The sequence below is a fragment of the Dipodomys spectabilis genome, unplaced genomic scaffold (assembly GCF_019054845.1).
Source record: "Dipodomys spectabilis isolate Male_0828 unplaced genomic scaffold, ASM1905484v1 ptg000009l, whole genome shotgun sequence".
Taxonomy (NCBI): Eukaryota; Metazoa; Chordata; class Mammalia; order Rodentia; family Heteromyidae; genus Dipodomys; species Dipodomys spectabilis.
In genome coordinates this window covers 13,085,102-13,229,280 of record NW_024870686.1, presented here as the reverse complement: position 1 = coordinate 13,229,280, position 144,179 = coordinate 13,085,102, and the positions used below count along the sequence as shown (strand labels likewise).

Here is a 144,179-nt window from a genome sequence, read left to right as displayed (position 1 = left end):
AGTTCGTTTTCAACATAGTGTCTTGTACATCTCATTGCTACAGTGGGTCAACCTGTATCCCTATTTAAACATTTTGTTTTTTAGAAGGGATCATCTTGCAGAGCTTGCTCATTATTTTTTTAATGCTCAGCTATCTATATCATAATTACCTGAACTTAATAAGGGGCCCAACTAATAAGACAGTCACAGCAAGAATTACTAACATACCACTGTCAGATCAAAGGAGAATACAGTAAGTATTATAAAGTGAGTCAACCTCCAGCCTACTTTTTTGCCATATATACTTGAGAGTGAAAGCACTCATTGCCCCTGTTCTCACATATGCCTACCCCTTTATCTGGGTCGTATATTATTTCCATGTTTTTTCTTTTGCTTTACTTTACTAATATACTTTCTTGGTCTCTACCTTCATGTGTCCTAAAATTCTTTTTACAACACATGATGAACTGATCATCTGTCTTCCTCTCTAGAGCATCACTGGTTTCAGTAGCATTACCACACACACTGGCTTAAGATAAAGCTCCTGGCAATGATGGTTGAAAAAGATCTTGTTCCCAGGGTTACCTATGAGCCAAGCATATGAGGGTTCAAGTAAGAAGAACCACTTGTACTATGTAGAATATCCAGGTATACACTTGTGTTTATTCTGAAAAGAGGGAACATGAAGCTTCATTCTGAGCTGTTTCTTTCCTATCCCTCCCCATACTGACTCTTTTAAGAGTCTGAGTAAAATTCCTCATCCACTCTACTGAACAGAGGCAATGAGTTCATCAAGTTTACAAGTGTGACTCCCTTTCTACAATTTTATCTCAGATTTGCTCTGCAAATTCAGAAACAAGTGTTTCACTCCAGTAGATTCTAAAATGGTTCCTTCTGGAAATGTGTAGCTTTGCTACTAGAAGACAACATTCCAACACCTTCTCTCCCTGTTTCTTTTCCTCCACATAAACAGAACCACAGAATTAGCCAATGACCCCTCTCCACCTACAGGAAAAGAGCTGTGTAATTGGAGGGAGGAGTCCACACATTATTCAGGGGCACTCATTGAGTCAGTGTGGGCCAGAAGCTCTAATTACAGACCCTAAAGGCTTACATTGCATTTTCAGGCTTATTACCTTATTAGAGGAAATAGGGCAGCTGCTTCTGTGAAAGAAATACTAGGAAAGCCCAATTTGTGAAATGTGTTTCATTTCAAAGACTATGGCTTACAGGCTACATGGATTTAGCAGAAGCAACCTACTTTGAATGTGGAGTTTCTTTTAAGGATTTCTACCTTTCTAGTATGCTTAAGGAAGTGAAGGATTACTTATAATGTTCTTGGCTACCTACAGAGACAGCAGATGCCAGGACTGTTAGAACTCATACAGGCTGTGGCAGCTTTGCCCCCTGATATTACATGGATGTTTTGCACCTGGTCACTTGTATACTTTTAACAGACTACTAGAATTATGCCACTAAATAACAGGTAGATAACTGCACAAGTCTCTTGAGTGTTCTTAGAGAAAGAAACAATGACTATTTTTTAACCACTCCCTTCTGCCAAACATAGACTATGTTTGCACTGCATTCCTAACATGCTCTTTCACATACCATGCTTTCCCTTGAGAGTTACGAAGAGGATATAATTAGCTAGACGACAATCAAGTTACACGCACATCTAAATGGCACTTGCCCTTTTGTTCTACAGTTTTGCCTGAAAAACAACCCCTCTATAGAACTTCCACTAGCCCCATTCAATAGGGAAATAAGAAAAATGAAGCTTTAGCAAGTGTTATCCTCTCCATTGCTACAATTGTACTGTCTAGAGGACTCATCCATCATCCCTCTAAGTGCACACAAGAAAAGGTGGATAATAACAAATGTTTCTGCACCTTGATTATCAGTAATTTTTATTCTCTTAAAAATCTAAAATTGAAAATACTAAGCCAATAAATAAATGTTGAGTTCCTAGTATTTGCAAGTAGTAGGCACTAGGTTCAAAGCTATGAAGAAAATGAGCAGAGTCCCTAGGTTCACAGAGCTGGTAGTTTGAACATCTAGATTTTAACTTGTCAAAATATATTGTTAAACCACCGAAGGTTCTTTTATTTTTGTGGAATTGAGATTCAATAATGCTTAATTGACATTTTCTCACTATTTTTCTTATTCCATATGTCATGCCTTTTAGTTGAGTGCTTGAAATTTAAGAATGTTTCTGACCAGATACAGCTAGTGAGCTATGTGCTAGAACATTCCTAAGAGTGGCGATGAAATAAGTAGAAGTGACTGTAGCAAGGCTATTGTTCAAAGCCACTGATGAACAGCAGCTCTTAACTTTAATCAGAAACACAGATCTGCCTAGAAAAGGGGATGGGGGAATAAGGATGGTAAAATCTCCAGAGAAAAGGCATACATTCAGACTGCTACCTAAGAGATATAAACGCGGGAATGCTGTGATGTAGTTTAGGAGGCTAACTCAATAATAGAAATGTTAGCCATGATAAAGATATCTAAAACAGCTAAGTAGAACCACATGGCTGCCATTTCTGTGGGCTCTACATTTGATGCGGTTAGAGGCAAAACAAGGAGGGCATTGTCTAGAAGGTAGTTATTTTAGGTCTTCCTATAAGAGTATTCCTCTTCAAAAACAAATGTGTACACCAGTTTGCCAGCTACTGTCATAATTTGTTTCCACTCATAACACTCCTGACACTTTTTAAATGTGTCAATAACCAGTTCTCCAGCTCTCTGGATTCCAGCCAGGTGTCTAATGGTTCCATCAATTCTATCACTAACTGCCCAGAATTCATACGGTCTCCAAAGGTAAGAACAAAGTCCCACCGGGCACAGGTGGCTCACGTCTGTAATCCTAGCTACTCAAGAGGCTGAGATCTGAGGATCACAGTTCAAAGCCAGCCAGGGAAGGAAAAGCCGTGAAACTCTTAACTCCAATAAACCACCAGCAAACCGGAAGTGGCGCTGTGGCTCAAGCAGTAGAGCACTAGCCTTGAGCTGAAGAGCTCAGGCACAGTGCCCAGGCCCAGAGTTCAAGCCCCCCGGCTGACCAAAAAAAAAAAAAAACAGAACAAAGCCCCACAAGACAGATACCAATCTTAAGTTTAGGACTTCCAAGTCCCTAGACATTATGAGTGGAGGAAAGGAGGGGATACTTGCTACCTTCATTTTTCCTATTTCCTTATTAAATGGGGCTAATAGAAATTCTATGGAGGGGTCATTTCCAAGCAGAAAGAGATTTCTTTTAAATCCCTTTCCCGGGGGCTGGGAAGGTGGCTCAGTGGTAGAGTGCTTGCCTTGCAAGCATGAGGCCCTGGGTTCGATTCCTCAGCACCACATAAGCAAAAAGAAAAAAGCCGGAAGTGGTGCTGTGGCTCAAGTGGTAGAGTGCTAGCCTTGAGCTGAAGAGCTGAGGGACAGTGCCCAGGCCCAGAGTTCAGGCCCCACAACTGGACAAAAAAAAAAATAAAAAAAATAAATAAATAAATCCCTTTCCCGACTATCTCTTCTTCCTTCCATTACATCAGAAACCCTTCCCAAGGCCACAGCTTATTAACTGAATTGAGATTAAGGAATTGTGTTTGATTTCCAGTGACATATTTGTGTTTGTCACGTGCATTCTCAGCAAGCAAAGCCTTTTACACTTGTCTATAGATGTTTGCCCTTTTTAGTACATAACAGATAAGACGAATTTCAAATAAGGACTAGCGGAGGAAAGCAAGAGTCAGGTCTAGCAGAGTTAGCAGTTAGGAGGGCTAGTTCCAGAAGCATGTGACTTGGCTTAGAATCTCTGGCTCAGCACTCTCATAGCAAGCAAGGCGCTCATTGGTGAAGTGGGAACTGTAACACCTATCTCAGTGGGTTATTAAAAATATTAAATGAAAGAATCCTAAACCAATGTCTGGTACATATTAAGTACACAATAAATGTCAGTTATTATGTTACTATCAGGAAAGCTGACTACATAATAAGTGAGGCCCAATGTAAAATAAAAATGCAGGTCTCTTCGTTTAAAAATTATTAAGACCTGCAAGACCATATCCACAGACCATTAAATCAAGTGTGTAAGGGGTGGGGTGGGAGGAGGTCCTTCTACATATAAATGTGAGATCATTTGTCCACAAAGCCAATCCTGTCTCTTAAGTTTATGACAAAAACATATTCCTGACCCTTTACTCTAGAGACTCTTCTGGGTGATCATTGAGAAAATACCCTGTAAAGCCGTCTTTGTTTGCTTCAGGAGTTTACTAGCAATAAAAATAGGTAGTACTTTTCAAAAACACAAATATACTCACACAAAAATAATAATATACTAACAAAAAATTCTGAAGGAATGTTTTGCAGAGATCAAACATCTGAACAACTTTTTGGTGGAAAAATCTGAAAAAAAATAATTTGAGATATATCATAAAAGATATTCTTAAGTGGCAAAATCTTACAATAGATCCATGTTGGTCATTCCCTATAAACTCTTGTAAATAAAAGCTTTTGTGAAATAAAAGGAAAGTTGGAAGAGCAAAGTGAACTTACAGGAAGTTTTGATTTCTTCTAAGATTAAAAATGAAAAAGAAAACTTACGGCTCTTTAGATTCATTTATTTTTAAAGCCATATTCTTTACTGTTTAATTTTGTGGTTTAAATTGCCTGTCAAACCATAAGAAAATAGAGCCTGGATCCAAAGCTAAATAGACCAGTTTTACTTTCACATTCAATTATCATTTTTTAATCTTTTTTTTCAACTAGTTCATTTTCAACCACTTCTTATTTTATCACATGTAATCAATTCTCAACAATTTACTATACAAATGCTATCAAATGCCTTTCATTTATTTTAAAGTTCTAAATTCTGATGAAATAAGACTGTATGACCCATACAAATAGCATGCTTTATCCATTCTCAGATCTCTGGTTATAAATCTTGATATGACAGTATCTATCTAGAGGCTGAATCACTGGTACTAGTGCACATTGTTTAGTACCAGATCACAAAATCTTCATAAATCATATTCCTTTTTTCTTTTTCCTCCACTTCACATCTCAGCAAATATACATTCATTTTCCAAACTCATCATTTCCAACAGTATTCATTTTCAACCTTAATTTCCTGGCCAATCTATTCCTTCAGATACCATTTTGGAGGTGGTATTTGTCTGAATATACTGCATTAAAATCAGAAATATCTTAGCACTTTTCATATGCTATATAACCTCTGAGTAAAGGTTAATATATCTTTATATATTCTTAAATTCCAAATCCCTTCCTATTCTATAAGCTTAAAATCGTATCAAGGTAATTTCAGACCACTTGAACTCTGGCTCTTGTGCTATGCCCCTTTAACTCACTCCTATTTTAGTTGGTATTGATAGTATCATATTAATTTTCAAGCTCTGGGAATAAAAGTGACAATCTTGACATTTTTGAATATACCTTTTACCATTTTCAAAAACTGCCTATTGAAAAACACCTGCCTCTGGGGAAAAATTATTTAAAATTTAATATTTGAAAGCATACTTCGAGTACAATTAGTAAAGAAACGTACTCTTCATTGAAAAAAATCTTTTACCAAGCTAGTTTTATTAGGACTATTTTGGTTAATACTGATCCTTCAACTTTCACAAGGAACAGACAGTTCTTCCACCATTTAATCATAATTAGAAAATCATTTTTAAATGCTCCTGGGTGGACTGCAATTCCCTTGAATTTTTTTTCATATAACTTTGAACAGAGACAGGAATGAGAGATCTATTAAGAGAATTGAAACTTTCCCTCTACTGAAACATAGCTTTTCCTCTCCTGCAACACCATCACAATGGCTATGTCAGGATTTATATCCTTATTCCAGATCAGAACTAACATCAAAGTGAATGGTGACCACAGGCATGAAACAGGGAGCATATGACTGTGGAGCAGTAGCTAAGTATCTCCAGAATGGTATCCCACAATGCTCTCTTTCCTAAGGACACAATAAGTAGCCTAAGAAGAAGAGGAAGAGACAGTTCTTGGACTAGAGTTGTCATGAACATGCTCCACCATCCTGTAGACTCACTAACAGCTAGAGAAATGTGCTGCTTACAGTTAGTACCTAACATAATGCTTGACAGTAGGCTACACACAGACAAGGTGAAACTGACCTGTCAATTTGTGAAAGAAGTGCCTGCTGAAATGAGGTTTGTCATCAGGGAAAGATACAGAAGCTTTGGTGGGAGTAGGAGTATGCTGGTGTCTCTTAGGTTGATCTGGATGTTATAGAAAAGAAGTTTTTAAACTTGCTTTTTAAAGCAAGTATATTGGGAAATGACCAAAGAGCAATTTCTTCTACTTTGAATTTTTACCAGGGATTTCCTGATGGCTAGATTATTTCAAGTAGATCATTTCAAGTAGATTTAAAGCATCTACATTGGAAAAACAAGTCCTGAGAGCACTCAACACTAGATTCAAAGTCCAGACTATCATAGCCACAGGAAATGTTTAATCATATTTGGGCAAGCCTGAAATGTGTTCTGGCTACGCATCCTTTTCAGTTCAGAATTGCTCATGACCTCAACTTTTAACTCCATCAACTCTCTGTAAAGTTGCAGTAGACACCAGAAACTAGTTTCGAGAAGGTTCTAGGCAAGGTTTGTTCAAACATTTTGCAAGGTAAACTAGACAACTGATATTTTGTAGGACATGTTGAATGGAATCATATTCCCTAAAACATTTGATAAAAGATTATATGTTTTATATTGAGCAAAAGAAACCTGAAATGGGCTGGGAATGTGGCTTAGTGGTAGACTTCTTGCCTAGCATGCATGAAGCCCTGGGTTCGATTCTTCAATACCATACAAACAGAAAAAGCTGAAAGTGGAACTGTGGCTCACCTGGTAGAGTGATAGCCTTGAGCAAAAGAAGCTCAGGGACGGTACCCAGGCCCTGAGTTCAAGCCCCAGGACTGGCAAAAATGAAGAAGGTAGAGGAGGAGGGGAGGGATGGGGGAGAAGGAGGAGGAGGGGGTTGGGGGGAGGAGGAGGAGGAAGAGGAGGAGGAGGAGGAGGAGGAGGCGGAGGAGGAGGACGTTGTTACTGGGCTAGAAAATGACTGGGAAAAGATTGAAAAAAGTAAAAAAAAAAACACATATACAAATTCCATATCTTGATTATATTAACACATATGTGTCAAAATACATTGATTTTGCCTTTTAAAAGTGTGCATTTTGCTGGGCATGAGTGGTTCACACTTACAATCCTAGCTACTCAAGAGGCTGAGATCTGAGGATTACAGTTAGAAGCCAAGATGGAAAGTTCATGAGACTCTTATCTCCAACAAACCATCAAAAAGCTGGAAGGGGAGTCTAGCTAGCACTAGCCTTAAGGACCCAGGTCCCTGGGTATTGTATATACATTTATCTGAATTAGGGAAGGGAAGGGGAACAACAAAATGGTGAGAGAAAGGACAAAGGGGGAACCAATGCTACAGCGATGCTCACAGACACTATGTTGGAAATGAACTGTACAACTTGGGGGTTAGGAGGAGAGAAAGTGGGAGAAAAATGAGGGAAGGGTAACAAGTTTGACAAGAAATGTACTCACTACCTTACATGTATAACTGTAACCCCTCTATACATCATCTTGACAACAAATTTAAAAAAAAAAAAGAACCCAGGAGTTGGAAATGTGGCTCAGTGGTAGAATGCTTGCCTAGCATGCATGAAGCCCTAGGTTTGACTCCACAGTACCACATAAACAGAAAAAGCCAGAAAAAGCCAGAAGCGGAGCTGTGGCTCAAGTGGTAGAGCACTAGCCTTGAGCACAAACAGGCTCAAGGACAGTACCCAGGCCCTAAGTTCAAGCTTCAGGACCAGCAAAAAAAAAAAAAAAAAACTCTGCCTTTCATTATATGTAAATTATATCTTCATTAAGTTGATTTTTAATCTATCTTTACTTACTTAAACATAAACGTTAAGAGACTTCATAAAGCTATGAAATCCCTACAATAGATAGCCAACACTGCACTACTCATATGCAACCATTCCTTTACAGCTTGGCACAGGACAAAAGGAAAGGGCATCTTGTAAACACACAATCTAAATGACAAAGGAAGAGAACCAATATTGGCTCAGAGATCTGTCAGTTCTGTATCTGATTTCCATGAACACCAAAATAAGAGTGATTAAATTAATACCATCATTTGTTTGTTTTTGTTGTAGTGCTAATGGTTTTGGCAGTACTAGTGTCTGAACGTAGAACCTTGTGTCCCCTAGACAGGTACTTGCTGAGCTCTGCCTTCAGCTCTGTTTTGCACTGATTGTTTCTGAGATAGGGTAGTGCTTTGTGCCTATATATGTACAGGGACTATAGACTATGATCCACCTGTTTAACTTTTCCCATTGCAGCTGGGATGATAAGTACATGCTGCAACATCCAGCTTCATCTCTTAAGGTAGCATCTCATAGACTTTTCTGCCCATATAACCTGGAACACTGAACCACTAATCTCAGCCTCTTCTTGTATCAAGGATGTTGAGTTTCTTGTTTATTGATTTATGTTTCTGTTTTCAGTTTAGGGGGAAAGCCATATACATATACATACATATATATATATATTCTTTGCACAGTGTAAATTCATTCTGTCTATTGTCATTTTATTTGCCTTTTTAAATATGAAATGAGAACTCTTAGTAGCCAGGTGCTGGTGACTCATTTCAGTAATCCTAGCTACTCAGGAGGCTGAGATCTGAGAATCATGGTTCAAAGCCAGCCCAGACAAGAAAATCTACAAGACTCTTATCTTCAATTAACCACCAGAAAACTGGAAGTGGCGCTGTGGCTCAAGTGGTAGAGTGCTCCCCTTGCGCTGAAGAGCTGAGGGACAGTGTCCAGGCCCAGAGTTCAAACCCCATGACCGGGAAAAGAAAAAGAAAAAAAGAACTCTTAGTATACATACTGAAACTTGAAAAATTCAGCTGATAATGGCAGTGATGATTTCAGCAACCAGACAAATTAGGCTTGACAAACAATAAACACTAGAGTCATAAGAGGCCTGTCTTCTCTCGGGGGTGATATGCTTTGTGTCCAGGACAAACCCAAAGTATTTAACCAAATAGTACTAAAAAAAATCTCTAGGTAGCACAAAAAAAAGTGGGGGAAGCAATGTTTATAGGTGCCTCTTTGGCATAAATAGTGAATTCTGTCTAAACTCCAGGTTATTCTTCATCGTGGACAGAGGTATCTTTCGATATAGCAAAGTTCAGTGTAAAGGCATTGAACTGACTGACAGTTTGCTAATGATGTTTCTAAAGCTGGTTCCTCATTGGCTAGAAACACTGCTCCAGACAAATTAAGGAATGTTTTCAAACCTCACCTATTTGTTTCTAGATATTGTTTCTATTCCTTCTTCAAACTTTTTATTTTGTTCATGTGTTATTTTTCAAATTTCTTTCTCTTTCCCTGTACATATGTTCTCCTCGTTTACTAAACTATTTTTTTTTTGGGGTCCGGTTGTGGGGCCTGAACTCTGGGCCTGGGCGCCATCCCTCAGCTCTTCAGCTCAAGGCTAGTGCTCTACCACTTGAGCCACAGCACCACTTCCGGCTTTTTTCATTTTGCTTATGTGGTGCTGAGGAATCGAACCCAGGGCCTCAGGCATGCAAGGCAAGCGCTCTACCACTGAGCCATCTTCCCAGCCCTACTAAACTACTTTTAAAACATGATTCTGAATTTTTTTGTCTGCCATCTCATAGACTTCCCTCTCTCTAAGGTCTATTGTTGGAGGTGTCATAGTTTCTGTGTGCATTTGAAGATAAAGCTACATTGTCTTTCACAGGTATTCTTCAGCAGGGTTAGTCCTTCTGCCTACAATTTGGGTGGGCTTCTTGTTAACAACTCTGAGAAGGCTTTCAGTTTCTCTAAATGGCAGGGATGACTTTATACTTAGATAGGACAAATGACTAGCTCTACCATCTAGCTAAAAGTCAAGTTGAGGTGCTCAATGGATACTGGAACTAACCTCTGATCAAGCTGTTCCCAACCCTGGCTTCCTGGTCAGGTGGTTTAGTAGTTGAATACGTTTGCAAGAGTGGACCTGAGGCTAAATGGAATTGTTGATCAAGACAGATGGAACTTTCTGCTATGTGCTATTGAACTACACAGTGGACATTTGTCCCCCTGATTGCGTGAGCCTTATACTGACTTTTGAGGCTGGATTAAGGGATGTTTCAACTCCTGGTATGGCAGGTCTACTACTCATCAAAACTTGCTTTGGTATAGCCAAGCCAACTGATGATCCTACTTCAGATCCCAACTATATGGGAGTCAGGAAAATCACAGTCTGAGGCTCGCCCTGAACAAAAATCATGAACATAACTAAATCATAAACATAACTAAACCAAAAAGGAATAGGGGCATGACTCAGTGGTAAAGAACTTGCCTTAAAAGTGGAAGGCCCTGGGTCTGGGAAGGTGGCTCAGTGGTAAAGCACTTGTCTTGCATGCATGAGGCCCTGGGTTCAATTCCTCAGCACCATATAAGAAAAAAGAAAAAAGCCGGAAGTGGCACTGTGGCTCAAGTGGTAGAGCGCTAGCCTTGAGCTGAAGAGCTGAGGGACAGCGCCCAAGCCCAGAGTTCAGGACCCTCGACCAGACCTCCCCCCCCCCCCTAAAAAAAGTGGAAGGTCCTGAGGTTAAACTGCAGTACTGCCGTAAAAAGCAGGAAGGAAGGCAAGAAGGCGAGCAGGCGGGCGGGCGGATAATGCAGTGGTCAACTCTTTCCCTACACAGGGTCCCAGGACAGGGTCTGAGGCTATCATTGAAAGCTAGCCATTTGAGAAATACAACCAAATTAAAATAATCTCTTGTCATTTTCGTGCCGTTTATATGCATTGTGTACCATGCAGGTGACTAACGAGGGTTTTCACAGTGTGTTCTTCTTCTCTAAGGGCAGATACTCTTGCTTTGTTTGGGGATTTTTTTTCCTTCTTTTGTTTGGCTCAAATTTTCCATGGAGTTTAGCAAATCCTCTTCCATCATCTTGCTGACATCATTCATATCACAATAGTCCGTTTTGTTCAGTGCTATTGTACACTATGATAATACTTCAGAATTTGGAAATCATGTAACACCACTAGGACACAAGTTGCTTGTAGACTTAAGGATCGCCCACAGTATTCCTTAAGACATAACAATCAATTATACTGTCATTTAGCAAAGTGGCACTATATGTACATCACCTATGTGTTTTGCCTACTAAATAGGGTCAGATAGAGTGGGTCATCTTCTAATGGAGAAGCTGGAGCCAAATGTAGTAACTGTTTCTTCAATTGTATCATCTTCTATTTCCCTGTGTCCTACAGCCACATTTATTTATGACACATTTGAATTTATAGAATTACGCTCTTTGTGATTTACCTGTCTCACAGCCCAAGTACAGAAAAAGCAGCCAGGAAATACGCATAATTTAAAAGATGAATTTGGAGTCTGCTTTAAGGGTCAGTAAGCTGGCTCTTTGCCAAACAAAGGCAGGTGTTAAAGTCGGTGATGGGGCCTGAGGATCAACACACTAGAAAGAATCTTTTAGAATTAGAAAATCCTGATCTTAAATATTTCCTGCAATAAAATAGAACAGAGGAAGTTTTATTAATTTTTAAGGAAAATGTGTGTTTTGAAATATCTTTAGTATCTTTGCTATCTTAGTATTAAAGAGTACTAAATTTGAACACTGAACCTACTTAGTCATTAAATGTCTAAATAGCACAAGGGATGGGGGAAAGAATATTGATTGTGCTAATACATTATACTAATAGTTTAATAATCATATAACTATATTTCAAATGTATATAAAATTGTGACTTTGAAGAAATTACGATTGGCTGTATCTTTAAATGCTGTGGCATTTATCATTAACCTGTCAGACCAGCTACTTCAACAAAAATGATTGAAACAATTTGCCTAATATTCTGGCCTTGACACAATTTGAAAAGTGGTTATTCTTCTGTCAGTCCTTCTGCTTACAAGTCTCAAAATGTATTTTCATTCAATCAAAAGTATTTATTGCATATCATCACTGTGCTAGTAGTCAGAGAAATGTAGAAGAGAGAAACAGACATGGCCATTGCATAATGGGGTATATATTCTAGAGGGGAAGACAGACAATAAAAAGAGAATCATATAAATAACATACATATTCTAGTCACAATCTGTAATAAATGCTATGATGGATGAGGAAAGGACACAGAAGAGTCTTCATTGAGAAACTAGTAAGGGAAAATATTCTAGAAGGAGTCTTCAAGGATGTGATATTTTACTAGGCAAAATAAAGTTACTCAAGCAAAACATAGGTGAGTTTCCAGGGCAGAGGAATCTGCACATACAAAATCCCTGAGTCAGACAAGAGCTTGGCTTATTCAGGCAACTAAAAATAAAAAGGCCAGGAAATGCCATGGAAGCAGCATAAAGCTAGGAAACAAAGAAGGGAAAGATCAAAAAGGCATAATGGCCCATGTCATAATCTCTGAATTTATATTAACTGTAACAGGAAGGCTATTTGTTCTGCAGTGTCTGTCAGCTCTGTTCCAAGCCTGACCTCTAAAAAGGCTTGATTTTCAGTTTTCTCTTTTCTTATCTATATATTAGAGTATTAGAGTCCTAGGGCAGCCAGAGCAAGCTACCATAAAATGAGTGGTAGGAGACCAAAGAAATTCATTCTCTCACAGTCTGGGAGCCAGAAGTCTGAAAGCAAGGTACAACATGATTGGTTCATATTTACAGGCTCACATAGTGAAACTTCCATGTTTTTCTCCTAGCTGCTGCAGATTACTGGTAAGCCTTTCATCCTTTGGCTTGTGGCAGTATAAATCCGATCTCTCTCTTCATCATCATCATCATCATCTCCCTATGTATTTCTGCTCTGAGTTTAAATGTCCTTTTAATAAGGGGTTCAGTTGTTGTGTTAGGGATAACACTAATCCAATATTATCTTATTTTACGTTGAACATCTGCAAAGATTTAATCTCCAAACAAATTCACATCAACAAGTAACAAGAGTGAGGAGCTGCACACATCTTTTTGAAAGACAAATTCAACCCATAATAGGAAGCTATTGAAATATTTTTGCCAAAGGAGTAATATGATTTATTTGCATTTTTATCATTATTGTGGCTCCTAGCTGAGGTATGGATTCAAAAGAGGCTGAAGAGAAAGAAATAGACAATTAAGAGGTTGTGTGAATTTTATTTTCTACAATACAGTAGAATAAGTGTTCTGAGAATTCTCATCATATAAAATACCTAGAAATACAATTTTTTTTGGCTGGTCCTGGGGCTTGCACACAGCCTGTGTGCTATCCCTGACCTTCTTTTGCTCAAAACTCTACCACTCAAGCCACAACTCTACTTCCAGCTTTTTTGTATAGCTTATTGGAGCTAGGATTACTGGTGTGAAGCACATGCACCTGGCTATGAATATTTAATAATCACTAGAGATACCAATACAATTCATTATAATGAGGGAGAAATGTTAACACACCAAAAGAAAAAGAATGAAAAGGAAACATAAATCCAGAATGATAAACTGTCACAGAGAGAAGGAAGAAAAGGAAGGAGGGGAGGCAGAGAGAGAGGGGGGAAAAGGAAAGGAAATAAGACTGTGTTAACTACTTACTATGGTTATTACTATGTTCACTACCTAGTATAGCATACACTCTCCTACAAGTTATGTCTCAAGATTACATTTTATTACTTCTATGTATCAGAGGGCTGGGAGGAATTAGATTGCCATGAGTTTAAGGGACATTCACAAAATCACACTTGAAGCTAATTTGCATTAAAAAAAGAATACCCAAACCCAGTCAGATTAGCAGACACCTGGTTTTGGTAACATCAGTACACTTCCATATGAGATGATGTGATAGGCTTTTAGGTGGAAAATGTGATACTGAGAAAGTTCATTAAAATTAAGTAACACATGGACAGTGTGTGTTTCAACTGACTGTGCCATGAACTGGTTCTCAGTAATCTGTTTTGAATTTTCTGGGTGTTTCTCCTTCAGAACTATGAGCCCACAGCCACTAAATTCAAAAAGCTTTAAAATATAAACTAGATTTTTCACTCTCCACCTATTTTGGCTAGTCTTTATAATTTGAGGAGCTTGGATTTTATTCATTCTTATCTCCAGAAATGTTTAGCGAATTCAATATGTTTAGTCAGTAATGATCTGGCCATGCAGGCACACATTTCCCCACTAGCTGATGAGTGGCTACAGAAATTGTCCAGAGCTGGATGCCAGTGGCTCATGCCTATATTCTAGAACTTAGAAGGTTAAGGCAAGGGTATAGTGGGTTCCAAGACTTGAGCTGCCTGACAGAATATAGCTATGTCTCAAAAAGAAAAAGAAAAAGAGAGAAAGAAAGAGAGAAAGAAAGAGAGAAAGAAAGAGAGAAAGAAAGAGAGAAAGAAAGAAAGAAAGAAAGAAAGAAAGAAAGAAAGAAAGAAAGAAAGAAAGGAAAGAAAGAAAGAAAGAAAGAAAGAAAGGAAAGAAAGAAAGAAAGAAAGAAAGAAAGAAAGAAAGAAAGAAAGAAAGAAAGAAAGAAGAAAGAGAAGGAAAGAGGAAGGAAGGAAGGAAGGAAGGAGGGAGGGAGGGAGGGAGGGAAGAAGGGAGGAAAAACTGTACAGGAAAATCGAGAAGAAAACAGGTGGTATATTTCTATACAGAAGAACCCATATCTAAGACAGAAATCCACAACATAAAAACTCATTTATGGGCTGGAAAAGTGGTTCAGTGGTAGAGTGTTTGCCTCGCATGCATGAGGGCCTGGCTTCGATTCCTCAGTACCACATAAAAGTAAAAGCCAGAAGTAGTGCTGTGGCTCAAGTGATAGAGCACTAGCCTTGAGCTGAAGAGCTCAAGGACAGTGCACAGGCCCAGAGGTCAAGCCCCATGACTGACAAAAAAAAGCCTCATGTCTCAATGTTCAACTCTTTACATTTTGAATAGGATTGAACTTTCATGCAAATATTAATCTATGTTGTAATCCTTTTTTAGAAATATGTACAGTTTGTATGTACTTATAAAAAATGGTCTGTATCTCTAACTTGTGAGCTGCCCCTCACCCTTTCCATGTGTGTATCTGTATGTGTCTATGTGTGTCATGAAACTTTACCCAATTTGATAATGATTTCCAAATAGTAGGATTTTAGGTGTATTTGTTCTTAACTTTTCCATATTGCTTAAAAGTTTTTTTAATAATAATGCACTTTCATAAAATCTTTTAAAAGTAATTCAAGTTTATTGTGGAACATTTAAAATATTTTTTAAAAGTTATTACAAATGAAAAAGTAAATCACACTTCTACTTAATTTTTGCTTTTATTTGTTACATCACAGTTAGCATATTGGCATTTCCGCCAAGATCAGTTTGAATATGCAACTTGGTTTTTTACAGGAAGAGTTTTACTTAACCTTATTTATTTTTACTGGAAGGGTTTTCATTAACCTTTCCAAAACATAGAAAAAGGGATCTACAAGATGATGTGGTATATATATACAATGGAATTCTATGTCTCCATCAGGAAAATGACATCGCCCATTTGTTAGGAAATGGAAAGACTTGGAAAATATTATATTAAGTGAAGTAAGCCAGGCCCAAAGAAACATAGTCTCATGGCTTCCCATATCTGCAATAACTAGTGTAGGTCTAGAACAAGAGAAAAGGTTAAAAGCTATGTACATATGACCATATAAGATGATGATAAGAAAATTAGCCCCAAGATAGGATACAAGAGGTTTTATCTTTCTTGCTGTTGTTTTTAATGTATTTATAATATACTATGTGATTTTTTTGTTTCTTTTGTACATACTTCCCCATGGTATAACCCCTGTTTTCACTGTATTTGATGTCAGTGCCCTGCATCTTGTATATACATTTTTCTAATTTTGGGAGGTGAAGGGAAATAACAAAATACTGAAATAAGGATTCAGGATGACCCGTTGTAACAACGAGATGTATGTTGAAAACTAACTTTACAACTTTGGGGTGGGGAGGAAAGGGGTGGTAGGGGAAAAATAAAGGAGGGTATAACACTGCTTGATAGGAAATGTACTCATTACCTTACTCTGTAACCCCTCTGTACAATATCTTCACAATAAAAAATATAAAAAAAGAAAAAGGGATCTATTCCAATAGTCAAACAATAAAGACTGGGAGGGGTGATCAGGATTGGGATAGTGGAAATAGGTATTTTAAAAGAAATATGAAATTTGGCTCAAGATGGCGACGGGGCAGTAGGGAAACGCCACAGCTCTCTCCAACCAAAAAGAGAGTTCGAGTTCCAACCTTTAATCTCCCCAAGAGACCGACAACAACAAAAAGACGAACACTCAGAGAAAAACCAGAGGTGGAAAATAACAAAAAAAGAAAGAGAGGAAAAGAAGAATTTCAGAACAGAGAAGAGCGAAGACCCCTCCCCCAACCTTTACTGGCCGCGCGGCAGTGCGCCAAGCCGCCGGCCAGCCGGCCCGGCGGGGGCTGCCGGAGCCACAGAGACACAGGGGGCTGCTTGCAGATCACCAGGTACCGGATTGCAGAACAGCGGATCGCCAGGAACAGAGAAACCTACCAGCCGGGAGTCTCCAGGAGGATCCCACCCCACCCATCACTCTCCACCGGAGCGGAGAGGCTCCATCCCGCCAAAGCCGCCCGGCACCAGCAGCGCCACAAAGGGACCTGTCGCGATCGCAACGACCCGGCGGGGGACCGCCCAACCCAGCCCGCAACCACCCCAACCGAACTCGGACTGCAACAACAACTGACGGACTGCAACAACAACTGACGACCTACAGGGTGAGTACCCATCAGGGGACAGGGAATCCATCAAGGGAGACCAGAGCTGGAGGGAATCCCCAGACCCTGACCTAGACTCCCTACCCCAACACCCGGACCACAGGACCCACTAAAACTGGGAACTGTTCGAGAGCCCCACCAGCCGGTGGAGCACACTCTGCTGGCCAGGCCAGAGCAAGAGCGCCCCGGGAAGGGAGCTTAAATGCTCAAGCCAGGAACAGTGCCCCTGGGTCAAGACTACCAACAGTAGAAGAAATTTGAACTGTGTCCTCCAGGCTGCATAACCAAGGTGGTATACACATTAGCACAGGCCTAACGAGCGCGCTCCAGGCTGGGGCCGGAACCAGGCCAGGGGACCGGCGCCTGAACAAAGCAAAAAGGGTCAGAAGTGGGGCTGTGGCTCAAATGGTAGGGTGCCAGCCCTGAGCTGAAGAGCTGAGGGACAGCACCCAAACCTAGAGTTCAAGCCCACAACCAGCCCAAAACAAACAAACAAAAACACATCAGGAGCCCATAGCAGACTCCAGTATTTGGGAGAGTGCATCCAGAGCATCTGATCTTCCCAAGAGCACCCGCAGGAGCAAACACAAGCAGTCTAGGCTGCTCAACCCTTCCAAAGGCGGGAATTGCTACAGCAGAGAGCTGAGAATCCTAAGTGAATAGCAGCTGGAAATAGGCTCCCAACAGAATCCAGATCAGGCACAGACTCTCTCTACCAATAGAGAATCAGCAACCAAGCAAAGACAGACACACCAAAACAAGATTGAAGAGCAGTCTCCTGAACCCCCATGCGAAAATCACAGAGAAAAATCACAAGGTTTACCACTACCCAGGACAGCAAGCTCACCTCAAAAGCCAGCAGCCACGCAGGGGAGAGCCCCAGTGGGAGCAAAGCAGGAATGGAAGACAAAAACTACATCCAAGGGTTGCTGGAGGCAATGACTCAAGAAATAAAGCGAGAAATGGATCAGAAATTGAAAGAGCACAAGGATGAACTATCAAAAGATATACAGGATATCAAACAAAAATTGGATGCAAAAATAGAAGCTGCACAAGCCTCAGTAAGAAGTGAGATAAGCGCCAAATTAGAGGTAATGCATACTGATATCACCTCATTGAGAGGTGAGATCAGTACTCTGAGAACCAACATTGAATCCATAAAGGGATCCATTTCCACCATGCAAACCACAATAGAAGCCACGGTCAACAGAGTGAATGAAATGGAAGGTAGAGTGTCAGATACAGAAGACAGAATACACCAACTGGACCAAAAAGTGACAGATATGGAAAAATCACTCAAATTAAACCAAAGGGAAATTCAAGAGCAAGCAGATAATGCTAAAAAATTTAACCTTCGCATAATCGGAGTGGACGAAGGTGAGGAATTCCAGAGCAAGGGAATGCAACACCTATTTAACAAGATAGTCAATGAAAATTTTCCCCACCTCAAAAACGACCATCTTAACTACATCACAAAAGCTTATCGAACACCCAACAAGCAAGATCCCAGGAGAAACACTTCTAGGCACATAATAGTAACAATGATGGATCTGAATAATAAGGAAACAATCCTGCATGCAGCAAAAATGAAGAAGGAGCTATACTACAACGGGAAAAAAATTAGAATCACTGCAGATCTCTCCACACAAACAATGAATGCAAGAAAAGCCTGGGAAAGCACCATACGAGCCCTGAGAGCCAATAACTGCCAACCCAGACTGATATACCCGGCAAAGCTAGCATTCACATTCGATGGAGAACTGAAAACTTTTAATAGCAAAGAAAAACTAAATGAATACATAAACATTAAGCCAGCATTACAAAGAATTCTAAGAGGGGGGACACAACCTGAAGAAAGCAACCAGGAACTGGGACCTGCCCCAAACAGGCATTACTCAAAGTCTAACTGAGCAAGCACAGGAGGAAAGGAAAGAAGAAAAACTTAGGAAAACGGAATGGCAGGGACAACAATGCATCTCTCTATACTTTCTCTTAATATAAATGGGCTGAATTCGCCAATTAAAAGAAAACGAACTGAGGACTGGATCAGAAAACAAGACCCATCCATCTGTTGCCTTCAGGAGACCCACCTCTCAGCCAAACATACAAACAAACTCAGAGTGAAGGGGTGGAAAAGGATCTACCAATCAAACTCCCCCAATAAGAAAGCAGGTGTAGCTATCCTGATATCTGACAAAATAAACTTTTCATTAAAATCAGTACAGAAAGACAAGGACGGACATTACATATTAATAAAGGGAACAATCCAAGAGGAGGATATAACCATCATCAACTTATATGCCCCAAATATCGGTGCACCCAGATATGTTAAACAAATGCTCTCAAACTTACAGAATAAAATAGATCCCAATACGATAATACTAGGAGACTTTAACACGCCACTCTCACCAAAGGACAGGTCTACCAACCAGAGGATTGGCAAAGAAGCTACCGAATTAAGTGAGGCCATACTTCAAGCGGAATTAACTGACATCTACCGAGTATTTCACCCTAAAACAACACAGTACACATTCTTCTCAGCAGCTCATGGAACTTTCTCCAAAATAGACCATATCATAGTTCATTCAAGGAACTTAAGCAAATACAAAGGGATCGACATAATCCCCTGTATCCTATCTGACCACAGTGGAATCAAGCTAGCTCTCAATAACAAAGCATACCGCAGAAATTTCTCTAATACATGGAAATTGAACAGCACACTCCTTAACAAGGCCTGGGTAACAGAAGAGATCAGAGAAGAAATAAAGCATTTCCTAGAACTCAATGAAAATGAAAACACCTCACAAAGAAACTTGTGGGACACAGCAAAAGCAGTCCTGAGGGGCAAATTTATTGCCCTCAGTGCCCACATCAAGAGAATGGAGACAGACCAAGTAAATAATCTCATGTTGCAACTAAAACAGCTAGAAAAACAAGAAAAAATGGGACCTAAAGCTACTAGACGAAGCCAGATAACCAAATTGAGAGCAGAGATTAACCAATTAGAAAATCAGAAAACCATAACCAAAATAAACCAAACAAAAAGCTGGTTCTTTGAAAAAATAAACAAAATTGATGGCCCGTTGGCAAGATTAATTAAAAAAAGAAGAGAGGAAACCCATATTAATAGGATTAGGGATGCCACGGGAAACATCACAACACGTACCCAAGATATCCAAACAATTCTAACAGACTACTTTCAAAAGCTATACTCTCTAAAGGAAGAAAATCTGGCGGAAATGGATGCATTTTTAGAGAAATACAAGTTACCCAAACTGAGCAAAGAAGAAGTTAACCAATTAAATAAGCCAATATCCTATAATGAGATACAGGAAGCTATCAAAAGTCTTCCAACAAAAAAAAGCCCAGGACCAGATGGATTCACAGCAGAATTCTATAAGACCTTTAAAGAAGAACTAATACCCATACTCCTCAAGCTCTTCAGAGAAGCAGAGAAGGAGGGAGCTATCCCAAACTCATTCTACGAAGCCAATATCACACTCATCCCCAAACCAGGCAAAGACCCAACCAAAAAGGAGAATTACAGGCCAATCTCCTTGATGAACACAGATGCAAAGATCCTTAACAAGATTCTAGCTAACAGAATCCAGAAACACATAAAAAAAATAATACACTATGATCAGGTAGGCTTCATCCCAGAGACACAGGGATGGTTTAACATACGTAAGTCAATAAATGTAATCCAGCATATCAACAGAGCCAAGGTCAAGAATCACATGATTATCGCCACAGATGCAGAAAAGGCCTTTGATAAAATTCAACATTCATTCATGCTAAAAGCTCTGGAGAAAATAGGAATAGAAGGAACATTTCTAAAAACAATAAAAGCCATTTATGACAGACCAATAGCCAATATTATACTTAATGGGGAAAAGCTACAACCAATCCTCCTAAAAACAGGAACAAGGCAAGGATGTCCACTGTCTCCACTCCTCTTCAACATAGTCCTAGAACCCTTAGCCAGGGCAATAAGGCAAGAAAAAGACATTAAAGGGATCCGCATAGGGAAAGAAGAAGTGAAACTATCCCTTTTTGCAGACGACATGATACTATACCTCCACGATCCCAAAAACTCCATCCCCAAACTTTTAGAAATCATAAGTCACTTCGGCAAAATAGCAGGATACAAAATAAACCCACAAAAATCAGTTGCCTTCCTATACACTGATAACGCACAGGAAGAGAGGGAAATAAAGGGAGCAACCCCATTCACAATAACCTCCCAAAAAATAAAATATTTAGGAATTAACCTAACCAAAGATGTAAAAGAACTATTTAATGAGAACTATAAAAAGTTAAAGAAAGAAATTGCAGAAGACACTAGGAAATGGAAAGACCTCCCATGCTCCTGGATAGGCCGACTTAATATAGTAAAGATGGTGATACTTCCAAAATTAATATAAAAATTCAATGCAATTCCTATTAAAATCCCAATGACGTACATCACTGAAATACAGAAAACAGTCCAAAAATTTATATGGAACAACAAAAGACCTAGAATAGCCAAAACAATTCTAGGGGATAAAGACAATATGGGAGGGCTATCCATGCCGAACTTCAAACTCTACTACAGAGCTATAATCACAAAGACAGCATGGTACTGGCACAAAAACAGACCCGAAGACCAATGGAACAGAATAGAAGATCCAGATATAAATCCACAGGCCTACAGCCAGCTGATATTCGACAAAGGAGCCAAAGACATACAATGGAAGAAACACAGCCTCTTCAACCGCTGGTGCTGGGAAAACTGGGCAGCCACATGCAGAAAACTAAAAGTGGACCCCAGCCTATCACCATGCACCAACATCAACTCAAAATGGATTAAAGACCTTAACATTAAACCTGAATCTCTGAAACTACTGCAGGACAGAGTAGGAGAGACACTTGAACTAATAGGCACAGGAAGGAACTTCCTGAACAGAGTCCCAGGGTCACAACAAGTTGGAGAGAGACTCGACAAATGGGACTACCTTAAAATAAAAAGCTTCTGCACAGCTAAATCTATCGCAACTAAGCTAGAAAGACAACCAACTAATTGGGAAAAAATATTTACCAGCAATATATCAGACAAGGGGTTAACATCCTGTATATACAGGGAACTCAAGAAACTAATCCCTCCCAAACCTAACAAACCAATTACTAAATGGGCAAGGGAACTAAAGAGGGACTTCTCAAATGAAGAAATAAAAATGGCAAAGAAACACATGAGGAAATGTTCATCATCCCTGGTGGTGAAGGAAATGCAAATAAAGACAACCCTGAGATACCACCTTACCCCAGTCAGAATGTCCCACATCCACAAATCAGCCAACGACAAATGCTGGAGGGGATGTGGAGAAAGAGGAACCCTATTACACTGCTGGTGGGAATGTACACTTATACAACCACTTTGGAAAGCAGTCTGGAGGGTCCTTAGAAAGCTAAAGATTGACCTCCCTTACGACCCAGTCATACCACTTCTAGGCATCTACCCTGAACAACAGGAACCAATATACAAGGACACGTGCACCTCCATGTTTATTGCAGCACTGTTCGCAATAGCTAGGATATGGAAACAACCTAGGTGCCCCACCACAGATGAATGGATCCAAAAATTGTGGTATCTATACACAATGGAATATTATGCAGCCATTAGAAATGACAAAATAATGGCATTTGCAGGGAAATGGATGGAGCTAGAAGGAATCATGTTGAGCGAGGTAAGCCAAGAACGAAGAGACAAACGGTACATGGTCTCCCTCATAAGTGGATGCTAAATCCAAAAGGTTAGTGATACGACAAAACTAACAGGACTTAAGAAACAAAGAACTCCCGCTCATCTGGTTGAACCACTACTAAATATCCTCATGCTGCTGATCACAAATATGGTATATAACATGTGAACACTGTTATATATTACAGACTGTGGTAGACAATTTGCTCCAGGGAAGTTAGAATGAACTTGTGACTTTGAAATTATGTAATCATTTAATCACAATCAAAAAAAAAAAAAAAAAAAAAAAAAAAGAACCTCGGGGAAGGGAGGGAGGGAGGGGATGGTAGGGGGAAAACAATGGAGGGGGTAACAATGTTCAAGAGGAAGTGTACTCATAACCTCACTCATGTAACTGTGACCCTCTGTATAGTAGCTTTACAATAAAAAAAAAAAAAAAAAAAAAAAGAAATATGAGATGCATGTGTTTCTAACACATTTATAAGATTATCTCTTTGTTGCTTTGTATGTCCCTCCCCCACAGTGTAACCCCCGCTTTCACTATATTTGATGTCAGTATAACATGTGGAGGAGATGGGGACAAACAAGTCGTTTAAGGATTCAGGTGGACCTGTTGCAACAATGAGAAGTACAAAATGTCATGTCAAAACCAGCTTTACAATGTCGGTGGGGGGGGGGAGGGGGAGTATGATTGGGTGGGGGGAAGGGGGGAGGCTGGGAAGGGAGGTGAAGGGTAAACAAAGGAGGAGGCTACAATGCTTGGTAAGAAATGTATGCATTATCCTGCCCATGTAATTGTAACCCCTCTGTACAGTATGTTCTCAAATAAAATAAAATAAAATTTAAAAAAAAAAAAGAAAATTTAATGAGGATGGAAACTGAAAAAAAAAAAATATGAGAAATATTTAAAGATAAAATTGTCAGGATAAGGTCAGATTTTATATCTATTTTGAAATAACATCCCAGTTACATGATTTATTTCCACAAATATACAGGCCTCATAATTTATCATAAATCCTGCACAAAGAACACAAAGTGCAATGATATCTCCATTGGAGGTACAATTTTATCCCCGTGGGCTGGGAATGTAGCTTAGTGGTAGAATACTTGCCTAGCATGCATGAAGCCCTGGGTTCGATTCCTCAGTACCACAAAAACAGAAAAAAGACAGACATTGCACTGTGGCTCAAGTGGTAGAGTGCTAGCTTTGAGAAAAAGAAGCTCCAGAGACAGTGTCTAGGTCCTGAGTTCAAGCCCCAGGACTGGCAAAAAACTAGAAAAGAAAATTTCATTCCAAATCAATTTAAAATTGTGAGTTTCTGTGCCTACTAATTTACCTAGAGTCAAAAAAGTAAGTTTATATCTATTGTATTTTCTAACATTTTTATTTACCACTATGAATGAGTATATTCTACTCTGAGTATCAGATAGAAATAGGACCTAAAATAATACAAGAGAAAAGGTCTTGGTTCTTAACTTCTATGGTATATTTCTGTCTTCACTACCTAACAGTGAAGTCTATTTTTAAAAATCTAAAACTAAAGCAAACTCATACTGCTTCAATAATTGTATTTAAGGGCCTTTGTTACACACTTGAAATATATTCTATTTTCAAAGCTAACTGACTGATTTATGAAGAAACACACATGTGTTTTCTTGCTTCACAAAAGCAACCCAAAGCACATTTGGATATTATTAACCTGAAAAGATAAAATATTGCACAGGTCTGAAGAATTAATTTAAAAATGTTTCTTTAAGATAAACAGTGAATCAACTATATCTTAAATGTCATCACTTTGGGTGACCAACTAAGCAGATTTATGGACAACCACATAGCTAAAAAGGAATTAATTTTGGTCTCTCTGTCAAAAACCATTAAGTCTAAAGACATGGGCATCGTTTCTATCTTTTCGTCTTGCAAGAAAGCTGTTCTCTACAAGCTGTGGAACTTCAGTGGAAATCTGTTTCTATCAGTGGAAATGACAACAAGGGAGAGAATATACTCCTCCTCATGCATAATTCTTTAAAGAATTTGCTCAGCTTAAGTTTGGCTTGACAATGCTTTTTTGGGTTGGAGAGGAGTAAAATCTTAACTATCACAGGTATATATGAAAGAACTGTCAGCATTCTGTCCCTCAGACTGTAATTTAGAGACAGTGTACGAGTCATAAGCTGGTCTTATCACAAATCTGATTTCTTAGCTTTTCTTTACACATTCCAACCTTTCTTCACATACTCTGGGCTTTTTTATGATGAAATAATGCTAATGTGTAATCCTTAGTTGTTGCTTTATTCTTTATTAATCAAGTTTGTGGTGTTTAAATATTAAATCATGCAGGTATGATTTTTTGTAAACTCTCAGTTTTCCACAATCAGGTAGTACCCATCCCAGTAAACCATCTGTCCCTGAGATTGATACAACAACCCAACACCTTCCAGTTCTCAACTAAAAAAAAAAATACCTAAAGAACTGTATGGTTTGGCAACTTAAGCTACAAAGTTCTATTTCTTAATTTGGAAGAAAGTAGTACAAGATCCTTCCAGGAACAAGGAATAAAAAGGCAACCAAGGCAACTATTAGACTCACTGGAAATACTTTTTCTCCATGTTAAGGTCACTGAAGACTAAGCTCCAGTGAGTATGTACCCTAGTTTTTCTTGAGGATTCACTCATTCCACAAATATTTATTGAGGGCAAGCACTGTAAACCATGTAGGCATAAAACATGTAACAATGGGAGCAAAAAAACTTTTTTTTCTCATGGAGCTCACATTCCACCACATTTTGTGAAGCTTCTATCATCAAAAGCACTCTAAAAGGAGGAATCCTTCCTTCTCCAGTATCATCAAGACCCAGTTTAATACTCAGCTAGTGATATAGGAGACAGATATAGGAGAAAAAAATTAGAAGTTCTAGTTACAAATAATAACAAAGGCTATAGTAGCTCCAACCCATAATTTATTTAGTCTTAATGAAGATATGGCTGCATTACTTTTGTAGAAAAGCGAACAAGAAAACAGAATGCATCTTTTATCCCCTTAGGGTAAATAATCCATTATTTATCTTATGCTTAACTATTTTGTGTTCATTAGCTTGGAGAAAATGAAAGATAAAAAGCAAAGCCAGTCACAGATGTTAAGAAAAAGTATTTGTATTAATAACAGAAAACCACAGTAATGTGAGGGATCATTCTCAGGAAGATCTTAAATCCCCTCTCACCTTCCAACACATGGGATGCCCAAGGATCTTCTAAAGTATCTGAGAGAAGGTGGGTAATATCTTTTAATGCCACAACTCTCCCAAGAATTCAATATAAAAGAGCGGTGCTGGGACCTCACCTTTCAGCACTTTCTATTCCTTTATAAGAAAACAATGCTTTCTTTCTTAAGTAAACAATAGACCTAACTGAATTAATCTTGACATCTGATGACAGAGACAACATATTGAATAAAGAAATATTATAAACCTGATTTGAATATATGCCTTATATTCATGCTGAGTGAATCCAACAATAATGTTATATAACTAAAACACAGCAAGAAATAGCTACTTTTTTTAGTATATATTTTTTATTGTAAAGATACTGTCACAGTTACATGAGTAAGGTAATGAGTACATTTCCTATCGAGCATTGTTACCTCCTCCTTTGTTTTTCCCCTACCATCCCTTCCCTCCCCATCTCCCCAACTCCTCCCTCCCCCACCTCCCTAATTCCTCGCTCCCCCACCTCACACCAAAGTTGTGAAGTTCCTTTTCAACATAGTGTGTTAAACATCTCATTACTACAATGGGCCAACCTGTATGCTTATTTCAGCTTTTGGTTATTTCCCTTCCCCTCCCCAAATTAGAAACATATATATACACATGATGCAGGGCACCAGAATCAAATACAGTGACAACAGGGGTTATACTAAGGGGGAAGAACATACAAAACAAAAAAAATCACATAGTACATTATTAAACATTAAAAACAACATCAAGAAAGATAAAACCTCTTTTGTCCCTATTCTGGGGTTTATTTCACTTATCATCATCTTATATGGTCATATGTACATAGCTTTTGACCTTTTGTGCTTGTCCTAGACATATACCAGTTATTGCAGATAAGGGAAACCATGGGACCTATCTTTCTTTGAGTCTGGCTTACTTCACTGAATATAATTTTTTCCAAGTCTTTCCATTTCCTAACAAATGGGGTGATACCATTCTTTCTTATGGAGGCATAGAATTCCATTACATACATACATATATATATATATATATATATATATATATATATTTCATTTTCGTGATGCATTCATCTACTGAAGAGCAGTATGGGTTGTTTCCATATCTTAGCTATGGTGAATAATGCTGTGATAAACATGGTTGCACTGGTAGCTTTAGTATGGCCTTGTTTGTGATCATTTGGGTAAATGCCCCCAAAAATTGGGATTGTTGGGTCATAGGGGAGCTCTATGTGGAGTCTTTTGAGGAAACTCCATACCGCTTTCCAAAGGGGTTGAACAAGTTTACACTCCCACCAACAATGCAGTAGGACTCCCTTTTGGCCACATATTCTCCAGCATCTGTTGTTATTAGAGTTCTTGATTATAGCCATTCTAACTGGGGTGAGGTAGAATTTTAAGGTTTTGATTTGCATTTCTTTTATGGCTAGGGAGGTTGAGCATTTCTTCATGTGTCTATAGGCCATCCTTCTTTCCTCTTCAGAAAAGTTTCTAAGTCTGTAGCCCATTTATTAATCGGGTGGTTGTTTCTTTGAAGATTTTTTGTTGGGGGATTTAATTTTTTGAGTTCCAGGTATATTTTAGATATGAGACCCTTGTCTGTTGTATGGCTAGTGAAGATCTTCTCCCAATCCATGGGCTTTCTATTGATCTTGCTAGCTATGTCCTTTGCCATGCAGAAGCTCTGCAATTTCATGCAATCCCATTTGTCCAACCTTTCTTTAATTTGTTGTGTTTCTGGGTCCTTATTCAGAAAATTTTGGCCTGTGCCATGGAGACCTAGAGTTTCTCCTATTCCTTCATGTAATGTTTTCAGAGTGTCTGTTTTGACTGCAAGGTCTTTGATCCATTTGGAGCTGATTCTGGTGCAGGGTGATATAAAATGATCTAACTTTAGCTTTCTACAGGTGTTTAACCAATTTTGCCAGCACCATTTACTGAAGAGGCTGTCTTTCTTCCATCCTATTTTTTGGGCTCCCTTATGGAAAATTAGGTGGCTGGCTATAGGTCTGCAGGTTCATTCTGGGTCTTCAGTTCTATACCATTCCTCAGGTCTGTTCTTCTTGGACCAGTAACAAGATGTTTAAATAATTATGGCTTTGAAGTAGAGGTTGAAGTTTGGTATTGATATTCTTCAAGCACTGTTCTTTCTGCTAAAGATTGTTTTTGCTCTTCAGGATTTTTTATTGTTCCATATGAATTTTTGGATTGTTTCTTCTATTTCATTGAAGAATGAGGTTTGGGATATTCATGGGTATTGTGCTGAATTTATAGATAGCCTTTGGCAGTATTGCAATTTTCATGATGTTAATCCACCCAATCCAGGAGCATGGAGGTTTTTCCACTTCCTTAATTTTTGATTTCCTTTTTCTGTGGAACCTATGTTTCTTTGAGCCTGGCTTACTTCACTTAATATAATTTTTTCAAAGTCTTTCCATTTCCCAAATGCGGCAATGTCATTCTTTCTGATGGAGGCATAGCATTCTATTGTGTATATATCCACATTTCTTGATCCATTCATCTACTGAGGGGCATCTGGGTTGGTTCCATATCTTAGCTATGGTAAATAATTCTGCAGTAAACATAGTTGTGCTGGTAGCTCTAGTATGGCCTTGTTTGTGATCATTTGGGTAAATGCCCCCAAAAAAGTGGGATTGTTGGGTCATAGGGGAGCTCTATGTGGAGTCTTTTGCGAAACCTCCACACTGCTTTCCAAAGGGGTTGAACAAGTTTACATTCCCACCAACAATGCAGTAGGGTTCCCTTCTGTCTACATCCTCTCCAGCATCTGTTATTTGAGTTCTTAATTATAGCCATTCTAACTGGGGTGAGGTGGTATCTCAATGTTTTGATTTGCATTTCTTTTATGGCTAGGGAGGTTGAGCATTTCTTCATGTGTCTATAGGCCATCCTTCTTTCCTCTTCAGAGAAGTTTCTCTATAAGTCTTTAGCCCACTTATTTATTGGGCAGTTGTTTCTTTGAGGATTTTTGTTGGGGGATTTAATTTTTTGAGTTCCAGGTATATTTTAGATATGAGGCCCTTGTCTATTGTATGGCTAGTGAAGATCTTCTCCCAATCCATGGGCTTTCTATTGATCTTGCTAGCTATGTCCTTTGCCATGCAGAAGCTCTGCAATTTCATGCAATCCCATTTGTCCAACCTTTCTTTGTTGTGTTTCTGGGTATCTTTTTCTTTTTTTTGTTTTCTTTTGGGTCCAGTCGTGGGGCCTGAACTCTGGGCCTGGGCGTTGTCCCTCAGCTCTTCAGCTCAAGGCTAGCACTCTACCACTTGAGCCACAGCACCACTTCTGGCTTTTTTCTTTCTGCTTATGGTGCTGAGGAATCAAACCCAGGGACTTATGCATGCAAGGCAAGCACTCTACCACTGAGCAACCTTCCCAGCCCTCTGGGTCTCTTTTAAGAAAATTTCAGCCTATGCCAAGGAGACCTAGGATTTCTTCTATTCCATCCTGTAATGTTTTCAGAGTGTCTGCTTTGACTCTGAGGTCTTTGATCCATTTGGAGTTGATTCTGGTGCAGGGTGATATATAAGGATCTAGCTTTAAAAGCTACCAGCACAACTATGTTTATTGCAGCATTATTTACCATAGCTAAGATATGGAACCAACCCAGATGCCCCTCAGTACATGAATGGATCAAGAAAAGGTGGTATATATACACAATGGAATTCTATGCCTCCATCAGAAAGAATGATATTGCCCCAGTTGTTAGGAAATGGAAAGACTTGGAAAAAATTATATTAAGTGAAGTAAGCCAGGCCCAAAGAAACATAGGTCCCATGGTTTCCCTTATTTGCATTAACTAGTATATGTCTGAGTCAAGCAGAAAAGGTCAGATACGTTGATTTTAGGGAAATGAACCCTAAGATATGTATTCAAATGTTTTTTTTCTTTCATGCTATTGTTTCTAACACATTTATAAGATTATTTCTTTGTTGTTTTGTATGTCCCTCCCCCACAGTATAACCCCTGCTTTCACTGTATTTGATGCCGGTATAATCTGTGGAGGGGAAGGGGAAAAACAAATCGTTTAAATAGGGATGCAGGAGGACCCATTGCAACAATGAGATGTACAAGTTGTTATGTTGAAAACAAACTTTACAACTTTGGTTGGGGGGGAGGATTGGGGGGGCGAGGATTGGGGGGGGCAGGGGAGGGTGGGAAGGGATGGGATGGGGAAACAAAGGAGGAGGCTACAATGTTTGATAAGAAATGTACTCATGAGGTTCCGGGAAGATGGCGGAGGAGAAGCTGGAATCTGAACAAGCTCTCGCATAGAAAGCAGTTTTAGAGTTCCAGTGAACAGTCCTAAGCCAGAGAATCACACCAAGTGTGCCATCACAGGACAGAGAGTTAGACAAGAGAGGGGAAGCCAAGACAAGGAGACACATCTGAGCGCCTGCCAGCAGCCGCCGCGGCGGCGGCAGGGTCGCAGCGGCGACCGCAGCCGCGGCCATACCTGAGCGCTCACACAGAGAGTCCGGACGAAGGAGCCAGACGCAGCGGGCGAGAGGATTCTACTCAACACCAGCAAGAACCGACAAGGAGCGGACATCTTCATCCTGCACTTTGCAGACCAGAGACGACCCAGGATCCAAGACTCTGCGTGAGTAGAAGCCCGACGTCCTCACTCCTTCTCAGGGAGCAGAGGAGGGAAGGCCACCCCTCCCCCCCCAGCACCGGTGATCTCCATCTTGGATACCGACAAAGCTCGGAGGAGCGGCTAGCTCCAACTCAGGCCTTGGAATAAAACGAGTCATTTAACAGGTCACAAGAACTTAACGGCGAAGTGACCTGCCAGACTCAGCTCCATCCAGGGAAAAGTCACCCAGCTCAGGCACCAGCCATTGGAGTGGCTCTCCTCACCGGGTAACCAGAGCCAGAGGCTGCCCCTCCCTCTAGCAGCCTCCACAATCAATTGAAAAACAGAAACCCTGAGAATGGCTCCAGGCTGGGCTCTGTGAATTTTTCACAAAATAGCCCCAGGGAAAAGCTACTGTTTGTTGAAAGGCCTCAACTCTACCCAGAACCTAGCCTCATCACCCCTCTTTTGTGATTCTCAAAGCAGATCACCCTCCCATTAAACTAACCTGGGAGGGGGATCTCAAAATCTTGGGTAAAGCAGAGCATTTTTCTGCCTGTTCGAACAAACTGACTTAAGAAACCAATCAAGCCACAGGACCTCAAGCTGACCAGAGACTCCAACAAGAGGCTGGTTACAGACAAAAGGGAGATACAGGATTCTTCCCACCCCTCCCAAAAAAATGAAAAAAAAAAAATCAAAGAACTTTTTTTTCTTCTTTTCTTTTTTCTTTTTTTTTTTTTATGGTACCTTATATATATATAAAAAATTTTTTTCCTTTTCTAAAACTTTTGTTAATCTTTAATTTTTGCCTTTTTTGAAAAAATAATGTTTTCCAGTAACTTTTTTTTCCCTCTTATAATTTTTATTTTAGGAATACGTGAATGTACGTTTTCCTTTCTTTTCTTGTCTTCTCTCTCTTTTTCTTTCTTTCTTAATTATCTTTTTGTTTTTTGTCTAGCTCTACTGAACTTCTGATCTTTTTTTTCTCCCTTTCTTATCCTTTTCACCTTTTCCTTTCTTTTGTTCTTCTGTATGTGACTTAACTCTTGTCCTGCACATCCTCAGATAAACCCATAGTTAACTAGTAGACCCTATCCCCCATTGTGTACACACTTAATCCACAAATTTATTACTCAATCCAAAACCTCTGAGACTTAAATTCCTTAATAGCAGTACTACCTCTTTATACCTATATAATATTTTAAGCATTTTTTAAGTTTTTCACATCTCCTCTATCTCCCTCCTGTTTTCTCATTATATTCACATTCCTCTCTAAATAGATGGTCTTTCAATCTCCATAACTATATTAATTTTTACGTTTCTAATTTTTTTTTCTGGTCTCTTTTCATTTCCCTTTCCCTTTCTTCTTTTTCTCTCCCTCTCTACTCGCATCCTACCCAACCTATTTCCTGCATTGTGATTAGGACATAGTTAACTCTCCCTGTGCCTCCCCACACCAATCTATTCCTAATTTTTACCCACATCTCTCCCTAACCCTAAAAATTTCTGGTTTTCCAAATTCTTCTCTGCGGTTCGAAGCCCATTAACATATAGTTGTTTGATGTTGAATAGATGTATCTGTTGAACTAGATTGTATCTGTAGACTATTGACTGTATAAATGCAAACGTTGGTTGATGGTTGCCTTAAGATAGTGTTCTAGCACAAAACTGGTGCTATTTTCATCTCAAATGGGCAGAGTAAGCCGGAAAAACACAAGAAAAATGGCAAATCCAGGTATCTCAATTCCCAATCTTGATAATCAGGGGTCAGATCAGATAATGAACAATCCAGAGGAGAGTTCCCAAACAGCTCTACAAACACTGGTGGCAAACATGATAAATGAGAAGTTTGACAACTTACAAAGGACTCTGTATGAGCGTGATAGGGAGAGAGAAGAGGCATCCCAAAAGTTTATACAGGAATATCATAAGCGTGAGGAAGCTACTCAAAAACTGATACAGGATTTGCGTGAACAACTTGAGAATACTCAAAGAGAAAGGGAGGAATGGCGTGAGCAGGTTGAGAACACTCAAAGAGAACTGCAGGAATCCCACGAATGGGAGGAAAGAGAACTGCAGGAATTCCACAAACTGGAGGAAGCTAATCAAAGAGTAATTCAGGAATTGAGAGACCAGGTAGAGAACACACAAAGATCACTAAAGGCATTCATGGAATCCATTAACAAAGAGCTGAAGGAAGTCAGGGAGAACACAAAGGGAATGCTGAATGGAACCCAACAGAAGGAATGGGAGTCCAAAGAAACCATAACCAATCAACTAAGTGATTTGAGAACAAACACTGAACACCAAATTAAGGAAGTAAAGAAATTCATACAAGACCTAAAACAGAGCTTCAACAAAGAACTTGAAGCCATCAAAGCTGACCAATTAGAAGGAAAAGAGATAAAAAACAAAGTAGAGAGTCTTGACAGCAGGTTAGACCATGCAGAAGATCGAATCTCAGGGATTGAAGACAGCCTAGATATTATAGAGAAAGAACATACAACCATCCAAGACAAGTCCAAGAAGTATGATAGATCTATCCAACACCTGGAAGACACCATCAGAAGGCCTAATCTAAGGATAATGGGTGTAGAGGAGCACCTAGAAACAGAAGTTAATGGTCTAGGAAATTTGTTTAACAGGATCCTAGCAGAGAACTTCCCAAACATACAAAAAGATAGGCCTATTCAGATACAAGAAGCTTTTAGAACCCCAAATAGACCAGACCAGAATAGGACATCCCACCGCCACATTATAATCCACACAGGATCAACTCAGACCAAGGAAAAGATCCTTAAAGCTGTCAAGGAGAAAAGGTTAATCACCTATAAAGGGAAACCAATTAGAATCACCTCAGATTTCTCAGCAGAGACAATCAAAGCAAGAAGAGCCTGGAATTATGTATGCCATGCCCTCAAAACAAACAACTATCAACCAAGAATACTGTACCCAGCTAAACTCTCCTTCATAACTGAAGGCCAAATAAAAACCTTCCATAGCAAAGAAAAATTGAAACAATACATCTCCACCAAACCAGCCCTACAAAAGATTCTTAAAGATGTACTACACATAGAAAACCAACAAGACTGCAACAAAGGCCAAGAAACTGCACCCAAACTGAGAATCCAAGAACCATAGGAAGAACCCAGTTTCGCAGCCCCCAAGAAGGTGGATAACATGGCAGGAACTCCCAAATACCTCTCAGTCCTATCTCTTAATGTTAACGGACTGAACTCTCCAATTAAGCGACATAGACTGTCTAGTTGGATTAAAAAACAAGACCCTTCTATCTGCTGCCTACAGGAGTCTCATCTTGCCCGTAAAAACAAACACATTTTCAATGTTAAAGGCTGGAACAAAATCTACCAAGCAAACGGACCGCATAAACAGGCGGGAGTTGCAATCCTAATATCAGATAAAATAGACTTCAAATTAAAATTCGTGAGAAGAGATAAAGAAGGTCGCTACATACTAATTAAAGGATCTCTCCTTCAGGAGGATATTACAATTCTAAATATCTATTCGCCAAACAATGGAGCACCCAAATTTATCAAAGAAACACTACTTTCCCTCAAATCCCATATAGATCCAAAGACATTAATTGTTGGGGATTTTAACACACCACTCTCCCCACTAGATAGATCAACTCGGCAAAAACTCAACAGAGAAACCGCAGATCTAAACAGCTGCATAGATCAACTAGACTTAACAGACATCTACCGAACATTTCACCCAGCAGCATCAGAATACACGTTTTTCTCAGCAGCACATGGAACGTTTTCTAAAATAAACCACATTTTAGGCCACAAAGCAAACTTGTCTAAATTCACAAACATTGAAGTTATACCTTGCATTCTCTCTGACCACAAGGGAATAAAATTAGAACTCAACACCAAAAGCCACCAAAGAAAGTCCAGTATCACATGGAGGCTGAAAAACACAGCTGAATCAAGAGTGGGTCATGGAAGAGATTAGGAAGGAAATTCAAATGTTCATGCTATTCAACAAAAATGAACACACAAATTACCAGCTCCTCTGGGACACAGCAAAGGCAGTACTCAGAGGCAAGTTTATAGCTCTGAGCTCCTACATCAACAAATTGGAGAGATCTGAATCTAGCAATTTAATGACACATCTAAACCTCCTTGAAAAAGAGCAGCAGGATAAGCCCCAATCCAGTAGATGGAAAGAAATAATCAAAATTAAATCAGAATTAAATGAATTAGAATCCAAAAAAACTATATCAAGAATCAACAAAACAAAGAGTTGGTTCTTCAAAAAACTTAACAAAATTGACAGACCCTTAGCAAATCTTATCAGAAAAAGAAGAGAACACACCCAAATTAATAAACTCAGAGATGAGAATGGAAACATCACCACGGAAACAACCAAGATTCAGAACATTATAAGGGAATACTTCTCAAAACTTTATGCTAATAAGTTTGAGAACTTGACAGAAATGGACCTTTTCCTAGCAAATATTGACATGCCAAAACTAAACCAAGATGAGTTAAATTATCTTAACAGGCCCATATCAAGCATTGAAATAGAAACAGCAATAAGAGACCTCCCAGCTAAGAAAAGTCCAGGACCAGATGGTTTTACAGCGGAATTTTACAAGGCCTTCAAAGCAGAGCTCACACCAACTCTTCAATGAAATTGAAAGAGAAAGCTCACTACCGAACACATTCTATGAAGCCATCATAACCCTCATCCCAAAACCAGGCAGGGACTCATCAAAGAAAGAGAACTACAGACCCATTTCTTTGATGAACATTGATGCAAAACTTCTCAACAAAATTTTGGCCAATCGACTTCAACAATTCATCCAAAAAATCATACACCACGATCAAACAGGATTCATTTCAGGGATGCAAAGCTGGTTCAATATACGCAAATCAATTAATATTATTCATCACATCAACAGGAGCAAGAATAAGAACCACATGGTTATCTCAATAGATGCAGAAAAAGCATTCGACAAGATCCAACACCCCTTTATGATGAAGGTTTTGGAAAAATTAGGAATCCATGGAACATTCCTCAATACAATAAAGGCTGGTGGGAATGTAAACTTGTTCAACCACTTTGGAAAGCAGTATGGAGGTTCCTCAAAAGACTTCACATAGAGCTCCCCTATGACCCAGCAATCCCACTTTTGGGCATTTACCCTAATGTTTACAAACAAGACCACACTAAAGCTACCAGCACAACTATGTTTATTGCAGCATTATTTACCATAGCTAAGATATGGAACCAACCCAGATGCCCCTCAGTAGATGAATGGATCAAGAAAATGTGGTATATATACACAATGGAATTCTATGCCTCCATCAGAAAGAATGACATTGCCCCATTTGTTAGGAAATGGAAAAACTTGGAAAAAATTATATTAAGTGAAGTAAGCCAGGCCCAAAGAAACGTAGGTCCCCATGGTTTCCCTTATTTGTATTATCTAGTATATGTATGAGTCAAGCGGAAAAGGTCAGATAATGTGATGTCAGGAAAATGAACCCTTAGATGTGTATTTTAATGTTTTTTTCTTTCATGCATGTGTTTCTAACACATTTATAAGATTATCTCTTTGTTGCTTTGTATGTCCCTCCCCCACAGTATAACCCCTGCTTTCACTATATTTGATGTCAGTATAACTTGTGGAGGTGATGGGGAAAAACCAGTTGTTTAAGGATACAGGTGGACCTGTTGCAACGAGAAGTACAAGTTGTCATGTCCAAAACGAGCTTTACAACGTTGGGGGGGGGGGGGGAAGGATTGGGATTAGGGGGGGAGGGGGGAGGCTGGGAAGGGATGTGAAGGGTAAACAAAGGAGGAGGCTGCAATGTTTGGTAAGAAATGTACGCATTATCCTGCCCATGTAACTGTAACTCCTCTGTACAGTATGTTCACAAATTAAATTAAAAAAAAAAAAAAGAAATGTACTCATTATCTTGTCCATGTAATTGTAACTCCTCTGTACAGTATTTTCACAATTAAAAAAAATGTACTCATTACCTTGCTCATGTAATTGTAACCCCTCTGTATGGTATTTTCACAATAAAAAAAATTTCCTTTTTCCAGTTTTTAAAAATCAGAGTCCTTCACTTCTTTAGTTAGCGCCTAGATATTTTAATTTTTGTGGGACTATTTCAAAAGGAGTTGCTTTCTTGATTTCAACCGCGCTCTTCTCATTATTGGCATACAGAAAAGCCATTGGTTGTTTTTTTGTTTTTGTTTTGGTCAGTCGTGGGGCTTGAACTCTGGGCTTGGGCGCTGTCCCTCAGCTCTTCAGCTCAAGGTGAGTGCTCTAACACTTGAGCCACAGCGTCACTTCCAGTTTTCATGTGGTTTATTGGAGATAAGAGTCTCACGGACTTTCCTGCCCAGGCTGGCTTTGAACCGCGATCCTCAGATCTCAGCCTCCACCGGTGCCCGGCTAGCCATTGGTTTTTGAGAGTTAATTTTGTACCCTGCTACTTTGCCAAAGTTTTGGATCAGCTGAGTAACTTGGGAGTGGGGTCAATAGGGTTCTTTAAATTTACTTCATCTTTCCATATTTGGGTCCCCTTTATGTTTGCATCTTGGCCTGAGACTTAATTTCTATTTACCAAGTCTATAGGCTCATCATGAAGCATAACATGAATTCTGTAGAATGCTTTGATGCCTAGACAATGGTCTCTTGACCATGAGAAATAAAGCTTTCCCTTGGTAAAGATCGAGAACTCAACTCATGCTGTGAACAAGAAAACTTCCCCCAAGGAGTCCAGAGCAACAATGTCCCAAATTCTTTATCAGCTCATCCTAGGTTTCCTTAGATGCCTTCTTTTCTGTGTCAATAAACCTTTATGCTCAGCATTGTAATCCAAGGGTCCAGTTTCACACCCATCAACTAGGCACTTGATTCTGAGTACACAATCCAGGATGCAGCAGGCACAATCCTTCAACAGACTGGGTCAAAAGTAGCAGCTCTATCTGCCCATAGTCAAGCTCAGAGGATAAATAAGATATATACACAACAGAATTCTGTGCTTCCATCAGAAAGAATGACATTGCCCCATTCATAAGGAAATGGAAAGACTTGGGACAAAATCATAGTAAGTGCAAGTAAGGCAGACCCCCTTCCCCCAAAAAGAGGCTCGATAGTTTCCCTCATTTATAATAATTAGTACATGCCTAGGATTATCCCAGCAGAGGATTACAATAGCCCAATAGTTATGTGCATATGACCATATAAAACTATGCTATCAGAAATGAACCCCCTGATATGAAAACCAGGGTTTTTTCCCTTTTCTTTTTTTTAAGTGTACTGTTTGCAGTTATTTCTTTTGTCTTTCGTTCCCCCTATCCCTGGTTTATTCTCTGTGGTCACTGTTTTTGATGTTGGTATCCTTTGTCTTGTACATACATTTATCTTATTTGGGGAAGATAAGGGGAATCACAGAAATGGTGGGACAAAGGGTAAACCAATGCAACAGCATACTCACAAGACACTATGTTGGAAATGGACTTTACAACTTGTGGGGAAGGGAAATCGGGAGCAAATGAAGGAGGGGGTAACACTGTTCAAAAAGAAAGATACTCATTACCTTATTTACATAACTGTGAGCCCTCTGTACATCACCTTTACAATAAAATAACTTGTTTAAAAAGATACACAGAATAGAACTGCTTAACTGAGAACATATTAATTTATTATTTAATTTCCTCATAGGAGATGAAAGATTTCTTTTCCATTGTTAGGTTCATGGCTAAAATCTGTACAAGATTAATAAAAATATATATATATAAATGTATCCAATATACATTTCATGTGGTACTTTGGAAGGTCATGTGGTAATCTGGAAGGAAATGAAGAGCCAGACAGGAATATGTATGTATTTTGGGGGGGGTCTGATGAAGAATACTCTATTGTAGAGGAATAAATTGGACAAAGGGGCATGCTCTAAAGGCAATAAGGTGAGGGGAACTTAGGAAGGCCTTTCTTTTCCCAATTCTTCTGTTTTCTTGTGTCAGCAGAAAAAAAAGATGCTTCTTTCCTCAGTCATAGAGACAGCCCCTCTCAACTGAAATAGTATGACCTGCTTCAGCAGAAAAGCGTGGAAGACAGTAACCAAATCAAGGTGCCTTATTTTGAGGTAGCATTTCCTGAACTCCATCACCTTCATTGCTTGAATACAGACAGTAGGCAGTAAACAAAAATGTCATGATGAACTTGTTGAGAGTGCACCAAGTGACATAATATATAAGATTTGCCCCCACAGTCATAAAAATGGTTACTGGCTTTATAATAAAGATAGCCAAATAAATTAATACTATAAGTAGTAACTTTTTTAAGTTCATAAGTATTTTTTTGCTTTTTCATAAATAATAATTGGCATTGGAGAGCCATTTATAAGAAAAGCAAAATTACTGCCTTATAACTCCTTGAAGTATTTATTTGGGACTTTTGGTTTTAGGTTGATTTTGCTTGTTTTGTGTTTTTATTTTTAGGGTTTTTGGGGGGGGTTTTAGCTAAAGTCTCATAAGCCTCCTTCCTCCGTCTCCTACGTGTTGGCATTGCAGGCATGTGCCACCATGCCTGACTCAACTTTTTGTTTTCACAGAGATTATAATTCTATCTCAATCAATATTTATCAAGCTTAATTTGACAGATTTTTACTATTTCATTCTCCTTATATAACAAATACTTTCTTCCCCTAATGATATTCAAATTAATGTGCCAGAGAGTTAGACACCTTATTCAAGAGAAAAAAATCAAGGTATGTCTTAAAGTAAGAAAACATAATTAGAATAAATATGTCCTTCCAAGGTCACATACAAGGAGAAAATTAGCATTTTTATTTGACTTGTTAATTTATTTTGTGTCTGGGTTATTTTCTGACTTGTAAGGAAATAATTCATCTTTTATAGATTTTGAAGCATAAATAATAGGTTTACATTCTAAATAATCATATTTAATATCATAGTGCTTATTGTTTAAGAGTTTTCATTTAAGGTCCCACAAATGAGAATGTAGTTTCTAAAATAGAAAGAACATTTTAGGTCGTTTCTAAAAGTACATTTTATTTACTATTTTTACATTACTTATATTATTGTTTATATTACTCTGAACCAAATATCATTCTAAAGAACTGTTAAATTAAAAACCTTTCTCCTTATAAAATTACTTAGCTAGAATTTCCAGAGATATTTTCTTTTTCCACCATATTGTTGTATCCTAGATTTCAAAATAACTTCTTCTAATTTATTATTTTTTCAGGAACAAAATCATCATGGTATAACATTGAGACCAGAGATTTCATAGCTTTTAATGCAAAATTTTATTGAGATGATTGTAGATTCACATGTACTTGTAAGAATACAGAAATATATTTTGTATGCTTTTCCTAGTCTATTCCCATACTAATATTTTGCACAACTACAAAAGAATAGCACAATCAGAAAATCAGCATTATAGAAACTAGTGATAGCATTCATTTCCCCAGGTTTACTTATCCACCAGCCCTCCCTTTATCCATAGTAGGTATATTCCCCAATCCCCAAGGAATGCCTGGAATCATATGTCTACTTTAAGCCAAATGAACCCCAAGATAGAGACATAAGTGGTTTTTTTCTTTTTTGCTATTGTTTCTAACGTATTTATAATGTACCATGTGGTTTTTTTTTGTTCTTTTTCGTTCCTCCCCCACAGTATAACTTCTGTTTTCACTGTATTTGATGTCAGTGCCCTGCATCTTGTATTTATAATAATCAAAATAGATACCCAGTGGCTTACTCCTGTAACCTAGTTACTCAGTAGGCTGAGATGTTAAGATTGTGGTTTGAAATTAACCTGGGCAGAAAAGTCCAGGAGACTCTTAGCTCCAATTACCCAGAAAAAGGCTGTTAGAAAGAAAGCATTGAGAGAAAAAAAAAGGCTGAGGAAGAACACTAGGCCCTGAATTCAAGCCCCAGCGCACATGTGCATGTGTGCACTTACACACACACACATATACATGCACAGACATACACACAAACAGCAATATCCTAGTAAAATGTGTTTGTCTCTGTTTCTCTCATCAAAACAAATATTAGTATTTTCAACTTTCTGAGTTGGTAACCAAAAGCATAGAAAGCAAAAACTGGAAAGAGTGGAACTAATGTGCTCACACATGTATGTGTGTGTGTGTGTTTGCATATATTGAATTCTATGCAGTTTTATCATGAGGATAGGCCATGGTCAATATACTGGATAGTTCTAATCACCACAGGGATCCTTTGTAATTTATATTTTGTTTGGCTACGTTGTCATAAATAGGAGATACCAAATGATTGTCCCATATTCATTTATCACCTATATGTAATTTTCAGAATGGTGTCCGTTTTTTTAGATCATGTTTCAAAATCTGCTATCTCAAAGTCATGTTTTTAGCAGACCATACTTACAGTTTATCATTGTCAGCATGAACAAAACAAAAACATTTTTAAGATAACAAGAAAAGTATCAAAATACCAAGACTGGTAAAGGTTATAATCTCAGAACAGTAATAATCAAGGATCATATGGTCCTTTGTTTTTGCCCTCACTGCATTGCCTCCTGCTCTCTACTTCCATAATCTCTGTTGTTTAGTCTTTATCCTTCCTTTTTTTTCTGTTGTCACGGTGATGTATGGAAGGGTTACAGTTACACAAGTAAGGTAATAAGTACAGTTCTTGTCTAACTGTTGCCTCCTCCCTCACTTTTCTCCCACTTTCCCTCCTCCCCAATCCCCCCTCCTTCTGTATTTCTTAGGATGATATTAACAAGTAAAAGTAGTCACAATTGTTAATGTACCCCTAGTTGCAGAAGAATTTGAAGCAAGACTGGAAGTTGATACAGAATAAACAGATGATGAAAAAGAGCAGGAGGAAAGAAGATGGTAAAGGCAGAATCTTTTGTGGGTTTTTTTTTCTTTTTTGTAGGTTGTGGGGCTTGAATTCTGGGCCTGGGCACTGTCCCTCAGCTCTTGAGCTTAAGGCGAGTGCTCTACCACTTGACCCACAGCGTCACTTCCGGTTTTCTGGTGGTTTATTGGAGATAAGAGTGTCACAGACTCTCCTGCATGGGTTGGCTTTGAACCCAGCCTCTAAGTAGCTAGTATAACAGGCATGAGCCACCAGCATCCAGAAAGGCAGAATCTTAACAAGAGCAGTCCAAGTAAATCTTCTTTCATGAAACAGAGATTTTAGCACAGTATAAGTTTTTAAGCAAAGAATTCTGGAAAGTAGCAAGCGTGCATCAAAGATGTTCAAGCTCACACCTCAAAGACTGTTCTGGTATTGCAGACCAAGGTGAGCAGGGAAGAGATGTCTCTGCTCAAAGGCATCCTTGACTTCCGGCTAGTTCAGGGCAATCTTAGTACAGAGGTTATTTCAGATGCATTTCTAACCGTGAGAATTCAGGACTATATACTAGACCTGATTCCTACATTGGCCATTCAGTGTGTATAATCATGTCCAGTCTGCTGATGCCACTATAACTTGGACCCAAAATCTTTCCCCACCAATCTGCTGTGAAGGAGCTCAATCATGTTGTGACGTCGTTGGGCCCTTTTCAATATCCTTTTACAGCTGCTCCATAGCATAGCACATCAAAGGGCATTTCTTTTTCAGTAAATTCTTAAAAAAAAAAAAAGCTTGCAAATCATGTCAGTGAATCTCATTATACTCTTTTGATACCATTAATGCTGATTCATAAAAGATGTACTATCCTAAAATCGACATTAACAAAGATGAAAGTTCATCTAATTCAACTCAAAAAAATCGTTCATTTCTTTTGGCAGGATTATGGTAAAGGGGACTTGACTAAATCAATGAAAGAAAATAGAAAGGATTGTTAAGTAATGACATTAAATTTGAGGATGGGGTAGATTTTCAAATGTCACAATATATAGGGAATACTGCTGAACTTACTTTTCTTTAATTACTAATTTTTGGGAAGAAGAAGCAAAGACTCTCTTAATAACCTCTATAAGCAAATCCCAATACCCATCTGTTCAGTGTTGTTCACATTCAGAGCTGAGAAATGAAACCAAGTACTACAGCCAGATTAGAAAGGGAGGCAGGCAATAAAGATCAGATCTAGCCTAGTAAGCTAATACCTCTGCAGGGAATGTTATAAAACACCTTTATGTAATGGAAGGAAGGTCCTTGTAAAGGTATAATGGCAAAAGAGACATAGAATTGTTGTAAGGTACTAAAATAGGATTTGCCATGAGTGATGACAAGTAAAAAAGAAGTGACTGAAGTGTGGATGGTAGAAACACAGATGCCCCATCCCACTTAGAAGCGACAAAGAATTTAAGAAAGGACTGCATGAGGCTGCATCACAGTGCCATAATTAGTTCTAAGAACTTTCTGGTGAGAAAAATCATGAGAAATTAAATTATATTTAGGAGGCAGAAAACAGGAAGAATGAAAGAACGTGGAGTACGTATGGGAAGAAGAGAAATGCCGCACCTGCCTGATCTGCCTTAATAAGGAATCTGGCTACACATTTTTAGGGGGAGTCAATACTAAATAAAACACATACAGATCATTTAGGATGCCATGTGACAAATAAAAATAAGAGCTTAGGTAAAGATTGAAGGTATGGATCAAATGGTAGAGCATCAGCCATTAATTGGGGTAGAAACAGTAAGGACATGTCTCTTAACTCTGCCTGAAAAAATACTACTTTCTCTTCACAACTCATGAGACTTTCCTGTTTTAGAAACTGCCAAAAGTCAGCCCAAACCAAGACTACATCTCTGCACCTTCCTTTTCTTTCCCCCTTTATCCCAGGCCTACTGCTTCACAACTCAGTGTATGAATGAATGAATGAAGAAATAAATAAATGAGGTAAATAGGAAACCAAAAAATAGAAGGATATATTTATCCAAAAATGAAAGATGACTGTTGCCAACATGCTATTCTTGATGCTGGCAATCCACACCTTTGAAAAGGAAAAGGAAAGAGGACAGAGCCGCTTCTTGTTGCATGTATGCTAGGAGAGATGATGGCAAACAGGTCTGGTCAGAAATGCAGGAAGAACTTTAATAGACAATGAATTTGACTGGACTGGAGGGGATTAAATGGGACTTAAGAAGAAATAGAACCAGGTGCCAGTAGCTCACACCTATAATCCTAGCTGCTAAGGAAGCAGAGATCTGGAGGGTAGTGATTAAAGGCTACAACAGGGAAAATGTTCTCAAGACCCATCTTAATCAATAGCTGGGTACAGTGATGTGTACCTATTATCCCAGCTACACTGAAGGAATAAATAAAAGAATGGTGATCCAGGCCAGCCCAAAGTGAGACTTTATCTCAAAAATGCTCAAAATAAAAAGGACTGAAGTATAATTCAAGTGATACAGAACCTACCTAGTAAGTGTGAACCATGGAGTTCGAACCCCATACTACCACAAATACATACATACATACATACATACATACATACGTGCATACGTGCATACATACCTACATAGAAACAAATAACCAGGCTTTAACAAGGCAACACACCCATTCATCTCCAATCTGATCAGATGTGCTGTAATCTCAGGCCCCAGATATCTTTAATACATTGACGATGAGCCCTCAAACTGCCTTAGAGTGCCCTTTGAGAGTTAGTTCCTACTTTTTGGCCTATCCCTCTTTCCTCACAGAAATTTCAGGAGCTTCCAGGATCATTCATGACATTCCCTGGTTCCTAACAACTGAGTCTAGCTCCTCATTGTCTAGCAAGAATCATGCTTGATTTTGTGTCAAGTCTTTAGGAATCCAGGCCTCAGAAGAAAGTTTTCATGGGAAATCATGGGCACAGAGGGCATAAAAGAAGTTTTGTAACCAAAATACTAAGGCTCAAAGAAATTAAATAACTTACCTAAGACCTCACATGTACTGAGGGCATAGCCTGGATTCTCAATATCTGTGAGGCCCAGGTCTGTTAGTTCCACTGTATGTGACACTAAAATGCAGCTCTAAACCAGTAAGATTGACTTCCTCATAAAGTCAGATCACTATCTATGAGGACCATTAAAACAAGTACTTTCAAAATGTCTGTGAGCAATAGAAGCATCATGGGAATAAACAGATAAATTCCCAATGCTCCTCATTTAGATTCATTTGAGATTCTTCTCTATACATGGACTCAAATACAAGGAAATTGAATCTAAAGGAAGAAAAGAAACAAAAAAGGACTGAATCTTCTATTTGTTAGCCAGAACAGATAATGTAGAATTCTCTCTGTTTTTCAGACAAACCCAACAAAGATGTCTGTTTTTGCTATCTAAAATCAACTAGAAAAGTTTTACCTTCCCATCCCCAATGGCTTTGTATAGAGCACATAATTGAACTTTAGTTCCCCTGGCAAAGATTTCTTCCAATTTTTTTAATATTATTCAAAGCAAGTTTATTTTATCCTTGACTATAAGCAGAATATCAACAATGCTCCACATATTAGCTATATTAGAGAGAAAATGCCATGGAACTCTAAAGTCCTAGATTATTGGGGGAATGAAAAATTCATACCTTGCTCTGGTGAAGCAAAGCTTTTGTAATGTTAGTGAGACGCCTTCCGAGTGTGCCGACCCGCTGTTTCAGATAAACGGCCTTCATTTTACTGTTTGCTTGTTCTTGATAAGGTTACTAGATTGATTCAAGTTGTTTGCAGTGCCTTGAGGGAGAGGATGTTCCAACACCAAGCATCCTTACAACACACTACAGCTTTCCTAAGGAAGATTCTTGCCATAATAAACTAGATTTCAATAGAAAATGTTTTATATCTTATTGGACATTAATTTTGCTCTGGATAAGTAAATATAACTACCAAAAACGCCAATGAGAATTTCATGTTGATGTATATGTGTTTTTTTCTAGCCTGCAGGTAAATAGCAAAGTCTCTTTTAATCCATTGTTCCAAGTCTCAAACCACAGCAAGACAAGTATCAAAATGTCAATTTTTAACCTGGGGTTAGAAATTCAAATAGGAATTCTAGTTTCTCCATAATCATAAAATAAGCATCAAGACAAGTCTCTTGACATTTAAATTCATATGAATGGAGAGTAGATCCTTCTTTCCCATAAATAAATTGTAAAAAGTTACACCTAGCTCAGCACTGTTGGCCCACGCCTGTTATCCTAGCTACTCAGGAGGCTGAGATCTAAGAATTGTGGTTCAAAGCCAACCCTGGGCAGGAAAGTCCATGAGACTCTTATCTCTAATTAACCAACAGAAAAGTGAAGTGGCGCTGTGGCTCAAGAGGTAGAGTACTCGCCTTGACCTCAAGAGTTGAGGACAGTGCCCAGGCCCAGAGTTAAGTTACACCTTTCACCACTACCCTACCTTTACGCAGAGTTAACAAAATTTTTGTAGCAGTGCAGTAAGTTTTAAGGCTTTGAGAGATTTAAATGTGGACAGCCAAATCTATGGTTTCGCATTAATCAGAATAACATTTTTCAAATGGAAAAACCATTTCTGAAAGTATATGGTCTTTTTATAGGATATAAATTTCAACTTTCTTATCAGTGTACCCAAACTGAAATAGATACACTTCCTATAAAGAAATTCTCTTCTAAAAATTACTGCCAAATCTTCCTTCCTCCTTCATTCCTAGTCACCATCAAACACACCCACACCCACCCACACACACACACACACACACACACACACACACACACGTTGAGAGCATTGGACTCTTTCTTCTTAAGGAGTCTAATTTTTTTTTTTTGGTCAGTCATGGGGCTTGAATTCTCAGCCTGAGTGCTGTCCCTCAGCTCTTCAGCTCAAGGCTAGCACTCTACCACTTGAGCTACAGCACCACTTCCAGTTTTCTGGTGGTTTATTGGTATAAGAGTTTCATGAGGGCTGGGATGTAGCTTAGTGGCAAAGCGCTTGCCTAGCAAGTGCAACGTCCTGGGTTCCATCCCCAGTACCAAAAAAGAAAAGACAAAAAAAATACAGTTAAAAAAAAAGAGTTTCATGGTTTTTCCTGCCCCAGTGGGCTTTGAATCACGATCCTCAGATCTCAGCCTGCTGAGTAGTTAGGATTATAGGTGTGAGCCACTGGCACCCAGCTTAGGAGTCTAATTTTTAAGAAATGAAAGGTGAAAAATAGAAGAGCAAATGCTTTGCATGAACATATTTAATATTCAGCACTATACACAGAAGAGTTACAGAAATAGAAATAATGAAATGGGGAATTTTTTTGCTTTAGGAGTTTATAATCTACAGACAGAAAGTAATATAACAATTCTGAGTATATTCTAAAGAAAGAGAAAAGGCAAATATAAGAAAAATATTATAACCAGAACATGGGCAAATATTTCAGTGTGAGCAGTGCAGTCCTGCCATGGGTGATCTCCAGAGCTTTCCAGCTTCTCTAGGTGTGCTACCATGTCCCTTTCCCATCACTAAGGAACTTTCCCCAACTTCTCAACCTGATTTATTTAGCCAAAAAAAATGTTTATTGTTCACTTCAATCTAACACTATTCCAAATGACAAAAACTAAATGACAAAAAAAACAGCAATGACACAAAATAAAAATATTTACCCTCCTTCAGATTACATTTCAGTGGGGGTAGACCTTACAAAACAAACCACGTTAAATATATAATATGCCAAAAGTTGATAAGTGGTACAGGAAAAATATAAGAATGAAAGAGGGACAGAGAATGCTGAGGGTGAGTGGGTACAAAGTCAAGTACAATAGACAGGAACAGAAGGTAAAATGATGCCCCCACTAACATGCTAGTTTCCAGGTGTGGCAGAAGGGACTTTGCAGCCATATTAAGAATCATGAGATGGGGAAGTTATCTTGGAATATCCAAGTGAACCCAATGTAGTCACAGAGTACTACTTGTTTTAATTTATTTTTTATTGTGAAAATACTGTACAGAGGGGTTACAATTACATGGGCAAGATAATGAGCACATTCCTTATCGAGCATTGTAACCTCCTCCTTTGTTTTCCCTTCCCATCCCTTCTTGCTCCCACCCCCCACCCAATCCTCCTCCCCCCATCAAAGTTGTAAAGTTCATTTTCGACGTAACGACTTGTACATCTCATTGTTGCAATGGGTCCACCTGTATCCCTATTTAAACTATTTGTTTTTCTCCTTCCCCTCCATAATTATACCAACATAAATTACAGTGAAAATGGGTTATACCGTGGGGGAGGGACATACAAAGCAACAAAGAAATAATCTTATAAATGTGTTAGAAAACAATCACATGAAAGAAAAAAACATTTGAATACATATCTTAGGGTTCATTTCCCTAACATCAACTTAACTGACCTTTTCTGCTTGACTCAGACATATACTAGTTATTGCAAATAAGGGAAACCATGGGACCTATGTTTCTTTGGGCCTGGCTTACTTCACTTAATATAATTTTTTCCAAGTCTTTCCATTTCCTAACAAATGGGGCAATGTCATTCCTTCTGATGGAGGCATAGAATTCTATTGTGTATATATACCACATTTTCTTGATCCATTCATGTACTGAGAGGCATTTGGGTTGGTTCCATATCTTAGCTATAGTAAATAATGCTGCAATAAACATAGTCGTGCTGGTAGCTTTAGTGTGGTCTTGTTCGTGAACATTTGGGTAAATGCCCAAAAGTGGGATTTCTGGGTCATAGAGGAGTTCTATGTGGAGTTTTTGAGGAACCTCCATACTGCTCTCCAAAGTGGTTGAACAAGTTTATACTCCTACCAACAATAAAGTATGGTTCCCTTCTGTCCACATCCCCTGTCACAGAGTACTTAATGTAGAAAAAAGTACCAGATCCCTAAAAAAAAAAAAAAAAAAAAAAAGAGAGGCAAAAAATAGAGAGAGGTCACAATGATGACTAGAATGGAGCTAGGAGTCAAGGAATATGGGCATCCTCTCAAAGCTATAAAAGGTAAGGAAATCAATTCTCCCCTCCAGGGAGTGTGAATAGTGTGAGGTCCTGAGTTCAAGCCTCAGGCTCTAAATTCAACAAACTTGGAAACGAATATGTTGGGGGGGCATTGTTTTACCTACTGTTCTTGACCATCTTATTTGACTTTATACCTATTCAAGCTCAGCATTGTCTATACCTCTTTCATTCTTATATTTTTCCTGTACCACTGATACATTTCTGGCATATTATATGTTTCACCTATTTGTTTTGTTGATAGGTATACCTCCACACCAAAAAAAAATCTGAACATATTTAAGATTAAAATTGGTTGTTTAGTGAAAAAATGATTAAAAATTTGGATTTGTAGAATTTGCTGATTTCCATGGTGTAAATATTCCAACAATGGTCCATTTCAAGCTACAATAGAATTATAAATTACCTCAGTTTCAAATTTCATTTCCAGGTGAGCACTTCACACAAGATTCTCCATTTACCAATTCTACATCATATTCCATGTGGGCCCAGCAGTTTCAGAATCAATTAGTCACAATGAGTGCGCGTGCACACACACACACACACACACACACACACACATCAGAAATAATAAAAATCAGTGATAACTTGTTTAACCATATGAAATTCTAGAATTTATTAAATGATACCTAAGAAGCACTTTTAGCTCCATATCAGAATTTTGCCATCAAATAATAGTTGTACTTTATATTCAGTCTTCTCTGTTTTTCTTTGTCCTCAAAAACAAAAAATCAGGATCCTTGTAGAAACCAGAATATATTTCAGAGGTAAGCTATTTGTCTAGCATGTGTAAAGCCCTGTGTTTGATTCCTAGCACTGGAGAAAAAAATACTGGAAAATATACAATAGAATTTTTGAAGTTGGGTTAAAAAGGAATCAAATTACATATGAGATGAGTGGATCAGGAAAATAAGTAAATGGATAGAAAAGGAGAAGGAAGGTTTGGTCAAGCCAAAGATAAAAGGCTACACTTAAGAAGTAATGAGAGAAAAAATGAACTCTGACATGAAAAAATACTATCTTAATTTCAAGAGATCTGAGAGACTGTTTAGTACAATACGATTTTTTGTATGTATGTGTCAGTACTGAGGCTTGAACTCAGGACCTCACACTCTATTCAAGGCTAGAGCTCTGTCACTTGAGCTACAGCTCCACTTCCATCTTTTTCCTGATTAATTGGAAGTAAGAGTCTCATGGACTTTTCTGTTGGCCCTACTTTTAAACTATGATCCTCAGATCTCAGCTTCTGAGTAGCTAGCATTACAGATGTGACCCACCAGTACCCAACCCAACACTATTTGTACGAGAGGAAAGCAAAAATGTGTATCCAGACAGACTTCATATGTGGATCTGTCTCCAGGAAAATATGATCAAGGTGTTAAAGATGAATATCCTTCCTTTTCAAAGATGAAGAATAGTTGCCACATTCAATTCCACATTCCCTTGTATCTATCTATCCACAGACTTCTAAGCTGTTTATCATTGTGGGAATAATGTTCCTATGATATTACTATGACATAGGTGTGCAAGTTTCTGAATCTGCTTTTAATTCATTTGAATATAGATATCTATATGAATATAGATATCAACAGATAAGTGAGTGGGATTGTTGAATCATATGGTAATTCTATGTTTTACTTTTTTACTGCACCATCTTTCATTCCTACCAGCAATGTGAAGGGTTACAATTTCTTCACACCCTGCCAGCACTTGTGACTTTTTTATAGAAACCAGCCTAATGGATGTGCAATGTAGTCTTGAGTACCATTCCAGTTATTCTAAGGGGTAGCCAGTGGTGAGATCTTTAAATCTGGATGGAATTGAGCAAGTAAAACCTACTGACAAGTTTTTATGATGACTAAATGTGTGTCCCTTAGATGGCAATCAAAAAAAAAAAAAAATGTTGGTCCTTCTTTTATTTCCCTGGATTTAGATTCAGCTTCCTCCCACAGAAACTATATGAAGTTCTAAAGTATGTAGATATAGGGCTGACTTCCAACTTCTGTTTTGTTTTACCTCTGTATCTTGCAACAGATGTCAAATGTGTCCTCCATTATGTCTAAATAGCACTACACCTGCAACCAGCTTTCCACTCAAATTAACTACTCATCAGCTCTATTATTAAACAAACAAGGAACAGCTGTAATACCCAAGGAATGTGTGGGATTATACTTTAAAATTACATTCCTGCCAACACTTTCAGTTTGTTGAATAACCCCCAACCAATTTTTCCAGTTAAATTAACAGAATAGTTTGGTATCCATAAAACCCTGAGATTCCTGGCAATACAGGCCACATGATAGTTTATAAGCAAAGAATAAATGTATGACACTTCAGAAATGCTTTCAGAGACAAGTTTAAGAAGTGCTTATTTTTAATTAGGGTGTTTTCTTTCATGTCACGGTCATAAAACACTGTTCATCAGTTGTATGTCCTTGTAAAATGCTGGATGTTTGCAATAATGTGATTATTGGGCTTCTGAAAGAATCCATAGAAGACCCCAGGAACCACAAACCAATCATTTAACTATGTGATGTATAAAGTGCTTGCAACAAAACACTGAACAACGGACTTATAAAAAAAAAAAAGCAGGAATAAAACCCCATAAGGAATAGGTGTTCTAGTTGTATATTCTACAATGTACCCCCACAGCCATAGATCAATAGAATATTGGAAAATTCAAACCACTTGTGGCTCACTGCTTTGTTTTTATCCTATAGTGTCATAATGTGGTGAAATAAAACTACACAACTTTATAAAGTGATTTTCAGAGGAAACTCAAAAAATGTTTTTTTCAAAAAATGTTTTTAAAGCAAACAAAACTTCTTACAATTTTCAATTTGCTCAAATCAACCTATCTGCATACTTCATATGCTCCTGTACCAAGTCAAGATGATTTTATGGAGAACAGGAAGGCTGGAAAAGAAACTTAAATCGAATTGGTTTAGGGCGGCACAACTCAATTGATTTGGGGGCAGAACTCAAGAGTGCTGAGTTCTAATTTTAGGAATGTTTATAAAATTTTTAACACAACAGTTGTACACAAAGTTCTGGGTCTTAATAGAAAAGTTCAATGGTGCATATTTACATATATACTGCTTATATGCATCTATATGCATAACAGAATAAATAAGAAAAAATTGAGGGACACAAAGTTGGGGGAAAGAGTTCATGTGTTCAGATGAATACAATAATGGAGATGACAGGAATGGATTTGTCTAGAAAATAAATTGAAGACAGAATAATAGGATTTGGTTCAGTGATATAAGCAGTATTTACAGAAATTAGAGTTGTTAAAATTTTGTCTAGAGTTGGAAAAAAATATATTAAGTGAAGTAAGCCAGGCCCAAAGAAACATAGGTCCCATGGTTTCCCTTACTTGCAATAACTAGTATATGTCTGAGTAAAGCAGAAAAGGTCAGACAAGTTGATGTTAGGGAAATGAATCCTAAGATATGTATTCAAATGATTCATGTGATTGTTTCTAACACATTTATAAGATTATTTCTTTGTTGCTTTGTATGTCCCTCCCCCACAGTATAACCCGTTTTCACTGTATTTGATGTTGGTATAATTTGTGGAAGGGGAAGGGAAAAAACAAATCGTTTAAATAGGGATACAGGTGGACCCATTGCAACAATGAGATGTACAAGTCGTTATACCGAAAACGAACTTTACAATTTTGATGGGGAGGATGCTTGGGAGGGCGGGAAGAGGATGGGAAGGGATGGGAAGGGGAAACAAAGGAGGAGGCTACAATGCTTGACAAGAAATGTACTCATTATCTTGCCCATGTAATTGTAACCCCTCTGTACAGTATTTTCACAATAAAAAAATTATCTAGAGTCTGTGTATAGTGAAAAGAGAAAAAAAACTCAGGGTATGTTGAATTGAAATCAAATTGAAATTTGAGAAATTTCAAATTTAGAGAATTAGGAAATGACTGGGGCTGGGAAGGTAGCTCAGTGTAGAGCTCTTGCCTTGCATGCATGAGACCCTGGGTTCGATTCCACACCACCACATAAGCAAAAAGAAAAAAGCCGGAAGTGGCACTGTGGCTCAAGTGGTAAAGCGCTAGCCTTGAGCTGAAGAGCTGAGGGACAGCGCCCAGGCCCAGAGTTCAGGCCCCACGACCGGACCCAAAAAATTAAAAAAGAAAATTTATGTCAAGGTGATGTACAGAGGGGTTACAGTTATATAAGTAGTGATTGCACTTCTTTTTAAAATATTTTTATTGTAAAGATACTGTACAGAGGGGTTACAGTTACATAAGTATGGTAATGAGTACATTTCTTACTGAGCATTGTTACCTCCTCCTTTGTTTTTCCCTTACCATCCCTTCCCTTTGCACCCCCCCCCAATTCCTCCCTCCCCCTAACCCCCCACAAAGTTGTAAAGTCTGTTTTCAACATAGTGTCCTGTACATCTCATTGTTACAATGGGTCAATCTGTATTCTTGTCAGTATTTTGTTATTTCCCTTCCCCTTCCCAAATTAGAAAAATGAATATACAAGATGCAGGACACCAACATCAAATAACAGTGACAACAGAGGTTATACCATGGGGTGATTACATTTCTTGTCTAACTTGTTACCCCCTCCCTCATTTTCTCTCTCTTTCCCTCCTTCCCCAATCATCCCCTAAGTTGTACAGATCATTTCCAATATTTTTTTTGTCGGTTGTGCGGTCTGAACTCTGGGCCTGGGCACTGTCCCTTGCTCTTCAGCTCAAGGCTAGTGCTATACCACTTGAGCCACAGTGCCACTTCCAGCTTTTTCTGCTTATGTGGTGCTGAGAAATCAAACCCAGGGCCTCATGCATGCAAGGCAAGCACTCTACCACTGAACCACCTTCCCAACCCAACATTTTTAAATGAAAGACTGATGCTTTAATGCTGAGAGGAAGCGTCAAGAAAAAGATAGAAATGAGTAATACAGATGAAAAATGGGAAAGCAATGGACCAAATCGCTAAAGAGGAGAGCCTGGAAAAGCAAATACCAAAAGACCGCAGAGAATGAGTTCTCTTTTATTGAGATAGGAATACTTCCCCTATGGTTCCAGGACTGGAGAGACAATATTGCACCTAATTATGAAGCTTTGGACTTTTCAATACACTTTGTTGTATATGACCCTCATGAATAAAATGGTGCAAGATTATCCATATTTTATTATGAGGAAAGAACACAGAAAAGAGAAAGCCATTTATGTTACAAAGAGAGCTAGCTCTGTCAACTCATATCCCAGGGCTCCAGACTTCCTATTCTACAAAGAATAAGGTAAAATGTCCATTGTTACATTTTTTTATTCTTAAATACAAAAATATTCCTAGTTCATCATTATTCATTAAGAAAACAAAAATCAGAGGATCAGCACCTCAAAATATTTTGTCACACAAAACACTTAAATACATTGGAGAGGTCTCTATTTTCTGCTTACTTGAAACTGTAGGTCAGGGTTAGAAGAAACTCAATTAAAAGGAGGGAGCTTATTTTGAAGTGATAAAACTAAAGCTAGCATAATAAGCAGATACTCTAAGTGAAAGGTGATAAAGTTCACAATGAAAGAATTTAACTTTCAGGTATCTGAGATTTGGTGAAAGAAATGGGCAGCAACAATGATAGTAAAATACCAAACTTCAAACTCTATTACAAAGCTGTAGTAATCAAAACAGCTTGGTACTGGCACAAGAACAGAACTGAGGACCAATGGAATAGAACTGAAGAGCCAGAAATGAACTTGCAGACCTATAGCCACCTAATCTTTTATAAGGGAGCCAAAAACAGGATGGAAGAAAGACAGCTTCTTCAGTAAATGGTGCTGGCAAAATTGGTTAAACACCTGTAGAAAACCAAAGTTAGATCCTTTTATATCACTCTGCACCAAAATCAGCTCCAGATGGATCAAAGACCTTCAAGTCAGAGCAGACATCCTGAAAACATTACAGGAAGGAATAGGAGAAACTCTAGGGCTCCTAGCAACAGGCCAAAATTTTCTGCACAAAGACCCAGAAACACAACAAATCAAAGAAAGGTTGGACAAATGGAATTGCATGAAACTGCAGAGCTTCTTCATGGCAAAGGACATAGCTAGCAAGATCAATAGAAAGCCCATGAATTAGGAGAAGATCTTCACTAGCCATACAATGGACAAGGGTCTCATATCTAAAATATACCTGGGACTCAAAAAATTAAATCCCTCAACAACAAAACCTCAAAGAAACAACTGCCCAATAAATAAGTGGACTAAAGACTTAAAGAGAAACTTCTCTGAAGAGGAAAGAAGGATGGCCAACAGACACATGAAGAAGTGCTCAACTTCTCTGGCCATAAAAGAATACAGATCATTGAAATAGTTAGAATAGCTAATCAAGAACTCTAATAACAACAGATGCTGGAGGGGATGTGGCCAAAAGGGAACCCTTTTGGGAGTGTAAACTTGTTCAACCCCTTTGGAGAGCAGTATGGAGGTTCCTCAAAAGACTAGAGATAGAGAGCCCTTATGTCCCAGCAATCCCACTTCTGGGCAGTTAGCCAAATGACCACAACCAAGACCATACTAAAGCTACTAGCACAACCATGTTTATCACAGCATTATTCATCATAGTTAAGATAGGGAACCAACACAGATGCCCCTCAGTAGATTAACAGATAAAGAAAATGTTTTATATATATATTTGTATATATATATATATGTATATATATACATATATGTGTACATATATATATATATATATATATATAATGGAATTCTTTGCTTCCATAAGAAAGAATGACAATGCCCCATTTGTTAGGAAATAGAAAGGCTTGGAAAAAATCATTTTAAGTGAAGTAAGCCCAACCCAAAGAAACATAGGTCCCATGGTTTCCCTTATTTGCAATAATTAGTATATGTCTAGGATAACCTTAGCAATGAGTAGAATAGCTAAAGTTATATACATATGACCATATAAGATGACACTAAGCAGCCTGGCGCTGGTGGCTCACACCTGTAATTCTAGCTACTCAGGAAGCTGAGATCTGAGGATCACGGTTCAAAACCAACTCGGGCAGGAAAGTCCATGAGACTCTTATCTCCAATAAACCACTAGAAAACCAGAAATGGCGCTGTTGCTCAAGCAGTATAGTGCTCGCCTTGAGCTGAAGAGTGCAGGGACAGCTCCCAAGCCCAGAGTTCAAGCCCAGAGTTCAAGCTCCACCGCCGACCAAAAAAAAAAAAAAAAAAGATGACAGTAAGCAAAATGAACTCCAAGGCATGGACACAAGAGGTTTTTCTTTGTTGTTGTTTTTAATGTACTCTTTGATTTCTTGTTTCTTTTGTATGTTCTTCTCCCTATGGTATATCCCCTGTTGTCACTGAATTTGATTTAGGTACCCTGGTATTGCATATACATTTGAATTAGGGAAGGGAAGGAGAACAACAGAATGGTGAGACAAAGGACAAGGGAGAACTAATGTAACAATGATATACACAAGATAAGATGTTGGTAATGATCTGTACAACTTGCAGGGGGGGAGGTAGGGGAGGGAAAATAGGGGGAAAATCAGAGAAGGGGTAACAAGTTCCACAAGAAATGTACTTATTACCTTACTTATGTAACTGTAACCCCTCAGTACATCACCTTGACAACAATAAAAAATATGATAGTAAATCAGAAAGAAAGCAAAAGAAACATCAATTAGAAAGCACTTCAAATTCAAATGGACTGTTTCAAACTATTGCATCGCTGGGACTAGACTTCAATTGGGAAAACTCTGAAGGAAATGACCTCCTAGTCCCATGAGATACCAAACATGATTTAGGTAAAAAGCTTTTAGTTTTATGGCTGGGGAGGCAGCAATAAAGAAAATGAACTTCCTGCCAGTGATTCTTTTTCAAGCCCTGCCAATTTTTGTGTCTGGGGAAGCTATAAAGAATGTCCAGCCTCATGTCAAAAGAATTGCTGTGGATTCTCCAGCTTGCCTTCATTCAAGCATCTAAACATCCACAAACCTGTTCCCAGGCAGGCCTGGAATTAAAGGCCAAAAGATCCTGTTCTGTTCTTCTGCTGTAGTTACACATCTACGTCCCAGCATAAGCAGAGCTATAAGCAATAGGTGCTATAGAAATATACAGAGCAAATGTAAACAGCTGATGAAAAGCAGAATCTTTTCTTTTTGGCAGCTATAGCAATAGGACGAAGCATATCTCTTTTGGAGCTTTCCAAACCACTTCAAAGGCAAGTTTTCTGGTGTGGATCAAGAAAGCTAGGCAAATTGCCCCATAGTTCATAGCCACCAGCCACGATATTGATGAGTGGAAGCAGTGCAGGATGAGAATCAGCCCCAGTACTGTCTCTTTCAGAGCTCTGTTTAGTCCCAATAGGTATGGGAAACATTTGAAGAAAGTAGAGATGGTTTTGGGGGTCTTCAGCCAGCCCAAAGGGTCAAGCTCCTCAACATGGTGGCCTTCCCAGGCTCACTCTCCCCAGGCCACACTTCTTCCCCTATCAAAATCTACCAGTCCTCTGTTGACTTTCTTTGGACTACACTAACCAATTTGCGACAGGTAAGTGGACTTCTGCTGTTATTTTAAGGGGCATTGGACATAGAAGGATTTGCTAATGATTACCAAAATCAGTTCTGTCCTTTTCAAAGTGGACCAAGGCCCAGTTAGAGTTAACTTTTTATATTATCCTTCTCGGTCCTTTCTTTTCTTCCTCTTTCTTACTATTTCTTCTATCTTTTTTGTACTGGAGATTATATTCAAGGCTTTGTGGCACCACAGATTGAATTTAGGGCTTTGTGCTTGCTAGGCAGGCACTCTACAATTTGAACCAAAACTTCAGCCATTGTTTGTACTGATTATTTTCAAAATATGGGATCTCACATTTTGCTCTAGCTAGCCTGTGCTTCAGTCTCCCTATTGACATTTCCCCAAGTCACTGGGAATAACTGGCATCAAGTCATTGTGCTGGTGGCAAGGCACACGTCTCTGTACCCAGCCCGTGGTTGAGATGGAGTTTCATAAGCTTCTTTTCACCAGGTTGGCCTCAACATACCATTCCCTGATGCCTACTTCCAAAAGAGCTAGGATTACGTGCTTGGGCTACCATGCCCAGAATCCTGATCTTTCCTTTTTAACTTTTCTTAGAAATGTTTTTTAATAAGACACAAAAGAGCACCTCATGATCTGCACTAATATGCAGGAGCCAGCAGGACAGAGAACTTGCAGAAAGTCTCTAAGAACCTCACAAACTACATTGACTTAATCAATAAAACTTTCATTTATGCCTCACACCAACGCCCAGATCTCCACTTTCAACCAGTCTCCCTTGACAGGTAGTTCCTCCCTATAATTACAAATATAAATATAATATACATATAATGTTTAGCATTCCCAGTTAAAATGTTTTTGGTGTCATTTCAAAGTTGATGTCAAAGAAACAAAGGCTGAGCTATTACAAGTCTTGTGTGTGTAATTATATTTTTCTAAGTCAGTGAAAAGAAATCTTTAGCAGAGTATGTTTGGGTTTTAACTAATTCAAAGTTCTGATTAAAAAGTCACATCATTAAGTCTTTTTATAGGGATTAAATTTCTAAAGGGCACTTGATTATTAGATAAGATGGTATTGAATGCATATTCATATTTTACAAAAATTTATATACTGATACTCTGCAACGTGATAGCATTATCAGGGAAGGCCTTTGGTAACCAAGTAGGTTTAGATAAAGTAGGATTTGTGTTTTAATTTTTTAAGACATTGTATACATGTGTACAACTGTCACAATAAAATATCCCTTGGGCAACTCATGTTTTTATGCTAATAAAAAGTCAGAGAAAGAAGAAAAAGAGATTGCAGCGGAGCTCTTGAAACCACATGAAATACAATGAAAACACAGCTATTTACAAACCAGTAAGAGGAACTTTCCCAGATACTAGGTCTTGGGGCCTTGGTCTTTAACTTCCTAGCCTCTAGAACTGCAAGAAATAATTGTTGTTTAAGTCACGCAATCTGTGACAATCTGTGAAATGGCCAAGCAGACTAACACATAGGACATAGGATGTTTTTCCCCCAGAAATCCAGTTTACTTGCAGCTACCTACCATCTTTTTTTTTTTGGTCAGTCATGGAGCTTGAACTCTGGGCCTGGAAGCTGTCCCTGAGCTCTTCAGATCAAGACAAGTGCTCTACCTCTTGAGCCACAGAGCCATTTCCAATTTTCTGGTAGTTAACTGGAGATAGTCTGACTAACTTTCCTGCCCAGCCTCCTAAGTAGCTAGGATTACAGCAGTAGCTAGGATTACAGGCATGAACCACAGGCATCTGGCTACCTACCATCTTTAAAAGTTGATTCTTCTCTCTTCCTTTTAAGTATACACTTCTAGACTACACTCATGGAGCTGAACCTCTAACCCATGTCTGAAGAACTTGTCTCTACTCCCTTCAGGTACTTTTCTCTTGCCTTAACAAAAGAAATTTTGCTGAATAGATTTGAGCATGTTAGTGACCAGTCAACACGGGTGCAATGCACTTCTGTGAGTTCAATCTTGTTTAAACTTTTGAGACTAGTTAATCCTGCTCATCAGACTGGGCAAGGAAGGTCAGATTCCTGTATTGCCGCTGCACTCAGAATGTACATTAATACCCTGCTTAGCACTGAACACTAACTGGCCACTATCTCTGGCCATTGTCTTCACATTCCAGTTGCCAGCCAACTCTAGTTCCCATACAGCCTTTGATATTTCTTATGTCATTGACTGCTGCGGGCACCAATGACTTAGGCAAAGTCATTGATCTGCTGATATCTAATTACAGGACTTCCCCTCCGTTTATGGATGCATATACAAAACAAACAGGCTTGCATTATCTTTATTTCTCATTTTCTACTCCTTAGAGATTCTTGACCTACCAACATCTTATAATCCTTTCAAAAATGACACAGAAAAAGATGATGCACACACAGTGCAGACTGCAGCTGACTTTATTTTTCCATCATCTAAAAAGCACAGAAGGTAATTTCTGAACCAGCAGTAAAAATCTATTTATAAAGAATGCTGATTTGTTTTCGGGACTTTGCAGCTCAGAAGTTCAATTTATTTCCTTACCATAAAAAGAACTATTACTTTTTTTGAACAATTAGCGTTAGTGCATTTTAGAAATGTCTTAACTTTAAAAAACTAACTTGCAAATTGGTGCATAAATAGCTTTCTTAAAACGGCACCATTTTAAATCCAGTCTGCTGATTGATGATGTTTTAGTGCTCCAGGGGAAATGATTTCATGGTCAATGAACATGCAATATAAATATGTTTTTATAAAGCAGTTGATATCATTAAATTATAATTATTACAAATAAAATTATAAAGGTAAAAAAGGAAATCTTTACTCTGACAATGTCAATTTTTGAGCCAACTTGTTGACAAAAGTTATACTGCTATGGAAAAAAAACACCCTACACCTTGCTTCTATGATAAGTCTAATAGTACTTTGAAAAGTTACTACTTATGGAACAGGAACTATGGTAATTTTTTAGAGTACATGGTGCTCTTGAGGTCAGTGGCCTTGTGTTATTAGAAAGGAAACAGCATCACCTTGTGGACAAATATGAAAGTGGATGAAATTTGCTCAAATAGTATCAGGTTGTATTTAAAATATCCTAGGTCTGTAGTATTTCCTACAAAGGAGGTACTATCATTTTGTCTTAAAAGGACAAAGTAGCACTGAGATAGATATGTAAATGTCTCTGGGGAGATATATCTAAATCTCAACCTTTGAATGGGGAAAACACTGAGACAAAAAAAAAATCGTAGAATATACCAAAACTCAAACAGAGAAGGGGAAAAAAAAGTTTTCAAATTTTGCATGTTCTTCCCCCCTATGGAATATCCCCTGTTGTTAGTGTATTTGATCTTGGTACCCTGCATCTTGTATATACATTTAGCTAATTTGAGGGGGGGGGAGGGAATGTTGAAACAAGACACAGGATGACTCATTTCAACAATGATACTCACAAGACATCATGTTGGAAATGAACTTTACAACTTGGGGGCAGATAAATACATAACACATAAAAGTAGATACCAAGGTGGGAGCGTGGGGTGAAGGGATGGGAAGGGGAAACAAAGGAGGAGGCAACAATGCTTGATAAGAAATATACTCATTACCTTGCCCATGTAATTGTAACCCCTGTGTATGGTATTTTCACAATTAAAAAATTCGAATTAAAAAATAATAAAAATAAAAGTATTTTGGAGTCCTCAGTAACTTTTTTGTCGGTCCTGGGGCTTGAACTCTGGGCCTGGGTGCTGTCCCTGAGCTCTTCAACTCAAAGCAAGCGCTCTACCACTTGAAGCAGAGCGCCACTTCCCTCAGTAACTTTTTAATGGTATAAAGTGTTTCTGAAACCAAAAAGCTTCAGAGCTGATAGTCTAAAGCACATACCCATATCCAAGTAGCTTCCACCCACACCTACTTATACCGTCTAAAGGACAATCTGTGACTACTCACCTAACATCCTCTCATGCCACACCTATTCAAATTTCAGAGACTATTTCCTATAGCATCCTCCTGGTTAGGGCGTCCTATATGTTGTGGTCATTACTTATTAGCAACTTTATTTCTTCAATAGCTTCATTGAGATAAAAGACACAAAATCTGCATAAGTTATACCATTTGATTTTTTTACTGGGATTTGAACTCAGGACCTTGTAGTTGCTAGACTGACACTCTACCACTTGAGTAATGTTGCCAGCTATACCTTCTGAAACAATCATCACAATCAAGCAAATTAACATGTCATCTCTACATAATTACCATTGTTTATGTAGGGTATATGTGTGTATGTGTGTGGAGAAAAGCTTGCATTTTTTATCTGTACTCTTAGCAGATTACAGGAACACCGTACAGTATTGTTAACTATCATCTGGAGCTGCCAAAATTTGCTTATATATTTTAAGATTATGTTATCAGATACATACAAGTTGAGGTTGAGTATGAGGGACAAACCTGTAATCTTACCTAAAGCAAGAAGCCTAAGTAAAATCTCGGTCCAAAGCTGGTCCCACCAGGCAAAAGTGAGACCCTGTTTTTTAAAAAGTAGAAGCAAGGGGCTGGGAAGGTGGCTCAGTGGTAGAGCGCTTGCCTTGCATGCATGAGGCCCTGGGTTCGATTCCTCAGCACCACATAAGAAAAAAGAAAAAAGTTGGAAGTGGCACTGTGGCTCAAGTGGTAGAGTGCTAGCCTTGAGCTGAAGAGCTGCTGGACAGCACCCAGGCCCAATGTTCAGGCCCCACGACCGGACCCAAAAATAAAATAAATAAAAAGTAGAAGCAATAAAGGGATAGGTGTATGTTTCAAGTGGCAGAGCATCTGCCTAACAAGTGCAAAGCCCTGAGTTCAAATCCCAGTTCCACAAAAAGAGAAGTCTAGAATTCTTTTGTCTTCATAGTAAAATTATTATTATTATTATTATTCAGAGAGCAGATTTATTCTAATTTTTTTTAATTTGTAGCTAAAATACCTATAGTGCTTACTTGGCCATTTCTGTTCAAGATTGGTGCTCTACCACTTGAGCCACACTTCTACTTCTGGCTTTTGCTGGTTAATTGGAGATAAGATACTTACGGACTTTTCTGCTTCAATCTCCAACCCTCAGATCTCAGTAGCCTAAGTAGCTAAGACTATAGGCATAAACCACTGGTGCCAGATTGTTTTCCACAATGGAAAAATGTGGACCAGATAACAATATTTGGATGCATTCATTTTTCCTTTTGTGTTTGATAGTGGAACTGGGATGTTAACTCAGGACCTCAGTTTGCTAGGCTAGTGCTCTGCCACATAAGCCACATCCTTAGGTCTTTTTGCTTTATTTTTGGGGCAGAGACTCCTTGCCTTCACGGAGAACCAGTCTTGGTCCACAATCCTCCTACCCATAACCTCCCTCATAGTTGGGTTGACAGGAGTGTAACACCATGCCTGCCTTGTTGAAATGAGGTCTTGCTTTTTGCTGAAGCTGACCTTTAACTGCATTCCTCCCAATCGCCACTTCCTGAAAAGCTGTTTACAAACATGTGCCACTTTGCCTAACCTACATATATTCATTATCAATCTCTGCTTTTGTCCCGAACTGACTTCAATGCTTTAACAGCATTCATATAGACCATAATAGAAGCAGTAGGGCTTGAACACCCCTCTGTTGTCTGCACTTAACATTTTCCTTCACTAGTGTGAAACCCCATGAGGACAGGCACTGTATGTTTGTGTCCATATGCTATTTATTTATTTAGCAGTGCTGGAGGTCAAACAGGGCTTCACATAGACTAGGCAAGTGCCAGGTCACTTTCCCAGCCTCAATGAATCTCTAAGGATGGGAAAACCTCTACTGAAAATGAGCAGGTGCCTGAGGTGTTCTTAAAGTAAAAACCTGAATTATAATTTAACTGGGGGTGAAAGGATTAAAAGCTGGCAAAAGAAAATAAATCAAGCCCTAGGGTGGTTTCATATCTTTGGCACTGCTAGTGTTCTAGCTAAACAATTCTTTGTAGTGGAGGTCTGTCCTGCACATTGACACATATGGAGTAAGCACCTCTACCCAACTCCTATTCCTCCCAGTTGTTTTAAGAAATAATGCATCCCATCATTCGATATTGTCCCCTAAGAGACAAAGTAGCCCCCGAAAGATCAGCAGAACCACTTCTTTAGAGGATCAGAGTATTTCGCACGTTCTTTATTCAGGATTAGAAGAAGAATATAAGGCTGCAAAATGTCCTCAGATATTAGAACTGCAATGCCAAGTTGGAGACTAGTCTCCCAGCAAGAAGAGCCTCTGCTTAACCTGGCAGCTTAGATATATAGTTTGTACAAGGGCTAATTAAACATCTGTTGACAGATGGAATATAGAGACTAAAATTCGAGTATGGCAGGATAGGCCAGACCTTAATCCTGCTTGTACAGTGTATTTAGCATGGACTTTTAGAATTATCCAGATATCAGAGCCAACTTTGGCCTTGAATCTCTCATTTCCCATGATAAAATCCAAGCCATTTGATGACACAACCTGGAACAGCCACTGACATCACATTAGAATCTACATACTATGTGCAGAACTCAGATCTCAACAAAGCAGATCTCAGCAAGGCTTACGGTCTGAAATCTGTTTGGTAGCTCCCACCCCAACGCACACTGAATGAATCGCACACGTATCCATTCTGGCTAACCTGTTCTGACTAGGGACTGTCCCCCAACATCGCTCTTCAACCCTTTGTTCTGAGTGCACTTGCTCCCTTGTCGTGTGTCTATCTCCCTCTAGCCCTGATAGTTATTAGAACTATCTGTCATTTGGGCAATGTTTCAGAGGAGTACATAAGGGTAGGGACCGGGGAAGGGTGTGCACATTGCTGATGGAGGGTTAAAGGTCAACATGAGAGGAAGCTTTTTGCAAGGAGCACTTCGAAAGGCGCCAAGAGCTCCTGCGCATGCCTCCCCTTCTTTGATGCACACCTGTCTCCTCACTGACTGGGACGGCCTCTCATGATCGGTCCAACCTCCACCGTACTGCCTCCAAATCCCTCACAGCACGGGCAACGGCTAAGGGGAAAGTGGCCCCCCCGTCCCCTCATGCCTAGTGGAACAAGGCCATAAACGATTCTGGGGCTAAACTGGCTGCAGAGCATGCCCCAGGGTCAGGACTGGCGGACCCGCAGCTGGCCTCGGTGCCGCCGCCGCCCCAGCCTGCGTCGGCCCCAGGCTGGCTGCTTCAGGCACTCAACCCGGTCGGTCGGTTCGCTGGAGACAAGGTTTTGTGTGCGAGGGACGATAGGGGAGCAAAGACTTACACTTTACCCTCAGGCTCATCCGGAGGCCTGGCAGGTGGCCTCCTCAAAGGTGGGAAGAGACCCCGGCCAGTGCCATTGACACGCCGGCGTCCACCAGAGGGTGCTTCTAACCCGGGTTTCCTCCCTGCGAGGGCCTAACATCCGGGACTTCCGCCACAGCGAACCAATAAACGGGGCCGTAGTTAGTCCCTCGGCAGCCGCCGTAGCGCCCGCCGCCACGGCAGGCGATGAAAACAGGAAGTGAGTGGTCCGGTTGGCTCGGTGTCTCCGGCGCGGCCGGTGTGTTGATGGGAAAGGCGGGTTCCTGAGCGGAGCCCTCGCTCCTCCGCGACGTGGCGCGGCTCCGGGGCCGTTCTGCTTTCGCCGCGGTCGCTGCTCCTGACGTCGGCTCGCAGCGGTTTGCGGAGGTCGGGTGGGGAGCATGGCCGAGTACTCCTACGTGAAGCCCACCAAGCTGGTACTCAAGGGCGCGAAGGCCAAGGGGTGAGCCCCGGGCTCCGCGGGGGGCCATGGGGGGCGAGCCCCGGGCTCCGCGGGGGGCCATGGGGGGGGTGAGCCCCGGGCTCCGCGGGGGGCCGGGGCCATGGCGGGGGGGATTGAGCCCCGGGCTCCGCGGGGGGCCATGGGGGGGGGTGAGCCCCGGGCTCCGCGGGGGGCCATGGGGGGTGAGCCCCGGGCTCCGCGGGGGGCCATGGGGGGTGAGCCCCGGGCTCCGCGGGGGGGCCATGGGGGGGGGTGAGCCCCGGGCTCCGCGGGGGGCCATGGGGGGGGTGAGCCCCGGGCTCCGCGGGGGGCCATGGGGGGGGGGTGAGCCCCGGGCTCCGCGGGGGGCCATGGGGGGGGTGAGCCCCGGGCTCCGCGGGGGGCCATGGGGGGGCGAGCCCCGGGCTCCGCGGGGGGCCATCGGGGGCTCCGGGCTCCGCGGGGGGCCATGGGGGGGGTGAGCCCCGGGCTCCGCGGGGGACCGGAGCCGTCGGGGGGAAGTGGGGCTCCGCGGGGGGCCGGGGCCATGGCGGGGGGGGGGGGGGTGAGCCCCGGGCTCCGCGGGGGGCCGGGTCACGGGGGGAGTCGGGCTCCGAGAGGGATTGGGGGTCACGGGGGGAGTCGGGCTCCGAGAGGGATCGGGGGTCACGGGGGGAGTCGGAATCTGAGAGGGGTCGGGGGTCACGGGGGGAGTCGGGCTCCGAGGGCCCGGGGACCTAGTGTTACTGAATACTCGGGTTGCTGACACTTTGGGGACACTAGGTATATTGCTGCGGTGAACGTTCTTAACTAAGTGTCTGAGAATGAACTGCCTTTTCTCTTGGGAGTATGTACTTAGGAGTGGGATTACTGAGTATAAAGAAAACTCTGTTTGACCCTTTTTAGAAATTCTAAACTGTTCTAAAGAGTCTGGGCCTGCTTTAGTCACAGATACCTATCAACCCTTAATCCTTACAACAATTGCACCGTGTTATTACCCTTTTCGGGGCCTAGAATTACATGCAAAAGCCAGTGGCACCAGTATTATCCTAATTTTACAAACGACAAAATTGATTCACAGAAAGTTTTGTTTTGTTCAAAAATTCAAGGCCAGGCAGACGCACTTAACACAGGGGACACAAAACCAGAACAACTTTTTGGAATTTTAAATCTTTGCAAATAATCAAAAATCATTTACATGTATAGAGTAGTGAACAGCTCAAAGACTCTTGTAAGCTTCCATCTAGTGATATTTAATATACACAACAATATATCTAATCGTACTACTTTTTCCCATAGTAAGAAGAAAAAGAGTAAAGAAAAGAAAAGAAAAAGAGAAGAAGATGAAGAAACTCAGCTTGATATTGTTGGTGAGTCTTCTCAGTTCTTTATTTAGAGAAAAATTAACATTTGTTTGAGATTGTGTATAAAGTGTTTTCCTGCTTTGACTTTTGTTTGTCTTAAAGTGCTTACGTATCATTTATAGTTGCAGATTCCTTTTCTTTTTCAAGCATAGTAGATACCACTTCATTATCCGAACACTGTGCTGAAAAAAGGAAGGCTGACTCAGATTCAGTGGGCACTATAAGACTCATTGGTAGTCAGATGCTAACTATATACCATACCTATAAATGAGCATTCTAAAACCAAATATTTTGCAAACTTTTTTGAAAGTGCATTCATTTTAATTGTACGAGTCAGCAATTTGCCTTTAAGGGAAGTGTAATCACAATAAAAATAATTGTTTTGTAAAAAGTGAAATGAATGGAAATTCCAGTTAAACAGAATTAGAGCATCAAGGTAGCTTCTTGCTTCTAAATAGTACTAGAAACCATCTGTCTCAAACACACCAATTACTCATTTATTTTCCTTTCTATATCTGTATTTTAAAGTAAATGTCTTCAGTTTTAAAACATGATAAGTTAGATTTTGAAGTGGCATAAATTATAGCTACTTTAAACCTATGAAAAACAGAGATAGGTCACTTGAGCCTGTCATCCCAGCACCTGGAAGTTGAGATAGGATGTACTTGAATTGAAGGCCAGCTTGTGCTACATAACAAGTTCAAGCCCATTGAGCTATACAGTGAGACCTTGTTTCAAAAAAAGAAAAAGAGGGAATAGTATATTCGGGGAAATCAATGTTTTGTTTTGTTTTTTTTGGGTCCGGTCATGGGGCCTGAACTCTGGGCATGGGCGCTGTCCCTCGCTCTTCAGCTCAAGGCTAGCGCTCTACCACTTGAGCCACAGCGCCACTTCTGGCTTTTTTCTTTTTGCTTATGTGGTGCTGAGGAATCGAACCCAGGGCCTCATGCATGCAAGGCAAGCACTCTACCACTGAGCCACCTTCCCAGCCCCCGAAATCAATATTTTAGAAGAACAAGTTCATCCTAAAATGAAGATAGTATCAGTGGTAATAATGTAGATAAGGATTTTCTGTGTTAAAAGGTTAGGTGAATATTTAAGTGTATTAAAAATTGACAGAAATGGGGCTGGGAATGTGGCTTCATGGTTGAGTGCTTGCCTCACCTGCATGAAGCCCTGGGTTCAATTCTGAGTACCACATAAACAGAAAAGGCAAGAAGTAGCACTATGGCTCAAGTGGTATAGTACTTGCCTTGAGCAAAAGAAACTTAAAGACAATGCCCAAGCCTTGAGTTCAAGCCCCATGACTAGCAAAAGAAAGAAAAGAAATTACCAGAGTTTGCCAATTATTTGCACCATATTACTGTTCTACCAAGAATTAGAAAGGAATGGGAGTTCCTGTTGATGGGGCATTCTTGCCAACAGTTGATAGCAGTGTCAGCCCTTTCTCCCACTTTGGTGCTCCTTTTAATTTAATTTTCATTGGTTTTTTTTTTTTTTTTTTTTGGGGGTCCGGTCGTGGGGCCTGAACTCTGGGCCTGGGCACTGTCCCTCAGCTCTTCAGCTCAAGGCTAGCACTCTACCACTTGAGCCACAGCGCCACTTCCGGCTTTTTTCTTTTTGTTTATGTGGTGCTGAGGAATCGAACCCAGGGCCTCATGCATGCAAAGCAAGCGCTCTACCACTGAGCCACCTTCCCAGCCCCTGTTTTTTTGTTTGTTTGTTTTTTTTGATGAGCTGAAGTTCTTATTTTTCTTAAAGTTTTTTGCTCTTTGTCTTTTTTCTTTAATGGCTACTGCCTTATCTCTCTGTTCTAAACAATATTTCACTTACTCCAGGTCATACAGAAATTCTATATTTCTTTTTAGAAATGTCACTTTAAAATTTTTTATAGACCAGGCAATGGTGCATCATACCTATACTTGCTCTGGAGACTGAGATCTGAGAACATAGTTTAAAGCCAGCCTGGACAGGAAACTCATGAGATTCTTATCTCCAAATAACCACCCAAAAGCCGGAAGTGAAACTGTAGTTCAATTGGTAGCCTTGAGCCTAAAAAGCTCAGACACATGCTTAGGTCCTGAGGTCCAGAACACACGCACGTGCGCGCGCATACACAGACAGACAGACACACACACACACACACACACACACACACACACACACACACACACACACACACACACACACACTTATACGGATAATAGATCTTGAGCTTGTCATCCATTCAAATTAATTTTTGGTATACTGTGAAATAGGTGTCAAGGTTTGGGTTTTGTTCCTTGAATATATTTTACTTCTCCATCCAGCTGTTTTGGAGGGCTGGGGATGTAACTCAGAGGAAGAATATGTACAAGGTCCTGAATTCATCCCTAGCACCATGTAAAAATTAAGTGAACAACGAAATGAACAAGCTGCTTTGGTACCTCTGTTTAAAATCATCTGACCAACTTCGTATGATCTTGATTCATTCTGTCCCATTGAAATATTTTTCTGTTCCATTGATGTCCTTTTCTTTATTACTATTTACTTCATAAAATTTTGAAGTCAGGTAGTATTAGTCCTCCCACTTCATATTTCTTTTGTGAAAATTAACTAAGTCTTTTATATTTCCAGGTAAATTTTAGGTTCACTTACCAGTTTCATAATAAAACCTATTAGATTTTCTGGGGAAATTATACTGAATCCAGATCATGTAGGGAGAATCAGTATTTTCAGGCATACTGCTGCTAATAATTTGTCCTTTTCCATATAGCTATATTGCACATTTTTTGTTTTGTTTTGCTTTTGCCAGTGTTGGGGCTCAAACTCAAGGGCCTGGGCACTGTTCCTGAGCTTCTTTTGCTCAAGGCTAGCACTCTACCATTTGACCCACGGCACCACTTGCAGCTTTTTCTGTGTATTGTGGTGCTAAGGAATCCAACCCAGGGCTTCATGCATGCTAGGCAAGCATTCTCCACCAAGCCACTTTCCTAGTCCCTCTTGCACAGTTTTTTTAATTTCAATTTTATTGTCAAGGTGATGTACAGAAGGTTACAGTTACATAAATAAGGTAGTGAGCACATTTCTTGTCGAACTTGTTACCCCCTCCCTCATTTTTCCTCCACTTTCCCTCCCCCTTGCACATATTTTTTAAATTCCTCAAGTATTGTATAATTTTATAATGCTGTGTGAACAGAATTTAAATTTATTTTCAGTTGTTTACTTTTGTTATTTATATAATTACTTTTTAAAATATTGAACTGAAAGTTGAATATGTTAAGTTGATTTATTTCTACTAGTAATTTGTTTATTTATATAGCAAGTGAGAAATCTCCAGTAATGTTTCCTGTAAATTTCATTTTACTTCTTTCTAATACTTGTCTTTTGTTTCTTTTACTGTTTATTATACCCACCAAAATGTTGAGCAGAAGTAGTGAGAATAATCATAATTATGTTATTCCTAGTCTTAAGCAGAAAGTTTTCAGTAGTCCTCTATATAATAAGAATTTTGGGGGCTGAGAAGGTGGCTCAGTGGTAGAGCACTTGCCTTGCATGCTCGAAGCCCTGGGTTCGATTCCTCAGCACCACATAAGAAAAAAGCCTTAAGTGGTGCTGTGGCTCAAGTGGTAGAGCGCTAGCCTTGAGCTGAAGAGCTGAGGGACAGCGCCCAGGCCCAGAGTTCAGGCCCCACGACCAGACCTCAAAAAAAAAAAAAAGAATTTTGGGGGATGGGAAGGTGGCTCAGTGGTAGAGTGCTTGCCTTGCATGCATAAGGCCCTGGGTTCGATTCCTCAGCACCACATAAGCAAAAAAAAAGGGGGGGGGGGGGAAATAAAGCCGGAAGTGGCACTGTGGCTCAAGTGGTAGAGCGCTAGCCTTGAGCTGAAGAGCTGAGGGACAGTGCCCAGGCCCAGAGTTCAGGCCCCATGACCGGATCCCCCCCGCCCCCCTGCAAAAAAAAAAAGAATTTTTTTTTTTTTTGGTCCAGTCATGGGGCCTGAACTCTGGGCCTGGGCGCTGTCTCTCAGCTCTTCAGCTCAAGGCTAGCACTCTACCACTTGAGCCACAACACCACTTCCGGCCTTTTTCTTTTTGCTTATGTGGTGCTGAGGAATCGAACCCAGGGCCTCAGGCATGCAAGGCAAGTGCTCTACCACTGAGCCACCTTCCTAGCCCCCCTATGTAGTATTTTCATGGATATCTTTTTTCAAAATGAGAATGTTGCATCTTAACTTAGTATTGAAGGTGTTTCATTCCGTCAAATGCTTTTTTTTTCTGCCTCTTGATTTGTTTGCATTGCTTTATTCAGAGATTCTACAAAGGATTTCCTTGGTTTCATTTTCAGCCCTTGACCTATTTTCATATTCTTAATTTAAACTGAATTTAGCTATGATGTATTATCCTTTGGCATATTGGATTTTTTATTTCCAATGTATTTTTAGGATTTCAGTATCTATGTTGATGACAGATAGTGGACTTGGATTTTATGTTCCTTACTGGCACATTTGCCTTTACTATCAAGGTAATGACTAGTTTCATAAAATGAACAGGGGCATAGTCTATCTCCCCCCACTCTGAAACTTCTCTGTCTTTCTGCTGTATATTGGTATTTAAGCTCAGGGCCTTGCTCTTGCTAGACAGGCACTGAACGATCAAGCCATACCCCTAGCCCTTTTCCCTTTTTCTCAGAATTTTGCCCAGGACTGACCTCAAATTGTAATCCTCTTATCTATACTTCCCACATAGCTAGTACTACAAGTAAGCAACATGTCATGCCAGGCTTGTTGATTGAGATAAAGATCTTACTAGCTTTTCACATAGCCTGGCCTTAAGCTACAGTCTTCCTGATTTTCACCTCCCAAGTCACTAGGGTTACAGATATAATTTAAGAGGTTACTTAGAAATGTATGTTCTACTTCTTTTGTGTTCCAGGGTTTGAACACAGGACTTCAAGCTTGCTAGGCAACTAAATGCTGAACCAGTCTTCAGAGATTTTTTTGCTTGATAAGCTCTCATTAAAGATAGTAGATTTGGTTCATCTACTTTTTTAATTTTTCAGAAGGAATTTACCACTCTTGGATTAGCAAATCCTACAGCCTGTAAATGATACTTCATAGAACCCCAAAGAATTACAATTTACAATTACAATTTCAATACTCTTCCTGTAGTGTACAGGAAGCTCTTCAGAAGTAGTTGTACCTAATTTAATATGTGTGGTTGAAGAAATGAGCCATTCAGGGCTGGGAAGGTGGCTCAGTGGTAGAGTGCTTGCCTTGCATGCATGAGGCCCTGGGTTTGATTCCTCAGCACCACATAAGCAGAAAAAGCTGGAAGTGGCACTGTGGCCCAAGTGGTAGAATGCCAGCCTTGAGCTGAAGAGCTGAGGGATAGCGCCCAGGCCCAGAATTCAGGCCCCATGACTGACCAAAAAAAAAAAAAAATGAGCTGTTCAAGCTCAGGCTCTTCGTAATAAGCTGTCTGTATCCTTCATTCTAATTCAAATGACATCAATATTGCAATTCAATAAAGGATCCATGGTTACTATGAAAAGGCATATCTTTTAATGGACAAAGAAGTCTGGTTTCTAAGTATGGTTCTTGTGATCTACTTCCTAATCAAATTAACATAAAAAGGCAAATTTCTGAATAGAATTAATTTTTCCAATCAGTATATCACCCTGCTAGTTGATATTTCTACCAATAGTATATAAGGGTTCCCTTATATACTCACCAGCATTGACTTTTGTTTTTGTCTTCTGCTGGTACTAAGGCTTGGGTACTGTTCCTTAGCTGTTTCTCTCAAGGCTGACACTCTACCACTTGAGCCATGGTTCTACTTTCAGCTTTTTGGTAGTTAATTTGAGATAGTATCATTTCAAACCACGATCCTCAGAGTCTCATTTCAAACCACGATCCTCAGATCTCAGCCTCCTGAGTAGCTAAGATTATAGGCATAAGCCACCAGTGTCTGGCTCATTTGACTTTTTGATATCTTTACCTTTTTTCTCAAGCTCTGAAATCCTGTCTTCATTTTGTTCTACCCTCCTGAGGAGTCCACAGTATTTTATTTTACTTATTTATTTTCATTTGCAGGTATCAGTTTCATTTTCAAGATTTCTGTATCTTTATTGAATTCTTTTTCATATCTTACATAGTCTTCCTACTTCATTCAGCTGTTGATTTATGTTTATGTTTTCACTCATTTCACTTCATTTAGCTGTTTATTTGAATATTCATATTTTAATTTGTATTCTCTTTCAGTTTGTTATCCATTTTTATAATTATTCTTTTGAGTTCTTTGCACTTTGTTCTACTTCACTGTCTTTATTTAGCATCTAATATACTGCAGTTGTTGACCGGGGGGGAGGGGGGGATCATACAACCATTTTTTTCACATTTCTTTTGTGTTTGCATTGAGATTTGTACATCTGACATCACTTCTTGTGTTGCAGTTAAATGTTCAGTGCTCAGGCAGGACTATGCAGGGAGGTTACAATGTAGTTTATCCCCACTGGACTGGGGGATAGGTTAGTGGCAAGGCTTTTGCCATGTGTGTGCTCAAGGAACCTCCAACACTGATCATCACTTGGAAGAAAACTAACTGGGTTGGTGTTAAATGTGCATTCAGGGCATGCCTGGTTAATGGTCAGTTGTCTGCTTTCATGCTGCTTCTACCTTGGAACTTTCTCTTTGTGTACTAGATGTTGCTTTTTAGTCTGTAGGCCAGTCGAGTTCCCACTTAGATCCTCCTGTTTTGCCCTCTGAAGCAGCAGATAGGTCTTTGGGTAGTTCTTTCCTGGTCTGATTTGTTGGGTGTTTTTTAATGGCTTGCTGTGTTCATAGGAAGTTCCCCTAATGTACCCAGTAGTGGGGAACAAGTAACTCACTGAGTTCTTCACCCATGGTGGAAAACTGAGGGACTTAAGTGTTCCGCTGGCAGGTTTCCCATCTTTTCATATCCTGACTATTAGCTTATCACCCTGTGGTGAGGCTGAGGCCATGTGGTATGATGTGAGTCCCAAGTCCTACTCCTGGAGTTTTGAGGCCTGCCTAGTAGCAAGCCTCTATACCACCAGACAGCTTCAGGAGCTGGGCATTTTGACAGCTGTTAGCTAGATGCTGTGTCTGTAGTTGTCGCATCCACCTCGACCAGCAAGGAAGACACGACCCAGGATTCTTCTCAAAGCAGTTTATTCAAGAACCTTGATTATTAGCTTCTTTCTTGCCTCGCACCCGCACTCCAGTTATAAGCCTCCTGGATGGCCAATCCCAAGGTGCCACGTGGCATATACCAATAGGGTCGCAAACATGGAAGCAAGCCAGTAGCCAAGCCATAGCCATATGAGGAGTTGTTTTTCACAGAGAGCACTCGCCATCGGGAAGGCGGAAGCCAGCGCCATCTTTGGTCGTGGCCACGCCATGCAGCCGCGCCATCTTTGATCGGCTCCCTCAGCTCTCCACAGCTCCCCCTTTTTGTTTTATTAAGCGACAGGTAAGAGTAGAGGTTGGGCCTTTGTCTAAAACATCAATGAGAGGACCTTGCACTGGTCTTCGCCTGAGGGGCGCCTTCCCCAGTGACGACCAGGCCCGTCTGATGCCTTTTTTGCAGAGGTGGGATCTTGGGCATCAACCCACTTGCAACCCAACATGCTCTTCTTGGGCTCACGCCAGGAAGTGATTCCCATGTGCAGTGCGTTTGCCCAAGTGCAATGCGTTTGCCTTACACCCTGTGCTATTCCTTTAATGTGGCAAGCCACATGTGGGGGGACTGTCCGGCCTCAATGGCAGTGAAGGCCTGGACCACCATAGCCATACTCCTGCGCTGTGAGCTCCTAATCCGGCATATGCACCACAGGCACAGCAAGATCACCAATGCCAGGATACCGATAAGGGAGCCTATTCCCGCCCACTCCTTCAAATGATCCACAGCTGTCAAAATCCAGGAGGAAACATCTTGTAACAGGGCATCATCCATCCGGGTGGAGTTTACCACGACAATGGCCGATCATAGCTGTAACATCAATTGGTCAAATTCTCCCGTCCAGTTGCCTAAAAGATAACTTGACAGTTGTTTAGACAAATTTGCTGCCTGGGTATAGTTATAATACTGAATAGCAGTAATACAAAGCCCTTCATATTTTTGAACACATCCCAGCTGAGCCAACTGCCACATGATATCAACCTGTTCCTGCACAAGATCAATCCTTTGATTTAACAGCATCAGTCCTCCTTTTAATTGTGCAATGGCCACTTGTTGTAAATCCAGAGCTCTGGCTGTAGTAGCGGACAGGTTATTTAGAGTCTGAGCCGTCTGCACAGTATGTGACATGGCGGCAGCGGCAGCCGTCGCACCCGCAGCAGCCACAGCTATAGCAGTTACAATGGCCACAGTGATGCCAAAATCTCTCTTATGTCTAAACAAGGTTACAGCTTGAGAAGCATCCACTGGCACAGGCACCCAACGCGGAATGCGTGTAACTATAGCAAACAGATACTGAGAACTCCAGCAGGTAGCATAATAGCAGGTTTCATTAGTGCAAGCACACACATCATCTGAGCATATAGAGATGTTGTTAATTACCAAAAACATAAAAGGGGAAACCACACACACGGGGTAGGCTGATAGCTGATTACCGTATAATTTTTACTGAAATGACAATTGGCACCTACAGTACGCGCAGTACTAATCAAATTGAAAGTCATGTTTGCTATAAAAAAGCGACCCCCTTTTTTATACGGCTCCTTTTCATCTGTTGAATAAGTGCTCTCACTTCTTCCTCCTCTAACTCGCTGGAACTTTCTCTTTCCGATTTTAGCTCGGACAGATCTGGGTATAGTTGCCCCCTTTTGCCCTGTTCACTGTCTCCCTTTTCACTGATCGCCTTCTCTGACCTCTCCTCCTGTAACTGCTCCAGTGCTGACTGTCCATTTTCTATAACCTCACAGCAGCGCTGGTCCTCCAGGCAGCCTCTAATCAATTTCCAAATGGTGCGGACTCCTGCCTTTAATGTGCCCTGTTCATAGGCAAAGTCCAAATCCCTCCCTAATTTTTCCCACGAAGCTACTGTAAGGCTCCCGGACACTATGAACCAAGGAGCTACAATGTTGCATTCATCAAGGAAACTCTGTAAAATACCCTTCTTTAGCTTTAGTCCTTTTGAGCGTAGGAGCTCATTCAGGGCCAGAAAAATTGGATGAGACGTCGCGGCGCCCATCTCAGTTATAAAAATTTTATTTTCTTTTACTCCCCTTTTTTTTTTTTTATTTTTACTTTTACTTTAGGCCTGTATTTCTTCCCGGGTTTCCGCTCTCTCTTTATCTACAGAGAAGAGCCCCGTATTATGCCCGCTTTAATCGCGGATTCCCACTTACCTGGGAACTTACCTGTGCACCACCCTGACTGCCAGGAGTTCTGAATCCCTTGTGGAGTTAGTTCCCCGTACGGGCCACCACTTGTCGCATCCACCTCGACCAGCAAGGAAGACACGACCCAGGATTCTTCTCAAAGCAGTTTATTCAGGAACCTTGATTATTAGCTTCTCTCTTGCCCCGCACCCGCACTCCGGTTATAAGCCTCCTGGATGGCCAATCCCAAGGTGCCACGTGGCATATACCAATAGGGTCGCAAACACGGAAGCAAGCCAGTAGCCAAGCCATAGCCATATAAGGAGTTGTTTTTCACAGAGAGCACTCGCCATCGGGAAGGCGGAAGGCGGAAGCCAGCGCCCTCTTTGGTCGTGGCCGCGCCATGCGGCCGCGCCATCTTTGGTCGGCTCCCGCAGCTCTCCACATGTAGTGACCTTCACGAGAGGTGAGGTCACCCCTCGAACCTTTCACTGCCTAAGTTCTTGTTGCTGCTTTGAATTCTCCACTTGCCTCTCCATCTTAGCCCCTCTCCTTCCAGAGCTCCTTCTCATGGCTGTTGGTCTTTGTTTTCCAAGCCCTTGAGCTGCGGCTGAGTCTCTAGCCCTTCCTGGCTACAGGCTACTTACTAAAAGCTAAAGTAGATTGGTCTTCCAGTCAGGTCCCAAGGTCAGAGCATTCCAGCAGCCAAGGCAAGGGCCCTTTCTCCTGAAGTGTCCATCAGGCAAGGAAACTGTTGTCACTATCAGGGTAAGGCTACCAACTGCTTCTATGGCTCTGGTCAGAAGCCCTCAGCTTGCCTAATTTAAAAATCTCTCCTGTTTGTTGGCCTTAAGATGGTTATTGCAGAAATCCACATCCCTGAATATTCTTCAGCCTCCTAGAGTCTTAGTCGTCTAATCTGAACTGTCTACCTCCTGCGTGCCAGGTCCTTTGTTTTTTCAAATGGCCTGCTGTAATGAAGTGGCTGGGTGGGGCTGCCAACTTTGGGGACCTGTTAACTCTCCCTCTCTGAGTAACTTTCCCTATAACTCTCCTTCTCTGTGTTCATCTCTGATGGCAGTTTGCCACCCGAACCCTGGCTGGATGTCCCAGCCCTTCTCATCAACAAATGTTCGGTACTTTCCAGGCCTTCCCTGGTTGATGGCAAAGATAAAGGAATTGTTGTGATTGGAGCTCTGTGAGGGGAAGCTAGATCTTTTGCTTTCTGAAATGACCCTTGGGCAGTAAAGTTGTAGTTGCTCCCACTGGGAAGAAAACACAACTCTTCCTCTTGCAATCCACCTCTGGTGGTTCTCAGTCTCCAAGACTATGGCTGGATATCACTAAAGACACTGATGGATGACAAGTTGTTTCTTTTTTCCCCCAAATCCTCTTTATATCTTAATGCCTGCCTGGTTTGCATTTGTTTGCACCCAGCTCATGTAATCTGATCCTCCTGTACCTCAGTCTCAAGCAGAAAGCCCTCCTAACAAGATGGTTTAAGGCTTGAGGGAGGTATGAATTTGTCCAGAAACAAGGTTTACACTCCATTGCAGAGGCTACCCATCTTACCTGGTAAGCAGGCGTCAGCTTCTCCTTCCCAGCCTCCTTCCCTACCAGCTGCATCAGAGCTGGAGCTATCACTGCTTATAATGCTTCTGGTTATATATTCAGAAGAACTGCTGCTCTATCAGTTTGTTTGTTGACTATCACACATTTTCTGTAGAGGCTATACATAGCATTTTACATTTCCACCAGCAGTGCATAAATGGGATTTCAATTTCTCTACATCCTTACCAAAACTCTTTTTCTGTTTTGCTTTATTTTGTTCTATTACAGTAATCCTAATGGGTGTGAAGAGGCATCTTTTTTTTTAACATAAAATTCTAGCTTTAATTAAACACACTTTTTAGGTACCACATAGTTGCATGTACAATATTTTTTTTTTACTTTCTTTTTCATTGTGGTTTTGATTTGCATTTCCCTAATGTCTAGTAATGTTAAGCATCTTTTTTATGGGCATTCATGTTTTTATCCCACTTTCAAATGTGAGTTTTTTTGGAATGTCCTACATGTACTGGATGTTAATCCCTTGCCATGTATGTGATTTCCAAGTCTCTGATGCACTAAAGTTGTTCGTTTTTTAATATATATTTTTTTATTGTAAAGATACTGTACAGAGGGGTTACAGTTACATGAGCAAGGTAATGAGTCTGTTTCCTATCGAGCATTGTTACACCCTCCTTTATATTTCCCCTACCATCCCTTTCCTCTCTACCTCCCCAACTCCTCCCTTTCCTCCCTCCCCTCCCCCCCCCCCACCAAAGTTGTAAAGTTCGTTTTCAACACACTGTCTTGTACATCTCATTGTTACAATGGGTCCTGTATCTAAAGTTGGTAATTTTTGTGAAATCCAATTTGTCTTTTTTTCTATTGTCTCTCTTTATTTTAGCTTTTGTATTATCTTTAAGTAGTATACGAAAGGTTTTCAATTCAACATGTTAATTTGTGAGTACACCACATCTTAATATCACCCATTCTATTCTCTCCTGTCTCTCCCAATCCCACTCATCCCTTCAATTTACAAAACTTCCTTTAGGTCCTGATACATTTTGTTAATTGTAGTTAATAATAGCTAAAATTTTACTAATACTTTAATAACTATAGACCTAACATATTTAGATAGGAAGTCTTGTATAGTATAAACTCAAGTTTTTAGAAAACTTTCTTAATGAAAATTTCCAAACTAATATAGAAGTTGAATAATTCAATTAATAATTTAGCTCAGTTATGAGTTACATTATAATATATTATTATAATTATTATTATTAAGTTATTAAAAATTAAACTAATAAATCATATCCATTCTCTTCACTATTAGTAATTACAGTAATTATATATAATTTTTTCTGGTTGTACAAAGTTATACATACATGAACCATATTTGTTTCTGGAAAATTTTATATAACTCGTAGTTACTGTGATAGGTCAGGGTCTCATTCCCTTTTTACTTATTTTTTGTATCCACAATTTTTTGGGGGGGTACTCTGGGCCTGGGCGCTGTCCCTCAGCTCTTCAGCTCAAGGCTAGTGCTCTACCACTTGAGCCACAGCGCCACTTCCGGCTTTTTTCTTTTTGCTTATGTGGTGTTGAGGAATCGAACCCAGAGCCTCAGGCATACAAGGCAAGTGCTCTACCACTGAGCTACCTTCCCAGCCCGTTACTTACTTTTTTATACAAGTATGCTATTATCAGATCTTGCAGAATTAACACGAGTTCCTTAATATTATCTATATTTAGTTAATGATTGGTTGTATTTTATTCTTGTAATCTACAATTTGAGTGAAGATTTGAGACCTTTTGTCTGTTAAAATACAAGTTTTAAGTGATTGCTAAATCAGTTGAACCTTTTGATTAAACATGAATGTTCATAGACCTGCACCCTGCTCATTTTATTTCTCATCTAAAATCATAGTTTAAAAAAAATCATAGTTGGGCTGGGAAGGTGGCTCAGTGGTAGAGTGCTTGCCTTGCATGCATGAGGCCCTGGGTTCGATTCCTCGGCACCACATAAACAAAAAGAAAAAAGCCGGAAGTGGCGCTGTGGCTCAAGTGGTAGGGCGCTAGCCTTGAGCTGAAGAGCTGAGGGACAGCGCCCAGGCCCAGAGTTCAGGCCCTATGACCAGACCCAAAAAAAAAAAAAAAAATCATAGTTTACAGTAACTTACTTTTACATTGTCCCTTTACAGATTTTGTTACCTGTAGCCAGCTGTGGTCTGAAAATATTAAATTGAAAATTTCTAGAAATCAGCAGTGTGTTTTAAAAGTATTCATCATCTGTGTAGCATGATCAAAACTCCCATTCTTCAAGCTGAATGTGAATTGTCCCTTTGTCCATTGTATATACTCATCTGTTTCAGTCATGTAGCCAATTGAATTATAAAATCAGATGCTGTGATATTATTACAGTGTTAGTTCTTTTACTTAATAATAGTCCCAAAGTACAAGAGTAATTTGGATATGCCAAAAAGAAGCTATAAAGTACTTTAAGTAAAAAGATAAAAAGCATGTTATGTTAAGAGAGATCACATCCATTAATTTTACTTATGTGTATTATTTAATATTCTCTTGTTGTGAACTTTACAACGTTGGTGCGGGGGGGAGGGGGGGGCTGGGGGGGGAGGAAGGAGAAGGATTGGGATTAGTGGGGGAGGGGGGAGGCTGGGAAGGGATGTGAAGGGTAAACAAAGGAGGAGGCTGCAATGCTTGGTAAGAAATGTACACATTATCCTGCCCATGTAACTGTAACTCCTCTGTACAGTATGTTCACAAATAAAATTAAATTAAATTAAAAAAAAAATATTCTCTTGTTGTGCCTAATTTATATATATTTATGTTATTTTATTTTTGCCAGTCCTGGGACTTGAACACAAGGCCTTGGCACTGTCCCTGAGCTACTTTTGCTCAAGGTCAGGACTCTACCACTCGAACCACAGTGCCACTTCCAGCTTTTTCTGTTTATGTGGTACTGAGGAATTTAATTCAGGGCTTCATGCATGCTAGGCAAGCACTCTACCACCAAGCCACATTCCTAGCCCTTGTGCCTAATTTATAAGTGAAGTTTTATCATAAGTATATGTGTATAGGGAAAAATTAGCATATGTAGGATCTGATATTAGCTACAGGTTCAGGTATCTACTTAGGAAAAAGTAGGACTGATATATGTGCTGGAAAGTACTTTCCTGAAGCTCACTTAAGAAACAGTTTATACTAGACATTGATTCTGGAAAGGGTACGTGGATGGATAGATAGGGTCTGGAATGAGAGAAACTGTTCTGTTTATCAGTTTTTGTATCTTTGCATGTTTTAAAGAGAATGTATCTTGTCTCTGGTAATCACCTCAGTGTACCTCTGCAAACAAATAAATGTGTAATTGTTGAACTCTTAGTCATAGATTGCAGCAGTATCAGTTTCCTAGCTTTGACAATGTATAATACTTATATACGATCTTTCATTAGGAGAAAGTAAAAAAGGCAAAAAGAGGCCTCTGTTATTTCTTAAAACTGCAAAATAAAAGCTTTTTAAAATAAGTTATAGTAGTGATAAAACAAGCAAATTTTAAATAAAAAATTTAGATACTTATTTTCTTTTTTAGGCATCTGGTGGACAGTATCCAACTTTGGTGAAATTTCTGGAACCATTGCCATTGAAATGGATAAAGGAACCTATATTCATGCACTTGACAATGGTCTTTTTACACTGGGAGCACCACATAAAGAAGGTTTGTATCTGATGGAAACAACACATGGGAGAGGCCCTGTAAAGCGCCTTTAATAATGTTCATGCATAGCAGCCAAATTCTAATTAGCCTCAAGTACATTCCAAATGGAATTACTGCATTAGGCCTTTCTACTTTTTTCCTTCTTTAAACCAGTTATTAAGCCAGGTGCTGGGTGGTTCATGCCTGTACTCCTAGTTACTCAGGAAGTTCAGATCTCATTCAGTAGAATGAAAAAAGAGAAACTTACTGAGTCAGAAACTTGAGTTTCTGTTTTCTTCAGACCTTTGCCAGAAGTACCGTGGGTACAAGTTTTCTCATTGTCTAACTCAGGAGAAGCACTAATGAGTTCTGAAGTAATTAGAAGGTAAAGTATCGGTTTGGTCAGAATGGTCATCCCTTGAATAAATAGAAGCATTTAGTATTTCAAATATTCAATTATTTGTTTATTCTGTCACTTGGGAGATGGAGGCAAAGGATCAGGAATTTAAGACCAGCCTAACAACATAGCTAGTTAGGAGCTAGCTTAGACTACATGGCAAGACCTGATCTCAAAAAAAAAAAAAATCCTAAATCACAAAGAGAAATGTTTTGGATATGACTAAGTAAGTGTCATTCCAGCTTACAAGTTTTGTTTGGAAATAATGTACAATTAGCCATGTAATATAATCAAACCTTATTATGAATACTGTATTGTTATAATTGTGTTAGATATGTTAATATTCTTACATTTAATTGTATAAGGGGGAAAAATACCTATTTTAAAGTAGAATACCTTTACATATATATTTATAAGAGTCATCAAGATTTTTCCATTTTTTTCCTGTAGTTGATGAAGGTCCTAGCCCTCCTGAGCAGTTTACTGCTGTCAAATTGTCTGATTCCAGGTAATCAATAACTTTTTAAATTTATTTTCTTTTTCTTTTGTGTTTGTGTGTATATGTGTGCTAGACTTGGGGTTTGAACTCAGAGCCTAGGCACTATCCCTAAACTTTTGCATTTAAGGCGAGTATTCTACCAATTGAGCCACAGCTCCACTTCTAGCACTTTTTGGGGGGGGAGGGGGTAAGAGTCTCCCGGGCTTTTCTGCACTGGCTTCAAATGGCACCTCTCAGATCTCAGCCTCCTAAGTAGCTAGGTTACAGGCATGAGCCACCAGTGCCCAGCTTAAATTGAATTTCGTTCATTAAAAAAATTCTAGTTAGCTAGATATAGCATGATATACAACTGTGATCCAGCATCTAGCAGGATGACGTAGGAGAATCAGAGTTCAAGGACTACTCTTAATAGGCCAAACCCCATCTCAAAAAAAAAAACTTCTACAAAGTAAATTTAAGAAGCAAAACAGTTTTGTAAAGTAGCTTTTGTAATTTTTTTTAATATGTGTTATTTATGTGCCCAATAAGATACAGTATGAATATCCCATATTCAACATGCTTGGGACAAAAACTAATATGGATTTCTGATTGGGTTTTGAAATATTTATACATTCCTGCTAAGATATCTTGGTGGGGACACACAAATAATAATAACCAAATTCATTTTTGTTTTATATACCTTGTATACATAGGCTAAAGATAATCTTACACAATTTTTTACTTTGACTACATTTTGGCTAGGATCTGTCATCAAATGAAATCAGATATGGAATTTTCTGTGTGGTTTTATGTGTATGCTTAAAAAGTTTTGGGTTTTGTAAGTCGTTATGTCAAAAAACGAACTTTACAACTTTGGTGGGGCAGGAGGTGGGGGGACAATGGGAAGGGATGGGAATAAAAGAAAAGAAAAAAAAGTTTCGGATTTTGAAGTGTTCCAGTTTTGAGATTAAAGATACTCAACCTGTATAAAGTATGACATATGGCTTATGATTCCTCCCAATATTATATACTGGAAGTGGATCTGTGACTCAAATGGTAGAGTGCCAGCCTTGGGCAAAAGAATCTAAGGGACAACACCCAGGCCCTGAGTTCAAGCCCCAGTAAAGACATGCTTGGTGAACCAAGCCTGGATACCACCTATAATCCCAGGCTGAGGAAGGAGGATTGTACATTTGAGACTACCATTGGTTGCATAACGAGTACAAGTCAGTCAGGCTATGGAACAAAATCCTGTCTCAGGAAAAAAAAAAAAGAAAGAGACATTTGATTGTCATTTTCACTAAATAGTTATAATGGTAAATGAAATAGTATTTTTCCCATACCATATTTCTGAGTATTTTGGGGTGAGTGTTCTCAAGATATCCATAATTTTAAAACATTCTCTGGCTTAGGGTTTAACTCAGTAGCAGAATGTTTATCCAAAATGCATAGTTCCTGGTTCCATCCATCCCCAGCACTAAACATACCTTCCATAAATTGGGATGAGAATGTGTTATTTTCAGTTTTTTCTGAAAAGCAGTTTGAGTACGTGTAATAGCTTTAAAGTTGATAACAAGCTGAGTGCTGATGGCTCACGCCTATAGTCCTAACTATTAAGGAGGATGAGATCTGAGGATCCTGGTTTGAAGCCAGCCCAAGCAGGAAAGTGCATGAGACTCTTCTCTCCTATTAACCACCTGAAAATTAGAAGTGGAGCTGTGGCTCAAAGTGGTATAGAGCACTAGCCCTGAACCAAAGAGCTTAGAGACAGAGCCTGGTCCCTGAGTTCAAGCCCCACAACTGGTAAAATAATAATAACAACAACAATAATAATAATGTTGATATCATTCTAGCTGACCTCTGTGGCTTCATTGTAGGCCAGCTTGGACCATGTAATAATACCTTTTCAAAAAAAACAGTTGAGGGGGTGGGAATATGGCTTAGTGATAGAGTGCTTGCCTAGCAAGAATGAAGCCCTGAATTCAATTCCTCAGTACCACATACACAGAAAAGGCTGGATGTGGTACTGTGGCTAGAGTTCTAGCCTTAAGCCAAAAAAAAAAAAAAAAAGCCGGCACTGGTGTCTCAGGCCTGTACTCAGGAGGCTGAGATCTCAGGATCACTGTTCAAAGCCCGCCTGGGCAGGAAAGTCCAGAGAGACTCTTATCTCCAGTAACCTACCAGAAAACCGGAAGTGGCACTGTGGCTCAAGTGGTAGAGTGCTCACCTTGAGCTAAAGAGCTGAGGAATGGTGTCCAGACCCAGAGTTCAAGCCCCATGACCAACAGAAAACAAAAAGCTCAGGGACAGTGCCTAGGCCCTGAGTTCAAGCCCAAGGACTGGGGGGTTTGGGGCGCGGGGGGGGGGGGGGTAGTTAATACCCTTCAGTTCAATGATTTCCTTTTCTAGGAGTGTCTTCTAAAGATAAATAAGAAATCAATGGGATTTTGTATAATGTTAGAAAAAGTAAATTTTAATATAACTATAATAGAAAATGTGCATCTATTAAAAGGATTCATGAAGACTTAACACATTTGAAAAATGTTTGCTTTGTGATATAGATGTATATTATATATAAGATACAATGCTTATATTAAAAAGCAAATATAAAGCCGAGTGCCATTGTCTCATGCCTATAATCTTAGCTACTCAGGAGTATGAGATCTAAGGATCACTGTTCAAAGCCAGCCCAGACAGGAAAAGTCTGAGACACTCTTATCTCCAATTAACAACAAAAAGCTAGAAGTGGAGCTTTGGGTCAAGTTGTATAGTGCTAACATTGAGGAAAAATTGTTTAGGAACAGTATGCCCAGGACCTAAGTTCAAGTCCCAACACCAGCACTAGAAAAAAAGCAAAATATATACTGTCTGCCTAGAACTACAGTGTCAGATGGCAACAACTAGCCATATTTGAGCTTAGAATACTAAATATATTTAGTAACTTAGTAACCTATACCCAATACACACAGAGATACATACACACATAACACACATACTGTTTATGTACTACATTTAATGTTGTTTCTAATTTTTTAACATCTATCTTATTAATCTAAAGAATTGCCCTAAAATCTGGCTATGGAAAATACCTTGGTATAAATTCAGATGGACTTGTTGTTGGGCGTTCAGATGCAATTGGACCAAGAGAACAGTGGGAACCAGTCTTTCAGGATGTAAGTGCTACTATTGTAAAAGCTTCCAGTCAGTCTAACAATTTTAAGTAGTCAATAAAAAGCATGTTTTCTTAGTCAAATGTATAATGTATAATGAACAAGATTAGCTTTCTTTTTTTTTTCTTCTTTTCTTTTTTTTTGTCAGTTGTGGGGCCTGAACTCTGGGCCTGGGCGGTGTCCCTCAGCTCTTCAGCTCAAGGCTAGTGCTCTACCATTTGAGCCACAGTGCCACTTCTAGCTTTTTCTGCTTATGTGGTACTGAGGAATGGAACCCAGGGCCTCATGCATGCAAAGCAAGCACTCTTATCATTGAGCCAACTTCCCAGCCCACAAGATTAGTTTTCAATGTGTTATTTAATAGGAGTAAGTATAGGGCTGGGCCTATGATTCAAAAGTAGTAGAGAATCTACCCATGTTTAGAAATCAGTGTAAAACATCTACCTTTAATGGTTGTTTAATCAACTTAAAGAATCACCTAACAGAATATAGCATTCCATGCACAAAAGTCCTCCAGATAGGGGCTGGGAAGGTGGTTCAGTGGTAGAGTGCTTGCCTTGCATGCATGAGGCCCTGGGTTCGCTTCCTCAGCGCCACATAAGCAGAAAAAGCTAGAAGTGGCACTGTGGCTCAAGTGGTAGAGTGCTATCTTTGAGCTGAAGAGCTGAGGGACAGCGGCCAGGCCCAGAGTTCAGGCCCCACAACTGACAAAAAAATAAAAATAAAGTCCTCCAGATATTAATTCTTAAATTCAGAGCCACCAAAGACTGGCTTTTACTTACAACACTAATGGTTTGTTAAATTTTTATATATTAGGCAGTTTTTATTGTTATTTATTTATTTGCTAGGGTTTGAAGTTAGGGCTTTTTGCTTGTTAGGCATGTAATCTACTGTTTGAACCATACCACCAAGCCTTTTTGCTTATTTTTGAATAGTCTCAACTTTCACACAAGCAGGCCTAAGCAGCGATTCTCCTAATTATACTTCCCACATGCATAGTTATAATGACAGGCATTTATACCACCACACTCAGCTATTGGTTGAGATCAAGTCTCCCAAATATTTTGCCAGGATTAGCTTGAGAGGTCCTCCCAGGCCCTGTTTTCCAGGAAGCTGATAATACAGATTTGACCTACCACTCTTGAGTTTTACTTTTTTTTGGGGGGGGGGGGTCTGGTCGTGGGGCCTGAACTCTGGGCCTGGGCGCTGTCCCTCCGCTCTTCAGCTCAAGGCTAGCGCTCTACCACGTGAGCCACAACGCCACTTCCGGCTTTTCTTTTCTTTTTGCTTATGTGGTGCTGAGGAATCGAACCCAGGGTCTCATGCATTCCCAGCCCCTTGAGTTTTACTTTTTAGGAAAACACTTTACCAGTGCTTTTCATTGTCATACTTTTTCTTGTCTTTAAACCAATATTAAACTAAACTAAATAAGCTATATAAATCTTTTAGAAAAAGAAATTGTATTAGAAAAATATACAAAAAAATATTTTGATATTTTGATGTTTGGGTAGTAAGATATAGTGGCTTGGGTTTTCTTTTCTTCATGTTCTTGTATTTCCCAGGTTTATTATAAATTCTTCTGGATTTTACCAGCTGGAAAAAAATTCATGCATGTATTCTCATAGCCCTCTTTTTTGTTACTTGTTTTTTAGGGGAAAATGGCGTTATTGGCCTCAAATAGCTGCTTTATTAGATGCAATGAAGCAGGTGATATAGAAGCAAAGAGTAAAACAGCAGGGGAAGAAGAAATGATAAAGGTAATCATGACATTTCCTTGCAGAATGATATATGTCACTTAAAACATTAATCATTTTAAAATTCTAATTACTTTTTATAATGTGATACTCCACACTTTTTTGGTTTTGTTTTTAATTGCTATTATAAAGGTGATGTACAGAGGGGTAACAGTTTCATAAGTCAGGTAATGTACACATTCTTTTTGGACAGTGTCACCCCTTCCCTTACTTTCTCCCAGTTTTTCTTTCCCATGCCCACCCACAAGTTACATTTTCAACATAGTGTCTAGTGAGTACCACTGCTGCATTTGTTCATCCTTTGTCTCTCCATTTCTGTGTCCTCCCTATTTCCCTCCCAAAGACAGATAAATGAACACACTTGGATTTTTTTAAAACAATAACTGAGAGTTGATTGCAATGTGGTTGAGAAGTAGAGCTGCCTTACTATTTGCTCTATTTATTGATGTAGCATTTTCTGAGTAGCTCCATGAGCTTTTAAAGCCTTTCCTACATTCTAAATTTTAATTTTTAGAACATAGCATATTGTAGAAAAATGTTTAAACAAAGTACATGAAGATATATATATCTCCCCTGCATGTTTTTCATCTATGCTTTCTGATATGTTCCTATTTCTCCCCTAGTTTGGAGTTTCTTTTCTTTGGTTTTTGTTTTTTCTGTTGTTTATTTTCCCAGTCCTGGGGCTTAAACTCTAAGCCTGGGCACTGTCCCTGAGCTTCTTTTGCTAAAGGTGAGCACTCTACCACTTGAACCACTGCATCACTTCTGGCTTTTTTGAGTAGTTTATTGGAGATAAGAGTTTCATAGGCTTTCTTGCCCAGGCTGACTTTTAATCATGGTCCTCAGATTGCAGCCTCCTGAGTAGCTGGGATTACAGGCATGAGCCATCAGTACGTAGCTTCCCATAGTTTTTGCTTTTTGTTTTTTAAATAACTTCCTAAATTTTCCTTATAAATATTAGAATATTTTTTAATTTTCTTTTTCCTTAATGTTGTACCTCTCCACTAAGTTTTCCTCCTCCTCTCTCTCTTTCTCTGTCTCTTTCTCTTTGTTGGTAATGGGACTTGAACTCTGGGCCTGGGTGCTGTCCCTCAGCTCTTTAGCTCAAGGCGAATGCTCTACTACTTGAGCTACAGTGCCACTTCCAGTTTTCTGGTGGTTTTTTTTGGAGATAAGAGTCTTACCAACTTTCCTACCTGAGCTGTTTGAACCACGATCCTCAGATCTCAGCATCCTCAGATCTCAGCATCCTGAGTAGCTAGGATTATAGGCATGAGCCACCAGTGCCTGGCTTTTTTCTTTTAATTGTCAAGGTGATATACAGAGGAGTTACAGTTGCATAAGTAAGGTAATAAGTACATTTCTTGTCAAACTTGTTACCACTTCCCTTATTTTTCTCCTAATTTCCATCTCTCCCACCCATCCCCCCACCAAGTTGTAAAAATCATTTCCACCATATTATGTATATTGCTGTTGCATTGGTTCCCTTTTTATCCTGTGTCTCACCATTCTGTTGTTTCCCTTCTCTTCCCCAATTCAAATAAGGTATGTGCAATACCAGGATACCAAAATCAAATACAGTAACAACAGGGGACATACCATAGGGGGAAGAACATACAAAAGAAACAATATCATTGAACCCGGTGCCTGATGCATGCTTGGCAAGACTCAGCTACTTGAACCATGCTCCTAGCCTCTTTGTATTTTCTTTTTAAGATGTTGGGGGGCCGGGCGCCGGTGGCTCACGCTTATAATCCTAGCTACTCAGGAGGCTGAGATCTCAGAATCATAGTTCAAAGCCAGCCTGGGCAGGAAAGTCCGTGAGACTCTTTATCTCCAATAAACGACTTGAAAACCGGAAGGGGTGCTGTGGCTCAAGCGGTAAAGCGCTCACCTTGAGCTGAAAAGCTGAGGAACAGCACCCAAGCCCAGAGTTCAAGCCCCATGACCGACCAAAATAAAAAAGAATGAAAGATGTTGGGGGGGGGTCCCCATTTTGTCCAGGTTGTCCTGAATCCTGGCTGTGCCTTCTCATTAGCTGAGATGACACATTTATGGCACACATGCCCAGATCCCTTTTAAATATTACATATTTCAATTTAGTGTATATCTTAATTTATTTACTTAGACTCTATATGGCTGGATATATAGGTTGTTTCCTGTCCTTTGTCTTTAAAAATTGTTGTAGCACATTTGAATCTGTACTGTTTCATAGATGTGCAAGTATATCTGAAGACAAATTCACAAAAGCAGAATTAATGGGGAAGAGGCTTGTGTATTTGTGATTTTACTACATGCTACCAAATTGTCTTATATGGAGGTTTTGATAAATTATACTCCTACCAACATGAATACAAAGGTAACTTAAGAACTGAGTGCCAGTGGCTTATGCCTGTAATCCTAGCTACGCAAGATGCTGAGATCTTGGAATCTTGGCCCAAAACCAGCCTGAGAAGACAAATCCTCAAGACTTATCTCTAATTATGGAAGTAGAAGGTAGCTCAAGTGGTAGAGTACCAGCTTTGATGAAACAAGCCAAGCAAACGTGAAAGGCCCCATCTAGTACTGGCATGCACACGCGCACACAGAAGGCTACTAGGTGGTTTTATTTTGTTTGCTTGTTAGTTGTATGTATGGTATCCAAGCATCCTGGTACAAACCATAGATGTAAGAGCAAACTTTCTAGGATTTTTAACCCTCAATTTGTTACTTCTCTTTTTATGAATAAGTACATACCTTTCCATGAAGAGACATATAAACTACATAAAACAATTGTTTAGTTTTTAATTTCATATCTGTCACTAGGGTAGAAATATGAGTTCCTTAATCCAAGAAAGGTACTCTTAATTTCTTTTACTTGATTTTAAAAATTGTAGACACTTTTATATTAATAAGGTGAAGTTCTCAACTGCAAGGTAACTTACCCAAATCAGGTTAGTTAACTGGACTTGATGAAGGCTGAATGTTTTTCAAATTATAAAATCCTTCCCCCCGCCCTTTTTTTTTTTTCCAGTTCTAGGGCTTGAACTTAGGGCCAGGGCGCTGTCCCTGAGCTTTTTACTCAAGGCTAGTACTCTACCACTTGAGCCACAGCACCACTTACGGCCTTTTCTGTTTATTTGGTACTGAGGAATCAAACCCAGGGTTTCATGCATGGTAGGCAAGCACACTACAACTAAGCCATATTCCCAGTCCTCCCCTTGATTTTTTAATATCACCTAGATAGATATTCTAATATTGACAATATTCTATCTACTTATATAAATTTCCAGTGATACCTAGCTAATATTTGGACATTTTCTAGTATTTTGAAAAGAAAATGATAGTCATAATGTTTTTCAATTAAACACTGAACTAACTAGTTATACTCACTCTTAAACTTGATAATATATATTGTCATTTCTAATTCCAGTAGGGTAACTATTATTAGCTTAATGTTATAAACAGTCTTTGACCCTCCATATATCTTACCTGTTTAATAAGTTACTTTTGTGAAAGTCACTCATCTGAGTATGGTACAGAAGATACATACGTGAAAATTTCATAATGAAATGTCTTATTTTGTTCAATTAATATACACTAATAAAATATAAATAAAAGGTAAAATTAAAAAACATGCATATAGTAGACACAAGGTGTGTACCCTGGCCCAACTACAGAAGCTTCTATATTTTGTAACACACTGCTTTTCATTATACAGGCCATGAGGAAAATGCTGGTTAGTTTTATTGTCATATTTAAATTATTTTTTCACTTATATTGCATTCTTTTTATTAGCTTACATTAGTTAAACAAAAGGGGATTTCTTTTTTTGGGGGGTGGAGGGTCTGGTCGTGGGGCCTTAACTCTGGCCCTAGGCGCTGCCCCTCAGCTCTTCAGCTCAAGGCTAGTGCTCTACCACCTGAGCCACAGCACCACTTCGGCTTTTTTCTTTTTGCTTATGTGGTGCTGAGGAATCTAACCCAGGGCCTCATGCATGCAAGGCAGACGCTCTACCACTGAGCCACCTTCCCAGCCCCAAAAGGCAATTTCATTGTTATATTTCTATACCCATTTACAATATTAACAGTCTACATTTCATTTGCACTTCTACAAAGAAAACACTTGCGTATAAAGTAGCTTTCACGGGGCTGGGAAGGTAGCTCAGTAGTAGAGCGCTTGCCTTGCAATGCATGAGGCCCTGGGTTCGATTCCCCAGCACCACATAAGCAAAAAGAAAAAAGCCGGAAGTGGCGCTGTGGCCCAAGTGGTAGAGCGCTAGCCTTGAGCTGAAGAGCTGAGGCACAGCACCCAGGCCCAGAGTTCAGGCCTCACAACCGGACCCAAAAAAATAAATAAAGTAGCTTTCATATGAAGTTTCCTGAGCCTCTTTAGTTAGTCAAGTACCAGAAATCTCTGAACAGTTGTCAGTGACTTCTCTTTGACATTACATTGAAGGCTCTGATAGGCTGTGTCAGTCAGCAACATCTATGTCTTAGCCTTATCCACCAGTACACAGATCCCTCCCAGCAAAAGTTGTGCTATTCTAGGACCTAGCCAGCAAGTTTCCAATTTTTCTGACACATTTATGGAATTGACAAATATCGGTCATTACATTTTAACTAGTCTTAGAAATGGAATTTGGCCTCAGAGATCATTGAGACACATGATTTTTCAAATTACAAATTGCTAGAACCATGACTGATCCTAATTGCTATATCACAATCAGTTAATTTTTGGAACATGATAGTAAATACCTGCAAAAACTTCTTTTTTGTGTCCATTATGGGATCTGAACTCTGTGCCTGGGCTCTGTCCCTCAGCTCTTCAGCTCAAGGCTAGTGCTCTACCACTTGAGCCACTGAGCCACTTCCCGTTTTCTGAGTGGTGTATTGAAGATAAGAATCTCACAGACTTTCCTGCCTGGGCTGGAGACTGGTTTTGAACCATGATCCTCAGATCTCAGCCTCCTGAGTAGCTAGGATTAAGCGTGAGCCACCAGCACCCAGCTTTCTGCCAAAACTTAAAAGAGGTTTACACATAAGATTTTTAGAAGATGGATAACAACTAAGTAAAAACAGGTCTGTTATGCTACAAGTTTTAATGTATTTGATAAAAATAGCTGCACTAAATAAAATAGCTATTTGTTTAAGCTCTCTAAATGATACAATGAACAGAGATAGTTTGATCCAAGTGTGTTTACTTTAAGGCCAAAATTAAACTAACTGAATTTATTTATTTATTTGTTGGTTTATTATCCTTAAGTAGTTGTACAAAGGAGTTTCAATTCAACATGTCAGTTTGTAGTACAATGCATCTTGATCAGTGTTACCCTTCACATTGATCTCACCCCCCCCCACCCAATACATGTTCTAAGTTAATTTTTCTTTTTTATTTAAAAGAGATCACATAGAATGTTCTTGCTTAACAAGTAGAATGAAGTGGGGAAAAAAATACATAACCTGTCCGGGTCTCATCTCCCATATCCAGATTAGGTCCTGTGCTGAGAGAGAAACAAAGAAAAAAGATGACATCCCAGAAGAAGACAAAGGAAATGTGAAGCAGTGTGAAATCAATTATGTGTATGTAATCTTCTCCTTTAGACTCATATATTTATAGTGAAGTACTTTTTAAGACAAAGGAAGAGGAAGCCTATTAAATACTCTTGGACAAAGCATTACACTGTTTCTTTTCTTTTCTTTTTTTTTTTTTTTGGGTCCGGTTGTGGGGCCTGAACTCTGGGCCTGGGCGCTGTCCCTCAGCTCTTCAGCTCAAGGCTAGCACTCTACCACTTGAGGCACAGCGCCACTTTCCGGCTTTTTTCTTTTTTGCTTATATGGTGCTGAGGAATCGAACCCAGGGCCTCAGGCTTGCAAGGCAAGCGCTCTACCACTGAGCCACCTTCCCAGCCCTCTTTTCTTTTCTTCAAATTTTGTTTTCCTCATTTTCCTATCTTAGAGCTAGTCCCTTATTACATTAGTCTTGTCTTAAAATTGTTATACTTGGGGGCTGGGAATTTGGCTTAATTGGTAAAGTGCTTGCCAAGCATGCATGAAACACTGGGTTCAATTCCTCAGTATTACCCAAACAGAAAAGGCTGGAAGTGGTGCCATGGCTCAAGTGGTAGAATGCTAGCCTTGAGCACAGAAAGGCTCAAGTCCCAGGACTGACAAACAAATAAAAATATTTTTTTTAATTGCCATACTTGGTCAACCAAGCTGTATTCATGTTCAGGACATAGGACTTCAGCCAGCATTTCTTGCTAGAATGGGGCTTTTTAGAGCTACCAAAGCAACAGCTGTTTTGATGGGTCAAAATGTCATTTGTAATTGAAAAGATGTAAATTATCAAAGAAAGAGTGTGTATGTAGCCATCACACACACACACACACAATGTCATTTTGTAATTGAAAAGGTGTAAATTATCAAAGAGTGTGTATGTAGCACACACACACACACACACACACACACACACACACACACACACACACACACACACACACACACACACACACACACACACACACACACACACACACACACACACACACACACACACACACACACCCTTGCCAGGCTGTTGGCTCATGCCTGTAATCTTAATGTCATTTTGTAATTGAAAAGATGTAAATTATCAAAGAAAGAGTGTGTATGTAGCCATCACACACACACACACACCCTTGCCAGGCTGTTGGCTCATGCCTGTAATCTTAATGTCACTTTGTAATTGAAAAGATATAAATTATCAAAGAAAGAGTGTATGTAGCCAACACACACACACACACACACACACACACACGCTTACTTGCTGGGCTGTTGGCTCATGCCTGTAATCTTAGCTACTCAAGAGACTGAGATCTGAGGATCACTGTTCAAATCCACCCAGGGAAGGAAAGTCCCTGAGACTCTTTATCGCCAATAAACCACTTAGGAAAATGAAAGTAGCATTGTGACTCAAGTGGTAGAGCCCTTGTTTTGAACCAAAGACTGAGGGACAGCCCCCAGGCCCAGAGTTCAAGCCCCACTGAATGGAAAAATACATAGGCAGAAAGTAACCCCAAAGAAAGTAACCCAAAAGACCACATGGACAGAAGTCAAGTAGAAGCAAAGATTTATTGCCAGGAGAGCTGACAAGGCCAAGTTCTCTTGAGGAAAGGGACTAAGTGGCGCTGTCTGGCTCCTTGGAGGCCCCTTTTATATAGTCAGCAGCCGAAAGTGGGAGGTGCCTCACCTGCACAGGTGCTGCATTTAAGAGTGGAGATTAGGTCTTCAACCGACAAAAATAAATGAATAAAATTAAAGGTTAAGATATTTTTCTTTTTTTTAATTGTGAAAATACTGTACAGAGGGGTTACAATTTCATGGGCAAGATAATGAGTACATTTCTTATCAAGCATTGTAGCCTCCTCCTTTGTTTCCCCTTCCCATCCTTCCCCCCCCCCACCTTCCCCCCCAGGTTAAGATATTTTTCAATGAAGATATTTTCTTTACAGAAAGAAATTTCAGAGCTTCCAAGATCATAAACTTAAAATAAGTAAAGAAGATAATAAAATTCTTAAAAAGGCTCGGAAAGATGGGTTTTTGCATGAGACACTTCTGGACAGGTAAATATATATTTACATAATACCAACTGTTTTTGGCAATACAAACAACTAAAATCATGTGTAAATCTGTGTTCTGCTGGTCCCGGTGGCTCACACCTGTAATCCTAGCTACTCAGGAGGATCTGAGGATCATGATTCTAAGCCAGCCTGGGCAAGAGATCCGTGAGACTCGAATCTCCAGTAAACCACCAGAAAACCAGAAGTGCCGCTGTGGCTCAAGTGGTAGAGTGATGGCCTTGAGCTGAAGAGCTGAGGGACAGTGCCCAGGCCCAGAATTCAAAACCCATGACCAACAACAACAACAACAAAAAAAAAAAAAAAACTGTGTTCTTATTATGTGTGTTCACACTGGGGCTTGAACTCAGAACCTGATTTCTGATCTTTGCTTTTTTTGCTTAAGGCTAGCACTCTTTCACCTGAACCACAGATCTACTTTAGCTTTTTGGTGGTTAGTTGGAGATAAGAGTCTCTTGAACTTACCTGCCTAGGCTGGCTTTGAACCTCCATCCTCAGATCTCAGCCACTTGAGTAGTTAGGATTATAGATTAAAAACCACTGCCACCCAGCTCTTGTGTCTGTCTGTCTTTCTTTCTTTCTTTCTTCTTTCTTTCTTCCTTTCTTTCTTTTTCTTTCTCTCTCTTTCTTTTTCTTCCTTCCTTCCTTCCTTCCTTCCTTCCTTTCTTTCTTTCTCTTTCTCTCTCTCTCTCTTTCTTTCTTATCCTGGGGCTTGAATGTGGCCCTGGGCACTATCCCTGAGTTTTTATGCTCAAAACTACCACTCTACCACTCAGTTTTTTGTGGCTAATTGGAGACAAGAGAGACAAGGAACTTCCTGCCCTAGCTGGCTTCAAACCTTGATCCTCATATCTTAGTCTTCCAAGTAGCTAGAATTCCAGGTGTAAGCCACTGGTGCCCAGCCTCTGTAGTATTTAGTATTACTGTAGTATTTAGATTTTTGTCTTCACTTCTGTTGTATTTGTGTGGTAATATTACCTAGAAAAGACCTAACTTTTCAACTTGGAGCTGGGGGGGTGGGAGGAAGCTGGAGAAAATGAGGGAGGAGGTAACATTGTTCAAAAAGAAATGTACTGCTGGGCACTGGTGGCTCATGCCTGTAATCCTAGCTACTCAGGAGGCTCAGATCTGAGGATCGAGGTTCAAAGCCAGCCCCAGCCCAGGCAGGAAAAGTTAGTGAGACTCTTTGTCTCCAGTTAACCACCAGTAAATGGGAAGTGAGCTAAAGAGTTCAGGGACAGCACCTAGGCCTAGAGTTCAAGCCCCACAACTGACAAAAAAAAAAAAAAAAAAAAAAAAATTGGCTTACCATTATCTTTGTATGACAGTTACCAGATTAGAAAGTTGTTCAAATGTGTATCCTATTGAAGTATTAGAAATTCAAAAAATGACATTAAAATATACATTGATTTTTAAGTAGATTAAGTTAAAAAAAATAATGAAATTGTGGGCATTTTAAGTTTAATAAAATGTTTAACTGGTAATGTAATAATCAAACGAAAACGTAATTTCTAAGTATGTTTTCTTATTTTGTAGCAGATGACTATGTATGGTATATTCTAAATTGATTAATTTTTATTTGTCTTAAATAGGAGAGCCAAATTGAAAGCTGATAGATACTGCAAATGAAGAGGATATTTGTTTTTTTCTCCCTTTGTTTTTTTTTTTTTCTGAATAAAGTATTTGGTGGATCTCCTTTTACAGAGTTCTTGGGTTAATGTGGAATTATTGCTTAAATCAAGATTTATCAGGATTCTTCATGGATTCATTTTTCTTTTTTTGATTACCTGTTGTGGAAGGTCTAGTCAGAAACTGATGATTCCAGTACGACTCCTAGATTTTATCTTGTTGCTCAGTAGTCTCTGTTCACTCAACACAATCCATGGTATATTTAGAGGGAAGTTAGAAACTCTTCAGTCAAACAATCAACAAAGCTTTGATTGTCCCTCTTAGTTTTGTTTGCACTGAGGATGGAACCCAGGATTTGCTCCTGTTAGATAAGCACCCTCTTACTAAGTTATACCACCCATCCTCCCTCTTAAATAGTGCCTAAATCACAGACAATTCAAATAACTCTTAAGAATATGGGGGCTAACCAGGCACCAGTGGCTCATGCCTGTAATCCTAGCTATTCAGGAGGCTGAGATCTGAGGATCGTGGTTCTAAGCCAGCCCTGGCAGGAAAAGTCTGTGAGACTCTTATCTCCAATAAGTGGCTCTGTGGCTCAAGTGGTAGAGTGTCACCTTGAGCTGAAGAGCTCAGGGAGAGCACCCAGGGCTAGAGTTTAAGCCCCACAACCGACAAAAAAATAAAAATATGGGAGCTTTTTGGAACAGTCATCTTCTAGGCAGTGAGATGAAAAGGAAAAACTATGAAAGAGCAAATAGGCTCAACAGAGGTGGAAGAGTAATATTAGGGGGGTTCATTAATTAGGACAGTTAAGTCAAATTGGATATGTATGTGATTCATCCTCATGTGTGGGATGGGAACTACCAAATAAATTCAGACACTAAGCATTTTCAGAAGCCTGTCTTTCTGAGTTCCTAAATGTGGTATTCAGGATGTTATCTGATTGTAGAGAATGTTCTAAATGTAGGTTATCAGATGTCTGGATTTCATCATAGGAAATTGTGATTCAGGGCTGAAGTTGGTTCTGACATCTGAATACTTCTGAAAGTTCACGCTGATGCATGGCATGACTAAGGTTAAGTGTATACTGCCGATTGGGGCTGGGAAGGTGGCTGAGTGGTAGAGCACTTGCCTTGCATGTATGAGGCCCTGGGTTCGATTCCTCAGCAAAAAGAAAAAAGGCGGAAGTGGTGCTGTGGCTCAAGTGGCAGAGCACTAGCCTTGAGCTGAAGAGCTGAGGGACAGCACCCAGGCCCAGAGTTCAGGCCCCACAACCAGACCCAAAAAAAACAAAAAGGGTATACTTCTGATTCTACCCTTTATATTCCATTTTTCACCAAATTAGGGTTATTACTAGGAGCTCTTGCTAGAGGTCTAGCCTTAGCTTTCCTATTTCTCCATGACCAGAATGTATTCTCCAGCTTCTGATCCTTAGGCTGGGAATGTGCTTATACTAGAATCCTCAAATCAATGGTGCTGATTCTAAGTTCAGGCTATTTTGCTTGCTAGGGGATGTGGGAGACATTTTTCTTTGAAACAATTTAGAGACAGTGGAAGAGTCTACAGATGCTGCTAAATATTCTGCCCACACCAGACAACCCCTCTACAATAAGAAATTGTCCAATGATAATATGCCAACAGTTGCGATGATATGAAAATTGCTAAAGGGACCTTGATTAGTCCTTCCTTTTGCTAGCTCCTGAAGCTGCAACTTGAACAATAGTTCAAATTTCTATTGGTTAAAATCACTTAGGACACCTGTCTGTTTCAATTACTGATTTATAAGAACTATCATTAGATATTCGGACTTAGCTAGTGTAGGATGGGGCCCCAAACCTGCACTGTGTGCATGTGTGCATGCCAGTCCTAAACTTAGGGCCTGGGTGTTGCCCCTGAGCTTTTGCTAAAGCTAGTTACTCTACCACTTGAGCTACAGAGCCACTTTGCCTTTTTCTGTGATTAAATGGGAAATAAGAGTCTCACAGACTGTCTTGCCTAGGCTGGCTTTGAACCATGATCCTCAGATCAGCCTTCTGAGAAGCTTAGATTACAGGCATGAGCCACTAGTACCCGGCAAAAACCTGCATTTTAACAGATATTCCAGGTAGTTCAGAAAAGCAAGCAACATGACCACTCTGACAAAGACTGCCCTTAGGCATCTTTATGCCAAACATTATCTTGGTAACTAACCTGCCTGCCTACTGATTTCCCTTCTGCCTCCATTCCTGTATGTTCTTGGGCCTTTATCACCTCAGCCTCAAATTCCCTTACCTCCTGCCTTTATTTCAGTGGATGGCATAAATTACATGTCCTGACAAGGAAATACAGAATGAAAATATGCATTGTCTCCCCTTAGTAAGTTAATATACTCATGAAGGAAGACAACAGATTTAACAAGTACTCCACTGGTTGTCATGGCACTTTATACCATTGCTATTAGAAACTGAAGTCAGGGGCTGGGAAGGTGGCTCAGTGGTAGAGCGCTTGCCTTGCATGCCTGAGGCCCTGGGTTCGATTCCTCAGCACCACATTAGCAAAAAGAAAAAAGCCAGAAGTGGCTCAAGTGGTAGAACGCTAGCCTTGAGCTGAAGAGCTGAGGGACAGTGCCCAGGCCCAGAGTTCAGGCCCCACGACTGGACCAAAAATAATAATAATAAAAATAAATACAGCTAGCCTTAGATGTATAAGGTCTAGGAATTAATCCCAAGAATTAAAAGTAAAATCCATCTAAACATCTGGTCCCACATTTTTCATCTCCATGAGGTTATCATGAGAACATTTATTTAAACAAATCAAGTTAGTCTGGTTGAGTATTCCTCTGAATTACTAGCGTTACTAATATTAACAAAATAAAATCGCAGCCATATGCTGGTAGCTAACACCTATAATCCTAACTACGTAGAAGGCTGAGATCTGAAGACGGTGGTTCGAAGCCACCATGGTCAGGAAAGTCTATAAGACTCTACAAATAACCACCAAAAAGATAAAGTAGACCTGTGGCTCAATTGGTAGAACACCAGCCTTCAGCAAAAAAGCTAAGGATGGGTTGATGGTCTGGCTCTGTTGGTAGAATACTAGTGACAACATCAGGTGCCAGGTTCAAGACCTTAGAAAAACTTACATAAAGTAAAAGCATGAATGTAAGAAAAAGTACTCATTTTTCAGATTAGATCATGTAAATTGATCTTCAAGTTTATTAACTCAACATCTCTAAACGTTAAGTGCATCTGGCAGTTTTTGAAACCATACATCATATTTTTACTTCTAGAATTTCTAATAGATCTTTTCTTTTTTTGTGTTTGTTTCTTTGTTTTGTTTTTAACCATGCTTTCCTATCCTCAGTGTTGAGGGTTTTGGTGTTAAGCAGACAGACATATAAATTTAAAAATCATGCCCCCAGGTGCCAGTGCTAAAACCTATCATCCTGGCTGCTCAAGAGCTGAGATCCAAGATCAGTTTAAAGCCAGCCCAAGCAGAAAAGTCTGAGATACTATCTCTAGTTAACTAGCACAAAGCTAGATGAGCTGTGAGTGATAAAACCTGAATTTAAGCCTTAGTTCACACAAAGATGAATAATTCACATGTACTGTATTAACCACCTGTATCACTTGGGGTCAGTTTTATTCATTTTTATTATCGTTAGTTGTACTTTCAGTTCAATGTGTTAATTTATGAGTACAATCCATCTTGATCAATGTCACCCGTTCATTATTCTCTCCATCTCCTCCAATTATGTTCTGATTTTCATTTTGTTTATGGCCAGAGATATTGAGCATTTCTTTATGGGTTTATTGGTTATGCTTACTTCTGAGACTCCAATTTTAGCCACCAGAGGAAACGAAGTGGTGCTGTGGCTCAAAGTGGTTGAGCACTGGCCTTGAGCAAAAGGGCTCAGAGACAGGACCCCAGCTCTGTTCAAGCTCCATGACCAACAAAAAGTAAATAAAAATAAACTACCAAGAGGCTAGATGCATGCTTCAAGCAGTAGAGTGCCAAGCAACCACAAAACATTGATTTCAGGTTTTAGTAAAAACAACAAAAGAAACTTCCAAGAAAGTTAATTAAATGTAATAGCAAAAACTTTAGAATTGTTTCCAACATAGGGGCTAGGAAGGTGGCTCAGTGGTAGAGTGCTTACCTTGCACGCATGAGGGCCTGGGTTCGATTCCTCAGCACCACATAAGCAAAAAGAAAAAAGCCGGAAGTGGTGCTGTGACTCAAGTGGTAGAGCGCTAGCCTTGAGCTGAAGAGCTGAGGGACAGCGTCCAGGCCCAGAGTTCAGGCCCCACGACCGGACCCAAAAAAAAAAAAAAAAGAAGAAGAAAAAGAAATGTTTCCAACATAACCAAAATTGAAGGTGTAAGACAATGACAAGATACATAGTAAGCCAGGAGGCTATATAGAACACTAAGGAAATCACTAATGAGTTACAAAGATAAGATGATCAATGTTGATGGTGCTTTAGTGTGCCTGTGTTGATGGGTGGGACAATGAGGTGTTCCAAAACTAGAACTTGAGTCATAGGTCATGGTTATCCAACTCTAAGCACGTTCAAATAAGAGCTGAATTAATATTGTTTAAAAAAAACTTTTTATTGGGATAATCCAAAGTAAATCTATAGAAAAATGTTTATCATTTTTATTTAGTTATTCCTTTGAAATCCTTGGACTCTCAAGTTGATGGGATTATAATTATATACCACCATTCTTGGCTTCATTGGAAATTTTTATTATTCTGCTAGATGTTAAGTCTCTACACCCCACTCTTTAATTTTTGTGTATTATAATGTAATTACAATGGTAATATAGCTAAAGAAAGTGGGCAATGGTAGGTAGAGATGTAGAATTGGTTGAAGAGGCAGTGATGGGATATTTGGTAGGCTTCTGGAGTATTTTGAGTCAAAACAGGAAGAACAAGGAACATGAAGGCATAATCAGGGCAATTGTTTTCCCAAAATACAACAGAAAGGAATATATTCAGATAATTCCTGTTTCTCTGCTTCATAGCTAATTTAATTTAGGAATCAGGACTGCAAGGACATAAAGCAGTCTTTGTTGGTCTAAGGGCACTGCCAAACAAGTCAATCTGCTTTACCTAATAATTTACATTCATTGGCAGCTCTCCAGATTGATTGTGGTCTACTATACTATTTTAGGCTATCCAGAACCTCTATTTGTCCTTAAATTTTCCTGGTGTCAGTTAAAAAAAGTAAAGACTTCAAGTTTTACTTAAAGTCTTAAGTGAATGTAGTTAGCAGTAGGATGAAAAAGGAATAGTAAACAGTGACACAAACATAAGGGAACACGGAAAAAGAATAAGTGACACTTGAAGCTTAAGTCTTTTCATACTTTTTTTTCTTTTAAATGATTGACCACGGCTAGTGGGAGTCAACTATGTAATAAGTCAGTTTTGTCAGGTGACAGTGAAGAAATTAAGGTTAGAAGTCAAAAAATCATTGCTTCCTGTAGAGTCTACTTAGGAATAAATTGCCCCCTTTAAAAAGAATTGTGATATTCTCAGTTTGCTTTGTTCTCTTCCTTACAATTCTGTTTACTCTCAAGGACTGGAATCATGGGGTAGTTGTGGAGGTAGGAGGGAAGGAATGGTAGGGAAAAAGGAGGAGGCAATAATGCTCAATAGGAAATGTACTCATTACCTTGCTCATTTAACTATAACCCCTCTGAACAGCATTTTTACAATTAAAAAAAACGTTCAAAAGAAAGTATCATGGAAAACTGAACAAACACAAAGTGCTATATACCTTTATTTCCGGTAGCAGCACTTAGAGCATTAGATTTGTAAAACACAGTAAGAAAAGAACCACCAGCAAGAGGAGAGCCATACTGCCCAATTCTTGAACTTATTCCTTAGCTTCACAGGCTTGGGGCTGACCAAGAACCCTACTAAAACCATAAGAAACTGTTGCCAGTGCAAGGAAACTGAATTCAAAGACACATCAAGTGAACAGCTTCCTAAACAAATTCTCTGGAGGAACAAAACAATCCAGTTTCTGCAATTCAAAATAAAGTCATCTTATCAGATGTATGAACAGGCAATCAATGCCTCCATCAGAAAGAATGGCACTGCCCCATTTGTTAGAAAATTGAAAGATTTAGAAAAAATCATATTAGGGGGAAGGGGGGAGGATTGGGTGGTGGGGCGGTAGGGGGGAGGTAGGGAAGAGATGTGAAGGGTAAACAAAGGAGGAGGCTGCAATGCTTGATAAGAAATGTACGCATTATCCTGCCCATATAATTGTAACCCCTCTGTACAGTATGTTCACAAAAAAAAATAAATTAAAAAAAAAAGAAAAAAATCATATTAACTGAAGTAAGCCAGACCCGAAGAAACGTAAGTACCATGGTTTCCCTTGTCTGCAGTAACTAGTATATGTCTAGAACAAGCAGAAGAGGTCAAAGGCTATGTATATATGACCATATAACCTGATGCTAAGCAAAATGAATCCCAAAATAGGGACACAAGGTTTGATCTTTGTTGCTGTTCTTTTTAATGTACTTATAAATGTACTATGTGATTTTTTGTCTTTTTTGTCTGTTCTTCCCCCATGGCATAACTGCTATTCTCAATATTTGACTCCGGTGCCTCTTGTATATACATTTTTATAATTTGGGGAGGGAAAGGGAAATAACAAAATGCTGAAATAAGGATACAGAATGGCCCATTGTAACAATGAGATATACAAGACACTAGATTGAAAACAAACTTTACACCTTTTTGGGGGGGAGGAGAAATGGTAGGAGGAAAATAAAGGAGGATATAACAATGCTGCATAGGAAATAGACTCATTAACTTGCTCATGAAACTGTAACCCCTCTGTACAGTATCTTTACAATAATATATATATATACTAAGAAAAAAAGGTGGGGCTGGGAAGGTGGCTCAGTGGTAGAGCGCTTGCCTTGCATGCATGAGGCCCTGGGTTCGATTCCTCAGCACCACATAAGAAAAAAAAAGACGGAAGTGGCGCTGTGGCTCAAGTGATAAAGCACTAGCATTGAGCTGAAGAGCTGAGGGACAGCGCCCAGGCCCAGAGTTCAGGCCCCATGACCCCCCCCCCAAAAAAAAAGAAAAAAAAAAGGAGGTCCTGAGTTGAAAGCTCATACATGACAGCACAAAAAACAAAAAGCCAGGCACCAGTGGCTCACACCTGTAATCCTGTGTGTGTGTGTCTGTGTTGTGTGTGTGTATTGGTTGTAGAGTTCTCAGGTTTACATTTTATAAAGATTATTCTGATTTTCCTTAAAGATGTTTTGAAAAAGAAAAATACGAGTTCCATGGGTGAGGCCAGAAATTATGGCAGACTGTGCTGGGGTGTTGCCAATTAAGATGGAGAGGAGATAACCACTGTAGAAAACATAATTAACTGTCCTAATCAGTAAGCTTAGCTATAGGAGGAAAATGAAAGAGAAGCATTGTTAAGGATACCATTTACAAAAAATGGAGGAAAGAGCAGATGTGGAGGAAAGAGTGGAAACTGATGGAATTAGTTTCTGACTTGAGCTTCTTATGAAATATTTGGAGACAGCAGTTACCGAACCTGGACACAGAAGACATAGGAGGGAATGCACTCAGCTTAGAAGACAACAAAAAGTAGTTAAGACAAGGAGATAGATGGAGACCTAGAATTTCCAACACACAAGTGCTTTCATGGGAGTTAGCAATAGATGGGAAAGAAAGAACGCAAAAAACAAGTAGAATGTAGAATAGTGTGAACCATAAAAGAGAAGACCTAGAAAAATGAAAACTTTTTTACATTAAAGTTCATGGAGAACTTCATGTAGGGTAATTTTTTGTTAGTTTGATATCTAGATGGACAAGTATTGATGGAAGAGTGAGAGGTAAGGAACAGATCCAACAAGTTAATTCCATACTTTTAAGTTTATAGGAACAACAATAAATGCAAAGTATTTTGTTACTATTTTTTTTTGCTTATGTGGTGCTGAGGAATCAAACCCAGGGCTTCATGCATGCAAGGCAAGCGCTCTACCACTGAGCCACCTTCCCAGCCCCTTTGTTACTATCTTGACAGTTAGCAAGCTTCTATTTTAGCAAGCAGAAATATTTTTTAAATTTCACATTCTACTACCACCATCTAATTTAAAAGGAAAAAAAAAAACAATGAATTGAAAAATGTAGGATATAACAATAAAGGACAATCCTTGGGAGAAGACAATTATTCTGACATATATTTAATATGAATAGACATGGACAACACTATCTGGTTTTCTCTGTTGTTGGGTTTTCTTTGGGCTGTTAGTAAGGCTTGAACTTACGGGCTTGAGCTTTTTGCTCAAGGCTAGCATTCTACAACTTGAGCTTTCCTGCTTTTTAGTAGTAAATTGGAAATAAGAGTCTCATGGACTGTCCTGCCTGACTTCACCCCAAAATCCTTAGATTCCAGTCTTTTAAGCAGAAAATATTACAGCCTGGCACCTTATCTGTATCTTTTCTTCTTGTTAATATTCTTACCACTTGAGGCACAGCTCCACTTCCAGCTTTTTTTCTTTTCTTTTTCCTTTTTTTTTTTTGTGTGTGTGTGTATGGTTAGTTAGGTAAGAGTCTCATGGACTTTCCTGCTGGGCTGACTTCAAACCACAATTCTCAGATCTCAGCCACCTGAGCAGTTATGATTACAGGTGTGAACCACCAATGCCTCTGCTCTTATCTGTTACTTACTTTACAACAGACACATAAAAACCTCTTGATAATATGATACTACTCCACAAGTTTAGTGTTTAGGAATTTAGTATTTTGAGGACATTTGCTTTGATGAAATATGATATGAACAACAGAATCCAGTGTGGACATTTTTCTTGATGTAGAGATTTGAGTGTGTTGAAATGTTGCTGTCAAGAAGAGAAAAAAGGCTAACGATGGGGGAGGCAACAAAAGAGTTATAATGCATAATTTATACCATAATATTACTGAAAAAGAAGTACAAGTGGGAAATGTACATGCAGTTATTTAATTCATTTATTTCTTGTCCTAGGTACTGAGAATACAGCAGAAAATGAAACAGCATCTCTTCCCTAATGGTGTTTAGGTCCTGGTTAGAGAGAAGGGCTAAAGAAATATGTGTCATAGCAGGTGATATTAACATTTGGTTTCAGCTCCAGTGGAGTAAAGAGGATAGGGAGTATCTGCAGAGAGCTACCATATTTATGAAAACTCCTAAAGGGGTCATTTGAACATTTGAGTAAACTACATGGAAATCTTGGAAAGAGCAATCTAGAAGATGGAGTGCTAAGTTCCTCCTGCTGAGAATATCCTTAGCATGTCTGAAGCTCCAAAAGGAAGCTTATGTGACTGGATTATTTTGAAAAGAGAAGTAGGTAGCTGGCCACACCACAAGCATTCTTGTAGGCCCTGGTAAGAACAATAGCTTTAGAATAAGGGAGGAAGTCATTGGACAGGTTTGAGGACAGGAGTGACATGTGGAATTAGATAAATGATAGGAGGAATGGTGGAAAGTCAGATGGGAGCAATTTAGGCAGAAGTAGAAGTAGTGAGAGAAATGTTGCATTCTGGATATCATGTTTTATGCTTGTAGTAGGTATGTATTAAGAATAAGTCAAAGGGAACTGCATGTGAAATAAGAATACTGGATCTAACCAGCACCATCTTGGCCACATGGCGGATGATAAGGTATTGGGTTTAACTGGTACCCTCTTGTCTTTACGGTAGAGGCAGAGAAGTTCCACCCCCAGGTAATCTGCATGCCTGAATTCCTAGAGGCAGGGGCAGGGACTTGGATGATAGGCTACTGAACCTGTCAGTCCTATGCCTTGAACTCAAGAGACTCTCAAGTTTCCCATGACCCTGACCCCTGAGGCTGACCCTATTTAGGCCTGGATGAGCTCAGGCAGCATGGGCCATGCTTCCTGTCTGTCTTCTGTCCTGTGTCTCCTGCCTCCTGGCTCTCCTCCAGTCAACTGGCATCCCACTTCAGCTCTCCATTGGAGTTGATCTGATTTGTTATTGTTGATCTGTATGTTTTCCTGCTCTTTCTTTCCTCTCCTGCCCTCTTGGCTCAGTTTTCTGGCAGTGTTAAGTGTATTTGAGGGGCTATAGGTCTTCGTGATAGAAGTCCACCTGCAGTCACCAGCTTTCCAATAAAGACTCCCAATTCCACCTCCCAAAATGTGAGTTCTCTGTTTCTCACATCTGAGTTCCCTTACAACAGGTGCCTGTGGAGTGGGTCATGCCTATAATACTAGCTACTCAGGAGACTGAAATCAGAGGATCTCTGTTGAAAGCCAGCCCAGGCAAAATAGTCCAAGAGCCTTAATTACAATTAACCAGCAAAAAGCGGGTAGTGGAGATGTGGCACAAGCAGTAGAGTACTAGCCTTGAGAAGAAAAAGGCCAAGCAAGAGCCTGAGGTCCTGAGTTCAAGCCTTAGTACTGGCACAGAAAGAGAAAAGAAGAAAACAGAAAAATAGAAGGAAAGAAGGGAAGAAGGGAAGACTTTTAGTCTGAGGACAATTAGAAAAATAGAATTGTTAGTTACTGAGATGGGGAAGATGAGAGAAGTGTGTTTTGTATTGAGACAGAAAATATACTTCATTTTTAGACTGCTTAAATAAGATACCTATAAAATTGTCAAAGTAGTATGGCTACACTGAAAGTCTGAATTCATTTCGGCAATGAGCAAGGTTTGTAGAAAGGTAACAGATTTTAAATGAACAGGTAATCTTTGCAATTTCTTCATCTTGCCTGGAGATTTAAGAGGGGAAGATAATCTCAGCATCTTGGGCCTGTACCCTCTGGGGCCACTGGTTTGTTGCATTACATTTGTTTCTTTGTAGAAAATATCACCTTTAGTCACTGTGGAGCCCACTTGCCTGGTCCCATTGTTTTGTCCCCACCCACATCCCTCCTTCCACATGCCCTTTCATTTCTCTTTTCTGAGAACAGTACCACCCATTCATCTAGAGTACAAGAATGCCCGGTGACTCAATATTACCATAATACAATGTTGTTTTTGTGCTGTTTTGGACAATTAAGCCTTTTTTTAAATAAAAAAGTCTAGAGTTCAAGGACAAATCTGAAATGACATAAATTTAAGTCACTGCCTCATTTTATCTGTGCTGTGAACAACAAAAAAAAATTAAGACTGGGTAGTTTATAAAAAAACTGAAATTTACCAGGCATAGTGGCTCATACTTAAATCCTCAGCTACTTGGAAGACTGAGATCAGGAGGATCATGCAGTTTGAGGCCAGCCTGATCAAAAAAAAAAAATCATGCATCTCCCTTCTCAACCAATAAAGAGCTATGGTTCGTACCTGCCATCCCACCCAAGCAGAAAACATAATGCAAGGTTTAACTGAAAGGAAACCACCACGTGGTTCAGGCAAAAAAGAGTTTGTTAGGAAGAGAGCAAACTAGCTGCCAGCGGGCAGTGGAAGGTACATGGCCGGATTTGGGTTAAGTAAGGAGAAGGTGGAAAGGAGGTGTGGCCACAGCAGATACGGAGGTGACCTCTGAGTCTGAGAGGTAACCGCCCCCAGGTGTGTGGGTCACCTGGCAGAAACAGAAAAGGGCTGGGAGCTGCAAACACCAGGCCTCGAGTTCAGACTGCGTTCTGAAAAAACAAAAGAAGCAAGCAGACAAACAAAACATAAACGATAACCAAAAGAACTGAAATACATTTTCTTACAGTGTGGGAGGCACTCTGGTAGGGGTATCCTCCCCTGGCAGGACAACAGAGGCCCAAGTCTTGGTGAAGCCCCTTTTATGTATAAAAGCCTTAAAATTGCAGGAGCAACCCTCATTACCTAGCCACATCTGAAAGGCCCCACCTCCACACTGGCAGCAGATAAATTTTGGAGGGGGCACATGTAAACCATAGCCGTCATCAACAATTCAGATCACATGTAAACCATAGCCGTCATCAATAATTCAGATGACACCAAAGCTAGGATATTAGAGGAGCTCAAACAAAAATTGAGCATAAACTTTTTTAAAAAGACATCTGAAGATGAAACCCTATATACTCCTAAAACAGAGGTGAGATGATGAGTAGAAATCAAGAGAAGATATTCAAGATATGGCCAGGGCTCAAAGATCTCCTAGAAGAAAAATTAAATAAATATGTCAATGTTTAAGATATGAGTATAGGAGCCAGGCATGGTGGCTCATGCCTATAATCCTAGCTACTCTTGAGGCTGAGACCTGAGGATGGTGGTTCAAAGCAGGCCCCAGCAAGAAAATCCATGAACCACTAGAAAACCCAAAGTGGCACTGTAGCTCAAAGTGGTAGAGCACCAGCCTTGAGCTGAAGACCTAAGGGACAGCACCCAGGCCCAGAGTTCAAGCTCCATGACCAAAAAAAAAAGAGGCTGGGAAGGTGGCCTAGTGGTAGAGTGCTTGCCTTGCATGCTTGAAGCCCTAGGTTCAATTCCTCAGTACCACATACACAGAAAAAGCTAGAAGTGGCGCTGTGGCTCAAGTGGTAGAGCACTAGCTTAGAGTAAAAAGAAGCTCTGGGACAGCACCCAGGCCCTGAGTTCAAGCTCCAGAACTGGCAAAAAAAAAAAAAAAAAAGAGGGGGCTGGGAAGGTGGCTCAGTGTTAGAGCACTTGCCTTGCATGCATGAGGCCCTGGGTTCGATTCCTCAGCACCACATAAACAGAAAAAAAAAAAATGACCAGAGGAGTGGAAATACATATAGCTCAGAGGTGTGTGTGTGTGTGTGTGTGTGTGTGCATGTGTGTGTGTGTGTGTGTGTGTGATCACAGAACTAGTTATCTGATGTAAAGGAAAAGGGAAGCCAAGAATATTTAAGAGTAGAGGTTAAAAATACTGGAAGGATTGTTTTTGTGGAAATCACCAAGATGTTTACATGAATTGTATCAGAGTGACACAGAACATGGAGGGAAGAGACAAGAGTGATAGGTTCAAGCAATGGAGGAAGTGAGTACTTCTTCAAAAAGAAGTTTATAGCTACCACTACAGCACAATGCTACCACTTTCCAGATCTAGTGGAGAATAATCCCTGATTTAGTGATGATTAAGCTTACATTTTTCTTTGTTACATTGTGAACGTATGAAGGTGCAATGCATTCATTTGAAACCATATCTAGGAACTGGGGTTTTAATCTTTTCCTGAGCTAACATCTGACCATGCTGAGGAGTACCAGCAAGCTGCCACAGCTCTCCATCAGCTATATGATGCTGAACATAAGCCACTGGTATTCTTTGGCATACTATGCTCAGTATAATAATATCTTTATTAACATATGTTAATTGTAAACAAAGTGATTAAATTGTCATATTCCTAGTATGTACATAATATGCAGTGATCAAATTCAACTCCTTATTCCCTTTTGATCCCTTCTCCCTATTTTGTTTTATAAATTCTAAAACTTTTATAAATAAGTTATATATTTTATTTTGGGCACTATTGGGTTTGGACACAGGGCCTCACATTTGCTAGGCGGGTACTCTACAACTTGAGCCACATCCAGCCCTTTTTTCTATCAGTTATTTCTTCAGGTAGGGTCTTGCAATTTTTTTTTTTTGCCTAGACTAACCTTCAACTCTGTATGATCCTCTTACCTTACTACAGTCCCTCACATAGCTAGGGTCATAGGACTATACTACCTCATCTAGCTTATTGATTGAGAAGGGTTCTCACCAACTTTTTGTTGGGGCTGGCTTCAACCAAAATCCTCTGATCTCTGCCTCCTGAACAGCTGGAATTGCAGACATGAGCTACCATGCCCATCCTGCATTTTAATGTTTCAATATTCTATTTCATATATGCATGTAAAGTACTTCAATCATACTTGACTTTATTACCCTTTCTTCCCACCTTCCTTCTACTGGTTTCATTTTACATTCATGTAAAATTTTTAGGTTTGGCTTCTGCCTATGAGAACACATCTGATATTTATCTTTCTGAGTGTGGCTTATTTTGCATAATATGACCTCCAGTTCTATCCACTTTCCTAGTTGAATAATAGTACAAACACACACATTAGTAAGTGTTGCTGATGTAATATTAAGTAGGCCATATGAAACTGCTGATATTCACATATTTTTACCTCCAAAAACATTATTTTTTTAGGGTCCTTTGCAATGGTCTTTATTAATGTGATCTAGGTCCAAGTCGACTGCTCAGGCGACTGGAGGTTTCAGAGTGAGCAGAGAAATCCTGTGTGTGGCATTGTCCACGGAGGAGGCCTCAGCTTTCCAGGGTTGCCACCCATTTGGCAAGAATAAAAATTCTTCTTCTCCATTTCCTTCTTCTCCTGCACTTCCTCCTCCTCTTCCTTCTTTTTTCTTGTTTTTTAAATTTGAGGGTTTTTAAATTTTTTTAAATTTCATTTGGTGCCATGCAGGGGCTAGACGTCAGGAAACATTATTTTTTTATGTTCAGCCTCATATAACTTAACATGAATGCTTGGAGTTGGATTTATAAAGTATGTGGGTTACATCCTTTTTCACTAGTCACCTCCCTTACACCAGGCGTTCAGGTGTTCCTGCATGTGTATCTTTCATAGCACCTCGTCATGGAACCATGTATGAACAATTTAGAACAACTTAGAGATGCTTTGTAGTTAATGATTGTTTAGTACTTTTACTATTTATTCATGTTATAATACTGTTGTCCACTACCACTGTGGAATGATCTTTTATACTCTTCACCTTTCTGAGAAACACCTGAGAAAAATACATAGACATCAAATGAGGCCCAATATCAGCTTATGGCTGATTGTGCTGAATTAGAGAAAACAGCTTGGACCTGAGGCCAAACAGATTCCAATGCTTCTGACAGGAATCTGGGTTCTCACTCACCTTAAAAATATAAACTGTTCCCCAGGGGTCCAACCAGTTTCTAACATGAAAGGGTGTGAACTGAAGGGTAGGACAGGACCTGCACCACTGGTGACTTGGGGTGCAATTACTTTAAAAAACCTCCAGGGCTGGGAAGGTGGCTCAGTGGTAGAGGGCTTGCCTTGCATACATGAAGCCCTGGGTTCCTCAGCACCACGTAAGCAGAAAAAGCCAGAAGTGGCGCTGTGGCTCAAGTGGTAGAGCACTAGCCTTGAGCTGAAGAGCTGAGGGACAGTGCCCAGGCCCAGAGTTCAGGCCTCACAACTGACAAACAACAACAACAACAATAAAAAAAAAACCTCCATTCCTTATCTACTTCTGTACATCTTCTAAAGCCCCCCTTTTCAGAGGGTTTTCTTCAGCATTTTCATAGCTGTCATGTTACCACAGTGTTTTTATTATTTATTTTTTAATGTGGTACTGAGGAATGCTAGGCAAGCACTATACTACTAAGCCACATTCCCTGACCAACACAGTGTTTTTAAAATTTGTTGGAGAGCTGCCAGTTTGGGAAGATGTGGACGAAGGCAGCAACTACTACTGCTTCCACTCTTATCATCCAGGCTAGCTACAGTGAGCTTATTGCTGTGGCAGCCAGGTTTAATGAGAGAGACCAAGTCACACATATGACTTGCGCCTGTCAGCTACCTATTAATTAGGTAATTGGCTCCATGAGTGGGAAGAATCAGAGGGAAATTTCTCCAGAAAACATCTGATGGAAGGCCTGAAGCTTGTATGTTTTGAATGGTCCTTTCTAAGGAAAACAAAACAAAATTACAAGTGTAAAATGTGATACAATGCTGCCAAAGGGTCCTGAGCTAATAAAGGTGTTGAAGCTTAAGCTTCATAGCTCTGCCTTGCACCCTCGTCTGATACTGAAAAGGAAGAAATACCAATTTCATGTGTATGGCAGTTAGGGTACTGAGACACCGCTTAACTTACAAGTAAAGCAACTGAACCATTTTCAGTAACGAAGGAGAGTTGTGGCTCATGCAAATGTAGAGTCCAGTTGATGGACAGGCTCTGTGCTTGACTGATGTAGCATCCTAACAATGTCATCAATGACCCAGTTCTAATCTTTCCACTGTGCTGTCCACAGTATCTATTGCATTTTCGGCACCTCCCTTCAAGTTTATGGAGCGGATGTCAGTAGCATCAGGGACTACCAACTTCCTGTTTCCAATCACAGACAACAGAGGGCAATTACCTCAATTACAGAGTAAAAGTCATAAGATTCAAACCATAGTTTGTTTAGATCAAACATCTGAGTAACTAAGGCCTTGGCCAAACACTGAGGTAAGAGGGACAGAGCACCTTGGGCCAGTTAGAGCCTACTCTGCCAGGAATAAGGATCACCAAAATCCTGTACCCATGGAACTGATGTCCATGAGCCATCCACTGTCAAACCAGAGGGTAGAATCTGGACTGATTAACTAAATATATTTTATGTTTTCAAGATAGTCATCTGACTCACGAATTATTTATTCACCATTATTCCAGCACCTACATTAACTACACAGTATTCACTAACAGACTAAATGAATTTATTGCAGACATAATAGAAACAACTTGTTGAAGCACTAATTACATTCAGTTTTGTAAAATGGAACTATGTAGGAAGTTAGGACAATTTAGAGATTATAGGGTTTGAGCTACAACTTCCAGGGCAGGAGATATACCTTAGTGGGAAAGCCCTTACCATGAGCAAAGCCTTAGCACTGAAAAATCATCATCATCATCATCATCATCATCATCATCATCATCCATCATCATCATCATCAATAAGATAACTTGCTGGTGAGAATTATATGTCTTATCAAGGGAAGTGGAAATAAGTCAAAAGGAATGTTTCATGTGGCTCTTAAAGTTTCTAAAATGTAAGATGTTTGGTTGTCAAGTCAATTAGATTTCCAAAGATGGGCATCAGTGATTCAAGTCTGTAATCCTGGCTAAGGAGGCGGAGATCTGAGGATTGAAGTTTGAACCAGCTCAGAAGGAAAATCTCTGAGACTCTTACCTCCAATAAACCAGCAAAAAGCCAGAAGTAAAGATATGTCTCCAGTGGTAGAGCATCAGCCTCGAACAGAAAACCAAGCAAAAGAGTGAGAGTGAGTTTAAGCCCTACTACCATGGAATGCGCATGTGCACACACAGACCACACATAGACACACACTTCAAAATGTTTCACAAAGAAATAGGAAGGTAAGTGCAACTGGATAATTACATAACTTTTAACATTTATGGAAGGGACAGTTCAATGAGCCCTAAACTTAATTTGGTAACAGAATAAAGTATCAATATCCCTCAAGCTAAGGTAATGATTTTTCTTAAACAAGTAACCTTTCTTTGATAAAGCTACCAGAAGAAAGGAAGTATGGAATAATTCCATATGAACTCTGATATCTCCTGAAAAGATGGAAAAATCTGTTTTGAATCTCAAAATACATTTTCAATATACTAAGCCTTTTTGTTAATTAGTTGATCAATTTCTTTCAGAGAGCAATTCTCTATATAGCCTGAGTTCATGTCAAAGTTACAATCCTGAGTGGTGAGATTAGACTTGCACCACCACACCCAGTTTCTCTAAATCACCAGAAAAAAAAGAAAACCTTCTATTAGTTTAGCAGATACTTCAGTTAAAATGCTTAAAAATAAAACATGATCTCCCTATTTCTTGACCTTCTCTTGTACAATATTTTGTACACCAAATATTTTACTAAATCCAGTTATACTTGTTCTGAGTAATGTGGCGTTATATGTGGTATATTTCATTTGGGGTGGAGTGATTACTCTGCAGTGATTTTTAATGAAGGCTCCACCTCAGGAACCTAAGAATGTTAGATAGGAGATTAGGAAGTTGATGGCTTGCCAAGCACTTCTGCTATTCTGATAAACAATTTCATTATGCTGACCTTTCATACGAAACAGGTTCCCCAAGTGTTAAACTTGATGCCTTTGTACAGTAGTTGAACCATCTTCTTCCAAGACATTTGTACATTTAAATATCATTTCCTAAGAATGCATCAATCTGCTTAAAAGCACAGTGAGGTTTTCTACAGCTACACATCTTGCTTTAACTTTTTGTGTATTTCTAGTATTGAAAAGGAGAGACGATTTGGGCTGGGAAGGTGGCTCAGTGGTAGAGCGCTTGCCTTGCATGCATGAGGCCCTGGGTTCAATTCCTCAGCACCACATAAGCAAAAAGAAAAAAGCTGGAAGTGGTGCTGTGGCTCAAGTGGTAGAGCGCTAACCTTGAGAGCGCCCAGGCACAGAGTTCAGGCCCCACTACTGGACCAAAAAAAAAAGGAGAGGGGATTTAAAAATGTGTATGTTGAGAGAAAAAAAGACATGCCAAAATGATATATTTTCAGGAGGCATATTTAAATTTTCATTTATCTGAAGAGAAAGTCAACAACCTTTCAAAAGTTGTATATTTGATTAATACGAAGATTAGGTGTAAAATATTATTGACCTAACTTTTCTGCACTAAAAAACACAATTTTGCCAGACTACCTAGCCACCAATTAATATCCTTTCAAGAAGAAAATACATATTTTGGTGACAGATTTACATTTTCATAATACTATTTATTTTTAATTTTTATTGTTGTACAAAAGAGTTTCAGGTTGACATGTCAATTTATGTGTACAATGTCACCCCTTCCATCTTTCTCTCCTGTTTATCCTAACCCCACTGATTCCCTCAGACTTCCTAGTTCCATTTTCACATAAGTATATTCGCCCACCAGCACCATTACTCTTCCCATTTGTCCAACCCAACTTTAACTCTCACCTGGACTCAGGCAAGACATTTGTCCAACCCAACTTTAACTCTCACCTGGACTCAGGCAAGACAAGTTCATTTTGCAGTTCATTTTGTTTAACTGACAGTTAATTGTTCAAAAGGGCTACACCACAGAAGTTTACCCCTGCATCTACCATACATTAGCAAATTTGATTGCATGGATATATATATATATATATATATATATGTATATATATATATATATATATATATGGCCTTATGTGTTTTATACATGTTTATATCTTAGATCCCACTACTATGTATGGATCTTAGTAGTATTTGAGGTAAATACTCCTCCAATCAAACTTCTGCTTGGTTTGGTAATAGCTACAAAAGGGAAATCCTTTACTTTTCACAGATTTAAACTTCAAAGTAATTCTGTTTATATATAAATTTTACTTTATTTATTCTTTTTGCCAGTCCTGGGGCTTGAACTTAGTGCCTTAGCACTGTCACTGAGATGTTTTTGCTCAAGGCTAGCAGTGTAACACTTGAGCCACAGCACCACTTCCATCTTTTTCTGAGGAATCGAGCCCAGGGCTTCATGCAGGCTAGACAAGCACTCTACCACTAAGCCACATTCCCAGCCCATAATTCTGTATATTCACCACGGAACATGTGTAATAGTCAACACTACACATTCCTGGAGGGAATGGCTCTTAGTGAAGTACAATATCTGCTTTCCTCTTCTTACCTACCTGTTCTTCATCTATTTCTTTTTTTTTTTGCTGGTCATGTGGCCTGAACTCAGGGCCTGGGTGCTGTCCCTCAGCTCTTCAGCTCCAGGCTAGCACTCAGCCACTTGAGCCACAGCGCCACTTCCAGCTTTTTCTGCTTATGTGGTGCTGAGGAATTGAACCCAGGGCCTCATGCATGCAAGGCAAGCACTCTATCACTGATCTACCTTCCCAGCCCCTCTTCATCTATTTCTTTTCCCTTTATTCCTGCTGCTTCAGCCACCTGTTTTTTTGCTATGGCTAGAAAGGCATGTTTTTACTTTAAAAAATTATCTAAAGTCCATATTTATTCACTTTTTCTTAGTTTCTGCCTAATGTCTTTCTTGATGGTTCTATAGAATGTTTTTACTTTCAAAGCTCTTCATTTTTGTTACTATATCAATAAATGAACTTAAAAGTCATGAAATTACTGAACCTATAGTTTTAAAAGAGTAAATCAAGTTACAGCGTTTCACTTATATAATTTTATATCCAGTCTTATGCAAAAGGTTGAGAGGTAATCACCTGCCAAATTTTAAAATTTTTATTTAAAATTCTTAATTATTCTAACCTGTATATAAAAAACAAAATAATATGTATTAATAAGGTGCCATTGTGCTTTCATTCTATGCTTTGATACATTTCTGTAAAATGTAATGTTTTAGTTAGGTTAAACATCTCTATGTCCTCAAACACTTTCCATTTGTGTATTTAAAAAAAAAAAAAAACTTTCAAGATCCTCCCTTTTTCTGGCTTTTATTTTTCTTTTTTGCCAGTCCTGGAGCTTGAACTCTGGGCCTGAGCATTGTTCTTACCACCTTGAGCCACAGCTCCATTTCTGTGCTTTTTGGTGATTAATTGGAAATAAGAGTCTCATGGTCTTTCCTGCCTTGGTTGACATTGAACCACAATCCCTAGATCTCAGCGTCCTAAATAGCTAGTCTTATAGGAGTGAGCCACCAGCACCTGGCTTACAATCATATTCTCACTTTGCTCCAAGCCTCCTTCTAACCTTGAATGTGTTTGTGGGCATCTACAGGCTTTCTCATCTCCTTCTGATCAAATTTACCCTTCTCAGTTATGTCTATACTGCTCAAAGTATTTAAAACTGTGACTCTCACAGTCATATTACATATATAACATATGTATTATATATATATCTATATATGTGGAAACAACTAGGAAAGTTGAAGGATGGGTTTGGTTGGGTAGATGGGAAGAAAATGTTAGGAGAATGCTAGAAGTAGGGGTGATTTCAGTCAAGATGCATTATGCTAATAAATTGATGTGTTGAAACCCCTTTACAACTAGTTAAAGATAATTAAAAATAAATATCTCAATAATAATAATAATATATTCTCTCCCTTCTCTACCTTCTACATTCTCAATCCCCTTTGCCCTGATTTCTAGCAGGTATTACCTTCTAATATGTAATTGTTTATTGCCCATTTCTCATCTTTCAAGCCTTACAAAGGAGGAATTTTTGTCATTTTTACCCCCTGATTATTCTCTCTTTTGGAAAAAAAGATTAGCACTTTGTGGATTCACAGTATTTTCATAATTTAGATTTTTTTTGAGATGGACTCTCACTATATTCTCCAGGCTGGCCCTGAACTTGAGTTCAAAAGAATCTTCCTGCTTCTTCCTTCTCCATATCTGAAACTATAGACATGCATCAGAAACTTTTCCTCTCTCCCAGATAATGACTATTTTTATGATCTGCTTGCTTACCGTTAAAGCAGGAACCCCAGTGTATGTTCAAAAGTCAAACTTCCTCCTCAAAAAATACCTTAACAACAAGAACAAAAAAACCCCTCCAAATGTAGGGGAAGGGAAACTCACAACAAAGACTCACTTCTCAACCTTAGACATAAGATTGTTTTAAGGAAGTAATACAAATGGGCAAAAGTGCAATTTCAGAACTGGGTGGGGGGAGGGCAAGGAAGATTTTTATGATTGTTGAGTTTCTGTTTGGGTTTTTTTTTTTTCCTTTTTTTGGGGGGGTCTGGTTGTGGGGCCTGAACTCTGGGTCTGGGCACTGTCCCTCAGCTCTTCAGCTCAAGGCTAGTGCTCTACCACTTGAGCCACAGGGCCACTTCCGGCTTTTTTCTTTTTGCTTATGTGGTGCTGAGGAATCGAACCCAGGGCCTCAAGTATGCAAGGCAAGCACTCTACCACTGAGCCACCTTCCCAGCCTCTTGCTTCGTTTTTTAAGTTCTCAATGGAACTGGACCCCGAAGACAGGCTTTCCCGCCGGAGGAACCACTCACCCGGCAGGGCTGGGCCGACCCCACGGCGCGTCCATCTCCAGCTCGTCCTGCTGCGCGGCCGGCGAACGCCGGCGAGGGGAGGCTCCCGGGGACGCCCGCGGAGGCGGCTCGGAGCCGGCAGCGTCTCCCGGATCCCTGACACCTGCTGTCCTCACGCGAGGGGACCCGCCCCCGCCCCCCACCGCTGGCCGCCTCCCACCCGGGGGAGTATCCGACTCTTCCGGCTGGCTTTCCTCAGAGGGCGAAGCGGGGTCCGTGTGGAGACTCTGGGCTTTGGGCGTCGAGACCCCCACACCCCTTCCCGCTCGCCGGGCTTGCTCCGGGCGCTTGAGGACCCCGCCCCCTGGCCCCGCCCCGCCCCGTGCCCCGCCCCGTGCCCCGCCCCGTGCCGTGCCCCGCCCCGTGCCCCGCCCCGTGCCCCGCCCCGTGCCCCGCCCCGCCCCGTCCCGGCGTGCCCCGCGGCCACGCCCCAGGGCCAGAACTGGGCAAAGGTTCAGCAGCCCACCCTCTGGGGCGGGGCTGAGGCTGGATCCAACCACTGCCAGCACGGCGTGGGGGGGAGTCGGGGAATCGCCCAACAGCCCCACGATGCCAACCGCGATCCCGGCGGCCTCTCCTCCAGGGGGAAGCCGTCGAGTCCTTCCCCCTTCCCCTGACACTTCCCCGGACACGCCTCTCCTCCCGCTCCGAATCCCCCTGCACCCAGGTCCTCCATCTAGACTTGGTACGGCCCGGCTCCCGAGTCACGTGGCTGCGGGGGCGCGGCCTGCTCGGGGGCGCGGCCTGCCCCGGGCCGGAGTGCAGTCTGAGGCCGCGGCGCTAGCGGGAGCTCCTCGGGGCGGCTGGGACGATGACGGGCCGCCGCTGTCTCCTCTCCTGGCTGTGTGCCGCAGCTGTCACCTGCGCCGTGGCGCAGCAAGCGCCCCCGGTGGGTGAGCTCGAGCCGGGCTGCAGATGGGGGGCGCACGCAGGTGCAGGCGGGGCTCGGGGTGCAGGTGCGGCGGGCGAGGGTGGGGGACGCGGCGCCGCTCGGCGAGCTCGGTCCCGGCGAGCTCGGGTATGGAGGGGCCGGGACGGGAACTCCTGGACTCCTGGGAACGGCCGGGTGTGGTCGGCGCCGCGGCGGAACGGAGGGGAAGTTTCTGGATTCCCAGTTCCCGGCTCCGGGACTCTGGAGCGGAGAAGACCTGGAAGCCGCCCGTGTGGGAGCCGGGCCTGGGAAGGCCTGGGGCGCTGGCGGCGGCGCCCACGCCCGTCCTGGGAACGCCTGGCCTGTGGCTCTTTGGAGAAAGCGTGTCACCGAGCGCAGCGCTGTCCCTCCGCTCCTCGGCTCGAGGCCAGCGCTCTACCACCTGAGCCACAGCGCCACTTCCGGCTTTTTCTGCTTATGGGGTGCTGAGGAATCGAACCCAGGGCCTGGTGCGTGCCAGGCAAGCGCTCTACTCATTTCTTTACAGACGGGACCTGCATCTACCCTTCGGCTAGATGTGGATGACGCCCGGGAGCTTAGGGTATTGAAAGTGGAAGCAAGCTGCAGTTTCCTCTTAAATGTTCCAGAAAGGCCAGCTACTTTGAACATCAGTTCATTACAGGAGAGTTATCATTCAGCCATTAGAAATCTCGGAGGCTGGTGGTTGGTGACTTACAGTTGTAATCCCAGCTACTCAGGAGGTTGAGGTCTGAAGGTAGCAGTTGGAAGCCAGTCCAGACTCTGATCGTTTTCTCCGATTAACCACCAAAAAATGGGAAGTGGAGCTATGACCCAAGTGGTAGAGTTTCAGCCTTGAGCAAGCTCAAGGTCTGGCACATCCAAAAAAATAGAATCTGTATCTGGCTGGAGGTGTAGTAATATCTCTGCCTTGCGTGTTTGAGGCCTTGAGTTCAAACTTCTAGAGTATAAGGTGAAAAAAAGTCGAGCTGAATTGGAACAGTACGGGGGAGGAATGACAATACTTGTTACAGAATTTGGACCTTTTTGGCTTCCTTTTTTTTAGTATTAACATTTTAAATAATGGCAGAAGTAGATGTTAGGTTTGTAGTATTTTTAAATCTCCTTGGCAGAAGATTTTAAGGCCCAGTTAATAATTCTTCCCATTTTCAAAATTAGCTTGCATGAGTAATACAGCCAGCAGGATGTTTCATCGTAGAATTTCCATCCATGCACACAGTGTATCCCAACCAAGCTCACCTCTCAATTTCTGTCACTTACACCCACCTCCCCTTTAATCCACTGTGTTCATCCTCATTCATCCTCTCTTGTTTTGCTTCCCCACTGACAACTCCCTTAAAATCTCTGTGAATTTTTTTTTTTTAGAGATTTTTACAGAAAATCTGTTCAGAAACGCCTTAGCACCTACTACATGGAAGTCTAGTGACTTGAATCACTATAAATTGTTTGTAGTTCATGGTAAACAAAATAACTGCAAAGCAACTTTTTTTTTCTTCTTTTATGGTGGACCCAACCCAAGGCTCCTTGTGTGCTAGACAAGGGCTTTACCACTTAAGCCACACCTTTATCCTTTATATATTTATTTTGTTTTTGAGAAAGGTTCTTACTGTCTCTGCTGGCCTTGAACTAGAGATCCTCCCACCTCTGCCTTGAGGGAAGATATGCACAACACTACAACTTTGCTAAAACGTTAATAACGAGGACCAGCTTGAAATAACTCATTTGATTTGGAGTATCTGTGGAGTTTTGTTTGTATGTTTTTGTTTTGGAGGCTTTTCCCAATATGCATATAGCGTAAGTCTTCCTGAATTATCATTAAATTTATAAAGTATCATTTAAGAGATGGTGTTGACCCTGAGAAAAGTCTGGAGAAAGAGCCTGGATGATATCATCCAGGGTTCTTTAGGTCCTGTGAGCAGTTCAGGAATTTATCCTAAAAGAAAAAGAAAAGAAAAGAAGAAGCTCTTCTGTGGGGGATTTTTTTAGTAATGACCACATAAAAAGAAAAAAATAATTTGGATTAGAGGGGAATAAAAATAGGTATTGGTTGATATGAGGAAAGGATTTGAAAGAGAACAGTGGGCATTAAAGCACTAGTAGCATGAAGAGAAGTAGATGTTTCCAAAGAAAATCAGAAGGCAGAATAGAAGAAGAAAGGATTAGATGAAGATCAGGAAGTAATGTGTCAGTTTGAGCCACACATTATGTCTTAGGAAGATGTAGAAAGAAAACTGGACAAAGGCCACATGACTTGAACTTGTTTGTGTCAGAGTAAGAGGAAGTTGGCATAGCTAAAGCATCAGACCAAATAAGAGTCAGTGTTGACAGGACACCCAGGGAGGAGATGGGGGACAAGTTGAGTTTTATGAAGATGTGAAGTAGCTATTCAGTTTGACAGATGAAGATTGTTGATTATCTCAGCTTGAAGAGTATTGGTAAAAACTGGTGTTTTAGCCAGGCATTGGTGGCTCACATCTGTAATCCTAGCTGCTCAGGAGGCTGAGATCTGAGCATCGCTGTTTAGAGCCAGCCTGGGCGGGAAAGTCCATGAGACTCTTATCTCCAATAAACTACCAGAAAACTGGTAGTGGTGCTATGGCTCAAGTGGTAGAGAGCTGAGGGATAGCACCCAGGCCCAGAGTTCAAGCCCCACAACTGACGAAAAACAAAACAAAAAATCTACAAACTGGTGTTTTAAAACCCCGGCCCAAAATGTAAGTATTCTGTATGTCAGGTCTGGTGGTTCCTTGCCTTACACGCCAAATAAAGAGACATGAAGAGGGCAGAGAAAGATGGTTTGTTACATGAATAGGGCAGCTATAAGAAGACCGCATTTCAGTCCATCTTTGGGGTACAGATGTGAGCTTTTTGTTTTACAGACCAAGAAGAACTGAGGGTATAGAGAGAAATACATGAATCATGATTAAATGTTCTCAGTCAGCAGTATGGCCTGGCTGACCATTATCTCAGTCTTGTCTATCAAGGGGAACTGGAGAAGTAACCATTTATCATTTGAACGTTAGTCACTATTTCCTGATCAGTCATCTTTCCTGAGCCTTTCACTGTTCTCTTCCTTTGGGACAGTTTCAGTTTTTGCCCCATTATAGTAAGGTGAAGGCATTGCCAGTCTGGGATGCTTATAGTTAAATCCTGTCCTTCCTGGAGCCCAGGGTGATTGCAAAGTGTCTGTAGGAAAGAATAACTCAAGATCTCAGATGCAAACTGGGGGCTCATTATTTATCTTTCTCTTAATTTGCAAGCCCCAAGCAAAGAGTCACTCAGTGCTCTTCAGCAAAAGCAGCTTTTAGTGCCTTTGAGTAGATTCCCTAAGACTACAGTGAAACATAATGCTGAGTACTGAACTGTTGAAATGAACTGTTGAGGATAGCCATTAAATCAGCTTCAGCACTGATTTTCAGAGTTTCAGAAAACAAGGGGCTGGGAAGGTGGCTCAGTGGTAGAGCGCTTGCCTTGCATGCCAGAGGCCCTGGGTTTGATTCCCCAGAACCACATAAGAAGAAAGGAAAAAAGCCGGAAGTGGCGCTGTGGCTCAAATGGTAGAGCGCTAGCCTTGAGCTGAAGAGCTGAGGGACAGCGCCCAGGCCCAGAGTTCAGGCCCCACGACCAGACCCCCCCCCCCCCCCCCCCCGCAAAAAAAAAAAAAAAAAATTAGGCAGAGTTTCAGAAAACAAATATATCTCACTAACACTGGCTTCCCCTCTGTTACACTGTGTGAGCTTTTTCCTGCTACTCCACAGGAAAGAACGCACTATCAACTAATACTGTTGCCATCAAGTGTCAGACTCTATCTAAAGGTTAGAAATGGCTCAGTCAACAAGGTAGACGAAGCCTCAGCACTTACAGAGAGCTGTAATATTTCTCTTAAATATTAGCAGTTTAATACTCTCTAATTCAAGCCCAAAAGACATGAAAACAGGCTCATTTGAATTACATTTACAAGAAATATGGTCCTATTCATAAATGTGTCTGGAGATACAGGTCAGTGGTAGAGCACTTGCTTAACTTGCATAAGCTCTGGATTTGTTCCAGCATCACACACACCCACACACACATACACACACACACACACACACACACACACACACACACACACACACAATTACTAGAATTGTTCACCTTTCCTTTTTCATAGTAAAACTACTGTAAGCTATATACTTCTTTTTTTTCCCAGTCCTGGGGATTGAACTCTGGGCCTGGGCCCAGGCCCTGTCCCTGAGTCTCTTTGTACTCAAGGCTAGCACTCTACCACTTGAGCCACAGCACCACTTCCAGCCTTTTTGTTTTTGTTTTTGTTTTTGAGTAGTTTATTGGAAATAAAAGTCTTACTGCCCAGTCTGGCTTCGAACCATGATTCTCAGATCTTAACGTCCTGAATAGGTAGGATTACAAGCACGAGGCTCCAGCACCCAGCTCTATACTTTCTTTAAATCATCTCCCATTTTCTTTCTTTTTTTTCCCCAGCATGTGGATATAACAAGTACATAAGGATTTTAAAAATTACATTTTTAGGAGTGGGTAAGGGAAGGATGGGTAAGAGTGTTGAAAGGCGTAACATTGATCAAGATGCATTGAATTCATAAACTGCTTTGTTAAACGGTAACTTCTTGGTAGAACTACTCAAGGATAATTTTTAAAGACAAAAAAATTGTGGCCAAGCTGCAGGCAGGTCGTACCTGTAATCCTAGCTACTCAGGAGGCTGAGATCTAAGGACTGAAGTTGGAAGCCAGCAGAAACTCCCTAACTCTATCTCCAGTTAATCACCAAAACCGCCAGAAATGGAGCTGTGGCTCACATGATAGAGCGCTAACCTTGAGGAAGAAAACAGAGACAGCACCCAGGCCCTGAGTTCAAGCCCCAAGATTAGCACAAAAACAACAACAACAAAAATCCCTATATTATTAGAAACATACAGTTCATTCAGATTCTCCCTAAAATATTTTAAGGAGGTGAGAAAATTATGTTATTTATTTTAGATGTGTGGAGCATTCATTGAGTCACCAGTGAAACAATTTTCACTTTATTTTCAAACTTCTATTTGCATACATTAATTGCACAAAGTAAGCAGTTTGTGATGTTTCCTTACATCCATATAATGTACTTTGATCATATTAATTCTTTCTGTTTTAATCCTCCTGTTGGCCCTTTTTTAAATGTTCTGCAAGCTTTAAAAATTGGATTTCATTCTTGCCTTTTCATACATATAATTTTCATGCATATAATTGTTATTTTCCTAAATATGTTATATTCAATTGCTTTTTAATTCATTTTTGGAAATAAAGATTGATTAATTTCAAAGAGCTTTAATTCCTGATTAAATAACTATAATAATCAGAGAATTTACTGACTCAGAAAATCCTTAAAAACCATTTTCTAGAGTTTTAAATAAAAACAGATTTTATTATTTCCTTTTGCCCTCACAAAACAACACAAAGGAAGATGCAAGACCTGTGTGTGTGTGTGTGTGTGTGTGTGTGTGTGTGTGTGTTTAAAATTTTGATTTTTTTTCTCCCAGTGATAAGGTAACAGTAGACCAAGCAAATTGCATACTATCTCTACCTATTCATCTGTTTATAGCCTTGGCCTATCATCTATTAAAATTTGTATCTACCTTGATAAGGTTGTCTATTATTATAACCATGTACTCTTAAATTTGGGGCTGGTAAACTTTAAATTGCAAATTAGTTCATTGTAATCCTTGAAACTGTGTTCACCTTGGCTAACACATTAAGGGTGTAATTTTCTTGGCACTGTGCTAGTATTCGGTTTAAGTGACTTCAGCATTAGTGCCTACCTTACTTATTTTCACTTACATCTACTTTTTTATTCTTGGCATATTGCAGTTAAGATTATCATAGTTATCACCCTCCCACAGGTTGCTCTTTAGTCTTAATTCTGGGGCAGCTTAATCTCTCTCCTAAAACTTGACAGAGCACTTTCAACTTTTCACACAGTTGCCTAGTAAGAATTGTATCTGTAATTTGATGCTTATTTTAGCTTTGGATCCAAGGACATGCAAAGATAACCATTATTAGGAAGGGAGCCTCTGCATTTCACTAATTTGCTAAATTGATTCTAATGATCATCAAACCCCTAAACTAAGTGAAGAAGACTCTATTAACCAAATTGAAGCCTTGGTTTTATTGCTTTTGCTGTGGAAAGAAGCCGGTGAAGTGTTGGACTCTGAATTCTGTCACCAACTCTATAACCTACAAAGCACCAGTGGAGCCCACCGTGGTATCTTGAATAGGATCATGAAATTCCTGTTACCTTCAAATAGAGTAAAAGGACAAAATTTGGATTTTGAGAGACAAATTGTGTTTTAGACTAACCAAAACTTCTGATATTTAGAAGAATTTTATATTACATGAATTTGTATAAAATTTCATTTATAAAGTTTAATAAATAGCACCCTTTTCAATATATGATGTTTTGAAAATTCCTGTTTGTATTTTAAGATTTCCTTGAGTAAGATGCAATTTTTTTGGTATCCCTCCTCAAATGTACCAAATAGGGAATAATGAATGTAAAACAATATGTCCTCCATTGAGGTAACTCATTTACTATTTTAAAATAATTTTGCTTACTAATAGCATAACACCTTTAAGAATAATGCCCAAAGGTTGGCGCCATGGCTCATACCTGCAATCCTAGCTACTCTGGAGGCTGAGATCTGAGGATCACGATTTGAAGCCAGCTCAGGCAGAAAAGTCCCTAGGTGACTCTTCTCTCCAATTAACCATTCAAAAACCAGAATAAAGCTGTGACTCAAAGTGGTAGAGCACTAGCCTTGAGCAAAAAGAGGTCAGCGACAGCACCCAAGTCCTGAGTTCAAGCTCCACAACCAACAAAAAATAAATAATGCCAGAAACCCCTCTGAAAATCCTTTATATAATGTAAATAACATCATACAATTAGAAAAATCAGTGTTGCAAATTTCATATAAGTGTCCATGGTTAAAGAAAAGTAATATGAACAGGTTTATGAAAAAGAATCATCTGCCTGTTCCTTTGACTCCAGCCCTTTCCCTTAGACTAACTTTTTCTGTTATAGTTGTCTTAGTGTGTACAAAGTAGCGTTTTCTTATGGATGTGACTTGTATTAGACAATCATGAGTATGAGCCATTGGCACCTTGCTTATGAATGGCTTTGTATATTAGCTTTTGCAACAACTTTGCTATTATTTATTAATTCAGCCTCAAATTACGAAACAAAGTTACACGATAGAAGTATATCCTTGTAGATCACTTTTATGATACTGTTCAAATCACAACTAATGTGAAAGTATTTTATATACTTACCTTGTTATCAAAAGTTAAACAAGCTTTAAGATCTCTTTTCTGACACAAAGTGCAACAGATATAACTTCAGAGCCCCGATTGCAGTTCCAAGTCTTCCCTATACTTCTCATATTGTAGATTATTATTTTTTAAACATTTTTATAGTTCTGGGATTCAAGAAAAGATAAACATGTACACCTTCTACAGACAGTAATAAAAGAACCATAAGTTGGTGAACTTTGAGAATTTTTTTATGGTATTAGTGTTCAAATGCAGGTCCTCATGCTTGCTTAGTTGGTGCTCTACCATTTTAGCCACACCGTAGGCCCTGCACTTTTCCTGATAATTTTAGAGATGTTATAATGAGCTTTTCTGCCGAGACTGGCCTTGTACAGTGATCCTACAAATCTCAGCCTTCTCAATAGCTAGGTGAAGACCACAAAAAAAGAAAAAAAAAGATGTTTGAGCTGGGTGCAGGTGGCTCACGTTTGTAATCCTAGCTACTCACACGGCTGAGATCTAAGGATCACAGTTCTAAGCTAGCATAGGCAGCAAAGGCTGTGAGACTCTTCAATGAAAACCAAAAAGCCAGAAAAAGAACTGTGGCTCAAGTGGTGGTGTGCTACGTTGAGCAAAAAAGCTCAGAGACAGTGCCCAGGCCCTGAGTTCAAGTCCCAAATACCCTTTTTTTTTTAAAATAAAAAAATATTTGAGTAGTCATGGAGATGGGAGGGCAAGGATAATAAGGGGAAACAAAGGAAGAAGCAACAATGCTTGATAAGAAATGTACTCATTACCTTGCTCGTGTAATGGTAACCCCTCTGTATGGTATTTTCACAAAAAAAAAAACTTATTAATAAAAAAAATACTTGAAGTAGATTTTAGAAGTTAGAACCCAAAGTTCACCAAGTGGGCATTTCATGTAGAGAACACAGCCTGTGCACGGCGTGGCCGTGGTAGTGCTTGCAGGTAGCTCTGACCGCTGGGAGTGGTAGGTGAGGTTACCTTTTAGGCAGGTTATAAGTAGCTCTGTGCCCCATATCCTGAAAAGGTGGTTTGAGATGCAAATCTCAGCACAAAGCTGCAATCAAATTAGACTAAGACATTTAGTAATAATGAATCCTATCAAGTCATTTACTTTTGGTAGTAATTAGCCATCTAAGAGGAACTTTTTACATCTCCTTTCTTATATTTACATTTCCCTTTTGCACTTTTGCAAATTGAATTGAGACCTCAGTGATTTCAGATTTTAGAGGTTTTCTGACTGGAAAGGCTTTTATCTTAAAAAGGTATTGGACACCTGGCGTCTATAATCCATCTATAATCCCAGCACTCAGGACGTTAGGGTAGGAGGATTACCACTGCCTGGGCTATCCAAGAGAGACTTGGTCTCAAAAAGAGAAGGTACTGAAATGGTGTAAAAGGATGATTTTTTATCTTCACAAACTAATTGTTTTTCCCAGTTGCCTATTGAGTTAGCAAACATTCATGATTTCTGAACCTTTTCATTTTCTTTATTTTTTTAGTGGACAGAAGACTGTCAAAAATCAACTTATCCTCCTTCTGGACCAACGTGAGTAAACATCAGATAATCAAAACTCAGACCTATGCAGAGGTTTTTGAGTTTTTTAATGTGGTATACTCCACAAAAATAATTGTAGTGAATAATTACTTAAATAGTAATTTCCAGCCTGAGCCAAAGATTGACTTCCTTAGGTTTGTTTTTTATGAATTTGTCTCAGATCTTGAACAAATTGAAAATAAAAAATCCATGGTTAAAATGTTCATTTCTTGGAACTGGAGGTATGACTCAATTGGTAGAGCACCAGACTTGAGTGGAAAGCCAAGTGAGAGCATAAATACCCTGATTTCAAGCCCCAGAGCCTCCAATTAACTACCAAAAAGATGGAAGTGGCTCAGTTGGTAAGGTGCTAGCCTTGAGCAAAAACTCACAGATAATGCCACGGCTCCTGAGTTCAAGCCTGGGACTAGGGGAAAAAAGAGTTTCATGGACTTTTCTGCCCGGGCCAGCTTCAAACTCTGATCCTCAGACCTCAGCCATCGCAATAGGTAGGATTATAGGCATGAGCCACCTGCACCCAACTAAGGTTTTCAGTTTTTATAACATTTCTAATTTACATACGTTATACTGCTCTCTTTTGAGGTAGACATTCTAAATAGATTCTGTCCCTGGCTCATTGGATCCTAGATTTCTGCCCTGTCTCCATGTAGCATTTCTTTTCTGTGCTCATTGCTTAGTTTCTGCTGTCTTGTTTGTATACGTGGGTGTTATGTACCTGAACTAGTTTCTGAGCCACCTTGGGTGCCATGTAGACTCAGAGAATATGATTGAAATGATGACCTGGATGTGTAATTGTTCTCTGTGAAGTAGGAAACCATACTATATTGATTACCAGTCATGAGTGATTGACTGAACGAAACTGTAATGATCCAAATTCTTTTTTTTTTTAAGTATTGAAGTGGAACTCAGGGCCTTGAGCTTGTTGGACAAGCGCTTTACTACTTTAGTCATGCCTCCAGCCCTTTGTGCTTTGGATTATTTTTCAAATACTTTTCAAACCTAGGACTGGTCTCAAATCAAAATCCTACTATGGCTGCCTATAGCTGACATTAGAGCTATTAACCAGCTAGCTGGCTTGTTTGTTGAAATGGGGTCTTTCTAACCTGCTTTTTGTTGCTGTTGGTGGTGGTGGTTTTGGCCTGAGCCAAAAAGATCTTGTTCCTCACCTTCTAAGTAGCTGGGATTACAACATAACACCCCTGTTCTCCAAATTATTTTAGTTTACTTACCTTCATTTAAATCTTTCAAGCTAACTAGTTTTGTTGCTGTCCTGAAGCCAGTGTATCTTCCAGCTTGTTTGCTCCTCAATAGCCTGATCTAACGTCTTCCTTTCTTTTACCTCTAGTGCCATGTTGGCCTTTGCTGCCTTATTGTCTCTTGGATGGTCTCCCTTATCCTCAAGTAACTGAACATTTAATAAATACTTTCAACATTGAAGCCTTTATTTCTGCTCCTTTTTATTTTTTATTTATTTATTTTTTTTTGTCGGCTGTGGGGCTTGAACTCTGGGCCTGGGCGCTGTCCCTCAGCTCTTCAGCTCAAGGCTAGCGCTCTACCACTTGAGCTACAGCGCCACTTCCGGTTTTCTGGTGGTTTATTGGAGATAGGAGTCTCACGGTCTCTCCTGCCCGGGCTGGCTTTGAACCGCGATTCTCAGATCTCAGCCTCCTGAGTAGCTAGGATTACAGGCGTGAGCCACCAGCGCCCGGCTTCTGCTCCTTTTTAATGTGTACTTTGCTTGTGCCTGTGAGTTAATTGCCCTACAAACTATAAACCTTCCCTGGTTGGGAACTGAACTGATTCTGTATTGCTCTGTGTGTGTTTGTGTGTGTCGGTGCCTGTGTGTCTCCTTATGTGTGCATCTGTATATACACTGAAATATATGCACAGATGACATTGATTTCATGTGCATGTATACTTCCCCCCTTGCCTTGATATTTCCACTGGATTTCTTCTTGTCAGCATCCTGTTTTCCTGTACCAAAATCCTCCAGTCCTTTCTGTACTGTGTCTGTGTGGATCTGAGATCTGGCAGACCAGGCAGCATTCCTGTACCTTTGGATGACAAGCAGGCTTTCTGGCCCCATGACTTCATCCTTTTCATTCAGGTACACAAATTTTAGTGACTTGCTCGGGCAACTGTGAGGGAGGAAAGGGACACCTGTTCATCTAGCCTGACCAGTCACATCAGCGCAGAGATGCAGGAAGTGAGAGCCACACCATTCTTGTGTCCATCTGAGTTCCATTAAGCATTTCTTTTCTACTGCTCACTGGGCACTTAATGCTCTCTTATTTGCACATGTGTGTGTTGTCACTTGAAATAGTTTGCAAGCCACTTGAAGAGCCATGTGGATTCAGACAGTATGACTTATGATGATCTGGATATAAGAATATGCTAAATCTCAAAAGTAATGAAATTATTTTAATTCTGAGGGGAAAAGTGGGAAAACATACTAAAGTGATTGCTGTTGATTGAGCATCAGTTCTGCTAAGTTGTATATGTGTGTGTGTGTTGTTGTTGCTGCTGCTGCTGTTGTTTTGCCATTCCTGGGGCTTGAGCTCAGGGCCTGGACGCTGTCCCTGAGCTTCTTTTGCTCAAGGCTAGCACTCTACCACTTGAGCAACATCACTTCAGGCTTCTTCTGTTTATGTGGTACTGAGGAATGGAACCCAGGGCTTCATGCATACTAGGCAAGCATTCTACCACTGAGTTACATTTCCGGCTCATGGAATACATTTCTTATGGCAGTGTCAGCAATATGCATAGCCCCAAGTGTGTCATTATTGCTGCACCTGGATATCCAAATGCATGCGTGGATGGATGGAGAGCTGGACTATCTACCTATAACAGAGGCAGTAGATGGTTGAACTGTGGGACAGAATTTTGTATGTGAAATTATGATTAATCAGAAACAGCTTGGTGTGGGGCTGGGAAGGTGGCTCAGTGGTAGAGCGCTTGCCTTGCACGCATGAGGCCCTGGGTTCGATTCCTCAGCACCACATAAGCAAAAAGAACAAAAAGCTGGAAGTGGCTCCAGTGGTAGAACGCTAGCCTTGAGCTGAAGAGCTGAGGGACAGCACCCAGGCCCAGAGTTCAGGCCCCACAACCGGACCCAAAAAAAAAAAAAGTTGATCAATAACTGAATGCTCCATCCTTAAAAGCAATTTCAGTTTGGTAAAAAGTACCAGAAAATGATGTTCCAGTAGTGACAGTAGTTGTTGCAGAGTTCACTGAGCGGACATGTGGCCTAGCTCCATTGATAAGGGAGTGGCCCTTGCTATATCCTCAAAGTGCAAATTACTGTTCATAAGTTAAAGAGTAGGAAGTTGGAGAATAGATATGAGAAGACTACTTTGGCTTAGACTTAATATGGAGGATTGAGAAGAGAGAAATAATATACAGGAGAAGAATAGTTTGCCTCAGAGAATTATAAAGGTAGTTTGAAACTAACTTGGGAACTAACTTGGGAAGTTAACTTGTCACTTTGGAGCGTCAGAGGTGACCTCATTGTCCATCACTAGAGGCAGTGTTTTGGCATTAGTGTTGGACTGAGAGAGAATTCTGAAACTAGAAAGCTAATTCTAAGAGTGGGCTAAATCTTTACAGGTATTTAGGAACAACAATAAAAAAAAAAGAGTTTTCCATCAACAGTATTTAGATCATGTAGCTCTTGAGCCATGGTTGATTCTTTTGTGTATCATCAAGTCATAATAACTTTCTGGATTCTGGATGCATAATTTTATTATTTATTTTATTTATTTATTTAGTGAGGTATTTGAACTTACAGCAAGGTGCTGTCCCTTAGCTTTTTTGCTCAAGGCTATCATTCTACTACTTGAGCCACATCTACCTCTGGCTTTTTGCTGGCTAATTCGAAGTAAAGAGTCTCATGGTTTTTCCTGCCTAGGCTCTCTTTGAACCATGATCCTCAGATCTCAGCCTTTAGAGTATCTAGGATAACAAGTGTGAACCTCCAGCACCCAGCTGCCTTTTTGGCTTTTTGGAACAAGGTCTCACTAAGTGCCAGAATTACAAGGTCTCCTGTAATTCAGGCCAGGCACTACTGCATCTGGCTCAGAATGTCTAATTCGATTCCAAGATTACTGTTATGTGCAACAATACAGAGGGCAGAAGCATTGGATACAGATTGAGAGAGTACTTTGTTTGCAAGTTTTGGTCGGAGTAATCAATTTCTATATTGTTATTAAGAATATGTGTGTAATATGTCCTTATAGAGGTCATTAACTCCTTCAGAAAACTGTTTCAGCATTTCAAGATGATATGCCTCTCGTTACAGCTATAGAGGGCCGGTTCCATGGTACACCATAAATCTTGACTTACCACCCTACAAAAGATGGCATGATTTAGTGTCAGACAAGGCACCAAGGGTATGTAGTGATTCCCAATGTTTTCTTTCTGACTTTAGTGAATATAACTGTATTTTTAAAAGAATTTTCCATGAATTAGTTTATATGTATGTTTTAATACTTTTCTGTCATGAATCAGTGTTGATGGTAGAGGTAACTTCTTACTCTTTTTAGTAAATTTTTGCTTCTGTTTTCTTCACTCTATATCATCTCTCTTTAAGAAGCAAATTCCATTTTAAAGATAAAATTGTGTTAACATATTAATTGAAAATATTTTCAAATGATGTTTACTGTTTGATTTAGCCATATATGGATAAGTTAAAAAATCTGTTTTCATAATATATATATTATTCTTAAATCTTAGCAGTCTTTTATGTATTTAAGTATTTTATTTTTCTAGATAAAGATATTAGTGAATTCCCTGAAGAATGTAGTAAATGCATTTGTGCCAAGTGGAAAAATTATGGAGATGGTGGATCGTAAGTTGGTAAGAAATAATTTCCTATGATGAAGTTTAAGCACACACACTCATACATATATACACAAAGTTCCAAAGGTGCTTGGGACTTATTTAAAGAAATAATTCAGCAACCTCTTCTCAAGAACTTTGGACATTTTTGTATCTCTTTGGACTTTGGAAGGATTTAAATTCTTGGGTTGATAATATTAGAGTAACAAGGCACAAAGCATGGAAAAATTTTGGCAGTTAACTGCTCTTCAATGTATGGACTTTTCTACAGAGCAGTGGACAAATCTTCATATTTCACCAGGGAGTATAGAATTTTTTGCCCTTATACTTAGGTTTGTAAGGACACTATTGACTTTTGCTGGGGGGGCATAGTTTAGCAGTATAGTGTTGTGCTTATGGAAAACCTTGGTTGGTTTGATTCATATCACAAAAAAAAAAAGAGCAAAAACTAAAAAAATGTTGATTTCCCACTACTACCTAGGTATTTTGCCTAAGTATCTCAGAAATCAGATTTCTCTAGAATGACCAAATGACTCACTCAGCCAAGCCCTGTATTCTGTGGAGATGGAGTCCCCTCAGTGTGTGACCCTTGAAACTCAGTTTTGTTTTTTGTTTGTTTGTTTGTTTGTCCGGTCATGTGTCCTGAACTCTGGGCCTGGGCACTGTCCCTCAGCTCTTCAGCTCAAGGCTAACGCTCTACCACTTGAGCCACAGTGCCACTTCCGGCTTTTTTTGCTTATGTGATGCTGGGGAATCGAACCCAGGGCCTCATGCATGCAAGGCAAGTGCTCTACCACTAAGCCACCTTCCCAGCTCCAGAAACTCAGTATTTTTTTTTTTGTAGGCAGTCACCAAACAATTTAATTTTCCTCTTAGTTATTCAGGAAGACTCCATCTCTCATCTTTTTAACTTAGTTACAACCAATGGAAGACTTAAGAAATGCCTCCTAGGGAAAAAAATAATATGCTTAGTGAGATCATAACAAATTAGTGAAAAATAGGATTTGTGAACTTTTATCACATTATCTCAGCAAGAGGGCATGAACCTAAATTGGAATCTCAATGTTTGTGAATAGTTGTAGTTGAGAATAAAAGTATGATGTCCACCATTGAAGTTTGCTTGTCTGTCTGTCATTTGCTAACAATGCAATTAATGCATCTTAAATCAAGATCAATTGTGTAATGTTTAGTCTTAAGCCCCTATATAGACACCTGTGACTCTCAGATTATATTTTCTTCTTTGATCTTTCCTCAGGCTCTAGAGAGAGCAAGAACTAGAATCAGTCCACCTGGATAATCTCATACAACCCACACTAGGACTTTAAAAAAGAATTCTTATTACCTATTGTGACAGCAATATGTAGGACAAATATCAATGAACCAGATCTCAAAGCATTCTTTTAGAGGAAACAACTGTTAATCTGTTTTTCAGCCTGGTCTACTAGGTACCCTTCCTGGACCTTTTGAAGAGGAAATGAAGGGGATTGCAGATGTGACTGAAATGCCTTTAGGTAAAGTATACTTTGTAACATTTAGAACACTTGATAAAACACTTTTAACATATTTGTATTGAAGAAAGATATACATACAGCAAAGTGTAAAGATCTTCATAATAAATAATGCTGCTGAGCACCAGTGGCTCATGCCTGTAATCCTAGCTATTCAGAAGGCTGAGATATCCTTAATTTTTGATGTTTTTTTGAAAACTATTCTTAAAGTTTCAGTTCGTAATTTGTAACATCCATTGAAAAAGTTTTTTCATTACTCCAAAATTTTTATTTTAAGCTGCCAAAGCAGTAGAATTATTAATTTTTATTACAGGCAGTAGTACTTTGCTTTTACAAAAGAGTCAGTTGAAAAATTATTTCTCACAAAGATGGATTGATTTTTGCTTATTTTTTTGCTTTTTAATGAACAGTCTGATACAATAGGAACATATCTGCAGTCTACATGAAAAATAAGTTTTTAATTCTTTCATTATGTAAAGAACTCTCATAACTTGGTATGGCTCAAGAAAAGAAACCCAAGCAAAGGCAAAGTGCTATTGGCTCACACTTGTGTTTCTAGCTACTCAAGAGGCTGAGATTTGAGGATCAAAGTTCAAAGCCAGCCTAGGCAGAAAAGTCTGTGAGTCTGTTAATCTCCAATTAACAGCCAAAAATGGAGATAATGGCTCAAGTAGTAGAGCACTAACATGAGAGAAAAAAAACCAAGTGAGAACAGGAGGCCCCTGAATTTAAGCCCCAATACCAGCACAAAATAATGAAAAGTTTTAGAAAAAGAAAACTGAACAAGAATATAAGTCCTTTGAGTTCAAGAAAAAATTAATGCTGAATTCGTATTATACAGTTTTGTAAAAATATTTTTATTTTATTTTTTTTTTGGTCCGGTTGTGGGGCCAGAACTCTGGGCCTGAGCACTGTCCCTCAGCTCTTCAGCTCAAGGCTAGCGCTCTACCACTTGAGCCACGGCGCCACTTCCGGCTTTTTTCTTTTTGCTTATGTGGTGCTGAGGAATTGAACCCAGGGCCTCAGGCATGCAAGGCAAGCGCTCTACCACTGAGCCAACTTCCCAGCCCCTGTAAAAATATTTTAAAAGCCAGGCACTGGTAGCTTACACCTTAATCTTAGCTACTCAGGAGGTTAAGATCTAATTGTAGTTTGAAGCCAGCCCAGGGAAGAAAATCTGTGAGACTGAGATCTCCAATAAACTATTCACAAAAAGCTCAAAGTGGAACTGTAGTTCAAGTAGTAGAGAGCTAGCCTTGAGCAAAAGAAGCTCAGGGATAACACCCAGGCCCAGAATTCAAGCACCAGGACCGGCACAAAAAAAAAACCAACGAGCTGGGAAGGTGGCTCAGTGGTACAGCGCTTGCCTTGCATGCATGAGGCCCTGGGTTCGATTCCTCAGCACCACATAAGCAGAAAAAAAAAAAAAGCCGGAAGTGGTGCTATGGCTCAAGTGGTAGTGTGCTAGACTTGAGCTGAAGAGCTGAGGGACAGCGCCCAGGCCCAGAGTTCAGGCCCCACGACCGGACCCCAAAAAAAAAAAAAAACCAACAAAAAACAATTAAAGATGAAATATTCTACAGTAGCTTTCCTTGGCAACTCGCAGTACACCAGAGATAGATAAATTTTCATATTTAAATTATTCCCAAAAAGCTTAAAATGAACAATATTGCTGATCGTTTTGTGCATATTATAGCATAGATGTTAGTTCACCCAATTTTCTGTGCCTTTCAGACCTTGTTTATTTTCATCAGTAGAGTCTGAGTAGGTGAGAGATGCTGGCACCTGTCAGATATTCAGGCACACTGAGGTTGGCTTGTCACACTGACACACACAGAAACATGCGTGACCACACACACACACACACACACACACACACACACACACACAGTGAAGATACTTTTTTTTTTTGGTCAGTCGTGGGGCTTGAACTCTGGGCCTGGGCGCTGTCCCTCAGCTCTTCAGCTCAAGGTGAGCGCTCTACCACTTGAGCCACAGCGCCACTTCTGGTTTTCTGGTGGTTTATTGGAGATAGGAGTCTCACGGTCTCTCCTGCCGGGCTGGCTTTGAACCACGATCCTCAGATCTCAGCCTCCTGAGTAGCTAGGATTACAGGCGTGAGCCACCAGCGCCCGGCTGTGAAGATACTTTTCTAAAAACATTTTTCAGGGTTTGGGCTTCGATCATTGGCAGACTTTGTGAGTGAGGTTATTGAGTGAGGTTTATGAGTGCGGCCTTGACTATTGAACCCCAGAACTACCAAAAACAGTTTTGTTGTCATGGTTCTATATATTAAAAAATCTTTCCCCTCTGCTTCCTCACAGGAGAGATAATTTCATTCAATATTTTCTATGAGCTTTTTACTATGTGTACATCAATAATAACAGAAGACAAAGAAGGTAATATATGCTAAAGAAGGGTGGGTAGTGCACAGTAAGACATAAAAGAAAAATCCTTCTTAAAAAGTTTGTTTTTTCCCCCCAAAGTGGAATTAATCACCAAAAAGTTAGAAGTAGAGCTGTGGCTCAAATGGTAGAGCACCAACACCAATCTTGTATGGAAAAGCCAAATAACAGTACCCAGGCCCTGAGTTTAAGCCACAGTACTGGCACACAAACACACACAAAAAACCTACCACGTCACATCCAGGCTTATTCTGTATATGTCCCATATACCTCTATACATTGGTAAATGTTGTAAGTATACTGAAAACTAGTCTTATAACCCCTCCACTTCCTACCAAAGTATAATTCAAACGTGGAGAAAATGGCAAGAAGTGTTTGAGACTAGAAATGTTACTTGGCTCATAGTCTGCCTATGATCATCTGCATTATGTAGTAGACAGGGGGAGAAGGACTATGGCTCTGCATGCAATGACATGAGTTTTGCTGGAGGCTAATTACAAATATCCTCCCACCATGTCAAGCCAGGGATCCCTATGTATAGCAGTCTCCTATTCCTACATTATCCTGGCTAGTCTACAGAGTCCAAAGCATAAGATAGCTTGTCCAATTTACCCTTACTTTTGATCTATACTCTGGGTATAAAGTTTGCCCACATCTAATCCTTGAAATTAGTTACAGGAGGAAGCTATGAGTAAGCCATATTCATTGGGGCGAAGATATCTTTACCCTCCCTGATAGAACTATGTCAAAGTTGGTCCAAGAAAGGCCCTGTCCCTTTAATCATATTCTGGTCTTTTTTTTTTTTTTTTTTGGCGGGGGGGCGGGGTATCCAGTCGTGGGGCCTGAACTCTGGACCTGGGTGCTGTCCCTCAGCTCATCAGCTCAAGGCTGGCGCTCTACCACTTGAGCCGCAGCGCTACTTCCAGCTTTTTTCTTTTTGCTTATGTGGTGCTGAGGAATTGAACCCAGGGCTTCATGCGTGCAAGGCAAGCGCTCTACCACTGAGCCACCCTCCCAGCCCCCATATTCTGGTCTTAACTAGATCTCTGTACCCTCAGTTGTTGGAGTGTCTTGGTGATGTGCAATGATTCCAGTTTACTCTTATGCTGTCAAGCTGCTTAAGTGTCCAGCTGTGATTGGGAATCTGAGTACTACCTTAACTGTGACATGTGTCTCTTCTGATTACCTTCTGAATAGGTCATCTTCTACATGGAAGAAACATGGACTTTGGAGTGTTTCTTGGGTAAGCGTTACTTAATAACATTATTCCATAAGAAATATAGATTGTATTACCTTGATGAAAAGATAGTCCAATTCCATGCCCACTATATGATAGCCGTAAGTGAACATGACTGGATTCTTTAGTATCAAGGCATGTTTTGTGTAAACTGAAGGTTTTTTTTTTTTATTGTGAAAATACTGTACAGAGGGGTTACAATTACATGGGCAAGATAATGAGTACATTTCTTATCAAGCATTGTAGCCTCCTCCTTTGTTTCCCCTTCCCACCCCTTTGTAAACTGAAGGTTTGATTCTACTACTTAAAGATAATAATAAAAAAATTTTAAATGCAGTGGAGAAAAAAAGAAAGTTTGATTCTAATAAGTTGCACCTGGGGAATAGAAATCAGGACCACTCTTGAAAGCTACAGATGAATACATTACTTATTTCTTAGAAGGAAAAGAAACATTGTTCTCTACTTCTCTTCTAGACCTTCCCGAAATAAGTAAGAGTTTGTAATAAAGACCTACATTAGAATATGGGGCCCATTATCTATATAGTCAGTGTGGCACGGGGAGAGTTACTCAATTTCTTTCAGCCTCAGATTTGTATTCTGAAAACAGAAGATAAACTACCCTGTGTAAGTCATCTGCACATAGCTGTGACAAAAATATCGATGGGAACAATTTTAAATGAGGAAAGGTTTATATTGGCTCATGGCTGAGAGGTTTCAGCCCATGATCAGCTGCTTTTAAAACTGGTGAAGGCAGGTCATCATTCTGTGGAAGTGTGTAGTAGAGGAGACTGCACACTTCATGGCCATGGAAGCTGGTGGACAAAAGTGCCCAGGACCAGCTATAACTCCCAAAGCCATGTATTTCAGGATCTTCTCCCTTTAACTATGAAGCCCCCTCCCCTAAGTTTCTGTCATTTCCCAAAACTCATCAAATTATGATGTTACTAGGGCCCTCAGGATCCAACCCCTTCCTCCAAACCCCACCTCTCAACATGGCTACATTTCAGACCCATCCTTTCACACATAATGATTTTTGAGACATTTCAGAGCCAAACCATAACAAACCTAATAGTGTAAAGGTCTTATTAGGCTCGATCACCTGTGGTTATGCAGATAAAACACCTATGATAATGCTTAACGTTCCTCTTAATCTTCAACTGCTCTTAAATATCACCAAAATTTGTCTTCTAGGTGGAATATAAATAATAATACCTGGGTCGTAACAGAGGAACTAAAACCTTTAACAGTGAATTTGGACTTCCAAAGAAACAATAAAACTGTTTTCAAGGCTACAAGCTTTGCTGGCTATGTGGGCATGTTGACAGGATTCAAACCAGTAAGGAATTTGTTGTTACATACTTCTATGAACTGTATGGAGTCCTGCTTTTACATGTGGGAAGGGTTGAGTCCAAGAAAATGAGGACCTGAAAAGAATATGAAGCCCCATTCCATCCCCTGTACATCTTGTCACTTCATCAGTATGCATATAAATGAAATGCTTAGCCTGGTTTGAGTGTGGTCAGCAGTCAGGCACTGAGAGTCAGCATCTGGGATCCAGCCTCTGTCTCCTGCTCATATAGGCCAGTCATATGTGAGTTTTCTGTTCTTCTGTTTCCTGTCCAAAAAGTGTCAACAGTAATAACCCATCCAACTTATAGATGTGAAAATCTTTGAACTCAAAAAAAGTCTTGTTCTTTAAAGTGTTCCTTACCCATTCTGATATACCACATTGTAATTCTGGAGGGAAGGCCTTACAGAGAATAGTTGACAATTCTGACTATGTTGCTTTGTCTTTTCTCAGGGACTATTTAGTCTTACACTAAATGAACGTTTCAGTATGAATGGCGGTTATCTGGGTGAGTAGTCTGTTCAGAGGTGAAAGGTCCACAGCCTTTATAAGAGGATGGTTGGACTGTGTTTTGTAGTTAAGAGAAGTCTCACTATGTCCAGGTCCTGTGACACTATGTATGTGCGATCTCTTCCAGGTATCCTAGAATGGATTCTGGGAAGGAAAGATGCCACGTGGATAGGGTTTATGACAAGATCAGTTCTGGAAAACAGTACAAGGTGAAGTGGTTTACTGCCTTATTATCAGATATGCCATTTATTTTAAATTACTTACTCTAGGATATAAGCCCCAAGTTAATACCCATAGAGGAACTGTTACAGAATTTGTTAGGTGAATTGTTGACACACACAGGCAATTACTCTTTGTGTGTATTGCATGCCCTTGTAGCATGAACAATAAATTATTTACAAGTGTTAAAGAGATATTGGAAGACATCAACATGTTGTAGTCTTCTGTGATGCAGGAATCTTACATTTGCAAAACTGCTTTCCTTCAGTTCCCACCACATCCAAATGACTTAGAACAAGTTGGCCTTGATTCGAGATTTAATACTTCCCAGTGATTCAGAGTTATTCAGTGATTCAGAGTTATTCTTCAAGTCATCACTTAAATTTTTAAGAGCTCTAATTTTCAAGGTTGCTTTGTATTTTCTCAGTTTTATATACTGTGATTGTTTTGTCTGTTGAGGGACAGGCGTAGACAATAAGGCAGGAGGATCCTCTTTTTTTTTTTTTTTTTTGTCGGTCGTGGGGCTTGAACTCTGGGCCTGGGCGCTGTCCCTCAGCTCTTCAGCTCAAGGCGAGCGCTCTACCACTTGAGCTACAGCGCCACTTCCGGTTTTCTGGTGGTTTATTGGAGATAGGAGTCTCACGGTCTCTCCTGCCCGGGCTGGCTTTGAACCGCGATCCTCAGATCTCAGCCTCCTGAGTAGCTAGGATTACAGGCGTGAGCCACCAGCGCCCGGCGAGGATCCTCTTTTTGAGGTCGTTTTATTTCTCCCTCAGATGAGGAACCTGCTGAGACCCCTCCCTTATATCTTAGTAGCCACCTATGAAGATTGTTCCTACTGGAAATGCTGTTCACCATGGTTTTGAAAAAAGTACCATAGACACTTACTTTAGTTTCTACAAAACTAAGACATTTACATTCCAAGTCATCTAAAATGCTTACTTTTTTCTTTTAATCCTGTAGTTATGAAGAAGCCAAGAATATATTGACTAAAACTAAGATATTGGCCCCAGCATATCTTATCCTGGGAGGCAACCAGTCTGGGGAGGGTTGTGTGATTACACGAGAAAGAAAAGACTCTTTGGATGTATTTGAGTAAGTACATTTGTTAAGGCAAAAAGGTATAAATGAAAGCCCAGACTGAGGGCTGGGAAGGTGGCTCGATGGTAGAGTACTTGCCTTGCATACATGAGGCCCTGGGCTCAATTCCTCAGTACCACATAAACAGAAAAAGCCATAAGTGGTATTGTGGCTCAAGTGGTAGAGCGCTAGCCTTGAGTTGAAGAGCTAAGGGACAGCGCCCAGGCCCAGAGTTCAGGCCCCAGAACCAACAACAAAAAAAAAAAAAAAGAAAAAGAAAAGAAAGCACAGACTGACATATGTACAGATTTAAGACATGAAGACTTAGAATAAATCTCTCTCTCTCTCTCTCTCATTTTAATACAGACTCAATCCTAAACAGGGTAGATGGTATCTAGTACAAACAAATTATGACCGATGGAAAAGCCCCTTCTTCCTTGATGATCGCAGAACACCTACACAGATGTGTCTAAACCGCACAACCCAAGAGGTACTTTGCATTGTAATATGTGAAAGAAACTGTCTCCTTTAGGAACTAGTACTGACATTCTTTGGCCTTCAAAAAATAAACATAGCTGGGCGCCAGTGGTTCACGCCTGTAATCCTAGCTACTCAGGAGGCTGAGATCTGAGATTGCCATTCAAAGCCAGCCTAGGCAGGAAAGTCTGTGAGACTCTTATCTCTAATTAACCATCAGAAAACTAGAAGTGGCACTGTGGCTTATGTTGGTAGATCACTCACTTTGAGCTGAAAAGCTCAGGGACCGCGCCCAGGCCCAGAATTCAAGCCACACAACCAACAAAAAACAACAACAAAAACCCCACATTATTCAGTATCTCTAGGCAGTCCTCACTGAGGTTTTGTGGGTGTTTTTGGTTTTGGAGGTTTTTTTCCTTGCTTGAACTCAGTGCCTGGGCACTGTCCATAAACCCTTTTGCTCAAGGCTAGCACTTTACCACTTGAGCTACAGCTCCACTTCCAGCTTTTTGGTAGTTAATTGGAGACAAGAGTCTCTTTTCTGCCTAGGCTGGCTTTGAACCATGATCTTAGATGTCAGCCTCCAGAGTAGATAGCATTACAACTGTAATCCTTGGTTTTGTTACCAGGCACTCTTCCACTTGAGCCATGCCTCTAGTCTTTATTTTCTTGAACTCAGGGTCTAGGCACTGTCCCTGAGCTTTTTTGCTCAAGGCTAGCATTCTACCACTTGAGCCATAGCTCCACTTCCAGCTTATTTGGTAGAAATGAGTCTCTTAGACTATCCTGTCTATGCTGGTTTTGAACCATGCTACTCAGATCTCAGCATCCTGAATAGCTAGGATTATAGTTGTAAGCCACTGTGTACAAAATTTTGCTGTAGTGTCCCTTTTATTACTCTAATGCTAGCTTTCATCTGTGAAGTTAAATAACAGGTTAGAATTGAAAAAAGAAGAAAAGGAAAATGCATTAGAAGCATTGACTGTTTTAGCAGTGTATAAAGGAAATTCCTTTAGGGAAGGGGACTGAAAGATGTTTCAGTGGCTAATGACCCATTTGTGTGGATGGACGCTGCTGACAGCTCTTTAACTTACTCAAGGAAACTGTTTTTATGTCCTAGAACCTGTCATTTGCAACTTTATATGATGTCCTGTCAACAAAGCCTGTTCTCAACAAGGTATTTATATATACAAATATGTATATATACACATATATATTTCCTTTCAGGGAAAGAATCTGATTCTGTTTTTTTGTCTTCTCCTGTTATCTTAGATCATTTTGAGCTTAGAAATGATATTCAGCTTAAGGATGAACATATTTCAGAATATTTTTAAAATAGGTATTTTGTGTGGCTGAAACCATAACTTTCAAAACATGATAAAGTTGTTATGGCTTAATGTCCAAATCAGCCAGTGTTTTTTTTTGTGTATGTCATGGGGCCTGAACTCTGGGCCTGGGCGCTGTCCCTCAGCTCTTCATGTCCCTCATGGCTAGCGCTCTACCACTTGAGCCACAGCGCCACTTCGGGCTTTTTTCTTTTTGCCTATGTGGTGGTGAGGAATCGAACCCAGGGCCTTACACATGCAAGGCAAGCACTCTACCACTGAGCCACCTTCCCAGCCCCAAATCAGCCAGTATTGTTTCAAGCTTTACATATAAGCAGATATAACCTAAATAAAGGTATTTAGGTTATGTGTAGCATTGTACTCCTTACTTTTCCCTGTCTGTCAGAATCACTATGCTATGTGTGTTGACAAGGTAGGATTTCCCGTGGCTCTTTCATGTCCCTTTATTTTGTCCCCACATTATAAGTGAGAAACACAGTTTTGTGATTACCCCATTTGCTAATAGTCTTTGTGCATTCTCATTCCTGTCTCTTCTTTCTCATTATACCTTCTGCCTCATAGTCTGTAAAGCATACCTGCCGGAAGTCCTTCTCCCCTGTGAGATCTGGATCAGTACTTAGCTCCTGTAGAAAAGGCTTCCTTCAGTTCACCAACCTGCCATAGTGTGCTCCTGTTGCCCATACCAGCCCTGTGTGTGTTCACATAGATGCTTTACATGCTCTGCACAACCCTTGTGTGAGTGCAGTTGTGTGCTTTCAGTGTGGTACTGCCAGTTTCATCATTGTGTTCCAACTGCTGTGAGGGGAGAGAGAGCCAACAGTAACCTCTTTCAACACAATATAATCCTTAGGCTTCGTATGATTGCCAGTTATACACTGAGTAGGGTTAAGTGCAGCTTAATGGTTGTGAGGCAGTGTACTGCTTAGGAGTAACCTCTTGTAAACAAACAGGGAGGGCCTGGGAAGGTGGCTCAGTGGTAGAGCGCTTGCCTTGCATGCTTGAGGCCCTGGGTTCGATTCCTCAGCACCACATAAGCAAAAAGAAAAAATGCCGGAAGTGGTGCTGTGGCTCAAGTCTGAAGAGCTGAGGGACAGTGCCCAGGCCCAGAGTTCAGGCCCCATAATTCATTGTTGACTGATGTTGGATGTCTTAATATGATTATAAAATACCAGTAGACTATGTTGTATATTATTAGTATGTAGTTGTTTAATATTAAATAATTTTATAAAGCAAATTCTTGAGGGACAGAAATGATATCTTAGAATTGAAAAGTTCTTTAAAAACAACTTTTATCTTTCAGCTGACAGCGTTTACAACCTTGATTGACGTTACCAAAGGTCAATATGAAACTTACCTGCGGGACTGTCCAGACCCTTGTATAGGTTGGTGAGCGTGCATCCAGCCTACTGCTCATGCATTCCAATTTGTGAAGATGCAATGTCCAGCATGACTTCCGGTCTTACCCAGGGGTTGAGAGACTCCAGGCCCGTTCTTGGTGGGTCATGAGCATGTCCTTTTTTGGACGCCTACAACTGCAGATTGTTTTTTGCACACAGAAATTGATTCTTCATAATCACAGGTCACTTTTTCAAGTGGAGCAAAGCAGTCATCTAGAATTTGCTGAATATCATTTCACTATGGCATTTGGGGATGGAATGAGGAGTTAAATCATTGTAGGACTTACAATGAAAAATGACTGATGAATTTTTATTTATTTGAAATTAACCAAAGTTCTCTGCAGGTTAATCCATTGCCCTATGGAATGTAAAAATAAATAACCCACATTATTCAGTTTTTCACTTTTATCTACATATTTATGTTTGTGTATGTGTGTGTGGTTTTAACTACTATCAATAGACTGCCTTTTGCTGTTATAATGCAGCAATATAATTGACTACTTAACTAAAGGAATGAGATAAACAATCAGTATGTCTTTTAATGGGCGATAAACATACCTTTAACTGTCTAAAGAAGTACCTTTGGGGATTCTTAACTTATCACTACGCATGGCAGTCTTTTGTGAAGAAAACTTAGGTATTCTCTTTTTCATAATTACCCTACCTCCCAATAACCCCAGGAAGTTGCTCACTTCCAAAACAGCTCCAGATTATGTAAATTAGTACACATGTCAAACAGTTAAAAAAAATAAAACCAGGTACTAGTGGCTTGTACCTGCAATCCTAGCTGCTCAGGAG

General features: G+C 40.0%; 2 protein-coding genes across 2 annotated transcripts; both read left to right on the top strand.

The window, feature by feature from the left end:
• Positions 1-64,350: 64,350 nt before the first annotated feature.
• Frg1 (FSHD region gene 1) lies at positions 64,351-95,611 on the top strand. Its single transcript, XM_042700625.1, has 9 exons — positions 64,351-64,581; positions 65,860-65,930; positions 80,406-80,531; positions 81,358-81,415; positions 84,444-84,558; positions 86,208-86,312; positions 91,779-91,870; positions 93,781-93,891; positions 95,499-95,611. Exons 1-9 carry the CDS (start codon positions 64,520-64,522, stop codon positions 95,533-95,535), a joined length of 777 nt encoding a protein of 258 aa, XP_042556559.1. The 5' UTR covers positions 64,351-64,519; the 3' UTR covers positions 95,536-95,611.
• Positions 95,612-117,984: 22,373 nt separating this feature from the next.
• Asah1 (N-acylsphingosine amidohydrolase 1) lies at positions 117,985-143,789 on the top strand. The gene is made up of 14 exons (XM_042700480.1): positions 117,985-118,116; positions 126,963-127,009; positions 131,316-131,406; positions 131,786-131,872; positions 133,287-133,365; positions 135,687-135,761; positions 136,965-137,010; positions 138,196-138,340; positions 138,806-138,860; positions 138,990-139,071; positions 140,045-140,176; positions 140,528-140,651; positions 141,759-141,815; positions 143,285-143,789. The coding sequence occupies exons 1-14, from the start codon at positions 118,039-118,041 to the stop codon at positions 143,372-143,374; spliced, it is 1,188 nt and encodes a 395-aa protein (XP_042556414.1). The 5' UTR covers positions 117,985-118,038; the 3' UTR covers positions 143,375-143,789.
• The last annotated feature ends 390 nt before the right edge of the window (positions 143,790-144,179 follow it).

Bases quoted from the DNA above. Each gene is read 5' to 3' on its own strand.
- Frg1 (XM_042700625.1), top strand. From the start codon at position 64,520: ATGGCCGAGTACTCCTACGTGAAGCCCACCAAGCTGGTACTCAAGGGC. The intron at 81,416-84,443 runs GTAATCAATAAC...ATTAATCTAAAG, and splicing joins GTCAAATTGTCTGATTCCAG to AATTGCCCTAAAATCTGGCT. The intron at 93,892-95,498 runs GTAAATATATAT...TGTCTTAAATAG, and splicing joins CATGAGACACTTCTGGACAG to GAGAGCCAAATTGAAAGCTG.
- Asah1 (XM_042700480.1), top strand. From the start codon at position 118,039: ATGACGGGCCGCCGCTGTCTCCTCTCCTGGCTGTGTGCCGCAGCTGTC. The intron at 135,762-136,964 runs GTAATATATGCT...CCTTCTGAATAG, and splicing joins AATAACAGAAGACAAAGAAG to GTCATCTTCTACATGGAAGA. The intron at 139,072-140,044 runs GTGAAGTGGTTT...TTAATCCTGTAG, and splicing joins GTTCTGGAAAACAGTACAAG to TTATGAAGAAGCCAAGAATA.